Source organism: Trichosurus vulpecula, chromosome 4, assembly GCF_011100635.1.
Source record: "Trichosurus vulpecula isolate mTriVul1 chromosome 4, mTriVul1.pri, whole genome shotgun sequence".
Classification (NCBI taxonomy): Eukaryota; Metazoa; Chordata; class Mammalia; order Diprotodontia; family Phalangeridae; genus Trichosurus; species Trichosurus vulpecula.
Genome location: NC_050576.1, coordinates 53,794,582 through 53,915,605, shown reverse-complemented (window position 1 = coordinate 53,915,605; position 121,024 = coordinate 53,794,582). Strand labels below are relative to the sequence as shown.

Below are 121,024 nucleotides of genomic sequence, written 5' to 3'. Positions count from 1 at the left end.
AACTTCACCAAACATGTAGAAAAGCAGAAATACTAAATACACAATTTACTGATAATAATGCAATAAAAATTATTTTCAATAAAGGGACCTTGAGGAAAAAAAGTAATTCAAAACTAAATAGCTTAATTCTAAAGAATCAGTAGGCCAAAGAAAAATGATAGAAATGAGAGAAAATTTCATTAAAAATGATAATAATGAGACAGCACACCAAAAGCTTATAGGATGCAGCCAAAGTAGTAGTAGAAGAAAATTTGTATCTCTAAGTGCTTTTAATCAACAAAAGAGAAAGAGCAAATTAATGAAAGGGCATGTAACAAAAAAACCCCCAAACCCAATAATCTTGAACAATCCCCATTCAGGCAACAAAGTAGAAATTCTCAAATTATAGAAGAGATTAGTAAAACTGAAAGCAAAAAGACCATTGAACTAACTAATAAAGCTAGAATTCATTTTTTGAGTAAGAAAACCATATTAAATAATTAGCGAATCTGACTCTAAAAAAAAGAGGAAAGCCAAATTATTTGTATGAAAAATGAAAAAAAAAAGCCACAATGATTGAAGAGGAACTACAGAAAATTATGAAAAACTATTTTACCATTCAAATGATTATAGAATATAAGCTTGGCTAATAGGACTGAAAAGGTAAACGACAAATTTTGGAAGGCATATTAATGAGACATTAATGCACTGTTGGTGGAGTTGTGAGCTGCTTCAACCATTCTGTAGAGCAATTTTGAACTATTGTAATAGCGATTAGATTTATTACCTTACTGTTTCAACTATGTTTGCCCAAAGGGGAATAAAACCATGCATACCCTTTGAGCTAGCAATATCACTACTAGGTCTGTATCCCAAAATAGATTAAAAACAAAAAGCAAAAGGACCTATATGTACAAAAACATTTATAGCAGATCTTTTTCTGAGGCAAAAGATTGGAAATTTAGGGGGTACCCATCAATTGGGGAATCACAGCTGAACAAGCTGTGGTATGTGATTATGATGGAACACTATTGTAGTATAACAAATGATAAGCAGGATACTCTCAGAAAAACCTGGAAAGACTTGCATGGGCTAATGCAAAAGGAAATGTACTATGTACAAAGTAACAACAATATGGTAAGATGATGATCTGTGAAACTTAGCTCTTCTCAGCAATACAATGAACCAAGACAACTCGGAAGGACTTATAACGAAAAATGCTACCCATCACAAGAGGTAGAACTGATGGTGTCTAAATACGGATTGAAACATATCTTTTTAAATTTTATTTTTCTTGAAGTTTTTTGTCTATGTTTTCTTTCATGACATGACTATTATGGATATGTTTTGCATGACTATACATATAACTTTTATCTAATTGTTTGCATTCCAATGTCTGTTGTGGAAAGGTAGGAAGGAAAAGAATTTGGAACTCAAAGGTTTAAAAACAAATACAAAAAATTGTTTTTACATGTCAAGGGGGAAAAATAAAATACTAAATTAAAAAAACAAAAAATAATTAGACAAACTATAAAGAATTTGAGAATGTATTATATGTGAACAAAACTGATAACTTAGAGGACATGGATGAATACTTTCAAAATACAAAGTATACAGATTAATATAGGCTATTTAAATAGCAATATCAGAAAAAATAAATTGAAAAACCTATGAACTACCAAAGAAAAAACTCTAAGGCCTGATTGATTTATAAGTGAATCCTATCAAATATTCAAAGAATAATAAATTCCAATATTCCACAAACTGTTCGCAGTAATGACAAAACAAGACACCCTTTCTGTCTCTTTCAATGGCACAAATATGGTCTTGATACTTAAATCAGGGAAAGGCAAAAAAGAGAAAGAAAACTACAGAGAAATATTCCTAAGGAACCCTGATGGAAATATTTAAAATAAAATACAGCAAGCAGACTGCAATAACATATCAAAAAAGATTGTATACTATGACTAGACTGAATTTTTTAACATAAATAGGTTGGTTCAATGTAAGGAATGCTATAAATATAACAAATCACATAATACACATAAGAACAATAATATGATTATATGAACAGAGGCAGAAAAGAATTTTAACAAAATCTTGCATCCATTCTTATTAAAAATTCTAGAAAGCATAGGAATAAAAGGCTTAATAAAATCATTTTCACTAATTAAACATGCGTTCTGAGGAAACAGAATGTATCCCTAACTTCACCCAGTGAAAAGACTGAAGAAATGAGTGGGAGAATGAAAGAAGTGCTGTCCTTGTATAGGAAGCCAGAGATAATAGCCTCCTGATAGACAAGTGCCAGAGAGACACAAATGCTTAATGAGCATGATGGAATTGAATTGAGATCATCTGGTAAAAGCCTCTCTTCTGGCAGATGGGTAACCTGAGGCCCCAGCTGAGTTGATTTACCCATCATCATATTACTAGTAAGCAGAAGAGGCACTGTTTAGATCCAGCTCCAGGATTCCTTCTCCAGCACCATGCCGCCTCTCATCCCAGGATGCCTTTGAGGTGCCTCCCCTAACCCACATCACCTGCCCTGAGCAAAGAGATTGGGTCCCAGCAGCACTGAGATGCCCACCTCCCAAGGGAACAATGCATGTCTAGAAAGGAGTGATTAGAAGTTACGTTCCCTGACCCTTGCCTTTCTTTGAATCAAGCAGGTAAAGTAGTACCTTTTTGTTTCTTGTTTTGGAGTGCTTCTCAGCACTGAGGTAATCAAATACCTTTGATGAGTCTTGCCTTTCAAATGTAATGACAAGCAAAGTGAGGTCTTTGGTTTTGGAGTGCTTCTCATCACTGTGGCAATGGGGTGCCTTTGTTTGAATCAAGAGTCATTGATTGGAAAAATTGCATATGATGTGGGACTAGTGATTAAAGATCTTCCCACATCCCTTTTGCTAAGTACCCACTGAGCCCTCAGGGCCCTGAACAGGGTATACGAGCTGTGAGGTTGGCATTTTATTTTTGGGGATACACTCATGGGAAGAGTGCTGGTGATTTGGCCAGATGAAACTCTGGGTAGCCATAGGAGCCCCCTGCCCCCAGCTTTGAAAATCTAGATATTGGTGCCCCTCTCGCTGGTAACTATGTATGTAATATCCTGGTCAGACAGAGAGAAGCCTGTCTCTTGATTTCTCAGCATTATTTCCTCCGTGTATATGATTTGTCCTTGTAATTTCTGTTTGTGTTTTCTCTGAATTTCACGATGCTGAATTTTCCCCCTGAACTAAGGGAATGATATATGTATGTTTAATTAAAGTGAGATTATTAACCCCTTAAAGTTTCTTTCCTTAGAAAAGCAGATCAAAAACCCTGTGCTAGCAACCCTCCTGTGTGCTCTTGTTTTTGGCCTTGTCGTTTCTTTCACCTCCACAGCAGCTGCTAGCAACATGGTTGTTTACAATGCTTCAAAGGGGAGCACAGACAAAGAAGACTAATGTAAAAACCAGAGAGGTTTCCATAAAGCACCAGACTTTTCAAAAGCAGGCTGTGACAAAACAGGTGCCTGAGGCCCACTGTCTTCTGTCCCAGGACTTTCCATCTCAACACAAACCAGGGACTATTTAGAGGTGGGACGGGAGATTGGGGGCACAGCGACACCCTATTTCATCTCCTGTAGATCATCCTGACCTAAGGGGAACCATGCTCAGCTACCTCCTGCCCCACCCCAACACCTATGGAAGGAAAAAACTGCCTCTACAGCCAAGGCCTGCCCTAGGGATAGAGCAGTGTCAGGGGGGCAGAGCAGTTGCCCTAAAGGGACCGAGAGAATTGGGATTGTCCAGAGTACTGTGCAAGAGTGATTCAGGACATGGAGTCATTTGGGTTGGGTAGATGCTGGCAGCAGAGACAGGCAGTGTAAACACTGACAGTCAATTGCCTCCAAGTCCTTAAAAGCAGTTTAGGATTCACACAGACAACTGCAAAAGAGATTTTCAAATCCATTTTCCTGGAATGGCAAAGTTGACTCAGGAAGCTGCTGGTCTCTAGCCTTAGGTCCACCAGATCCCTCAACCTGGTGCTTGTGGGAACAAGCAGGTTAAGGCCACTGAGGGAGAGTTAGAGGTGGTCACCACTAGGGGTGATTCTGATAAGTTGAGTGTCCTGATACTTCTTCCTCAGGATTACCTGTGTTAACTGCATGGAATCAACTTCTAACTTGAGAGTGGCCAGAGCTGAACAGAGCACACCAGAGACAAGAGAGTTAGGAATCAAACAGAAGTTTTATTTTAAAGTGAGGAAAACAGCTTACAAGCAAGGACACAAGTGCCCCGGCCCCCGTCCCTATTGGGGGACCCGCTTTGGTGTGGCCAAATCTCAACACTTATACCAGTGGCTGTGCAGTGAGCTGTAACCCAGACAAAGAGGGGTAACCACAACAACATGACGAGTTTGATTCATAGTGAGGCTTCATGACTAAAACTTGTCCGAGCTCTGAGAACATCTGACGCTGGTGAAAGCAATGCAATAATTATATGATTTTGCCAGAGAGTGACATCATCCAGAGGCTGAGCACAAAGGATTGTTGTTAACTCCAGCTTAGGATACCACTTGCTTCTCAGGTATCTCCTAATATCTTGACACTTCTGTACTTTACAGATGAATAAGACACTGAAATCTCCACCTAGAGAAAACAGGGAGATGAGGAATACCTGGGGAGGTGGGATGTGTAGAGCAGAACAGATGGAGCAAGAGAGAAACATAGGAGTTAAGTAAGAAAGGGGAAAAGAGGAAGGGGTGGAGTGTGCCGGGAAGGAGCTGAGGCGCCGCAGTTCCTTTAGTCTTTCCTGTCTCATCAGGAGTGTTGGCTGTGAAAGTAAAGAAAAGTTGTCAGCCCCAAGCATTGTTACATTAAAGCATTTATAAAGTTCTAGAGATACTGTTGCTGTTTGTATACATAAGAGAGAAGCTAAAAAGTACAACCCATCATCTATAAAAAAAAAATCCAAGCTTGCCCTTCCTCAGGCCCTTTCTGCAAGCCAAGTGCAAGGTGGCCAGATTCCTTCCCTGAACTAGCCCTACCTCCTGGCCCCACAGCTGCTGCTGGGTCGGCCACACACCTCCACTCCAGAGCCCTGACTCCTCACCCTCCTTAGCTGAACATCTTTGTCTTCTACCAATGGACACTGGATTTGAACCCAGAAGATCTGGATTTGAATACCGCTTCTATCACTTAGATCTGCATAGTGTACTGGCGAGAAGGCTTGATTTGGAGTCAAAGCAGAGTTCTGCCACCATGTGCTTTTCAGCAAGTCACTTAACTTCTATGGGCCACGGTTTCCACATCTGTAAAATGAGGGGATTGGACTAAATGATCTCTGATCCTGTGATTTCATGATCTTGGGCAAATCATATGATCCTTTTGAATATCAGTTACTTCATCTGGGAGATGAGGATAATAAACAATAGAGTAAAGGCATTTTATAATAAGTAATATAATACATAATATAGGAATTGTAATATAATATATATATAATAAATAAAAATAAAATAGAAATTAAAAAAAATTTTTTTTAAGAAGAACCAGGAGAACAATTTATTCTATAATGACATCATAAAGACAAAGAACTTTGAAAGACTTAAGAACTCTGATCATCCCAATAACCAGCCATGATTCCAAAAGACTGGTGATAAAGAATGGTCCTCCCCTTCTGAGGAGAGGTGATGGAGGGACTCAATATAAGGAATCAGATATGACTTTTTGGACATGGCTTAACTATGCACATTTGTTTCAAGAGTTCTATTTTTCTTTTTCTCTTTTTTTTTTAAATGCAATTTATTTATTTAACATATTTGGTTTTCAGCATTGATTTTCACAACATTTTGAATTACAAATTTTCTCCCCATTTCTACCTTCCCCCCCACTCCAAGATGGCTTATATTCTGGTTGCCCTGTTCCCCAGTCAGCCCTCCCCTCTATCTCCCCTCTCCCCTCTCATCCCCTTTTCCCTTCCTTTCTTGTAGGGCAAGATAAATTTCTATGCCCCATTGCCTGTGTATCTTATTTTTTAGTTGCATACAAAAACTTTTTTTGTTTTTGAACATCTGATTTTAAAACTTTGAGTTCCAAATTCTCTTCCCTCTTCCCTTCCCACCCACCCTCCCTAAGAAGTTGAGCAATTCAACCTAGGCCACACATGTATTATTATGTATAACCCTTCCACAATACTCATGTTGTGAAAGGCTTGCTACATTTTGCTCCTTCCCAACCCATCCCGCTTTATTGAATTTTCTCCCTTGACCCTGTCCCCTTTCCAAAGTGTTTGTTTTGATTACCTCCACCCCCATCTGCCCTCCCCTCCATCATCCCCCTGCCTTTTACTTTTTTTTTTTTTATCTTCCTCCCTCTTCTTTCCTGTGGGGTAAGATACCCAACTGAGTATGTATGGTATTCCCCCTCAGGCCAAATCTGATGAGAGCAAGGTTCACTCATTCCCCCCTCACCTGCCCTCTCCCCTCCTCCCATAGAACTGCTTCCTCTTGCCACCTTTATGCGAGATAATCCACCCCATTCTATCTCTCCCTATCTCCCTCTCTCAGTATGTTACTCTCTCATCCCTTAATTTCATTTTATTTCTTTTAGATATCTTCCCTTCATCTTCAACTCACCCTGTGTCTGCTCTCTCTCTTTTACATATATATATAAACACATATATATATATACATACATACACATACATACATATACACATAGATGTATACATACATACACATACACATATATACATACATACACATTCACTTATATAAACATATATACATATATGCATATTCCCTTCAACTACCGTAATAATGAGGTCTCATGAATCATACACATCATCTTTCCATGTAGGAATGTAAACAAAACAGTTCAACTTTAGTAAGTCCCTTGCAATTTCCGTTTCTTGATTACCTTTTCATGCTTCTCTTGATTCTTGTGTTTGAAAGTCAAATTTTCTATTCAGTTCTGGTCTTTTCACTGAGAAAGCTTGAAAGTCCTCTATTTTATTGAAATCCATATTTTGCCTTGGAACATGATACTCAGTTTTGCTGGGTAGGTGATTCTAGGTTTTAATCCTAGCTCCACTGACCTCCGGAATATCGCATTCCAAGCCCTTCGATCTCTTAATATAGAAGCTGCCAGATCTTGGGTTATTCTGATTGGGTTTCCACAATACTCAAATTGTTTCTTTCTGGCTGCTTGCAGTATTTTCTCCTTGATCTGGGAGCTCTGGAATTTGGCAACAATATTCCTAGGAGATTTCTTTTTGGGATCTATATGAGGAGGTGATCGATGGATTCTTTCAGTTTCTATTTTGCCCTGTGGCTCTAGAATATCAGGGCAGTTCTCCTTGATAATTTCCTGAAAGATGGTATCTAGGCTCTTTTTTAAATATAAATTTTAAAAACTATTTAACCCACATGGTTACTGTGAGGATTAACTTATATAACTTATATAACTATCTGCCTTCTCCTCACAACAAGCCTCACAGTGCTCCTGAGAGTCCCATACTAATCCTAGATACCACTTACTCCCCTTCTTGAGAAGCACTGTCCTGAACTCCTGGTTGTGTAGGCTTTGCCATGTAATATCCTCACTTTTGCCCAACTCCAATGTTGTCCTAGCTATACAGAGCTGACCATGAGAGCTGAGCTTCTGCCCTCCTTGCAGCTCTGTTGAGCTTCAATAAGCCTCCTTTTCTTCAACCTCCAGTTCACCTTGCAGTACCAAAAAGGGCAAGGTGTATGTGTGTCCCACCACACACTGGGGCAGTTAATGACAGGGCTACCTATACTCATTTGGTTCTTCTGGGAGATTCTCTCCTTGTTCCCTGTGTTTAGGATTGTTTGGGAGAGCTAAGGCAGGGCACATATAAGGCTAATGAGACAATGGGATAGAGTCATGAATCTCAGGACCAAGGACAGGGAAAAGCGTTTGATTAAGGAGAAACAGACACCCACTTAATGCCATCACATACCACTCAGTGTGATACTTTCTGAGACAATGGGAGGTAAACAAGCACAAAGAACTTGGCATTTCTGTACTCCAGATCTCAAGTCAGGAGAGGTGATGGTCAGGTGTGGAAGCACCAATCCTCACCTCATATGGAGAGACGTCTGTGTCCAAGACCCAACAGGGCTGAGCCACTACCACCTTCCATCCCTCCCCCATCCCACTGCCAGGAGAGATTAAGACTCCCACTTTCCTGGAGAGTTCATCTCCAAAGCATGGAGGCCCTGCATCTAGCACTCAGGTTATTCGGGAAATCTGGTTGGAAGCATGGGGAGAAAGAAAGGCAGCCAAGTGTGTGTAAAGAGTCCAGTTAGAAGTAGAGGACTACTGTAGTTCTATCTCTGCCCCTTTCTATTTGTGATGCTAGAGAAGCTGCTTAACTTTTCTAGGCCCACATTGCCTCATCGTAAAGTCAGGAGACTTTGTTAGATCTCTTCATTCTCTTAATCTGTGATCCTATGAATCTCAAACTTTGCTTTCCCCATTCCACACCCTCCCCCACAGCCTGTCTGACTAAGGGCACCATTGATGAATACAGTTGGGATAATTCCAGCCCAAGGAAAAGGAATGATCATTACTAAGTCTAGAGGATTCTCCAAAGAGACAAGAAAGCTGATAACTAAGTGGAATAGTTGGGGGTGTGTCTCAGAGGTCACTCAGTCTAGATTAATGTGTCTAAGAGACTATATTTATAGCTGTTACTTACTATTTCTCTGATCATATATTTTTTTCTCCATCAAGTTAGGTTTTTCATGTGATAAATTGTGATACTTTTTATATATTAGATTTGTAAAGGACCATCCCCAAGCTCCTGACTCCAGTATCTGTGGAACAAAAGAACTCCCCTGCTGTGTTAAAGAATCTTGTAGTTATACGTATGTGTATGACTAAGGATTCCCTAGGCCAGTGAAACAATGGTCCTGATCCAGGGTCTGAGGAAGTCCAAGGTTGGGATCTGGGCCAAGAAGAGAGCACATTATATAAGAAACCAAGGGGAACCACATACCTGGTTCTTAGATTTTCTTGGAGAAACACAGGGCAGCAGCAGAAATTATAACAATCACAATCAGCAGGACCAATGTTATTATAACCAGGTTCATGGAAGTCATGTTCACTTCTGCCCTCGGGAGAAAGAGATCTCAAGATAAACAGCACTTCTCTTCCCTACCTCTATTCCTCTTACCATCCATTATTGCTAAATCAGTCACCCCAGGCTTCCCAGTTACTCCTCACTTATCTTTAGTAGCCAAGCATGCTTCTAGTCTCAGCTTCCTGGTTTTCTAGGCTTCTTTTAGTTTCAGCTCCAATCCCACCTTCGGCAAGAAGCCTTCCCCAGTCCCCCTTAATTCTACTACCTTTCCTCCAAGATGAGCTCCAACTGGTGCTATATATCTTGATTATACAGAGTTGCTTGGATGATATCTCCCTCAGTAGATTGTCACCTCCTTAAAGTCAGAGACTATTTTTTTCATTCTTTGCATCCACAGAGGCTAACATAGTACAGGATGTGACACTTAACAAGTACTTGTATATTTTTTGTTGATTTATTCCAGGATCCTTCACTCTATTGATGGGGCCTTCACTCATAACCTTGTAGAGGACCCCCAGAGTCTGAAGAAAAGAACACTCCTCAGGCCTCTCTTACAGAAGAGTCCATTTGCACAGTCTTATACAGTCTCTACCTGGATACAGAACTAGTCCTGAGGGAGATGCCCCTGGAGATGGTACAGATGGATTGTGGGTTCTAGGACTGCTTTTATAAATTTTATATGTGGATGATTGTCTCCCCCTACTTAGGGAGTTCCTTTGATATCGGGGTCAATCTCAAGAGTCATTGTAAAGCTATTTCTTAAAGCTCATCACTTGGAGCTGTGGTCTCCAAAGGAGGTGAGCATAGAGGAACTGACCTCTGGCTAGGACTGCTAAAACCCCCAGCCATCTGACTTGATCGCCACATAGTGGGACTGCCATGACTCTCCATGGCTCTTTGCCTCAACTGGAATTACTGAGAAAGGTGGTATGACATAGCGTATAGGGTGATGGACCTTGGAATAAGGAAGACCCACATTCAGGTCCTGCTGCTAGGATGTTATCATGGAGAGGTCCCATCTCTCTGAGTCTCAATTTGATACCTCTAAAATAATAATAATAATAATAATAGTAATAATAATAGTAATAGTAATGCCTGTGATTGGGTTTTTTGTGGAGATCAATTAATGCGTCAGAAACCTAAAAATGCTACCTAAATGTCAATTATTCCTCTTCTTTCGTTCTAGCATTTCCTTGTCCACCCCATAAGCACCATATGATCTCAGTTCTAAGGTGTCTGTCTCTTCCCTCAAGTGGCCTTAGCTAGTCTCCTTACCGTGGACCGTGATAATCACAGCGTGGATGTGTGGGTAGTATTCCCTATGTTCGCTTGACAGTAGTATGATCCACTGTGAGTACGGCTCACTTGATGGACAATATGATTGAAAGGTCTGATTGTGAAACTTAAGGCTTGTCATTGTGTAGTATGTGACTTTGTGCAGTGGTTTGCTCTTCCGACTGTGGCACCTCAGGATCATAGTGTCACCTTCTATGAATTCTAATCTCTCTGCTTGGAGTAATAGCGAATCTGAACACAACATTAGAAACATTTCAGCTTGCCCTAGAGCCTTGGGACATCTAAGACTTCCTGCCATCTCCAAAGACAAAGAAAAGCAGACCCTGATTCTGAACAATAATTCCGGTTACTGAACTGGCTGGAGGATGTGCCACTTACTAGAATCTGCTCACATGTTGTTGTTTGTCCTTTGTTTTCAAAGAGGTCCAATGACAGCATAGGGTGATACCTTGACTCAGGGGGTGACTTGAATTTAGAGAGTTAGAGTTGCGCGAAGTTGTCAGCCTCACTCTCTGTGCCAGTGTCATCAAAGTCCAGTGACAATACAAAGTTAGGATGACTGGCAATGGCCCAGGATGAAGTGAATGACCCTGGCATCATCGATGCCTGACCAAGCTCTAAGCACTCTGCAACATCTCCTTCAGTCACCTCTCTTCCTATAAGATCTTCTGCATGAAGCCTTTCCTTGTCCTCTCAACTGCAAGCAGAACTCCTTCCAAAATTGTCATTAATTTATGTATCTTATATGTGTATATATATATATATGTTGTATGTCTATATATTATGCATATAATAGATGTGTATATATGTACATATACATACACATATAGATGCATATATGTGTGTATACATATATGTATATATATGCATGTGTATATATGTATATATACAGATTTTTTACATATACTTGTTATCTGCCCTATTAGAATGTAAGTTCTTTGTGACCAGGGATGTTTTCATCATCTGTACATGCATTTTCAGTGCTTATATTAGGCTTTTAATAAATATTTATTGACTGATAAATGCAGGTCCCTAGTCTCTTGGTCACTTGGGAGGGAGTTCTGGAAGTTTCCTGGCAGAATGAGCAGTGAAAATAGAAAGAATCCATGAGAGAAACTTTGAATAAGCCAAGCAAAAGGGCAAGCCAAGATGGTGGAGTAAAAGGAGGGACTTGCTTGAGCTCTCCCCAAATCCCTCCAAACACCTGTAAAAATGACCCTAAACAAATTCTTGTGTGGACAAAAAGACAGAGTGAAACAAATTTCTAGGCCAAGACAACCTGGAAATAGTCTATTGCACCCAGCTGGGCAAGGAGCACAGATCAACAGGCCAGGCTGGCACAGATGGGGCCCTAGCAAACCTGGAGCAGGCCCCAGGGCACTGAATCACTGGCATCTGTGGTGATTTCCAGACTTCTCAACCACAAAAGCCAAAGATAATTTACAAGATCAAGGAGGAAAGGTCTGTCAGACCTGGATGAAAGAAGAGCAAGGTCTGGCCCCAGCCCTAGAGCAGTGGAAGCAGCAGTAGTGGCTGCTTCAGGAGTTCTCTGTTCATAGATGGTGGGGCGATGCAGCACGTGATCAGAGAGGGGTTGCAGGGATCTCTTTGTTGGTGCTGATTCTCTTGCTTTGCCCATGCTTGGATCTAGGTTAAAGACCTGGGTGGTGGTCCTGGGGTGAGGAGGAGCTTGTGGAGGTAGTGGAGAGCATATCCTCTTCACAAAGCGCTCTTCAAGTGCTTTTGGTCATCACAGACCAGAGCACAGGCCATAGAGGACATACCACCTTGGAAGAGCTAAAAAATTTACAGGTCCCTAGGGATACCTCTGAAAACAGCTACACAAAAACCCTGAAACTTGGGACAGTACACCCTCCACACTGGAAGCAGGGTCCTACCTTAACAAAGATCTAAAAAGTCAAGTAATTGGTTGGGAAAATGAGCAAACAATAGGGAAAAATCAGACTATAGAATGTTACTTTAGTGACAAGGAAGATGAAACATATAACCAGAAGAAGACAACAAAGTCAAAGCACTTACATCCAAAGCCTCCGAGAAAAAATATGAACTGGTTGCTGGCCATGGAAAAGCTCAAAATAGGAAGCAGACGAAAAATTGGGAAGAGAAATGAGAGTAATGCAAGAAAATCATGATAAATGTGCCAACAACTTGCTAAGGAGACCCAAAAATGCTGGAGAAAATAACACCTTAAAAATAGACTAACCCAAATGGCATAAGAGCTCCAAAAAGCCAATGAGGAGAAGAATGTCTTAAAAAACAGAATTGGCCAAATGGAAAAAGAGGGTCCCAAAAGTTCACTGAAGAAAATAATTCCTTAAAAATTAGAATGCAGCAAATGGAAGCTAATGACTTGGTGAGAATCAATAAGTTAGAAAACAAAAGCAAAAGATTGAAAAGATGGAAGACAGTGTGAAATATCTCACTGCAAAAACAACTGACCTAGAAAATAGATCAAGGAGAGATAATTTAAAAATTGTTCAGCTACCTGAAAGCTATGGGTCAAAAAAAGAGCCAAGACATCATCCTTCAAGAAATTATCAAGGAAAACTGCCTTGAGATTATAGAACCAGAGGGTCAAATGGAAATTGAAAGAATCCAGCAGTCACCTCTTGAAAGAGATCCCAAAAAGAAATCTCCTGGGAACATTGTAACCAAATTCCAGAGTTCCCTGGTCAAGGAGAAAATATTGCAATTAGCCAGAAAGAAACAATTCAAGTATTATGGAAACACAATCAGGATAACACAAAATTCAGCAGCATCTACATTAAGGACCAGAGGCTTAGAATATGGTATTCTAGAGGTCAAATGAGGAAGGATTAAAGGAAGAATTACCTGCCAAACAAAACTGAGTATAATACTTTGGGGGAGGGATGGGTATTCAATGAATAGAGGACTTTCAGGCATTCTTGATGAAAAGTCCAGAGCTGAAGAGAAAATTTGACTTTCAAATACAAGAATCAGATAAGCATGAAAAGGTAAACAGGAAAGACAAATCACAAGGGATTTACTGAAGTTGAACTGTCTACATTCCTACATGGAAAGATGATATTGTAACTCATGAGACCTTTCTTAGTATTAGGATAGCTGGAGTAAATATAGATATAGATGCACACACAGAGAACGAGGTAAGTTGACTATAAAGGGATGATATCTAAAAAATAAAATTAAGGGGGGGAGAAAGGAATGTACTGGGAGAAGGAGAAAGGTAGAGGTGTAATGGGATAAATTATCTCATGCAAAAATGGCAAGAAAAAGCTTTACAATGGAGGGGAAGAGGGGGCAGGTGAGAGGGAATGAGTGAACCTAATTCCCATTGGATTTGACTTAAGGACGGAATAACATACAGACTCAATTGGTATGAAAATCGATCTTACCTTACAGGAAAGTAGGGGGGAACAGAATAAGAGAGGGAGGATGATAGAAGGAAGGGTAAAAGGGAAGAGGGGGGTAATCAGAAGCAAATATTTTAAGGAGAGACAGGGTCAAAGGAGAGAATAGATAAATGGGGGTGGGGATAGGATGGAGGGAAATATAGTTAATCTTTCACAACATGACTGTTATGGAAGTGTTTGCATGACTACACATGTATAACCTATATCTAATTGCTTACCTTCTCAATAGAGGTAGGTGGGGAGGGAGGGAGAGAGAGAATTGGAACTCAAAGTTTTAAAAAACTACTATTAAAATTCTTTTTACATGCAAGCGGGAAACAACGTATACAGGCAATGGAATATAGAAATCGATCTTGCTCTACAGGAAAATAGAAGGGAAAGGGATAAGGGAAGAGGGAGGGGGTGATAGAAGGGAGGGCAAGTTGGGGGAAGGGATAAACAAAATGCACAACATCTTGGAGTGGGGGGAGGGGAGAGATGGGGAAAAAATTTGGAACTCAAAATCTTGGGGAAGTGAATGCTGAAAACTAAAAGCAAATTAATTAATTTTTGGAAAAAGAGAAGCAAAACTCAAACCTCAGTAAGGGCAATAGTGAAAAGGAGAATTAAACTAAGCTGTGATTTCTCAGGAGCTCTCCCATCCATCCACCTTGACATTAGTTCTACCAGGACGTGTCCCTTTCCAGGCTGTATTGTAAGCAGATTTCAAGCATTCTCCTCCCCCTCCACTTACTGGAGGCTCCTTACCCTTCACTTACCATTAGATACCTGTAGTTTCACAGAGTTGCTGAGATCACCGTGTTGTGTCCGGCACTGGTATTCCCCACTATTCTCCACGTTGACAGCAGGGATGAAGTAGGAGTCCTGGTGGATGGGGATAGCTGACCCATTGTGGAACCATTCAATGGAACCCTGTCCAGGGGACTGGAACCCTTCACAAGTCAAAGTCACATTGTCCCCTTGGAGCACATTGAACCATGGGGGTTCCAGGGTCAGTACTGCCCTTGGGGGACCTAATGAGGGTAGAGAGGAGATGGGAATGAAGAAAAGGAGCCTCCGAGGAGGCATCAATCCTAGATCTGAGGGGAGGACACCAGTGACAGGCACAGAGAATAGAATGGAGCACACACTGGGTGTTTAGAGGGTGTGGAGTGGACAAAAAGTCAGAGTGGGGTCAACTACTGGTGGCAGTTTTCCTCACCACGTGATGCCACACTGAGTCATGAAGCCAATAGGGTCTTTCCAGAAGCATGGACAGTTCCCTAAAGATCCCCTAGGAACCTTTTGATTGGTAAAAACTAACAAATACAACAACAGTCATCATCTTCTGCTCAAAGAGAACCCATCTCAGGGAAATAAGAGTGAATGATCTGTAAGTTCAATCTCCAAAATCTAGACGAAACCCTGAAAGTCTCTACAGTCAGTATGGCTCTGTGGGAAGGAGTGGAATCCAGTTACAGAAGAAATATTCTTCCTGCAAGAAGGAGAGAGTCACATTCCAAGGTCAGGCACCCCAGACCCTACTAGCTGCCAGCGTCCTCAGAGCATCTGAATCTCTGCCCACAATACCTCCTCCTCCAACCCTCTCAGCTGACATAATACCCAGACCCAAGATCTAAGTATAATAGATACAGACACATGTACAATGCACAATGCATATACACAACATGGTGTCGGCAGCAGCACCCACAGACTGTGAGCTCCTTGAGAGAAGGGATTGTTTGTGCCTTTCTTGTATCCCCAACAATCATTAGTTTCTGTGATGTCACACACACATAATTAATACTTGCTGACTTGATTTGACATGACCCACACAGCACAGACACAGACATTTAGAGATCACTTGGGGCAGGAGAAAGAATGCTGGCTTTGCATTCAAGGATCTTGTGTTCAAATTCTGGTTTATCTACTTACTAGTTTGTGACCTTGGGCTACTCAGTTAACCTTTCTTGCACTCAGTTTCCTCACCTGGAAAATGAGGAAGTTGGACTAGATGACCCCTCCCAGCTGTCATCCATGACCCATTAACGATGTTGACAAACCTCAGAGCAACCACAGACACACAAAATCCAGACAAGCCATGGGGAGTGGGGATGGAAAAACAAACATTTGTTAAGTGCCTACTGTGTGCCAAGTACTGTGCTAAGCATTTTACACACATTCTGTCATTTGATCCTAAATCATAAGATTTAGAGCTGAAAGGGATCACAAAGATTATCTAGTGAGTCCAATGGGCTCATTTCACAGATGTGAAAACTGAGGCTTGGAGCAGTTAAATAATGAAGTCAAATGGATAGTAGATGGCAGACTTTTCTTTCCATGGATCAGGGAGTGAAACACACACAAGCCCAGGGATACAGAAGAAATGGCATATAAACGCAAGAACTGCTCAAATTCAGAAGGGCAGCTAGGTGGGGCAGTGGATAGAGCCCCAGGCCTGAAGTCAGGAAGTCCTTAGGTCAAATCAGATTTCAAACATTTACTACCTGTGTGACACTGGGCAAGCCCCATAACCCAGTTTGCCTCAATTTCCTCATCTGTAAAATGAGCTGAAGAAAGAAATGGCAAACCACTCCAGTGCCCTTGCCAAGAAAATCCCAATGTTGTGAAGATGTGGACAAGACTGAAACAACAACAATTCACTCAAACATAGAAAACTGTGGGGACACACCTAAGCAGAATAGTCCTCTTTGGAGGGTATATCCTTCCTGTGACTTGTAACTGAAAAACAACTTTCTAGAGTAGCTAGGTGGCACATTGGATAGAGCACTGGGCCTGGAAGCAGGAAGATCTGCATTGAAATCCAGGCTCAGATACTTACTAGCTGTGTGACAGAAAGTGAGTCACTTCACCCTTATTTGCCTCAGTTCCCCATCTGTAAAATGGAGACACACTAAAGAAGGAGAGTCAGACATGACTGAACAGACTCCTGAGGAAGAGGGTTGAGTCTCTAGCAGTAGAAAGGGGAACAAAGAGCTTTGGGTAGTAGTTACTGGGAGAGGAGAGTTATCTCAGCGACAACTGCTTCAGTGTTGGCACTAAAGTCTCACTCTGCCTTTAATCAGGTGGGTGCAAGGCTCCAGTGAGGATAGGAGCTACTGTCCTGGCTGTACTGATATGTCCTATACTATACTGATATCAATGTTCAGGAAGGGCATGGCAGAGGGTGGTTAACAAAAAAAGAAGCCAACATTGAATACAGAACTTACCTTTACTCCTGATGGCTGGAGCTGCAAGAGACCAGAAAGCAGGGATTAGACCAGGGCAGGTGCCCCAGGGGCCAGGCAGCTGGAACTTCCTCTAGCCAGGAGAGGGACCCAAAGAAGCCTGTTGTGCAGCCTTTCCCCAGTGTTCCTCAGAGCCACCTGGGATCAGAGTGATTCCAGGGGCACTGGAATTCCCCTCCCCTCAACCAGATAAGAAAACAATATACTGCCTGTTCAGTGACATTTGAAATGCCACCATCAGAGACCGTGCTGGGGCTTGATGTTTTGTTCCCTTTCAAAATGCAAACCTCTTCCCACCTCAGTGTCAATGGGTTTATTGAATTAAATCCTTTCTTGAGAGTAGGATTTAATCTAAGAGTGCTCAGGAACAGGGAGAAGGACAAAAGAAGGAGAGTCTCTGGGCGACTGGCTGTATCTGACTATGCTTTTTCTTTTCTTTGTTTTTTATTTGTAATTTATTTATTTGTAATATTCTTTTTTCCCCAAAGTTTAGGTTCTCTATTCTCTCCCTCCTTTCCAAGAAATGTGATATCAATTATACATGTGAAATCATGCAAAACATATTTCCATATTACTGGTTATGCTTCTAAGTACTAGGAAAGGCTATGGGGGCTGCAATAGGATTGGTCAGTAGTCAGGATTTAACCAGGTGGTTCAGTGGATAAAACACTGGGCCTAGGCAGGAAGATCTGAGCTGAGAACTAGACCTCAGACACTTACTAACTGTGTTATCCTGGGCAAATCTCTTAGCACTGTCTGCCTCTGTTTCCTCATCTCTAAGATGGGGACAATGACAGCACCTACATCACAGGGGTTGTGGTGAAGATCAAATGAGTCCATGTAAAGCCCTTTACAAACTTTAAAGTGCCATTTAAATGCTAGCTCTTGTTCTTAGTGCAAAGGCAGAATTGGATCCTTGTCTGAACAGGGGAACAAGGCCAGGGATGTTTAGATGTTCAGAGACTGTACAGAGGGAAGGTGCAGGAAAATCAGAACTTTCCCCCCATGTAGACAGAAAGACAGAAGTGAAGAATGGGCAGAACTGCAGATATCCAAGAGTCTTGGACAGAAGAACTGGTCTGAAAGTCAGGAGACATGGCAGTGTGATCTCAAGAAAGTCCCTTCATTTACCAAGTGTTCATGGAACGCAGGCTCTGCCGTTTACTAACTGTGGAACCTTTGGCTAGACATTAAACCTTCTCAAGGCCTGCGTTTCATCTATAAAATGGGACTAGAATAGATGGCATCTCAGGTCCTTTTAGGCTCTAAACTTCTATTCTAGCCTTGGCTCTCCCTCACTTTCACAACCAAGCACTGCCCGTAATCACATCTAGACATTTCTCTGCTTCTGTCCCATTACTGAAATATGTCCAGGGGTCGTGGTGAACCAAAATGTGCCTGGTGTGGATAGAGCCAGGGAACACCCAGGAATCTGTCCAGATACAAGTATGACATTTGGGGAGTAGAGGAGTATCTACGATGACCCACTGTGGACAGGCCTGGAGCCTCTAGCATGGATTTTGGCCTGGGTGGGGTAGGAAATCTCATCTAAACTTAAAATTTGATCTAGAGATGACAACCCCCACCAAAAAAAAAGAGGAAAGAAGAGGAATTTGCCCCAAAATCAGAGGCCTGGTGTGGCTTTGGAGTCAGAGGACCTGAGGTTGATGAGGATGATGGCTCCGCTACCTTTGTGACCTTGGACAAATCATTCAGCTTTTTTGGCCTTGGGTTGTTGTTGATCTTTTTCTTCTGAAAAATGGGGGAAGAAAAAGAGGCATCCACGTGGCCACTAAGATTTCTTCCAACTCTGAGTCTTTGATCCAGAGTCACAGCTTAGAGCTTAAAAGTGTGTTAACATGTTTTGGGGAAGCCCTATGTACACGTCCTACCTCACCACTGCCTTCCATTCCAGGCAGTGTCTATATATCTGAAGGAAATAAACACAGTTCTCTTCATTCTTCAAGCCCCACAATCTGCTGTTCCTGCATTACTGAAATTGGGATTCTCCCTAATCCCCAGGTCCCCAAATAAACACTTCTCTTCCCTCAACAAGGAAAGCCAGCTTTAGCCACAGGAGAGGAAGCAAACAACAGCAGACTTTCATGATTTGAGCCACACAGGGAGAAGCACCTTCAACCACCTCTTGACTGAAGCAATTTAATTCCACTGCGATTATTAAAATAGAAACATCCTGGAGATATCTAACACTGAGTTGTTGTGAGCCATTTATACCACAGAGAGTGTCAGGTTCTCAAAGAGAAGGCCACATTAGGAAGGAGAAAGAAAAACTATCAGGTGCCTGGTCAGGAGAGGACACCCAAACAAGAATTTGACATGGCCTAGGGCAAGCTGTAAGAATCAGCATGCCTGGCAGAGGACAGTCCAGCAACTTTAACATGTCTACTCTGTCCTGATTCTAAGGAACTGGTTCTTTTTAGCCCCTTCCCACTCCCACCCTCCCTCTTCTTTCCATCTTGCCCACTTATACTTTTCTCTTAAGTTAGGCCCCTAAACAAGGCCTGAGCTAGAGTCGGCCCTTTGTCTTTGTACCTCCATTTTCTGTTCCATTAAGCTTAGACTCACCTAGACACAACAGTGTTACCCACGGCAGCATAGAGCTGGTTCTGGTGGCAGGTTCCGGTACCCATGGTCCCCTCATGGCAGGCAGGGGATGACAGGAGTGGATTCCAAACAGCACAGATTCAGGAACTAGTACTACACATCTGTCCCACCAATCCTAGCATGTCCACTCCAGAGGACATTTCTTCTAAAAGAAGAAATGAGCATTGGCCTGCTAGCTCAGAATCTTCTCCCCTCCAGCATCTGTCACCTACCCTCCTCCCACTGAAGTCCCCCTTCTTTCTGCTCCCTCCCTTTTTGCCAGCAATATGCAATATTTCCTGGCCAAACACCCACACAGCTGGGATCAACTGATTACTCAACTCTAAATTCAGAGAAATCTACTAGATAGCAAACAAACTACCCCACCCTTGCCTAAGTGGAACCCAAGATGTAAGTTGCACTGGAAGTAGAAGTGTGTGTGTGTGTGTGTGTGTGTGTGTGTGCGCGCGCGTGTGTGTGTGTGGAGAGAGAGAGAGAGAGAGAGCATGTGTATGCATCATATATATGTATATATAAAGAGACAAAATTTAAAGTGGTTTGTCAGCCTCAAAGCTCTTTATGAATGTGAGCTGTTGGTTATTCAAAGGGCCTACCCCACAGCCCAGTCCTAATTCAGAGAGAGAATGGAAAAATATGAAAAGCACTCTTCCCTAGAGTCCCCTCGTGCACCATAATAATAACAGCTCCCATTTACAAGGCACTTTTCTTACAACCACCCTGTGACATATGGTGCATATATTCCTTTTGGTGGGTGACAAAGCTTAGATAAGCTGAATGACTTGCCCATGGTCATAGATCTATGAAATATCAGAACCCAAGTTTCCCCATTCTCTCTGTCCATTACACCATTGGATCCGAGTTCTTGGTGCTGGAAATAGTGACCTGGGGTTTCCCATAATTATAGGTTATCCATAATAAAAGGACAAAATACTCCAGGGAAAGTCAGGATGTGGAGTGAGACGGGAAATTCTTTGGAATGGATTGGTGAGGTGGTGCTTATTTCAGGACTCCATACTGGGGTGCTGAGATTAGAGATCCATTTAGAGTTCTGAGTTGCAGTAGGGTTAAAGCCAAGTGTGTGTCTGCACTGTGTCTCTGGAAGTAGAGGGCCACCAGGCTGCCTAAGGAGGATGAATGGACACAGGTCAGAAAAACAGAGTAAGTTGCAGCTCCCAGCCTGTTCATTATTGGGATTGGGTCTTTTGACTTCCAGTACGGAGGAGATAGGACCTCAAAAAAAAGTAAGAAAGAAAAACAAAAAGAAAGGAATTCTTAAGACACAGAGAGATATAATTGCAGGGAAGAGGAAAACACATGAATCGTCTGAAGGAAAGAAAATGACAGACAACTCACCAATCAAGTTAGGCTTTTAAAAGATGCATACAGAGGGGCGGAGCCAAGATGGCCGCATGTAAACAGCATCTTACCGGAGCTCTCTCACAAAGTCTGTCAGATTCCTATAAAAAAGTGAATTTGAGCAGATTTGAGAGAGTCAGAAACTGTGAGCAGTCTGAGTGGGGCAAATTTCCAAGCCAGGAGAATCTGAAAGGCCAAAGGAACGAATCTGTAGGCTTGGTGAGCACTCGGTGTGCGGAGCTGCTACAGGTTGCCCCAGAGCAGAAGTGGCCGGCTGGGAAACCCACATGGGAGACAGGCTGGGAGAAAGCTAGGGCCCGAAACTGGTGGAGATCCCCAGGCTTCCCAACACAGGACGGCAGTCTGTGGAAGCAACAGAGGCAGCGCAACGCCACCAGCCGTGAAACACCAACTCCTGAGGCTTGCAGCCCTAAGGTATGAAATGGGGCTTCTTGAATGTCCGGGAGATATAATGCCCAGGTAAATGGCTCTAATCCCTCCCCCCCTCACGCAGAGAGTTCCTTGGAAAAAAAAGAATGCTGGAACAGAGGAGACAGAAGTGGGGCTTCAGTGGCCAAATAGTAGAAGTTCATTAGTCTCAGAGGGGCAGAGCCGGCAGGGGTCAACACCAGGAGCCCAGACATAACCTTGCTCCCCTAGGGGAAGTGCCCACACCAGCTCAAACAATAAAGAGCTGAGACCAATGCTGAAGAGCAACAGTGTGGGAGAGCAACCCTAGGGAAAGAAACATCAGGGAGCCAGACCTCTCCCCCACACCTCAGGAAACTGAAGGCTATAATTCACAAAGCCAACAACTAGACTCACAATGCCCAAAATAAGAAAGCTGGAACAGAGAGCTCTGAGCCCCAAAGGCAGAAATTTATTGTAAAGCCAGGAAAAGGCTAACCAACATGAAGAAGAACACAAAAATTCAAGGACCATTGATTCTTTTTATGGAGACAGGCGTGATCAAAATACCAATCTGGAAGAGGCTAGCAATGACACCATAGCTACATCTGATACCTCAAAAGGTAATGTGAACTGCTCTCCAGCCCAAAAGGCATTGCTGGAAGAGCTAAAGGAGGATTTTAAAAACGAAATTAGGAAGGTAAAAGAAAAAATGGAAAAAAAGTCCACTGATGAAATCAAGTCCCTAAAGAATAAGATTGGTGAAATGGCTATGGAGATTCAGAATCTAATTAGAAAAAATGACACCCTGAGAGGTAAAATCAACCAACTGGAAAAGGAGACTCAAAAGAAAAATGAAGACACTAACTCATTAAAAATTAGAGTTGAGCAAGTGGAAGCTAATGAATCTATGAGGCATCAAGAAGTAGTAAAACAAAATGTAAAGAATGAAAAATAGGAAAAAAAATGTGAAATATCTGATTGGGAAAACAACTGATCTGGAAAATAGATCCAGGAGAGACAATTTAAGAGTTATTGGTCTACCAGAAATCCATGATGAAAAAAAGAGCCTTGACAATATCTTTGAAGAAATTATCAAAGACAACTGCCCAGAGGTCCTAGAACCAGAGGGCAAAATAGTCATTGAAAGAATTCACCAATCACCCGCTGAAAGAGATCCCAAACTGAAAACACCAAAAATATTATAGCCAAATTTCAGAACTACAAAGTCAAGGAGAAAATACTGCAAGCAGCCAAAAAGAAACAATTCAAATATCGTGGAACTACAGTCAGGATCACACAGGATCTCTCGGCTTCCACATTAAAAGACAGGAGAAATTGGAATATGATATTCCGAAGGGCAAAGGAGCTGGGAATACAACCAAGGATCAACCACCCAGCAAAACTAAGCATACTTTTTTCAGCAAGGAGATGGATATTCAACTAAATAAGGGAATTCCAGACCTTCCTGATGAAAAGGCCAGAATGCAATGGAAAATTTGATCTCCAAATACAAAACTCAAGAGAGACACAAAAAGGTAAACAGGGGGGAAAACCCCACAAACCTTGTTAATCAATAAGAGCAAATTATTTGCATCTTTATATAGGATTATATCATCTTATGTATGTTTTATATATATACATATATATGTCAGTCTTGAGAATAGTACAGCTATTATGACAGTTGAAAGGGATACACATAGATTGTGAATGCCTGTATAAAATAACTGATATAAGGATAAAAAACATACTTAAGAGATGTAAAGGGAGGGCTATGAGAGAAGAGGTAAGGAGGTAGTAGAAAAGGGTAAATTACACCAAATGAAGAGGCACAAAAAACATATTATAGTAGAGGGAAAGAAGGGAGGGAGAAGAGCAGTATTTGAGCTTTACTGTCATCTGATCTGGTTCAAGAAGGGAACAATACACCCTGAGAAGTATAGAAATCAAACTTGTCCTACAGGAAGTAGGAGGGGAAAGGGGGAAAAAAGGGAGGGGGATGGTCAGAAGGGAGGGGAGAAGTAGCAAGTGGGAAACGGTAAGATAAGGGAAGGGAATAAAGAGGGAGGGTAAACTGAGGAAGGTGGGGGTCAAAAGCAAAACTTTGTTGAGGAGGGGAAGGGTAAAGGGAGAAATAAAACCATAAACAGGGGGAAATAGGATGGAGAAAAAGACACAGATAGAAATCATAACTCTGAACGTGAAGGGGATGAACTCTCTCATAAAACGGAAGCAGATACCAGAATGGATTAAAAACCATAATCCTACAATATGCTGTTTACAAAAAACATATTTGAAACAGGGGGATACACACAGGATAAAGGTAAAAGGCTGGAGTAAAATATATTGCGCCTCAGCTAAAGTAAAAAAGCAGGTGTAGCACTCCTAATCTCAGACAAAGCAAAAGTAAAGATAGATTTAATTAAAAGAGATAAGGAAGGACATTACATCCTGCTAAAAGGCACCATAAACAATGAAGCAATATCATTGCTTAACATATATGCAGCAAGTGGTATGGCATGCAAATTGTTAGAGGAGAGGTTAAGGGAGTTACAGGAAGAAATAGACAGCAAAACTATAATATTGGGAGACCTCAACCTCCCCCTTTCTGAACTTGATAAATCTAGCCTCAAAATAAATAAGAAAGAAGTTAAGGAGGTAAACAGAATTTTAGAAAAGGCAGATATGATAGACCACTGGAGAAAACTGAATGGAGATAGAAAGGAATATACTTTCTTCTCAGCAGTACATGGCACATACTCAAAAATTGACCATGTACTAGGGCATAAAAACCTCACAATCCAGAGAAGAAAGGCAGAAGTAGTCAAAGCATACTTTTCAGATCATGATGCAATAAGAATTATTTGTAACAAAGAACCATGGAAAAATAAGCTAAAAATTAATAGGAAACTAAATAATCTAATTCTAAAGAATGAGTGGGCCAAAGAATAAATCAGAGAAACAATTAATAACTTCATTCAAGAGAATGACAATAATGAGGCAACATACCAAAACTTATGGGATGCAGCAAAAGCAGTTCTTAGGGGAAGTTTTATATCTCTAAATGCTTACATGAATAAAATAGGGAAAAAGAAGATCAACGATCTGGGCATACAGCTGAAAAAGCTAGAAAAAGAGTAAATTAAAAATCCCCAATTAAATACAAATTAGAAATACTGAAAATCAAAGGAGAGATTAATAAAATTGAAACCAAGAAAACTATTTAATTAATAAATAAAACAAAGAGCTGGTTTTATGAAAAAAACAAAAAAATTGATAAACCTTTGGTCAATTTGATTAAAAAAAAGAAAGAAGAAAATCAAATTAGCAATATCAAAAATGAAAAGGGTGAGTTCACCTCTAATGAAGAGGAAATCAAAACAATAATTAGGAATTATTTTGCCCAATTGTATGCCCATAAATTTGACAACCTTAGAGATATGGATGAATATCTACAAAAACATAATTTGCCCAGGTTAACAGAAAAGGAAGTAAAATTTCTAAATAACCCCATCTCAGAAAAAGAAATGGAGCAAACCATCAGTGAACTCCCTAGGAAGAAATCTCCAGGGCCAGACGGTTTTACATGTGGATTCTATCAAACATTTAAAGAACAACTAATTCCTATACTTTGTAGACTATTTGGGAAAATAGGTGAAGAAGAAGTCCTACCAAATTCTTTTTATGACACAAATATGGTACTAATACCCAAACCAGGTAGAGTCAAAACAGAGAAAGAAAATTATAGAACAATTTCCCTAATGAATATTGATGCAAAATTTTTAAATAAAATATTATCAAAAAGATTGCAGCAACTTATCATGTACACTACGACCAGGTAGGATTTATTCCAGGAATGCAAGGCTAGTTCAATATTAGGAAAACGATTATTAATTGACCATATCAACAACAAAACTAGCAGAGACCATATGATCATCTCAATAGATGCGAAAAAAGCCTTTGACGAGATACAACACCCATTCCTCTTAAAAACACTAAAAAGCATGGGAATAAATGGAGCCTTCCTTAAAATTATAAATAGCATCTACCTAAAACCATCAACTAGCATTATTTGTAATGGGGATAAGCTAGATGCATTCCTAATAAGATCGGGGTGAAACAAGGATGTCCATTGTCACCCCTACTATTCAATTTGGTACTAGAAACATTAGCTATAGCAATAAGAGAAGAAAAAGAAATTGAAGGAATTAGAATAGGCAAAGAAGAAGCTAAATTATCACTTTTTGCAGATGATATGATGATTTACTTAGAGAATCCTAGAGAATCAAGTAAAAAACTACTTGAAATAATAAACAACTTCAGCAAAGTTGCAGGATATAAAATAAACCAACATAAATCCTCAGCATTCCTATACTTTACTAACAAAGCCCAACAGCAAGAGATAGAAAGAAAGATTCCATTCAAAATTGCTGTAGACACTATAAAATATTTGGGAGTCTATCTGCCAAGACAAACCCAGGGCCTATATGAACACAATTATGAAACACTTTTCACACAAATAAAGTCAGATCTAAATAAATGGAAAAATATCAGTTGCTAATGGTTAGACCAAGCTAATATTATAAAAATGACAATTTTACCTAAATTAATCTATCTATTCAGTGCCATACCAATCGAACTACCAAAAAATTATTTTATAGAGCTTAATAACAAATAACAATAATAACAAAATTCATCTGGAAGAACGAGAGGTCTAGAATATCTAGGGTATTAATGAAAAGAAATGCTAGAGAAGGTGGCCTAGCCATACCAGATATTAAACTGTATTGTAGAGCAGCAGTCATCAAAACTACCTGGTACTGGCTAAGAAACAGAGTTGTGGATCAGTGGAATAGGATAGGAACACAAGATGGAGAAGTCAACAACTACAGCAATCTACTCTTTGATAAACCCAAAGAGGCCAGCTTCTGGGCTAATAATTCACTATTTCACAAAAACTGTTGGGAAAATTGGAAAATGGTAGGGCAGAAACTGGGCATAGACCAACATCTTACACAGTATACCAAAATAAAGTCAAAATGGGTTCATGATTTAGGAGTAAAGGCTGATACTATAAGTAATTTGGGAGAGCAAGGAATAGTTTACTTATCAGATTTAAGTAAAAGAAAAGAAATCATGACACAACAAGAGATAGAGAGCATTACAAAATGCAAAATGGATAATTTTGATTATGTTAAATTGAAATGTTTTTGTACAAGAAAAGCCAATGCAACAAAAATTAGGAGGGAATCAGAAAATTGGGAGAAAATCTTTAGAACTAGTGTCTCTGATAAAGACCTCACTTCTAAAATATACAGGGAACTGAGCCAAATATATAGGAATACAAGTCATTCCCCAATTGAGAAATGGTCAAAGGATATGAACAGGCAGTTTTCAGAGGAAGAAATTAAAGATATCTATAGGCATATGAAAAAATGCTCGAAATCACTACTGATTAGAGAAATGCAAATCAAAACAATTTTTAGATACCACATCTCTCCTGTCAGATTGGCTAAAATAACAAAACAGGAAAATGATAAATGGTGGAGAGGATATGGGAAAATTGGAACATTGTTACATTTCAGGTGGAGTTGTGAACTGATCCAGCAATTTTGGAGAGCAATTTGGAACTATGCCCAAAGGGCTATAAAAATGTTCATACCCGGGGGGCGGAGCCAAGATGGCAGCTGGTAAGCAGGGACTAGAGTGAGCTCCGTACTGAGTCCCTCCAAAAACCTATAAAAAATGGCTCTGAACCAATTCTAGAACAGCAGAACCCACAGAACAGCAGAGGGAAGCAGGGCTCCAGCCCAGGACAGCCTGGATGGTCTCTGGGTGAGGTCTATTCCACACGGAGCTGGGAGCTGGGAGCTGGGAGCTGGGAACAGAGTGGAGCAGAGCCCAGCCTAAGCAGCGTGGAACAACCAAACTTGGAGTCGGGCGGATGGGGCTCCTAGCGCCCTGAATATGTGTGCTGCGGCAGTTACCAGACCCCCTCAACCCACAAACACCAAAGACTGCAGAGAAGGTTAGTGGGAAAAGCTGTGGGAGTGGAAGGAGTTCGGGGTTCAGCTTCCAGCCCTGGGGGCAGCGGAGGTGGGGCAGCTACAGTTGCTGCTGCTTCCGGCCCCAGGCCCACCTGGTGGGAGGAATTAAGTGGTGGATCAGAGCAGGAGTGCACAGCCTGCTGAAGATCTAAGCCCAGCCCAGGCTGGGGGTTCTTGGGGAAAGAGGAGTGCTGGTGTGACAGAGCTGGCACCTCCCCCCCAAACGTGGAACATAGAACTCATTAATCTACAAGCAGTCATACCCCACTGAAAAACTCAAGGGTCAAGTTAGTTGGTTGGGAATATGGCCAGGCAGCGAAAGCACACCCAGATTCAGTCTCAGACTTTGGATTCTTTCTTTGGTGACAAAGAAGACCAAAACATACAGCCTAAAGAAGACAACAAAGTCATAGAGCCTACAACAAAAGCCTCCAAGAAAAACATGAACTGGTCCCAGGCCATGGAAGAGCTCAAAAAAGATTTTGAAAAGCAAGTTAGAGAAGTAGAGGAAAAATTGGGAGGAGAAATGAGAAGGATGCAAGAAAACCATGAAAAACAAGTCAATGACTTGCTAAAGGAGACCCAAAAAAATACTGAAAAATACACTGAAGAAAACAACACCTTAAAAAATAGATTAACTCAAATGGCAAAAGAGCTCCAAAAAGTCAATGAGGAGAAGAATGCCTTGAAAGGCAGAATTAGCCAAATGGAAAAGGAGGTCCAAAAGACCACTGAAGAAAATACTACTTTAAAACTTAGATTGGAGCAAGTGGAAGCTAGTGACTTTATGATAAATCAGGATATTATAAAACAGAACCAAAGGAATGAAAAAAATGGAAGACAATGTGAAATATCTCCTTGAAAAAACCACTGACCTGGAAAATAGATCCAGGAGAGATAATTTAAAAATTATTGGACTACCTGAAAGCCATGATCAAAAATAGAGTCTAGATACCATCTTTCAAGAAATTATCAAGGAGAACTGCCCTGATATTCTAGAGCCACAGGGCAAAATAGAAATTGAAAGAATCCATCGATCGCCTCCTCAAATAGATCCCAAAAAGAAATCTCCTAGGAATATTGTTGCCAAATTCCAGAGCTCCCAGATCAAGGAGAAAATACTGCAAGCAGCCAGAAAGAAACAATTTGAGTATTGTGGAAACCCAATCAGAATAACCCAAGATCTGGCAGCTTCTACATTAAGAGATCGAAGGGCTTGGAATACGATATTCCGGAGGTCAATGGAGCTAGGATTAAAACCTAGAATCACCTACCCAGCAAAACTGAGTATCATGTTCCAAGGCAAAATATGGATTTTCAATAAAATAGAGGACTTTCAAGCTTTCTCAGTGAAAAGACCAGAACTGAATAGAAAATTTGACTTTCAAACACAAGAATCAAGAGAAGCATGAAAAGGTAATCAAGAAACGGAAATTGCAAGGGATTTACTAAAGTTGAACTGTTTTGTTTACATTCCTACATGGAAAGATGATGTGTATGATTCATGAGATCTCAGTATTAGGGTAGTTGAAGGGAATATGCATATATATATATATATATATATGTATATATATATATATATAAGTGAATATGTATGTATGTATATATCTATGTGTATATATGTATGTATATATGTATATACATATATATATATAAAAGAGAGAGCAGACACAGGGTGAGTTGAAGATGAAGGGAAGATATCTAAAAGAAATAAAATCAAATTAAGGGATGAAAGAGCAACATACTGAGAGAGGGAGATAGGGAGAGATAGAATGGGGTGGATTATCTCGCGTGAAGGTGGTAAGAGGAAGAAGTTCTGTGGGAGGATGGGAGAGGGCAGGTGAGGGGGGAATGAGTGAACCTTGCTCTCATCAGATTTGGCCTGAGGAGGGAATACCATACATACTCAATTGGGTATCTTACCCCACAGGAAAGAAGAGGGAGGAAGATAAAAAAAAATAAAAGGGGGGGATGATGGAGGGGAGGGCAGATGGAGGTGGAGGTAATCAAAACAAACACTTTGGAAAGGGGACAGGGTCAAGGGAGAAAATTCAATAAAGCGGAACGGGTTGGGAAGGAGCAAAATATAGTTAGTCTTTCACAACATGAGTATTGTGGAAGGGTTATACATAATGATACACGTGTGGCCTAGGTTGAATTGTTTGACTTTTTAGGGAGGGTGGGTGGGAAGGGAAGAGGGAAGAGAATTTGGAACTCAAAGTTTTAAAAACAGATGTTCAAAAACAACAAAAAAAAGTTTTGCATGCAACTAAAAAATAAGATACACAGGCAATGGGGTGTAGAAATTTATCTTGCCCTACAAGAAAGGAAGGGAAAAGGGGATGAGAGGGGAGGGGGGTGATAGAGGGGAGAGCTGACTGGGGAACAGGGCAACCAGAATATAAGCCATCTTGGAGTGGGGGGGGTAGAAATGGGGAGAAAATTTGTAATTCAAACTGTTGTGAAAATCAATGCTGAAAACCAAATATGTTAAATAAATAAATTTAAATTAAAAAAAACTAAATCACACACACACATATATACATTTATGTATCACTGAAATATGAGGGGCATTAATAAATAGTAAAATCTTAAAAAAAAAGTAAAAATGTTCATACCCTTTGACCCAGCAATACCACTTCTAGAGTTGTATCCCAAAGAGATCACACAAGGGGGAAAAGGACCCACATGTACAAAAATATTTATAGCGGCTCTTTTTGGGGTAGCTAAGAATTGTAAATCAAGGGATGCCCATCAATTGGGGAATGGCTGAACAAGCTGTGGCATATGAAGGTAATGGAATACTATTATGCTATAAGAAATGGGGATCATACGGACTTCATAACAACCTGGAAAAACCTACACGACATGATGCTGAGTGAGCAGAGCAGAGCCAGGAGAACATTACACACAACCACAGATACATGGATTCTGTGAGGACCAACCCTGACAGACTTCGCTCTTCTGAGCAACACAAGGTACAAAGACAACTCCAAAGGACTCATGATGGAGAATGCTATCTACATCCAGAGAAAGAACTATGAAGTATGAATGCAGATTGAGGCACACTTCATCCTAGCCTTGCCCCCCCCTTTTTTTTTCTTTTTCTCTCTTTTGTTTTTGTTTTTGGGTTGGTTTTTTTTTTGGTCCTGTTCCTTCTTTCTCATGATTCATTTCATTGATCACAATTCTTCTCCATAACTTGACTAGTGTGTAAATTAATTCAATGCAAAGTTAAAAAAAAAGAAATGGGGAAACTAATACTTAGAGAGGCAAAGTGACTTTTCCTTATGACAAACGCAGTATAATCCCTGGAATCTTTTCTCTGCATCATAGTCCTTATCTTCAATATCCTTCCACATGTTTACTTAACTCATTTGGTGTCAAATTTGCTAGCTCCTTTGACATTTAAAAAGTTCAAGAGACATAGTTTCTTGGTAATAAATCATTTTATTAATAATGCTAGTACATTACCAATAAAATGTGTCAGTGACACTCTCAAATACCAAAAAAAAAAGATGCATACAGAAATTGGAGGCAAGGACTAATAGCCTAGATTCCATCAAGCTATTGGTCAATATGCCAGGCCTTGTATTAGGAGATGGGTATACAGAGACAGAGTGTAGAAAAGCAAGCCATGGTCCTATAAAAAGGGTATGAGGACTACTCATGCTCAGAATAAGCTGAAGCTGGTATGGAAAGTTAAGGACAACAAAAGAGGGTGAATATTCTAGGGTCTATGGGTTTTTAGCTATATTAGGGGATATAGAGAGATGGTGTGGAGCTGAGATAGTGTGGTGTATTGTAGTGGTGTTAAACCCACAGAGAAACAGGGGGCTACTAAACCATACATAACAATTCCGGCTGGCCACATAATGACTTGGATTTCAAATGCAACATTATCTATGTTTTCTTGTATTTTTATTAATTTTGTAAATTTTTCCAATTACATTTAATTTGATTTGGATTACCCTTAAGAGTATTGTGGATTGCAGGTGGCCCACAAGCTTTGTGTCTGACCTCTCTGGTGTAGAAGCTGGAGAATTGGCTTCAGAGCCAGGAAGGCCTGGGTTCCAGTCCTGTCTCTGACTTAGAATGGTTGTGACCCTGAGCATGTTACTTAAACTCTCAATGTTCTAGACCACTTTCTAAGACTGTAAACTGCAGAGAAGGTGCTAACCTGTACTAGTAGAAGGAGTTTCCTCATTTTGGAGTTCCCTTATTAGAAATTTACCAATTTAGTCCCTATTCTTATGGAATAAAGGAAGATCAAGGGTAGAGCCAAAATGGCAGAGTATCAAGAAGTACAGAGAGTACCTCATCCCCACCCCCAACTCAAACCCCTCCAAACAAATCTAGAAAATCTGTCAGACTGAATCCCACTCAGGAAATCCAAGAAAAAGCATTGAGTCATTTGTTCAGCCTAATTGGGCATCAGGAGACAGACAGAGTGGTCTGCTGAGACTGGGAATGGACTCTGGCTAGAAATCAAGCAATCTGGGCTCAAGGACTGTGACCTAAAGTAGGATGAGGACCTACAACCACCCTGGAACAAGTGTCAACTGGCAGCTTTATTGTCACAGACTCAGGGCAGAGAGAGGAGGGGTCCTGCACCTAGGTGTAACAATACAGGCTGGGAAACAATTGCAAGCTCCGGGCTGAGTATCTAGCAAGAAGCAAGCTCAGAAGCAAGTACAAGCTGTGTGGTTCTGACCACAAAAGTGAAATGGGCTCTCAGTTCTAGCTTCTATCCCCATCTGAAGCTTGCAGAGGAAGAACAAAGGCAGAAATATCAGACCAAAAGGAAGCCTATAGTCCTGCTACTCTGAACTAGCAGACCTTTCCAGCTGGCTAAGAGGGTTTGAATATAAGAGCAGCAATCTCCTGTTACTCAGATCCCAACCAAGGTCAAGAACTTGTAGGACTCAGGCCAAGGGAGCAGTAAATCAGACTTTACCCTGGATCATACCTCTTTGGGAACAGGAAAGCTTGCAGGTCTCTAGCCTGAGCTGTCCCTGAGAACCTAGAATGACACCACACTTAATACAGTACTAAAAACATCATCAGGACCAACCTAGATCTTTTCTCCAGAATCATATAGAACCTGGCCTTTCTGAAATCAGAAAGTAGTCTGGAAGAATGAGCTAAAGAAAAAAAGAACGCCACCATAAAAGGCAGAGAAGACACAAAACTCAGAAGAAGACAATGACTCTAAAACGACTACAAGCAAAGCCTCAAAGAAAAATACAGCTTGAGCACAAATTAAACTAGAATCCCTGGAAGTGATAAAGCAAGGGTTTCTTAAAAGAGTTTACAAATTTTTTTTACAAATGAAATGAGACTCCAAAGGACTCACGATGGAGAATGCTATCTACATCCAGAGAAAGAACTATGAAGTATGAATGCAGATTGAGACACACTTCATGATAGCCTTTTTTCTCCCACTTTTTTTTTCCTTTTCTCTCTTTTGTTTTTGTTTTTGGGTTGTTTTTTTTTGGTCCTGTTTCTTCTCTTGCATGATTCATTTCATTGATCACAGTTCTTCTCCATAACTTGACTAGTGTGTAAATTAATTCAATGCAAAGTTATACATGGAAGATATATGGGATTCCATGCCATCTGGGGGAGGGAGGTGGGAAGGGAGGGAAGAAAATCTGGAACTCAAAATTATGTAGAACCGAATGTTGTAAACTAAAAACAAAAATTAAAAAAAATGTGAAAAAAAGAAATGTATTTAGTCTAGGAATAAACAATACTTGTTGGAAAGCCAAAAAAAAACAAATGAAATGAGAGCATGGGAGGGAAAAGTATAGAATTAATGTGAATTATAAGAGAAGGAATTGGAAAGGGAATTAATAGCTTCATACAAAAGATACAAAAGCTTGCTAAAGCAACACATTCCCTGAAAATTAGAATGGAACAAATAGAAGCCCATGTCTCCATGATACAACAATAAATTTTAAACAAAGTCAAAATATTGAAAATGAAAAAAATCAAAGGTATTTCATAGAATGAACAACTGACCCTTGAAAACAGACAAGGGAGAAAAGAAATTTAAGAAACATTTCACTAACTAAACACCATCACCAAAAAAAGAGCTGAGTCAAATTTAAAAAAAAAACTGCCAAGATGTCTTGGAACCTTAGGGCAAAGTGGAAATAGAAAGAATCCATTGGTTACCTCCAAAAGAAATCTCAAAATGAAAACTCCCAGGAACTTTATAGCCAAAACCAGAGTGTCCTGGTCAAAGAAAAAATACTGAAAGCAAACAGAAAGAAAGAATTAAAATGCCAAGGAATCTCAGTCATAATCACACACAATTTAGTAGGCATTACCATAATTGAGCAGAGATCTTAGAATACAATATTCTAAAAAGCAAAGGATATGGGCCTATGATCAAGAATAACCTAGTAACCAAAATTGAGTATAATCCCATAGGGGAAAAATGAATCTTTAATAAAATAGAAGACTTCTGCCAAGATGGCGGCTGGAAAGCAGGGACCAGCTTGAGCTCCCTGCCGAGTCCCTCCAAAAACCTATAAAAAATGGCTCTGAACCAATTCTAGAATGGCAGAACCCACAGAACAGCAGAGGGAAGCAGGGCTCCAGCCCAGGACAGCCTGGATGGTCTCTGGGTGAGGTCTATCCCACACGGAGCTGGAAGCTGGGAGCTGGGAGCTGGGAACGGAGTGGAGCAGAGCCCAGCCTGAGCAGCATGGACCAACCAAACTAGGAGCCGGGCGGAGCGGGCCCTAGTGCCCTGAATCAGTGAGCTGTGGCAGTTACCAGACTTCTCAACCCACAAACACCAAAGACTGCGGAGAAGGTTAGTGGGAAAAGCTGTGGGAGTGGAAGGAGTTCGGGGTTCGGCTTCCAGCCCCGGGGGCAGCGGAGGTGGGGCAGCTACAACTGCTGCTGCTTCTGGCCCCAGGCCCACCTGGTGGGAGGAATTAAGTGGCGGATCAGAGCAGGAGTGCATGTCCTGCTGAAGATCTAAGCCCAGCCCGGGTTGGGGGTTCTTGGGGAAGGAGTAGTGCTGCTGTGACAGAGCTGGCACCTCCCCCCCAAACGTGGAACATAGAACTCGTTAGTCTACAAGCAGTCATACCCCACTGAAAAACTCAAGGGTCAAGTTAGTTGGTTGGGAATATGGCCAGGCAGCGAAAACACACCCAGATTCAGTCTCAGACTTTGGATTCTTTCTTTGGTGACAAAGAAGACCAAAACATACAGCCTAAAGAAGACAACAAAGTCATAGAGCCTACAACAAAAGCCTCCAAGAAAAACATGAACTGGTCCCAGGCCATGGAAAAGCTCAAAAAGGATTTGGAAAAGCAAGTTAGAGAAGTAGAGGAAAAATTGGGAAGAGAAATGAGAAGGATGCGAGAAAACCATGAAAAACAAGTCAATGACTTGCTAAAGGAGACCCAAAAAAATACTGAAAAATACACTGAAGAAAACAACACCTTAAAAATAGATTAACTCAAATGGCAAAAGAGCTCCAAAAAGCCAATGAGGAGAAGAATGCCTTGAAAGGCAGAATTAGCCAAATGGAAAAGGAGGTCCAAAAGACCACTGAAGAAAATACTACTTTAAAAATTAGATTGGAGCAAGTGGAAGCTAGTGACTTTATGAGAAATCAGGATATTCTAAAACAGAACCAAAGGAATGAAAAAATGGAAGACAATGTCAAATTTCTCATTGGAAATACCACTGACCTGGAAAATAGATGCAGGAGAGATCATTTAAAAATTATTGGACTACCTGAAAGCCATGATCAGAAAAAGAGCCTAGATATCATCTTCCAAGAAATTATCAAGGAGAACTGCCCTAATATTCTAGAGCCACAGGGCAAAATAGAAATTGAAAGAATCCATCGATCGCCTCCTCAAATAGATCCCCAAAAGAAATCTCCTAGGAATATTGTCACCAAATTCCAGAGCTCCCAGATCAAGGAGAAAATACTGCAAGCAGCCAGAAAGAAACAATTTAAGTATTGTGGAAACCCAATCAGAATAACCCAAGATCTGGCAGCTTCTATATTAAGAGATCGAAGGGCTTGGAATACGATATTCCGGAGGTCAATGGAGCTAGGATTAAAACCTAGAATCACCTACCCAGCAAAACTGAGTATCATGCTCCAAGGCAAAATATGGATTTTCAATAGAATAGAGGATTTTCAAGCTTTCTCAGTGAAAAGACCAGAACTGAATAGAAAATTTGACTTTCAAACACAAGAATCAAGAGAAGCATGAAAAGGTAATCAAGAAACAGAAATTGCAAGGGACTTACTAAAGTTGAACTGTTTTGTTTACATTCCTACATGGAAAAATGACGTGTATGATTCATGAGACCTCAGTATTAGGGTTTCTGAAGGGAATATGCATATATATATATGTTTATGTATATATATATGTTTATGTATATATATATATAAGTGAATGTGTATGTATGTATATATCTATGTGTATATATATGTATATATGTATATACATATATATATAAAAGAGAGAGCAGACACAGGGTGAGTTGAAGATGAAGGCAAGATACCTAAAAGAAATAAAATCAAATTAAGGGATGAGAGAGCAACATACTGAGAGAGGAAAATAGGGAGAGATAGAATGGGGTGGATTATCTCGCATACAGGTGGCAAGAGGAAGCAGTCCTGTGGGAGGATGGGCGAGGGCAGGTGAGGGGGGAATGAGTGAACCTTGCCCTCATCAGATTTGGCCTGAGGAGGGAATACCATACATACTCAATTGGGTATCTTACCCCACAGGAAAGAAGAGGGAGGAAGATAAAAAAAATAAAGGGGGGGGATGATGGAGGGGAGGGCAGATGGGGGTGGAGGTAATCAAAAACAAACACTTTCGAAAGGGGACAGGGTCAAGGGAGAAAATTCAATAAAGCGGGATGGGTTGGGAAGGAGCAAAATATAGTTAGTCTTTCACAACATGAGTATTGTGGAAGGGTTATACATAATGATAGGTTGAAGTGGGTACTAGGTTGGGCCTAGGTTGAATTGCTTGACTTCTTAGGGAGGGTGGGTGGGAAGGGAAGAGGGAAGAGAATTTGGAACTCAAAGTTTTAAAAACAGATATTCAAAAACAAAAAAAAAAGTTTTTGCATGCAACTAGAAAATAAGATACACAGGCAATGGGGCGTAGAAATTTCTCTTGCCCTACAAGAAAGGAAGGGAAAAGGGGATGAGAGGGGAGGGAGGTGATAGAGGGGAGGGCTGACTGGGGCCAGAATATATGCCATCTTGGAGTGGGGGGAGGGTAGAAATGGGGAGAAAATTTGTAATTCAAACTATTGTGAAAATCAATGCTGAAAACTAAATATGTTAAATGAATAAATTTAAATTAAAAAAAATAATATAAAATAGAAGACTTCTAAGCATTCTTGATGAAAAGACCTGAGCTCTATAGAAACTTTGAAGTTCAAACACAGGAGCTAAAAGAAACATAAAAAAGTAAATATGAATGAACAATGATAAAGGATGTAAGAAAGGCAAAATTGCTTATATTCTATTGTAGGAACATGAATAGGGTGATCTCTCTGAATCCTATCACCATGAAGGGTCAAAGAATCTAACTAAACAGAAGGGCTGAGAGTGATTCGGCCATGTCTTGATGGTCTTAAAAGAAGAATATAAATGGAGGGGGAGAGGACAATACTACAGGAGGAAAGGGAGAGGAAGGTTAGGGGAAATTATCTCACATAATCAGGCTGTACATGTAGAAGTCTACACAAACTAGGAGGAAGGAGTAGGGGGAATGACTGAAACTTACACTTCACTCTCATCTGAACTGGTCAAAGGACAGAAGAATATGTACACACACAGTGGAGTGCAGAAAGACATTTTACTCAACAGGGATGTAGGGTAAGGAGGGAAGGGAGAAGGAGAAATTAGAAAAAATATGGACTAAGGGAGGGATTAGTCCTAAGGAAAATAACCTCTAAGGATATGCAAAAGTATTTACAGTTCTTTCTGAGGTGGCAAAGAATGGGAATCATAGAAAGTACCCATTGATTGGAGAATGGCTGAACATGTTTTTTATAAATGTGATGGAATATTATTGTGGCATAAAAATGATAAAGGGGCTATTTTCAAAGAAACCTGGGGATACTTGTAAGAACTGATGCAGAGTGAAGTGAATGGAGCTGAGAAAGCAATTTATACAATAATGACTAAAACACTGGGCCGAATTTAATTGAATGAAAATTAATAGGACTAAAAGTAAAGTATTTCCCTTGGGTTAAAAAATACTAGGCAGTGTTTTATCTGAAAAATACCAGGACATTTTGTTGGAGTTCAAAGCGAATAAAATGTAAAAGAATGAGTAAAAAATTTAATACGACATCCAAAAAAAGATTGTACGATTTTATGTTGCATTAAGAGAGGAATAGTATCTAGGAAAAGGAGGTTGTAGACTACTGTACCTTGCCCTGCTCAGAACACATCCAGAGTATTGTATTTTAAGGAGGACATTGACCAGCTAGAGATTATTCAGAGGAGACAACCAGAAGGATTGTGTGAAAGGTCTCAAGTTTCTGTCAAATGAGAATCACTTGAAGGAAGTGACAATGTTTCTCTTAGAGTAGAAAAGGCTCAAGGGAACATAATAATCCTCTTCAAGTACCAGGAAAGTTGTCATGGAGTCTCTTTGGTGCAGGAGGGGAGAATCAAGAACAATTTCATCTTTGTAACATCTCTCCACTATTCCCCCTTCTCTTCTCTAATACTGTCACCACCCTGGTGTGGGCCCTCATCTCCTCACTCCTGGACCTTTGCAATATCCTTCTGGTGGATCTGCCTGCCTCAAGTCTTTACTCAATCCAACTTATCCTCCATTCTGCCACCAAAGTGATGTTCCTAAAGCACACATCTAATCACGTCACCCCCTACTCAAGAAATTCCAGTGGCTCCCTATTTCCTTCAGGATCAAATACAAAAGGGGGCAGCTAGGTGGTGTAGTGGTTAGAGCACTAGGCTTGTGTAGTAGTAATTTAGATTTGAAGATCTTTCCCACCCATTAATAGGCCATGTGACCTGCTTGCATCATAGGAAGCCTAAGTCACATATGGTGGGAAGACCTTCCTGACAGGAAAAGGGGGGAGGGAGAGAGAGAGAGAGAGAGTAGTTATGTTTGCTAATGGCTGCTAATGGCTGTTGTGATAGCTAGAGCTGAACAGACTGTGACTTAGCTGTACTGTGAGCTTGTTTTGGGGAAGACCCCAGCAGGGGATCAGAGAGGTTTGGGGATGGTGAGGCTCCAGGGTGTGATATTATGTATTGAACGTTTTCTGCTGTATTGGATTGGATAAATGGCTTGTGGGATATGGTTCTCTGATGTCTGAATAAATGGTTTACTTCTTCTACCTTCTACATGGAGAGTCTCGTATACTTTGTGATATAGAACTACATAGGCATTTTGACAATTATCATCTACATTCTTATTATTGCCTTAGAGATACATTATTAGGCAATGAGGGTGGAATTGCAAGGTATAAAATCTCTATTTAGAGGTAGAAGGGCTGGTATTGGTAATTAAGGAGGGCTTTTAGCACTTTTTCAATCAAGTACCTTTGAAGATTTTGGCCTTTGTTTCCTTGATTAAATCAGTATTCCTTGATGACCTCCTTGCTTCAAGGGAAAGTCTAGTTTACACAGGTCTGGGTGACATGTTTGTGACCTCAGAGGCTTTTGGACCATGATCGGGTTTAAGTCACATTTTTGTGATGCTTTTGGGTCACGTAGGTGAGCTGCATGTGTGACTCACTATTGAATCTGAACAAGATATATAAACCCAGAGGGTGAAGTTCTCCCTGGGGGCTCTCACTCCAGGAGGAATGTTGGCATGGGACTCTGGGCAGCTGCTCTAAGAGCCTCCCGGCCCATCAACCAAGATGTTGATGGTTTCTTGGTAACTATGAATTGTGATCTGGTCTGGTTTATATTGTGTATGTTTGTAACTTGTTTGTATTTGCTCTGAAGTTCAGGGTGCTGGCTTTTTCCCCTGCACTAAGTGAATGTGCTAAGTGAACGATATTTCTTTGTTGGATTGAAATAAGATTGTTAACCCCTTAATGTTACTTTCCTTAGTAAAGCAAATCAAAAGAAACTGTGCTGGCAGCATTCTGGTTTTTGGGCTTGTGTAGGTCTTTCACTCCCACAATAGCTGCTAGCTGAATTGTTGCAACAGGACTTCAGAAGAAGTGGTTGTCCCAGGATGGGAGGATGTCACTTATTGCTCCCTAGCAAGGGAATGGTCTAAGGGCACTGGTCTCTGAGGACTGGAAGCAGAAGCTACAGGGTGGAGGACCTAGAGATTTGGAGTGATGCCTCTGAGAGTTTACTGTTGAGCCAGGAATGGGGATACCGAGAGTGATCTCTAGATGAGGCTGGATTTTACTCACAGCCTATAATATTGTATGTGAAAAAAAAAACAGACTATTAAAGGAGAGAGGTCATACAGTTGCTGAAATGTCTGAGAATACTCAGCCTATACCACAGCAAGATGGAGAAACTCAGGTGGTAGAACAGCAGGAAGCTAACAGCCTTGTTGTAAATACAGCTAGAAGGCAGAGGAAGCCAAAGAGGTCAAGAGTGCACCTCAGTTCAGCAGAGGGTGAGTCTAGCAGTCAGTCTGGTTACCATGATAACAGGGGCAGAGAATCTAGACAGAAGGATACAATGTCAGAACCACAGCCATGCGGCAAGTCTTTGTCACATCATACTTCTCACAGAGAATGTGAGATAGTATCACACAAGACTTCTCAAAGAGAAGTGCACTCAATATGGTGGAGGAAACAGGAAATGCAAGATCATCATACTCAGTTGAGGTAGATTTTGGAGGATTTTACACAGCAGGAAATCACAGATATCTTGAGTAGGTTCATCCAGAGAATGGGAGAATCATTAATATCTTGGATGCTGAGAATCAGTGATGAAGGGGCCACAGGAGTTTCTGCAGATTCTGTGAATTATATGAGATTCATAAGTATTCAAAAGAATTCTTTTGTACAGCAAGCTTTTATGGATTATCATTCACAAAGAACTAATCAAGTAACCAATTTGTTGGCTTTGGCTGTGACAGGCTGTAAAGAGGAATATCCTGCTGATACTATGTGGCCTACTGCAGATAGACCCTGATATTCAATTAGGGACTGTAGGAGAAAGTTAAAGGAGGAGGTAGTGAAGAGTGCTATTATGTTGGGGAATGCCAAAGTTTATTAGGAAACTCCCTTGGGAGTCTCTCTTAGGAAGTTGATCATTAAGACGGCACCCCTCCCCCACTTATAAACCTGTGATTCTGATTCTGCTGATTGCAGAAGTAGGGAACCCTCTTTCAGAGGTGCTGGATAAGATTTCACAGTTAAGTGACATAGGAGACTGGGGAAGACATAAGTTTCCTCAGAAGAGAAAGGCATATAGCCAATGGATACAACATCCAATGAATAGAATGACAAGAACTGTTTACTGCTCTATTGAAAGCAGAGGTAGATTTCAGAAGAATAGATGGTATTCCAACTAATGAGCTATACAAAATGTACCAAGATAAGGGGCTTAATAGAAAAAGGAATAGAGAAGTAAGAACTGCCGCTACAAATCTTACAGATCTTGAACCCTTGTATCCAAGTGAATCACACCTTCAAGGACACTAGGGAATAGGCCAAGCCCGAGCTCAGATTAAAGAAACACACAGACAGGATTACAGACCCCATACTAATCTGACTATATATTGGAAGAATGGATCAAATATTGTAACTAGGGCATTGATAGACACTGGGGCTGAGGTCAGCTTGATTTATGGAAACATTGATAAATTTAAGCATGGAACTCCTATTACCATCACAGGACTAGGAGGGGCTGAAATATCAGCCAAACAAGTGAAACTGATGATGAAAATTGGACAATTGCCTAAGAAAGAATATACCATGGCCATTGTACCCATTCCTGAATACATCATTGGAACAGATATATTGAAAGGTATGACTCTGAATTTGCCTGAGAGGAGATATCAATTTGCAATAAGGAAGATAGGAATTAATACAGTTTTGGTGGGAAAAGTAAATATGGACCCAATCACTTTACCTGAATCTTCTAAAGTAATTACTTTGAAGCAGTATTGTGTGCAAGGTGGGCAAGATGAAATTTCAATACTATAAAGGAATGTGTTGAAGTAGGAGTGTTAGTCCCTACAGCTATTCAGTGGAATAATCCTGTATGGCTGGTATGAAAGTCAGATGGAACATGGAGAATGAGAGTGGATTATAGACAATTGAATAAAGTGACTCCTCCCTTGTATGCTGCTGTTCCAGATACTGTTGCCTTAATAGAAAGGATCCAGAAATGTGATGGGACTTGGTATGCAGTTAGTGATTTGGCCAATGCTTTCTTTATGATCCCAATGGACTCCAAACAATGGGACCAGTTTGCTTTTATGTGGCAGGGCTGACAATATACTTTTACTCACTTGCCACAAGGATATCTGCACAGCCCAATTAGTTGTCATAGGATTGTGGCTGAAAATTTGGATGAATTGAAGTTACCTGGTGTACAGCTTACCCACTACATAGATAATATTTTGATATGGGGAGAAACTGTAAAAGATGTGGAAAGAGTTTGATGCTTTTAAGTGAGCATATGAAAAGCAAAGGATGGGAAATTAACCCTGCAAAGATTCAAGGGCCAGCTCAAACTGTAAAGTTTGGGGGTATACAATGGAATAAAGGACTGTGAGAAATTCTCCCATAAGCTCAACAGAAGATTCAAGATTTTCCTATCGCACCAACAAGAAGGAGGCCCAAAAGCTCATGGGACTGTTTGGATATTGGAGGCATTACATACCACATCTTGGACAAATTTTGAAACCCTCATATAAAGTTACCAGGAAAAAAATATGAATTTGACTGGGGACTTGAAGAGAGTAAAGCTTTTGAAGAAGCTAAAGCTGCTATACAATTGGCTCTGGATTTATGGCCGATACAGTCGACGAGTGGAATTACAAGTGACCATACAAGATGACTATATGAATTGGAATTTATGGCAGAAACAACAAAGTTGGAATGTACCCTTAGGATTTTGGTCAAGGAAATGACCTTCATCTGGATTACAATATACACCTTTTGAAAAGCAGTTGTTAGGTGCATATTGGGCTTTGGTAGAGACTGAACAACTGACTCTGGACCATGAAGTGATATTAAGGCCAGGAATCCCGATTATGACTTTGGTAATGAGTACACCAGCATCTCACAGAATTGGACATGCACAAGAGGCTACTATAATTAAATGGAAATGGTATACTTAGAATAGATCGAAAACAGGCAAAAGTGGAGTTTCTGTTCTTCATGAATCCATCACAAATGTCAAACTCAAAAAATCAGAAATAACAATCCTGATTTCAGATAAGGCAACAGTAAATTTGGACTTGATAAAAATATAATAAAGGAAATCATATTATGCTTAAAAGCACCGTGGATAAATAATTATCAACACTATGCTCATGTGTTTCAGAGAAGGGGAGGGAACTAAAGAATTTGAGGGGACTGGAGCAGCAAGTGGTAATGGGAGTTGAGTGAACCATACTGACTCCATTTTGTGACTCAATTCTGGAGTGAGTTCAGTTTCCCTTATATTCAATTAAGGGTCTAGTTAAATTTCTGTCCTGTGAGAAAACTTTATTCAATTGTGGGAATTGTGAGACGACTTTGTTGCATTGTTTGAACCAAGCTGGGCTACCCTTAACTACTGCTTAGAGACACTTAAGGGTCTCTAAGGTTATGCTGACCAGAAACCAGTCAGATTCAAAGACTGATGTGAGGAGTTTTCTCACAATTGTACATCTTATGTAACTCATAGGTCTTCTCTGAAAATTGGCCCCATACTGATCAATCAAGTTTTGTTTCCATGTTCCTTGAATTGTTCACAGACATCGGTGGGGGGTGGGGAGGGAATGGGACATCTTCTTTTCTGATTTCAGGGAATGTCATCTATTCTCTCTTCCCCCTCCCAAATTAGAAATTACCTATTCATTACTCCAATTAGAAATCAAATTCCTTAATTTTATATTGTTTCCTTTTAATTAATTGACCTTATTTGATGAATAGTTTTTAATGTACAAAAGTCTTTCTCTCCCTTCACTCAGGGTCCAGCCACAGGCTGAGGAAGGAGTCTGGTCCTGGTTTATTGAACAATTGGCCTGCATTGCTTAATTTATTGATATGCTCAGAAGACAGCACCTTTGTTTCCTCAGTCATTTCATCTTTCAACTGCCACATGTTTGCATCAAATAGCATAGCATCTAGATTCTCAAATTAGGTGAAATTAAATTACACATAGAAATAGTTAGCAACATGATAATACTGGGAGAATATAACGTACACTTTGCAGAGCTAGATAAATCTAAGCAAAAGATTTACAAGAAAGAAATTAAAGTTGTATATAGAACTTTAGAAAAATTAGAGATGCTGGGTCTCTGGTGATTATGGAAAGGGAATATTATTATCACTCTCTTTACACCCTCACCTCTTCCAATCTTCCCTATTACTGTAAAGGAAATTAGCATCCTACCAGTTCCCCAGACTCGCAATCTAGGTGTCACCCTGAACTCCTCACTCTCTTTCACCCTCCCTATCCAATCTGTTGCCAAGGTCTATAGATTTCACCTTTGCAACATCTCTTCATTATGTTTCCTTCTCTTCTCTGATGTTGCCAATACCCTGGTATAAGCCTTTATTTTCTCATGTGTAGATTATTGTAGCATGCTAGTTGTTCTGACTGCTGAAAGTCTCTCCCCACTTCAGTTTTTCCTTCATTTAGCCACCAAAGTGATTTTGCTAAAGCACAGGTCCAACCATGTTATACCCTTACCCCCATCCCTCTACACACCACAAACACACACACACACACACACACACACATGCATACTCTCTTTCTCTCTCTCTTTCTCTCTCTCCCTCTCTCTCTCTCTCTCTCTCTCTCTCTCTCTCTCACTCTCTCTCTCAATAAAAATGGTTCCCTGTCACCTCCAGGATCAAATACAAAATCCTCTGTTTGACATTCAAAACCCTCCACAACTGTCTCTCCTCACCAAATGTTTCCAGTCTTCTTATATCATATCATATAATGCACCACGTAGTCTTTGATCCAGTGACACTTGCCTCTTTGGTGTTGCTGAATCAAGACCCTCAGTCCTTTGGATCTGGGCATTTTCACTGCCTGTCCCTCATGCCTGGTATGCCTTCTCTCCTCATCTCCATTTACTGGCTTCCCAGGACTCCTTTAAACCCCAAATAAAAATCCCATCTTCTACTAGAAGTCTTTCCCAACACCTCTAAAGTCTAGTGTTTTTCCTCTTTTTATTGTTTCCTATTCAACCTAAATATAGCTCACCTATATGTAGTTTTTAGCATGTTGTCTCTCTCACTACATTATAAACTCCTGAGAAGGGGATTACGTGTATTGAATATACTAATAACTTAGTTTTCTCACAAACTGCTTCTCTGACTTGGGAGTCAGAGCTTATGATGCAGCTTAAAATGATCAATTAAACATTGACAATGCTCACAATCACTGCCTGTGTACCTGAAGTGAAGAGAATCAAAGATTGTGGAACCTGTTCCCATCACAGAACTCTGGTCCTGTAACCTACCAAGTAATGACTCCCAAGAACTCGAGCAATATTGCCCCCAATGGACTCCAGAATTGTTGTATTGTCTTCCATTTGCGGGTTTGTCACAGGGAAACACTCTGGCCATGGAAAACATTGTAATCCACCTTCTCCTCTCCCTTCCCATTGTGATCTATGTATATAATCTCTGTCTTCAATTCAGCAACGTGGAATTCTGATCAACAGAATTCCTGATTTGTACATGCATTGCTCATAATGAAACCAACTAATTAAATGGTTACCTGATTAGTGGCACTTTGTCTCTGGCCTGCTGTTTCATCATTCTCAGATTAGAAACTGGCTCAGCACAATCCTGTTAACAGTCTCCCGGGAATGCCCTTTGGCTTTCTGTGTATCCCTAGTGCTTAGTATTGTGCCTGGCATTTAGTAGGCCTCAATAAATGCTTATTGTTTGACTGAATAGAAAAGATATTACATATTTCTCAGCAGCACATGACATCTTTACAAAAATTGAGTACATATTATGTCCCAGAAACTTCACCAAACATGTAGAAAAGCAGAAATAGTAAATACACAATTTACTGACAATAATGCAATAAAAATTATTTTCAATAAAGGGACCTTGAGGAAAAAAAGTGATTCAAAACTAAATAGCTTAATTCTAAAGAATCAGTAGGCCAAAGAAAAATGATAGAAATGAGAGAAAATTTCATTAAAAATGATAATAATGAGACAGCACACCAAAAGCTTATAGGATGCAGCCAAAGTAGTAGTAGAAGAAAATTTGTATCTCTAAGTGCTTTTATTTCAATAAAAAAGAGAAAGAGCAAATTAATGAAAGGGCATGTAACAAAAAAACCCCCAAACCCAATAATCTTGAACAATCCCCATTCAGGCAACAAAGTAGAAATTCTCAAAATTATAGAAGAGATTAGTAAAACTGAAAGCAAAAAGACCATTGAACTAACTAATAAACCTAGAATTCATTTTTTGAGTAAGAAAAACCATATTAAATAATTAGCGAATCTGACTCTAAAAAGAAAAAGAGGAAAGCCAAATTATTTGTATGAAAAATGAAAAAAGAAAAGCCACAATGATTGAAGAGGAACTACAGAAAATTATGAAAAACTATTTTACCATTCAAAATGATTATAGAATATAAGTTTGGCTAATAGGACTGAAAAGGTAAACGACAAATTTTGGAAGGCATATTAATGAGACATTAATGCACTGTTGGTGGAGTTGTGAGCTGCTTCAACCATTCTGTAGAGCAATTTTGAACTATTGTAATAGCGATTAGATTTATTACCTTACTGTTTCAACTATGTTTGCCCAAAGGGGAATAAAACCATGCATACCCTTTGAGCTAGCAATATCACTACTAGGTCTGTATCCCAAAATAGATTAAAAAACAAAAAGCAAAAGGACCTATATGTACAAAAACATTTATAGCAGATCTTTTTCTGGAGGCAAAAGATTGGAAATTTAGGGGGTACCCATCAATTGGGGAATCACAGCTGAACAAGCTGTGGTATGTGATTATGATGGAACACTATTGTAGTATAACAAATGATAAGCAGGATACTCTCAGAAAAACCTGGAAAGACTTGCATGGGCTAATGCAAAAGGAAATGTACTATGTACAAAGTAACAACAATATGGTAAGATGATGATCTGTGAATGACTTAGCTCTTCTCAGCAATACAATGAACCAAGACAACTCGGAAGGACTTATAACGAAAAATGCTACCCATCACAAGAGGTAGAACTGATGGTGTCTAAATAGGGATTGAAACATATCTTTTTAAATTTTATTTTTCTTGAAGTTTTTTGTCTGTGTTTTCTTTCATGACATGACTATTATGGATATGTTTTGCATGACTATACATATATAACTTTTATCTAATTGTTTGCATTCCAATGTCTGTTGTGGAAAGGTAGGAAGGAAAAGAATTTGGAACTCAAAGGTTTAAAAACAAATACAAAAAATTGTTTTTACATGTCAAGGGGGAAAAATAAAATACTAAATTAAAAAAACAAAAAATAATTAGACAAACTATAAAGAATTTGAGAATGTATTATATGTGAACAAAACTGATAACTTAGAGGACATGGATGAATACTTTCAAAATACAAAGTATACAGAGTAATATAGGCTATTTAAATAGCAATATCAGAAAAAATAAATTGAAAAACCTATGAACTACCAAAGAAAAAACTCTAAGGCCTGATTGATTTATAAGTGAATCCTATCAAATATTCAAAGAATAATAAATTCCAATATTCCACAAACTGTTCGCAGTAATGAGAAAACAAGACACCCTTTCTGTCTCTTTCAATGGCACAAATATGGTCTTGATACTTAAATCAGGGAGAGACAAAAAAGAGAAAGAAAACTACAGAGAAATATCCCCAAGGAACCCTGATGGAAATATTTAAAATAAAATACAGCAAGCAGACTGCAATAACATATCAAAAAAGATTGTATACTATGACTAGACTGAATTTTTTAACATAAACAGTGTTGGTTCAATGTAAGGAATGCTATAAATATAACAAATCACATCAATATACATAAGAACAATGATATGATTATATGAATAGAGGCAGAAAAGAATTTTTAACAAAATCTTGCATCCATTCTTATTAAAAATTTTAGAAAGCATAGGAATAAAAGGCTTAATAAAAATCATTTTCACTAACTAAACATGCGTTCTGAGGAAACAGAATGTATATCCTTAACGTCACCCAGTGAAAAGACTGAAGAAATGAGTGGGAGAATGAAAGAAGTGCTGTCCTTGTATTAGGAAGCCAGAGATAATAGCCTCCTGATAGACAAGTGCCAGAGAGACACAGCAAATGCTTAATGAGCATGATGGAATTGAATTGAGATCATCTGGTAAAACCCTCTCTTCTGGCAGATGGGTAACCTGAGGCCCCAGCTGAGCTGATTTATCCATCATCATGTTATTAGTAAGCAGAAGAGGCACTGTTTAGACCCAGCTCCAGGATTCCTTCTCCAGCACCATGCCACCTCTCATCCCAGGATGCCTTTGAGCTGCCTCCCCTAACCCACATCACCTGCCCTGAGCAAAGAGATTGGGTCCCAACCAGAACAGCAGCACTGAGATGCCCACCTCCCAAGGGAACAATCCTAGAAAGGATTGATTAGAAGTTACATTCCCTGACCCTTGCCTTTCTTTGAATCAAGCAGGTAAAGTAGTACCTTTTTGTTTCTTGTTTTGGAGTGCTTCTCAGCACTGAGGTAATCAAATACCTTTGATGAGTCTTGCCTTTCAAATGTAATGACAAGCAAAGTGAGGTCTTTGGTTTTGGAGTGCTTCTCATCACTGTGGCAATGGGGTGTCTTTGAGTCTTGCCTTTGTTTGAATCAAGAGTCATTGATTGGAAAAATTGCATATGATGTGGGACTAGTGATTAAAGATCTCCTCCCACATCCCTTTTGCTAAGTACCCACTGAGCCCTCAGGGCCCTGAACAGGGTATACGAGCTGTGAGGTTGGCATTTTATTTTTGGGGATACACTCATGGGAAGAGTGCTGGTGATTTGCCAAGATGAAACTCTGGGTAGCCGTAGGAGCCCCCTGCCCCCAGCTTTGAAAATCTAGATATTGGTGCCCCTCTCGCTGGTAACTATGTGTGTAATATCCTGGTCAGACAGAGAGAAGCCTGTCTGTTGATTTCTCAGCATTATTTCCTCCGTGTATATGATTTGTCCTTGTAATTTCTGTTTGTGTTTTCTCTGAATTTCAGGATGCTGAATTTTCCCCCTGAACTAAGGGAATGATATATGTATGTTTAATTAAAGTGAGATTATTAACCCCTTAAAGTTTCTTTCCTTAGAAAAGCAGATCAAAAACCCTGTGCTAGCAACCCTCCTGTGTGCTCTCGTTGTTGGCCTTGTCGTTATTCTTTCACCACCACAGCAGCTGCTAGCAACATGGTTGTTTACAATGCTTCAAAGGGGAGCACAGACAAAGAAGACTAATGTAAAAACCAGAAAGGTTTCCATAAAGCACCAGACTTTTCAAAAGCAGGCTGTGACAAAACAGGTGCCTGAGGCCCACTGTCTTCTGTCCCAGGACTTTCCATCTCAACACAAACCAGGGACTATTTAGAGGTGGGACAGGGAGATTGGGGGCACAGCGACACCCTATTTCATCTCCTGTAGATCATCCTGACCTAAGGGGAACCATGCTCAGCTACCTCCTGCCCCACCCCAACACCTATGGAAGGAAAAAACTGCCTCTACAGCCAAGGCCTGCCCTAGGGATAGAGCAGTGTCAGGAGGGGGCAGAGCAGTTGCTCTAAAGGGACCGAGAGAATTGGGATTGTCCAGAGTACTGTGCAAGAGTGATTCAGGACATGGAGTCATTTGGGTTGGGTAGATGCTGGCAGCAGAGACAGGCAGTGTAAACACTGACAGTCAATTGCCTCCAAGTCCTTAAAAGCAGTTTAGGATTCACACAGACAACTGCAAAAGAGATTTTCAAATCCATTTTCCTGTAATGGCAAAGTTGACTCAGGAAGCTGCTGGTCTCTAGCCTTAGGTCCACCAGATCCCTCAACCTGGTGCTTGTGGGAACAAGCAGGTTAAGGCCACTGAGGGAGAGTTAGAGGTGGTCACCACTAGGGGTGATTCTGATAAGTTGAGTGTCCTGATACTTATTCCTCAGGATTACCTGTGTTAACTGCATGGAATCAACTTCTAACTTGAGAGTGGCCAGAGCTGAACAGAGCACACCAGAGACAAGAGAGTTAGAAATCAAACAGAACTTTTATTTTAAAGTGAGGAAAACAGCTTACAAGCAAGGACACAAGTGCCCCGGCCCCCGTCCCTATTGGGGGACCCGCTTTGGTGTGGTCAAATCTCAACACTTATACCAGTGGCTGTGCAGTGAGCTGTAACCCTGACAAAGAGGGGTAACCACAACAACATGACGAGTTTGATTCATAGTGAGGCTTCATGACTAAAACTTGTCCGAGCTCAGAGAACATCTGGCACTGGTCGAAGCAATGCAATAATTATATGATTTTGCCAGAGAGTGACATCATCCAGAGGCTGAGCACAAAGGATTGTTGTTAATTCCAGCTTAGGATACCACTTGCTTCTCAGGTATCTCCTAATATCTTGACACTTCTGTACTTTACAGATGAATAAGACACTGAAATCTCCACCTAGAGAAAACAGGGAGATGAGGAATACCTGGGGAGGTGGGATGTGTAGAGCAGAACAGATGGAGCAAGAGAGAAACATAGGAGTTAAGTAAGAAAGGGGAAAAGAGGAAGGGGTGGAGCGTGCGGGGAAGGAGCTGAGGCAACACAGTTCCCTTAGTCTTTCCTGTCTCATCAGGAGTGTTGGCTGTAAATGAAAAGAAAAGTTGTCAGCCCCAAGCACTGTTACATTAAAGCATTTATAAAGTTCTAGAGATATTATTGCTGTTGTTTGTATACATAAGAGAGAAGCTAAAAAGTACAACCCAATCACCTACAAATTGAAAAAAAAGATCCAAGCTTGTCTTTCCTCAGGCCCTTTCTGTAAGCCAAGAGCAAGGTGGCCAGATTCCTTCCCTGAGCTAGCCCTACCTCCTGGCCCCACAGCTGCTGCTGGGTCGGCCACACACCTCCACTCCAGAGCCCTGACTCCTCACCCTCCTTAGCTGAACATCTTTGTCTTCTACCAATGGACACTGGATTTGAACCCAGAAGATCTGGATTTGAATTCTACTTCTACCACTTAGGATCTGCATATGGTGTACTGGCGAGAAGGCTTGATTTGGAGTCAAAGCAGAGCTCTGCCACCATGTGCTTTACAGCAAGTCACTTAACTTCTATGGGCCACGGTTTCCACATCTGTAAAATGAGGGGATTGGACTAAATGATCTCTGATCCTGTGATTTTATGATCTTGGGCAAATCATATGATCCTTTTGAATCTCAGTCACTTCATCTGGGAAATGGGGATAAAAAATAATAGAGTAAATGCATTTTATAATAACTAATATAATACATAATGTAGGAATTGTAATATACATATATTATATAATAAATGAAATAGAAATTAAAAAGTTTTTAAAAATAAATTTTAAAAACTATTTAACTCACAGAGTTACTGTGAGGATTAACTTGTATAACTATCTGCCTTCTCCTCACAACAGGTCTCACAGTGCTCCTGAGAGTCCCATACTAGCCCTAGATACCTCTTACTCCCCTTCTTGAGAAGCACTGTCCTGAACTCCTGGTTGTGTAGGCTTTGCCATGTAATATCCTCACTTTTCCCCAACTAAAATGTTGTCCTAGCTGTGCTACAGAGCTGACCACGAGAGCTGAGCTTCTGCCCTCCTTGCAGCTCTGTTGAACTCCCACAAGCCTCCTTTTCTTCAACCCCCAGTTCACCTTGCAGTACCAAACAGGGCAAGGTGTATGTGTGTCCCACCATACACTGGGACAGTTAATGACAGGGCTATCTGTACTCACTTGGTTCCTCTGGGAGATTCTCTCCTTGTTCCCTGTGTTTAGGATTGTTTGGGAGAGCTAAGGCAGGGCACATATAAGGCCAGCGAGACAATGGGATAGAGTCATGCACCTCAGGACCAAGGATGGGGAAAAGTGTTTGATTAAAGGAGAAACAGACACCCCTTTAATGCCATCACGTACCACTCAATGTGATACTTTCTGAGACAATGGGAGATAAACAAGCACAAAGACCTTCGCATTTCTGTACTCCAGATCTCAAGCCGGGAGAGGTGATGGGTCAGGTGGGGAAGCACTAATCGTCATCTCATGTGGAGAGAAGTCTGTGTCCAAGACTAAACAGTGGCTGAGCCACTACCACCTTCCATCCCTCCCCCGTTCCACTGCCAGGAGAGACTAAGACTCCCACTTTCCCTGAGAGTTCAGCTCCAAATCACAGAGGCCCCTCAAAGTAGCACTCAGGTTACTCAGGGAAATCTGGTTGGAAGCATGGGGAGAAAGAAAAAGGCAGCCAAGTGTGGTGTAAAGAGGCCAGATTGGAAGGTAGAGGACTACTGTAATTCTGTCTCTGCCTCTTTCTATTTGTGATGCTAGAGAAGCTGCTTAACCTTTCTAGGCCCCTACTACCTCATCTGTAAAGTCAGGAGACATTGTTAGATCCCTTCCTTCTCTTAATCTGTGATCCTCTGAAATCACAAACTTTGCCTTCCCATTTTCACACCCTCCCCCACAGCCTGTCTGACTAAGGGCACCATTGAAGAATGCAGTTGGGATAATTCCAGCCCAAGGCAAAGGAAGTGGTCATTACTAAGTCTAGAGGATTCTCCAAAGAGACAAGAAAGCTGATAACTAAGTGGAATAGTTGGGGGTGTGTCTCAGAGGTCACTCAGTCTAGCTTATAATTTGTCTCAGAGACTATATTTATCCCTGTTACTTACTATTTCTCTTATCATATATTTGTTTCTTCATCAAGTTAGGTTTTTCATGTGATAAATTGTGATGCTTTTTACTTATTAGATTTGTAAAGGACCATCCCCAAGCTCCTGACTCCAGTATCTGTGGAATAAAAGAACTCCCCTGCTGTGTTAATGAATCTTGCAGTTATACATATGTGTATGGCTAAGGATTCTCTAGGCCAGTGAAACAATGGTCCTGATCCAGGGTCTGAGGAAGGACAACGCTGGCACCTTGGCCAAGAAGGGAGCACATTATGTAAGAAACCAAGGGGAACCACATACCTGGTTCTTAGATTTTCTTGGAGAAATACAGGGCAGCAGCAGCAATTATACCAATCACAATCACCAGGAGCAATATTATTATAACCACTTTCATGGTGCTCATCTTCCCTTCTGCCCTCGGGAGAGAGAGATCTCAAGGTAAACAGTACTCCTTCTTCCCTAACTCTATTCCCTCTTTACCTTCCATTATTGCTAAATTAGTCTTGCCCCAGGCTTCCCAGTTACTCCTCACTTATCTTTAGTAGCCAAGCATGCTTCTAGTCTCAGCTTCCTGGTTTTCTAGGCTTCTTTTAGTTTCAGCTCCAATCCTACCTTTGGCAAGAAGCCTTCCCCAGTCCCCCTTAATTCTACTACCTTTCCTCCAAGATGAGCTCCAATTGGTGCTATATATCTTGATTATACAGAGTTGCTTAGATGATATCTCCCTCATTAGGTTGTCACCTCCTAAAAGTCAGAGACTATTTTTTTCTTTCTTTGCATCCACAGAGCCTAACATAGTACAGGACCTGACACTTAATAAGTACTTGTATATGTTTTGTTGACTTAATCCAGGCTCCTTCATGTTTCTGATGGAGGCCTTCACTCATAACCTTGTAGAGGACCCCCAGAGTCTGAAGAAAAGAACACTGCTCAGGCCTCTCTTACAAGGAGAGGCCATTTGCACAGTCTTAACACAGTCTCTACCTGGATACAGAACTATCCTGAAGAAGGCAGCCTGGGAGATGGTACAGGATAGGTTGTGGGTTTCTAGGAGTACTTTATAAGTTTTATATGTGAATGATCTTCTCCCCCAACTTAGGGGCTTCCTTTGATATTCTGGGGTCATCTCAAGAGTCATTGAACAGCTGTCTTCTTAAAGTTTGTCACTCCAAAGGAGGTGAGCATAAAGGGACTGGACCTCTGACTAGGACTGCTAAAAACCCTGCCCATCTGACCTGATTGCCACATAGTGGGACTGCCATGACTCTCCGTGGCTCTTTGACTCAACTGGAATTATTGAGGGAGTGGTATGACACAGCGTATATGGTGCTGGGCTTGGAATAAGGAAGACCCTCATTCAGATCCTGCTGCTGTGTTGTCATGGAGATGTCACACCTCTCTGAGCCTCAATATCTTACATTTAAAATGATAATAACAGTCATAATAATGCCTGGGGGTCAGTTTTATTTTTCATGGAGATTAAACGACACATGTATGAAAGACTTAGACTTGAAAATACTACCTAAATGTCAATTATTCCTAGTCTCTCTTTGTAGCATCTCCTTGTCCTCCCCATAAGAACCACATAATCCCAGTCCTAGGTGTGTCTCTGTCCCCTTCAAATGCCTTGGCCAAGTATTATTACCTTTGACAGTGATAACCACAGCTGCAGATACACGGGTAGTACACCCTATGTTTCCTTGACAGTAGTAGGATCCACTGTGAGTACAGTCCACTTGATGGACAATATGATTGAAAGCCCGATTGTGAAACTTTAAGGATTGGTTGTTGTGGTAGTATGTGACTTTGTGCAGAGGTTTGTTCCTCCAACTGTGGCACCTTAGGGTCATAGTGTCACCTTCTGTGAATTCTAGTCTCTCTACCTGGAGTAGCAGCCAATCTGAAAGATAAACACAAATGCCATTGGCTCAGGACATTTCAGCTTGTCCTAGAGCCTTGGGCCATCTAAGACATCCTGCCATCTGCAAAGACAAAGAAAAGCAGACCCTGATTCTGAACAGTGATTCCAGTCACTGAACCTGGCCAGGAGATGAATAGAATGACACTTGCTAGAATCTGCTCACACGTTGTTATTGTTGTTGTTGGTACTTTTTTCAAAGTGCACCAATCTTAGGTTGATGTCTTAGCTCAGGGGTGAATTCAATTTAAGAGTGGTGGAGTTGCACAAAGTCATCATATGCACTCTCACTTCCAGAGTCATCAAAGTCCCATGGCAAGACAAAAGGTAGGAGGACTGACAAGGGCCCAGGATATAGTGGATGACCCTGGCATCTTTGATCTCTGACCAAGCTCTAAGCACTCCACAGTGCCTGCTTCAGCCCCTTTCATGTCTGTTGGGACAAGGTGTTTTTATCCATCCATTCCACTGGCAGAAGTCTTCATATAGTTGGAGCAGTGTAACAACAATGCTACTTGCTACTACTGTGGCTGTTTAAAACCAGTAACACCAGCACACAGGAGGGCTGCTATCACAGGTTCTTTGATCTGCTTTTCCAAGGAAAGCAGCTTAAAGGGGTTTATAGTCTCACTTTAATCAAACATGCATATATCCTTCACTTAGTTTAGGGGAAAAAGTCAGCACCCTGATGTATGAGTAAGGCAATGATAATAATGTAGATGATAATTGTCAAAATGCCTATGTAGTTCTGTATCACAAAGTATATGAGACTGTCCACATAGAAGGTAGAAGAAGTAAACCGTTTATTCAGACACCAGAGAACCAGATCCCACAAGCCATTTATCCAATCTATCAGAGCAGTAAAACATTCACTACACAATATGACAACATGGAGCCTCACCAACCCCAAACCTCTCTGACCCCCTGCTGGGGTTTTCCCCAAAACAAACTCACAGTATAGTTTGTTCAGCACTATCACAACAGTGGCCATTAGCAGCCATAACTGGTCTCTCTATCTCCCTCTCTGCATTTCCTGTGACATAACTTCCTTTTTCTGTTAGGAAGGTCTTCCCACCACATATAATTTAGGCTTCCTGTGATGTAAGCAGGTCACATGGACTATTAATGGGTGAGAAAGATCTTCAAATCTAAATTGCTACTAAGGCTGAACTTCAGAGAAAACACAAACAGGAATTACAAGGAGAAATTATAAACAGAGCAAAATAGCACAAATCAACAGATAGGCTTCTATCTGACCAAAACATTACATACATAAGTACCAGAAAGATAAAGACCAACATCTGGGTTTTCAAAGTCATGGGGGCTCCTTAACGGCTACCCAGAGTCTCCACCTCAACACTCTTGCAATGAGTGAGCCCCAAATAAAATGCTAACCTCAGAGTATATATATACTTCTTCAGGGTCAGAGAGCTTCACACCTCTTGAGAGCTTCATACCTCTCCTGACCTAATTAGAAAAAGGGTGTGGTCCTTCCTACAAACACAGGCAAGACTCAGTCAAAGGCACTTGATTGTGTTAGTGCTGAGAAGCACTCTAAAAGGAAAAACAATAAAAAGTCCCACTTTCTTGCCCTTAATTCCACCCCTCTAGGATCCTTGGCCTTACAATCTAAATGGGTATGGACCTGGAACAAATAGAGGCACTATACTTTGTGAGCCCATCACATAATAACTTATTACTAAAGTGGGCCATACAGTCTTAAATAAAACATCATTCAGGATACCCTATAGCATTTCTCAGAACACCCACCCAGCATATATCATTGTTCAATAAACTTAACCATAACATTCATAGCAACACCCTTAAGCAAAACATCATTCAGTAGCCTTCCTCAAAATACTTGTTTCCACAAGCAGGGGGTCCCAGGTGAGGGTCTTCGCTAGCACAACATGTCATCCTTAAGGGGTAGCAGAAAATACAAATACCATCCATCCCCAGGTCACAACAAGTTACAATCTCCTCAGTCAATACAAAGTGTCCAAGTAAAGTCCTCTTTTCATCTTGACCCTAGGTCGACTTTCAAGACCCAAGTCCCTTTTTCTGTGGGCCACCTGCTCCCAGCACTTGAATGGATTCACATACAGGCGGCTCCTGCTCCTCTCTCTCAGCTCAGCAGGACTGCTACATTTCAAGTTCTGCCTGTTCCTGACTGACAGTAGTTTCCAGGGGCTCTGACCAAAGTTTCCATTTCTGAGAAAGCCAAGCTCCACATATAAGAAGCTCTCCACTCCTGTTCCAGGCTCCACAGAATCATAGTTACTACAACTGGGAAATAAACAATTATCCCACCCCCATACTTTCCTTTTAATTTTCAGATCCTACCAACTATGCCATTTTGTAACAATAATATTTCTTGCCATTTTGTAACAACAATGCTACTTGCTACTACTGTGGCTGTTTAAAACATAGCCCACCAGTACACAGGAGGGCTGCTAGTACAGGTTCTTTGATCTGCTTTTCTAAGGAAAGCAACTTAAAGGGCTTTACAATCCCACTTTAATCAAACATGCATATATCATTCACTTGGTTCTGGGAGAAAAGTCAGCACTTTCAACTTCATAGAAAACACAAACAGGAATTAAAAGGGAAATTATAAACAGAGCAAAATAGCACAAATCAACACACAGGGTTCTATCTGTCTGAACAAGACATTATATACATAGTTACCAGAGAGAGAAACACCAATATCTGGGTTTTGAAAGCTGGGGCAGGGGTCTCCTTAATGGCTACCCAGAGTCTCCACACCAACACTCTTGCAATAAGTAAGCCCCAAACAAAATGCTAACCTCAGAGTATATATACACTTCTTCAGGGCCAGAGAGCTTCACAACTCTTGAGGGCTTCACACCTCTCCTGACCTAATTAGCATAAGGGTGTGGGCCTTCCTGCAATGGAAAGCAAGACTCAATAAATGGCACTTGATTGCCTTAGTGCTGAGAAGCACTCTAAAAGAAAAAATCAATAAAAAGTCCCACTTCACTTGACCTTATAAGTAGACACCCCTGCAACTTGCCAATGGGTTTCTGCCCAGTGGGTTACCCTCAGCCTCAGTAACCACTCTGTCCAGATGGGTGACCACTGCACGTGCTACAGCTTCTTGGAACCACAGGGGAGAGTTGAGTTCCAAGTAGACGCCAGAGGTAGATGAACAGCCCAGAGATGGATTTAGCAAACCCTCACACTAGAGGTCCTAGTACTCCTTGAATACCCACACACCCTATCTGCCCACATATAATCCAAAGGGCTTACCACATATCAGAGCCAAAGAAATGGGGAAAGAAATGGGGAGAATGTGCAGGTAAGACAAACACTGGGCAACTTGGGAGGAATTAAAGAACTAGGCTGGGTCCTAAAACATTTTAGAGAATGTGAGGTGCTGTGTAATCTGGGGTCATAACTCTCAGCCTGCAGGGGATGCTAGTACAGAATAGTGAGCTGAACATGGGACTCTACTGCCCAACCAACTCCAATTAGAATCCCCATTGCCTCTAGGAAAAAATGCAAATTCCATTGTAGGCTGTGAAAAGCCTTTACCACATAGCCAGCCTCACTAGACATGAATCTTCCCTCCCTTACATTTGACCACCCAGCCAAAGTGGACTTCTCCCTGTTCCTCAAATGCTACTGTCAGCTTCCAACTCCAGGCTTTTCCACTGTGCATATCTACACCCCCACCCCCACCCCCACTCCCCCCATGCCTGGAATGCAGCCCCTCCTCACCTCTCCTTCATAAAGACCCTCTCTTCCTGTAAGATGCAGCTCAGGCAAGACCTTCTGCACCAAGCCTTTCCTGGTCCTCTCAACTGCAAGCAACCTTCCTTTCAAAACACCTTGTATATATAATATAGATACTTGTTAATTTTATATTTATGTTGTATATATATCATACATGTATATGTTATCATTATAAGGTGTGTATATACATACATACAGACATATTTTGTATATATATGTACTGTATCTATATCTATTACACGTACTTGTTACCTCCCCTATTAGAATGTAAGCTCTTTGTGACCAAGGATTGTTTCATTCTCTGTATTTGTATATCCAGTGCTCATTACATGATAGGCCTTTAATAAATACTTATTGACTGGTTAAATATAGGTCCCTAGTCTCCTGGTCGTTGGGGAGGGGGGTACTTCTGGAAATTTCCTGGCAGAAATGAGTAATGAAAATACTCAGTAAGAGAAACTTAGAACAAGGCAAGCTAAATTTGTACCTCAGAAGGGGCAACGGTGAAAAGGAGAATTAAAATAATCTGCGAATTTCTCAGGAATTCTTTTGCCCATCCCCTTTACATTAGTACTGCCAGGATATGTTCCTTTCCAGGCTGTATTGTAAGCAGATTTCAACTCTTCCCCTCCCCCTCCACCTTTTCCCAGGCTCCTTAACCTTCACTTACCACTAGTGACTTGTAGTTGCACAGGGTTGCTGAGAGCAGTGTGTTCTGTCTGGCACTGGTATTCCCCACTGTCTTCCATGTTGACAGCTGGGATGGTAAAGGACTCCCCATAGATGGGGAGAACTGACCCATTGTGGAGCCATTTAACAGAATTCTGTCCAGGAGTCTGGAACACTTCACAAGTCAAAGTCACACTGTCCCCTCGGAGCTCATTGAACCATGGGGGTTGCAGGGTCACTACTGCTCTTAGGGGACCTGATGGGTAGAGAGGAGAGGGGAATGAAGAAAAGGAGTATCCAAGGAGGCACAAAATCCCAGATCTGAGGGGAGGATATGAGTGACAGACACAGAGAATAGAATGGAACACACACAGTACATGTTTAGAGGGCTGTGGAGTGGACAAAAGGTCAGAGCTGGGTCAACGCTGATGGCAGTTTTCTCACACACTGACGCCACACTGAGTCATGAGGCCACAGGGCCTTTTCCAGAAGGGTGAACAGCTCCCTAAGGATCCTCTAGGTCCCATCTGATTGGTAAAAACCAACCACAACCACAACAAACAGTAAAGCATCATCACCTTCTCAAAGAGAACCCATCTCGAGGAAAGGAAGAGTGAATAATCTGTAACTTCAATCTTCAAAATTGAGGGGAAACTCTAAAAATTTCTGGGGTCAGTATGGCTCTGTGGGAAGGAAAGAGATCCATTTATTAAGGAAATATTCTTCCTGCAGGAAGAGAGAAGGGTCACATTTGCCTCCATTCCAAAGCCAGGCAACCAGCCCCTACTAGCTGCAAGCCTCATCAAAGCATCTGAATCTGCCCCCAATACCTCCTTCTCCAACCCTCTTAGTTGATATAATGCAGAGACCCAAGATCTAAGGATGATAGATACAGACACATGTACAATGCACAATGCATATACTCAACATGGTGTTGACAGCAGCACCCACAGACTGTGAGCTCCTTGAAAGAAGGGATTGTTTGTGCCATTCCTTGTATCCTCAACAATCAGTAGTTTCTGTGATGGCACGGACATTTAATAAGCACTTGTTGACTTGATTTGACATGACCCACAGACATTTATAGCACATATATAGACATTATAGATCACTTGGGGCAGGAGAAAGAATGCTGGCTTTGCATTCAAGGATGTTGTGTTCAAATTCTGGTTTATCTACTTACTAGTTTGTGACCTTGGGCCACTCAGTTAACCTTTCTTGCACTCAGTTTCCTCACCTGCAAAATGAGGAAGTTGGACTAGATGACCCTTCCCAGCTCTCATCCATGACCCATCAACTATGTTGACAACCTCAGAGCAACCACAGACACACAAAATCCGGATAAGCCATGGGGAGGGGGGATGGGAAACAAGTATTTATTGAGTGCCTACTGTGTGCCAAGTACTGTGCTAAGCATTTTACACACATTCTGTCATTTGATCCTAAATCATAAGATTTAGAGCTGAAAGGGACCATAAAGATTATCTAGTGAGTCCAACTGGCTCATTTCACAGATGAGAAAACTGAGGCTTAGAGCAGTTAAATAATGAAGTCAAATCAATAGTAGATAGCAGACTTTTCTTTCCATGGATCAGGTAGTGAAACACACACAAGCCCAGGGATACAGAAGAAATGGGATATACACATGAGAACTGCTCAAACTCAGAAGGGCAGATAGGTGAGGCAGTAGATAGAGCCCCAGGCCTGAAGTCAGGAAGTCCTTAGGTCAAATCAGATTTCAGACACTTACTAGCAGTGTGACCCTGGCCAAACCCCATACCTTCTTGTCTCAGTTTCCTCATCTGTAAAATGAGCTGAAGAAAGAAATGGTAAAGCACTCCAGTGTCCATGCCAAGAAAATCCCAAATGTTGTGAAGATGCGGACAAGACTGAACAATGACAATTCACTCAAACACAGAAAAACATGGTGACACACCTAATCAGACTAGTCCTCTTTGGAGGGTATATGCTTCCTGTGACTTCATAACTGAAAAACAAATGTGTAGAGTAGCTAGGTGGCACATTGGATAGAGCACTGGGCCTGGAAGCAGGAAGATCTGCATTCAAACCCAGGCTCAGACACTTACTAGCTGTGTGACAGAGAGTGAGTCACTTCACCCTTATTTGCCTCAGTGCCCCATCTGTGAAATGGAGACACACTAGAGAAGGAGAGTCAGACATGGCTGAACAGGCTTCTGTGGAAGAGGGTTGACTCTCTAGCAATAGAAAGGGGAACAAACAGCTTTGGGTAGAAGTAACTGGGAGAAGAGAGTTATCTCAGTGACAGCTGCTTCAGTGCTGACACTAAAGTCTCACTCTGCCTTTAATCAGGTGGGTGCAAGGCTTCAGTCAGTATAGAAGCGAATGTCCTGGATGTACCAATATGTCCTATACTGTACTCACATGGATGTTCAGGAAGGGGGGAGGTGCAGAGGGTGGTTAAGAAATAAAAGAAGCCAATATTGAATACAGAACTTACCTTTACTCCTGATGGCTGGAGCTGCAAGAGACCAGAAAGCAGCGATTAGACCAGGACAGGGATCCAGGGGTCAGGCAGCTGGAGGCTAGCCAGGCAAGGGACCCATAGAGGCCTGTGTGCAGCCTTTCCTCAGTGTTCCTCAGAGCTGTCTGGGATCAGAGTGATTCCAGGAGCACTGGAAGTCTCCTCCCCTCAACCAGATAAGAAAACAACCTACTCCCTGCTCAGTGATGTCTAAAATTCCACCATTAGAGACCTTCCTGAGGCGTAATGTTTTGGTCCCTTTAAAAATTCAAACATCTTTCCATCTCAGTATGAGTGAGTTTATTGAATTAAATCTTTTCTTGAAAATAGGATTTAATCTAAGAGTGATCATGAACAGGGAGAAGGACAAAGAAAAGAGAGTCTCTGGGGGACTGACTGTATCTAGCTACATTTTTTCTTTTTTTTGTTTTTGTTTCTCCTTTTTTATTCCTTATTTACTTATTTTTAACATTCTTTTTTTAAAAAGTTTGAGTTCCAAATTCTCTCCCTCCTTTCCTGGTCAAAGGATGGACGAATATATGTGCACATTTGAGTACAGAAACATATTTTACTCAACAGGGAAGTAGGAAAAGGAGGGAAAGGAGAAAGAGAAATTAGAAAAAAAATAAGAATTAAGGCAGAGAGAAAAACAAACTCTAAGGATATACAAAAATATTTACAGCTCTTTTTGAGGTGGCAAAGAATGGGAATCTTAGAAAGTACCCATTGACTGGGGAATAGCTGAACATGTCATGGTTTATAAATGTGATGGAATACTATTGTGGTATAAAAAATGATAAAGAGGCTGTTTTAAAAGAAACCTGGGGAGACTTGTATGAACTGATTCAGAGTGAAGTGAGTGGAACAAAGAAAACAATTTATACAATGCTGACTAGCACACAGGGCTGAGTTTAATCTGATGAAAATTAATAGGACTAAAAGTAAAGTCCTTCAAAAAGCATTTTTATAAGTAGAAAATAAGGGAAGCATTAGCAGGCAGTGGTTTATCTGAAAAAATACATAGACATTTTGATGGAGTTCAAATTCAGAAAAAGTTAAAAATGTAACATGACATCTAAAAAAAAAGGCAGCTTGATTTTATGTGACATGGAGAGGAATAGACGGGGAAAGGAGGTGGTAGACCACTGGACTCTTCCCTGGTCAGAACGCATCCAGAGTATTGTATTTTAGGGAAGGCATTGTCAAGCTAGAGATTGCTCAGAGGAGGCAACCAGAGGAGTTGTGGGAAGGGTCTCAAGTTTCTATCAAATGAGAATCACTTGAAAGAAGTGAGAATGTTTCTCTTAGAGCAGAAAAGGCTCAAGGGAACATGATAATCCTCTTCAAGTACCAGAAAAATTGTCATGGAGTCTCCTTGGTCCAGGAGGGGAGAACCAAGAACCATCTTTGTAACATCTCTCCACTATTCCCCCTTCTCTCTTCTGATACTGTCACCACCTGGTGTGGGCCCTCATCTCACTCCTAGACCTTTGCAATATCCTGCTGGTGGATCTGCCTGCCTCAAGTCCCTCCTCAATCCAACCTGTCCTCCATTCTGCCACCGAAGTGATTTTCCTAAGCATATGTCTGACCATATCACCCCCTATTCAGTAAACTCCAGTGGCTCCCTATTGCCTTCAGCATCAAATGCAAAAGGGGGCAGCTAGGTGGTGCAGAGCACAAAGCACTGGGCTTGGAATCTGAAAGACCCCTTTACAGGAGTTCAAATCCAGCTATAGGCATTTACTTACCTGTGTGACCCTGAGCAAATCACTTAACCCTTATGCCTCAGTTTCCTCCACTGTAAAAATGAGCTGAAGAAGGAAATAGCAAAGTACTCCAGTACCTTTGCCAAGAAAACCCCAAAGTGGAGTCACAAAGAATTGGACACAACCACAGAAATCCTCTGTTTGGCATTCAAAGCCCTTTATAACTTAGCCCATTCTGCTTTTCCTGTCTTCTCACAGCTTGTTCCTTGATATGTGCTCTTTTTTCCCACTGACACTGGCCTCCTTGCTGTTCTACAGACAAGAAACTATCAGCTCTAGGCATTTTTTTCTGACTGTCCCGTATGCCTGGGATGTTCTCCCTCTTCATACCCACATCCTGGTTTCCCAGGATTCCCTTAAGTCCCTAAGAAAATCTCACCTCCTATAGGAAGTCTTTCTCAACCACTCCTAATTCTAACTGCCTGCTCTCTCTCTCTCTCTCTCTCTCTCTCTCTCTCTCTCTCTCTCTCTCTCTCTCTCTCTCTCTCCTATTTATCCCATGTATTGTTTGTTTGTATATAAGTATTTTGCTTGTTGCCTCTCCCATTAAACTGGAAGATCCTAGAAGGGAGAGTCTTTGTTTTGCCTCTTTGTATCCCAAATGCTTAGCACTGTTCCAGTAGCAGTTACTTAAATGTTTGTTGACTGATGATAGGTAGAAATTATAAAGAAGGCAAATTAAAACTTGAAGTCAGGAAACATTTCCTAACAACCAGAACTCTCTAAAATAAAATGAGATGTCTCTAATGGGATGAGTTCATCCTCATTGGTGGGCTTCAAGCAAATGCTGGATGAGTACTTGTCAGATGAGTTGTGGTAGAGATCATTTTTTAGGTTTGAGTTTGACGAGCTTTCCACTGCAGTTCCTTCTAAGAGCAACATTGCATGATTATACAAGTAATGGGGCACAGGCAGTGAGAGTCCAGTCCTTATGAGCATGAATAGCCTGTTCTGTCTGGTTCAGTCCTCCATGGGGAGACTGGGGGTTCAGCCTGCTTCTGGAAGTGCTCGATATTGTAGAATAGAGGAACCCGGCTCTCTCCTACAGAGCACATTAAAATATTTGCTGCATGTTTTTGGTGGTGTACTTCATAATGAGGATAATAAGTTTGCTTAATTCCTAAGTTGGCACTGTGGATGCATACAAAAAGCATTAACTCACCAAAATGGTCTTTCCTTGGTTGTGTTTGAGTAACAAAAGCATAATACTAGAGGCCTCTGAATGGGGAGAGAGGCTTTGGGCCTTTCTCTCTCTCTACCCAGGCATCCAAATTGTGGACCATGAACACATGGGCATGCTGTTGCATTTGTCTCTGTTGTATGTATCCTGGTCTTTGGTGAAGGAATATTAGTGATAATTATGACTTGTGAGCTTTGAAAATTTGGGAGAAGGAGCTGCCAAGAGGTCTGAGAATTGGAATCCATTTCAGAATTTGAGGCAGCTGAGCTTTGTGTACCTTTAATAAGGATTAATGTGAATAAACATAGATTGTATTTGAAATATCAACTATACAACTATCTCATCAACTGATCATATCAATGGTATAGCTACATGATAGGAGAGATGTGTCTAGATAGCGGCTCATATGAAAAAGGCCTGGGGTTTAGTGGACTTCAATTTCTATGTAAGCCCCCAGTGTTCTGTGACAGAGCAGGGGTGTGCTAGAGCCAGTTCATACTTTCTCAGGAGGGCTGATTGTTAAATTTTCAGTGTGATCATCAGTACCTGAGAAATTGACAAATGCTACAAATAAAAGCTTGATTTTTTTGTTTTCTCATTTGTCTAGACTTCAGAAAATGAAAAAAAATGTTTCTAATGCAGATTAAACTGAAAAGTGTGAAATATGTACATTTTTTTTCAGAGATCTGGTTGTTAAACATTTGCAAGCACACCCTAGAATGGGGGGAAGGAGAAGAGAAAGCTAATTGTACCTGAGGGATAATGTCTAAAAAGAGGAAAGAGTTCTAAAGTCTGCTCTAGTCAGATCACACCTTGAGAACTGTGTTTGATTCTTTGCACCATATTTTAGGGAGGATATTGACAAGCTGGAAAATGTGCAGAGGAGAACAACCAGTAAAGTGAGGAAACTAAAAAATCATGCCCTGAACGATCAGTTGAAGGAATTGGATTCTTTAAGCCTATAAAAGAGAAGTGTTGGGGGAGCTTACTAACTGATTTCTAGTATTTGAAGGGTCATCATGTGGAAATGGAATAAATTTGATTTTTTTTTTTACCCTACAAGACAGAACTTGGAACAGTGAGCAGACTTTGCAAATGAGCAAATTTGGGACCTGTATATGGGGGGTGGGGGGGGGAGGATTGCTATCAATTATCAAATAATATGGGCTGCCTTAGGAGAGAGGGACTTCCCCATCTTTAATCAGAAGCTGGGTTACCCCCTTTCTTAACTTTACAAAATGGGTTCCTGCTCAGGTGTGGGTTAGCCTGGATGCCCTCTCAGGTCCCTTTTTGCTTTGAAATTCTATGATTCCCTGAACCTTATCTCCCCGACCATTCTTATTCTTTATTCCTTATTCTATCAGCCTGATTAACATGCCCATTATACGAATCCACAACTTTTTCCATAGTGGCTATTTCAAATATTTTCCATTCTTCTCAAATTACTAATCCCATCTTTCACTCTTAGCAGATGACTACAGATCTCACATTATTGGTAAGACTGAGACAATTTACCATTAGGTCCCTTGTAAGGGGTTGGTGCCAACCCCGGGGCTGTTAGGACCCTAGCACTTGGCCTGTTTCCTGGGCAAAACCAGACAGGCTTAGTAGGAGTTGGAACGGCAGGCTCTCGGAGGGAGGGCCTCCGCCTTTAAGCAGCCCCTGTAGTTATCCTATACATGCAGGCAGAGTCTGTCCGCAAGGGGCTCACAAGCCCAGAAGGAGGGACCCAGCTGGCCATTACCTAATGCTCTTGAACCAGTGCCTAACACAATCCCTGACACAATGCTTTGTTACTTTACTTACTGGAACATCTTTGATACTTTACGGGGACATCCTGCCTCGTGTCTCATGTAGCTCATACAGCTCTGATACCATCTTGCAACAGGCCCGAGCATTCCCAGGCCTTCATAGATACTGTAGGGCAACATCCCCCCTTGTTCCCATGCCCCTACAGAGACCATCTCGCAACAGTCCTAATCTTTCCCATACGCTTGCAGATACTATAGTGTACCATACATTGCAACAATCCAGATCCTTCCCATACCTGTATCGATACCCATACCGGATCAAAGTGCAACAATATACCCGTACTGCAACATTTCTATCCTGTCCCTCTGCAACATTTCTGTTCCTTCCCATGCTGTCATCCTCACACCCTTGGCCACTTGCTTATGCTCATGTAGTACAAACCCTATAAAAATGAATGATTTCTCCCAATAAATCAGAGTGCCTTCTATCTTGACTCCCGCCTCATCCATTGCGTCCCGAGATTGGGGTCCTTGCTGGTCAAGGACCCCCAACAGTCCCTCACCTTCCCTTCTCTTCATCTTAAAATGTCTGTCTTTTCCATCCTCTCTTGCTTTACTTCCATCCTTAAGGAAGAAATCTTTCTCCTCTTTACTGCCTGATTATGTTTTAATATACACTCAGTCCTTGTCCATTAATATCCTCTCTCTTGCATCGTTCACCTCTCATCATCGTTCATCATCTTCACTGGCTTTCTTGCACCATCGATCTTGCCCTTCCCATCAAGTTATAACATGCTTAGCTCTCCTATACCTTAAAAAAACCTCCCCTTGATTTTTCAACCCCCTTCATGATACTTCAATGTCTTGTTCCTTCCCTTAACCACCAGACTTCTTGAAAGAGCTATCTACACTTAATTCCTCATCATCCAGTCACTCTCTTGTAAGACATTTTTCACCCTTCTCTCTCTATTGGCATGTCTTGCTCCAAGATCACCAATGACCAATCAATCACCTTATCTCCAGTCTCATCCTCCTTGATCTTTTTGCAAGATTTAACCATATTCACCATTCCCATCCCAACTTCACATTACTATCTTTCCTTTTGGCTTTTTGGACATTAATCATATTACCTTCATTGAAAAAGTTTCTTTAGTGATGTGGTCCCTGGATCACACTTGGGGAATCACTGTCCTAACTGAGGCATGTTTGGTTTCTGTTCCTCTTGTCCCCCTGCTATCTGAGTAAAACCCTGTGATTGCTACATCAGTCCCCACTAGGGAGTGTTTTCTGGTCAGACCACTTCCTCTGACTCTATAATGTCCCTTAGGGGAATGGACATCAGGGTGGGAAGGATAGAAGTATGGCTGAATTGTCTATATGGTGAAATTTCAGTGACATAAGGGAGGCTCCCTCTGTGTAGAAATATCTGCCCAGAGAATGTAGGCCAATGGGGAGGGGCCTGCTACCCTAGGTAGCCTGGGGTTACTGCAGAACCTCAAGAGCCTGTTAGGATATACTACAAAGAGATGGTAGGAGGCACAGCAAGAGAAGCCAATGAAGACACTGACAATTTCTAGGTTGTCTTGGGCTAGCCCTGAGTCTGGCCTCTAAGGCCATAGCATCATCTTTAGGCCCTGAGCAGGGACAGACCCTCTGTTATTACACACTGGGAAGAGAGTGATCTCTGCAATGACTTTTCCCAATGGGAGAAAGATGGTTTTCTCCTCTGACCCTGAATGATAAGTGTCCCAGTCCACTGGAACTGCTCTGAGGACTCAGGAAGCTGGCACAAAAGACCAAAGCCAAACAGTGATACTAAAAGTAAGAAGTCATTATTTGGCACATTTTAATTTACTCAAGCGAAAGCTGGAATCAGAGAAGAAAAGGCAGGGATAGCAGGAGAAGGATGAGCAGTCTCTAAACTATGGCAGTGGAAAGAAGGGAATCAATAATGGTGCTCCAAAGAGGTTAATCTTTTTGTCTTGGCATGTAGAGCTTCTCCTCTCTGGTCATTCCTTCTACTGATTGTGGGACACTGCCTGGGGCTCCTCCAATGAGGCTCTCTCACCTCCACCCACCCCCCTCACACCCCATCTCCCATCCCCCTATCCCACCCTGCCCGCCCATCAGCTCTGGGTATTGGGAGACAATACCTCTAACACTATAGCCGCCATTGGGTATATGTGTGTATGTATATATGTGTAGATAGAGAGAGAAAGAGAGAGAGACAGACAGAGAGAGAGGGAGAGAGAAAGAGAGAGAGATGTATGTATATTAAGACAGCAGCCCCCTTACTGGGTCACCAATGAACTAGGCCAGCACCATGGGCTTTATATGGGGAGGGGTCAGGGTAGGTTCTTGCTCGGGTTAGTTTTTGAGCTCTGTTGTCACAAGCAGGGAGCTGTAAGGGGATTACATGAAGGATGGACATTCCTAGCACAAAAGATAACAACCATGGAGATTTCCAGAAAAGAGAGTCAGAGACAGAGACAGAGATATAGATGGATATGGGGACAGAGAATTAGAGATAGAGACAGAGGAAGAAGAGGAGGAGAAGGAGTAGGCCATCTCTAAAGCAGAGACAGCCCTTCAGAAGAAAGAAAAGCTCAGGCCCCACAAAATTTGGTTTGATTTGGTTCCTTCCTGATGACCACAATGAAGGAAGGGGCAAATGTTAGAGGTCAGGCACTGTCCTCTGACATGCTTTATGCAAAGGTCCCTAGCCCACCTCAGGTCCTCACTTTGTCCATCTAGAAGCCTGGGAAGAATTATCTGTTGCTTCCACAAATGGCCACTTTGGAATCTCTGACCCAACACCTTCTTCACACTTCTGGATGGGGACATAAGAGAGTTTTGACTTTGCAGAACTGAACCTTATATAGTAATTGCTTAATAAATGCTTTTTCTTTCCATAAGTCAATAAGCATTTATTAAGTGCCTACTATGTCTCAGGAACTGTGGTAAGTGCTGGGGATAGAGCACAAGGCAAAAGACAATCCCAGCGTTCAAGGAACTCAGTCTGTGGAGACTACATGCCCTCAAGTAGGCACAAACAAGCTATATTCAAGATTAATTGATTGGATTAATTAATTAAATTAATAAAAAAAAATTAAATAATTAATTAATTGGAAATAATCAACAGAGGGAAGGCACTAGGATTAAAGGGTATGAGGAAAGGCTTCTTGTAGAAGGGAGGACTTTCTCTGGGACTTGAAGGAAGTGAGGGATGCCAGGAAGTTCTTAGTCAGTCTTAGATAAGTACAGGATAATGTTGCCCTGTGCAAGGTGGACTGTTCATTCCCCATCCAATAAGAACCCACGGTCTAGGGCTGGAGATTAGACTGAGGTGACCTCGGAGTGTAGCAGAATTGCAGAAATGAGACTGGATTTCTTGGAGCTCCTGGGTGGAACGACTGCCCCAAATTTCTGAGCTGGTGAGAAACAACTCACAAGGTTCAAGGGATGGCAGTGAACTTGCCAACCAGTGGGCACTGGGCCCCACTCACAGTTAATGCTGAGTAAAAAAGAGAAGAGTCCTGTCCTTATAAATGTAGATATCCAGGGGACAGGCCGTTGCTATCCTTTATAACATATTTCCAACAGAATATCCCAGTTTCCAGATTCAGCACAGTCCTCAATTCCTGGGCCTTACCTCTTGCCTTCCCATTTCTTGTGCTTGCTCCTTTCTTGTTCTTTGTCTCCTATCTGCTCCAGATAAGACCTCCACCCCAAGGCACAAGGTGCTGGATTAGAATGTCTCCCCTAACCTGAGTGTACTTTATACCCTCACTAGCTTGTGCATGCTATGATTGCCCTTATCTGAGAGACCCCATTGGGGAAGTCTGTAATGCTTGCCCCCTTTATTAAAACTCTCCAGAACATTTGCCTCAGATTCAGACTCTAAGGGGGAAAGGCTGATTAGCTCAGAATTATCACTCTTTCTAACTCATGTTTTTAGAAGCTATAAAAACAACCTGGTAGGCTGAGAGATAGCTCAACAGACATGGCTTTCTGAGCTACTTATCAAAGGGAGAGAAAAAGGGAGAAAAAAATCCCCCAAAGTGGTCACTGAACTGCAGTACTGGCTAAAAGCTATTAGCCCTATTAATGCTACTGATCCCATCACCCCAGGACCTACCTAAAGCAGTTGCTATGCTCCCAAGAACCCCAGTGTATTCAAGCATTTGGAGGTCCAAGCTTGGGTAATATGTATACATTCCTATCATCTACTCTGCCAATAAACAGTTTTGGTCAACTATATGGCAAGTGTGGATTCCTTTCTTGGCTCATCATCCACGCTTTGAGGGAAAAAAAACCTATTGGACTGGCCCAAGGGACACAATTTGCTTTCTGCTGAGAGACCAGCACTGTGACTTCCAGAAGAATGGAGAAAGATTGACATATGTGGAAGATGAATTAGGCTTGTTTTGTTTGTCTCTAGGGGAAAAGAGTAGGAAGATTCATGTTCAAGTCCCTCCTATGATACATACAGGCCATGGCTGACAAGTCACTTAATCTTTCATTGTGCCAGCATCTGAGTGTTTTCAGATTATACACTGCAGATAGCTGCAAACTCCAGGGCTCTCCCACACCCATGAAATCACAAGTCCAGAACATTAAAAATCCATCAACAACTACCAACATTCAAATAAAAAGTAAATTATATAAATATGTATACTATATATATATATATAGTAAATGAATAGATGATTATAAATAAATACATTTGAGAGAAGGCCCCAAATTCCAAACTATTCACAATTTGTAAAAGAAATTTGTTTTGACCAAGTATTTTTACTGATTTGTTTCCATCTGAATCCTTCTGATCTACTTTTCTATTCTTCATTTTAAAAATTGGTAACTTTTTAAAAAACATAAATGTAATTTGCACAATTTTCTGACTCTGCTTTGTTTGCTTTGCATGATTTTATGTAAGCCTTTTCAAGTTTCTTTGTATTCTTTGGATTTTCTCATTTCTTATGACATAATAACATTCCATTACATCCAGAGACTTCAATTTATTTAGCCATCCCCCAGTCACTGGATGTATGCGTTGTTTCCAATTAAGGCAGATTAAAATCATTTAAGATCCATTGAAATAAATAATCTTGTTCAGTGACCTTCTGATTATGAATATCGGGGAAATAGATGCTTGCCATTAAATATCTTTACCTGTGTGCCTGGCTCATAGCAGACACTTACTGAATGCATGTTGGTGAATTGATCGAGAACAGTTATTTTTAATAATCTGATTCTGAATGACAGGTGTGCACACTCTCATTTTTTCCTGTCACGATTAAAGCTACATGTCACCACCTACCCACTAAGACTTATCTTAAATTCTCAGCAATACAGTGATCCAAGACAAAGGACACAGGATGAAAAATGCTATCCACATCCAGAGAAAGAACTAATGGAGTCTGAATGCAGATTGAAGCAGACTATTTTCACTTTCTTTATTTTTTCATGTTCCTTCTTTTTTCTTTCGGTCTGTGTTTGTCACCGAACAACCTATTTCACTTTCCTTTAAAGATATGGATAAATGGAGGCATCCTTGAGCTCCTGGGGGGTAAGCTCTTCTTGCTGTACAACTTGGAAAATTTCAGTCAGCTTTTGTATGAGCAATGGACCCCCTACCTTGTAAATCTCAGCTGGAATAGAATCAGCACCAGGTGCTTTGCCACATGAGAGGAGCCTACTGGAATTCAAAACCTCTTCTTCATTGGGAACTTCACCTACACAGGGATTGACTTCAACCTGAGGTAAATGGTCAATGGCTTCAGCATTGATTGATGGTGGTCTATTAAGAACACTATGGAAGTGTTTAGCCCATCTCTCTAGGATCATATCCTTATCACAAATCAATGTGGTTCCATTAGCACTAAATAGTTGAGATGCACCATAGGTCTTTGGCCCATGAATAGCATTGAGGGCACCATAAAATGTCTTTGGATTGTTACTAGCAGCATAAAGCTGAATTTCATCTCCTTCTTACTGAGCCAAGAATCCCACATCTCTCTAAGCTTTGCTTGTACTTTACTTTTGATGGAATTAAGTGCTGCCTTACTGGAGATGGATGAAGTATCCTGCTGGTAAACCCTGCCCCACCTATCTGCCTTGATGATGCTTACCTGCTGTGATCTTGGAAGCACAGGAAAAACAAAAACAACAACAACCCTTTCAATTTCAATCCAGAAGGTTAGAAATTTATAGGAAGAAATCACATAATTTTAGAACTCTGTGAGATATTAGTTATTTTTCTACTCCAACTGCCTTATTTTACAGACACATAATAGATAGAGTGCTGGACTTGGATTTAGGAAGTCAGATTCAAATTCTGCCAAGAAAAGCTGTGTGACTCTAAGCATATCATTTAACCTCTCTGAGGTTCATTTTCTTCATTTTAAAAAAGGGGATGATAAAAGCACCAAACTCACAGGGTTATTGTGAGCATCATATGAGATAATGTATGTATAATACTTGGCAAACCTTAAAGTCTCATTTAAATGGGAGCCATTATGACCCAAGGACATACAGTGTACCCTCGCTTCCCCAGCTATGGCCAGCCAAAGATGATTTCTTTCTTCCCATCCTCCCAACCCCCCTAAAGAGACCAGTGTTCTTATCCGGACTTGGAAAAGGTCTCTGCTAGTCCCAGATACCAAGGATACCCTTCACCTCTCCTACTCAGGGGAACCATAACTCACCCAGAAGCAGCAAAAATGGCAGTAGTGACAGCTGCATTCTGCTGGGATGAAATATACCAGACCAAGTGAATTGTTCACTGCTGCCCTGGGACAGGATGTGACCTAACTGAGGCTTTTATAATAAATTGGAAAAGAGGAAGGAAATCAACATTTCTCCCTCCTCCACTCCTTCTATCATCAGGTTGCTTTTTCCGGAACCAAACTTGATTTTTATAAAAGAAAGCGCAGTAGGCTGAGGCCTCTAAACCTAACCTCTGGGAAGTAAGACTTCAATAGGAGAGCTGCTATCCTGCCCCTCAGAGTCAGCAGAGTCTGGCCCCCAGCCTGAGGAGGTACTTTGGAGAGCACCAAGGACAGAAAGTGGGATTGGCCAATGAGATCCGGTCCTTATGAGCATGAGAAGAACATGACGAAGACCTCATGTAGACTTCAGAGCTTGCATAAGAATTGTTTTTGTCCTCTTCCCACACGAAGAAGAGTAACCTTTCCATTGACTGCTGATCTAGAACTGAGGATGCTTCCCAAATACTAACCACATGACTCAGTCCTTCTCTAATTTCCTGGAATACTTTGAAGAGGAGTTCTATAAGTCTCTGGGTGGAGACAGAGACCTTAGGCCCTTATGTCCCAATGAATTTTGACAGAGCAAATGGTGGATAGCTGTGTCCTGTCTCTGTTAAGTGAGCCACCAGACTTCCAGAAGCTCAGTTCCACACCAGATTTTGCAGACAGCTGAGCCTTATGAAGAATAAGGTGCTGAGAAGTGGCTCCAAGGCAGCCTATAGAGAATGACATGATTTGTCCATCTGTTATGCTGAATTTGGAAGCAAACTTGGAGGGGTGAATGTTATGTAGAAACTGCTTTAAGTTTGAGTGCGCTCTCCCCAGGGACCAAGATGGTATGGGGGACACTGCACCCCTAGTTGTTAGGGGCAAATGCTTATACTTCTGTCCTTCCTTGGTCATCCCAGTAGCTATGCCTTTCTAAAGTTAATTGATATTAATTGTTTAAATGAAACTGGAGTGATATTGATGATAAAAGAAAGACAATAACTATAATTTGTGATTGATATTGGGGATGATATATTTGAATGGGGGCTTGTCATTGACATGAAAAAGATAACCACAACTCAAAAGGGAGTTTTATGTATATATATATATATATATATATATATATATATATATATATATATATATATATATATATATATATTATATATATATAATATACACACACATATACACATATATGTGTATATATAAATATAAATATATATGTACTATCTATCTATATCTATATCTATATCTATATCTATATCTATATCTATATCTATATCTATATCCCTGAGGAGGGATATACTCTTGTCCTGTAAGACTCAATGTGCCAGTGAGGATGAGATGGGACAAGGTTCCCCAGGGCTTATATGAGCTAACCATGCCTATGGAATGTAATAGGGGTGAACTGACCAGTGGGAAGGGCTGTCCTTTGAACATGCACAGACATTCCCTACTTGCTTTCAGCTCAAGAGACCATGGGGAAATGTAGTGAGGAGTCATTTTCTGGCTATGATGAGTTATCTTCTGGATTAGCTCCTCATCAAGCATGGATCCTGCCATTGACTGGCCACCAGTCTATCCCCTCACTGACCATAGCCTCTTCCAGGTTTGGCTAGGTGGTATACTGAAATTTATGCAGTGACCCTGCCTGTTTCCAATCTGGCTTGTTTCCAGGTAGTGATAATTAGTCTACTGAGGGAGGTCATAGTCTGCTGCATGTACTTTTGATCCCATCCCCTACCTGTTAGTTAGCACTTGCAACACATGTGCCTCTGATCCCAATTTCCTTTACCTCTAATCTTATTTCCCTAGACTTCAGCAGTGGGGGAGGATCTTAGACATGATGGCCAGTCATCTTCTGGTGACATGTAGCTATCATACTTGTCTGTTCTTATTACAAAAGTCATTATGAAAAGCATCCTCCATCTTGAATTCCAGGCTGGTCCTCTCCTTAGGCCAGCCTATCAAGATGTTTTCAATCTTGACTTTTCAAAAAATAAACTTTTTAATTTTCTATTCCTGAGTTTTGCCTTATTATTCAGGGCAAAAGCCCAAACAAATAATTTTCCTTTTAATATGTGGGTTGGTTATTAGGCTGGCTCCTCCCATGGTGGTTCCTCCTAGGAAGGTCAGTCCTCTGGACTTCCTGGTCCAATGGGAAGCTGCATCCTCCATTACTTCCAGCCACTGGCTAGGCTAGGTGTTACAATCCTCTTTCTTCTGTGATGTGATAGGTCACTTTTCATATGGAATACTATTGTTCTTCTTCAGAAAGAGCAGAGACCTTTAGCTGAAGACTGGCAGAAGTCTCCCCTCTTTGACACTCTCAGGCCTCAGGTCTGAGGTTTGTAACACTGAAGGCAATTGAGAGAGATATAGTCTTTTCTGTTGAATCTTTCTTCCCAGTTCAGAGCTAGAGTAAACTCCACTGTTACTTATCGTGACTTTTCTTCAGTGGAGTCTTAAGCAAATAAATAAATTTGGACTGAGGCATTATGTTCAGTTTATTGTTCGCTCATGTCCAACTGTTCCCACTTGGGTTTTTCTTGGCAGAGATACTGGAGTGGTTTGCTATTTCCTTCTCCAGCTCATTTTTACAGAAGAGGAAGCTGAGACAAACAGGGTTAAGTGACTTGCCCAGGGTCACACAGCTAAGAAGTGTCTGAGGCTAGATTTGAACTCAAGAAGATAACTCTGGCTGATTCCAGGCCTGGTATTCCATCCATTGCACCACATAGCTGCCCACATGATAAGCTCTACACATACATAGAAAGGCAAACAAATAAAACAGCTCCTATTCTCAAGGAGCTCACAATGTCTAATAGGAGATACACCATGCAACCATCTAAATACAAACAAGGTATGTACAGGATAAATTGGAGATAATCAACAGAGGGAAGGCATTAGTATTAAGGTGATTTGGGAAAGTCATCCTGTAGGTGGGAGTTGAGGGAAGCCATGGAAGTCAGGAGGTAGAAAAAAGGAGAGAGAGAGAATTCCAGGCATAAGGGACAAACAATGAAAATGCCCTAAGTCAGAAAATGGAGTGTCCAGTGCAAGGAACAACAGAGAGAAGACAGAATGGGGGGAGGTTGGCAAGTTATGAAGGGCTTTGAAAAACAAATAGATTTTATATGTGGTGAGGCCTCATGTGTCACTAGGGCTATCCTGCCTTTAGCAGGGGAGTGTTGTCTGACTTGAAGATGGCTCTTTGAAAACACCAATAAGATTGAGAATTAATTAATCTGATTAAAAAGAAGAGAGCAGAAAACCAAATCAATAAAATAAGTGAGCAAGGTGAAATCACAACAAAATCAGAAGAAATGAAAAAGAATAATCAGGGCATATTAGAAAGTTACATGCAAACAAAACTGAGAACATAAAAAAGAAAAATGCCTTCAAAACTATAAAATATCCAAACTATCAGGAGGCCTTGTAGAGATCTTAAGTAACCCAATCTTAGAAAAGGAAATTAATCTAGCTATAAAGGAACCACCAAAGGAAAAAATCTCCTCATTCTGATGGATGCACGGGAAATTCTATCAACTTTTAAAGAACAATCAGTGCCCAAACTCCACAAATTATTCTCAAAAACTGAGAAAGAAAACACCCTTCCAGAATTATTTTTATATGACAAATATAGTCCTTATACCTCAAAGAAGTAAATATAAAAGAGAGAAAACTATATGTCAATATAATTAATGGATATTGACCAAAAATTTTAAACAAAATCCTATGAAATAGACTCCAGTGATTTGTTCAAGAAATTATTCACTCTGAACAAATGAAATTAACACTGAAGATGGAAGGATGGTTCAACATTAAGGAATCAATCAACATAATTGATCACATTAAAAACCAAAACATCCAAAAGCCACATGATCATTTTAATAGATGGAAAAAAGCCTTTGACAAAGTATAACATGCTTTTATGCTAAAAACCCTATAAAATATAGACATAGAGTGACCTTTTGTAATATCATAAAAAGAGCTACCTAAAACCAAAATAAAATATCATATGCAGTGAGGATATACTAGAAGCTTTTCCAATAAATACTGGAAATACAGGAATGGGTAGAAAAGGGGAGGTGGTATGAGAACTGTCTTCAAATATTTGCAAGGCTATCATGTGAAACAATGACTAAATGTCAGGCATCAGAGGTCAAAATGAGAAGCAATGGATGGATGGGAATTGCATAAAAGCAGAATCAGGCTTGATGTAAGGAAAATAGTCCCAACAATCATCTAACAAGGTGAATCAGTTGTTATCAGAGGTGTTTTAGAAGGCATTTTCATTCAGGAGCAGATCAGATGATATGACCACTGAAGTTCTCCCCCAAGTTGGTTGAACCAGGAAAACTGTCATGACACCAGGGCTCTAATCTTTCCAGAGATGCCAAATGCTTCCCTTTCCCATTCTCCCAACTATGTTAAGGTGCTAAAAGGGTCATTTGTTATCTATGGTTCCTTTCAGCAATATGTAGTTTCCCTATTTATTCTCCTTGTAATTTTTATTTTTGTTTTATCAAATAGCATGACTATGGTTCTTGCTTTTTTTGGATTCACACTATAGATAGTAGTTTTTTTCCATCACCTCAGTTTTTGTGTGTGTGCATGTGTACGTGTGTGTATGTTTTGTTTTTTAAATGTATTTTTTGTAAGCAACAGATTGTAGGATTTTGTTTTCTTATCAAATTTCTCACTCTTTTTCATTGTATTGAATTGCTTAATCCATTCACATTTAAAATTATGTGAATTAGGTTTATATTTTCTTCCATCTAATTTTATTTTTTTGAAGTTATGATTTTGTACTTCAGTTACTTTTTTTGTTGTTCAGTTGTTTCAGTCATATCTGACTCTTCATGACAACCCCCCCCACCTGCCATTTTGGGGGTTTTCTTGACAAAAATACTGTAGTGGTTTGCCATTTCTTTCTCCAGCTCATTTTTCAGTTGAGGAAACAGAGATAAACAGAGTTAGGTGACTTGCCTAGACTCACAGCTAGTAGGTGTCTGAGGCCAGATTTGAATTCAGGGAAGTGAGTCTTCTTGACTCCTGTTCTGGCCCTCTATCCATTGCACCACCTAGCTTCCCTTCAGTTACTTCACCTTAATCTTTAATAAAGTGGCCCTATTCCCACTGGCTGTCTTCCCTTCGATGTTGATCCCTTCCTCTTGTTTGTTACCCCTTCCCTTTCACTTATTAGTTCCCTTTTCTAGCCTGATTTTATCTGGTTATAGAATTCTTCACTCCCATTCCCCTTGTTAGTCAAGTAAACTCTCTGTTCCTCTCTTCCCTTTCAACTAGTCCTATGCATTAGTTTCTTAATTTCATTTTTGTGCCCCCTTCCCAAAAGAAGATTTCCTTCACCCTTTTCATTAGCCATCCTGCCTTTCGTTAGACAGTCATTCTCCCATTCACGATGCTTCTAATTATCTCCATTTTCTGTATTCTTGAAGCAATCGAAATTTCCAAAACTCTCCTCTAGGCAATCTCTCCCACTGCCTTGTAGAGCTTTCCTCAGTGATTCCTTTTTCCCACGGTGCTTCCCTCTCAGAACAATGTTAGTTGCAGGTGTCAGAGAGGACAATGCCCCATCATAGGACCCCATGCTCACCACCTCCCCACAATTGAGCTATGCCCTTTCCTGGTCATCATTTCCCCTCACTTGACTAAAATTTTCCTCCCCAGCCTCCTCCTCTCCCAGGTACCAATTGCCCCTAGGATTTCCAACACCCACCCCGTTCTTCAAGGTAGGAGGAATGGACTTTTCTAGCACCAAATTCTCTAAATCGTACCCGGTGCAGTCATCTCTCTTCACAGACCGTCTTTCTTTACCCATAGGAACATTCCTCAGTGGAATCCTCCTTCCATCACCAAAACAAGGCCTCCTTTCTTTCCTTCTACTTGATCCTTCCCCCCTCCACCTCACTCACTCCTCTGTAGGCCCTTCTCCTACTTAGACCATAGGAGTCACCTTCCTCTCATTGCCAGCCCTTGATTTGACATGGAAAATCAAACATTTCTCTTTATTCTCCTGCTCCCCTCCCCCACTTTCATGAACTCTCCCATGTTGTTATGTAGTCTCACAAAAACTTTGATTCATCACAAGGCAGAGTATCATCAGGTTCTGTCCATAATGCCTCTTTGCTGTTACCTCCACAGTCCCTGTCTCATTGCTTACATTTAGAAGGAAGTCTCTTAGTGAGATATCTGCTGTCATTGTGTTTCCATTGCTGTCCTTGGCTGCTGCATTTATTCAATCCTCCTGTATTTCTGTTGTTTGGGATGTTCAGGAAGCAAATGATCTTTTCAGTTCTTTTCTTTCTAAGAATGTTTCAAATGCCTCTTTAAAAAAAAATAAAATAGATTTCCTTCTTCATTTTCATTTATAGGTAAGTTCAGATTTGTAGAGTAGGTGACCACCACCTGAGCTCCACTGCTCTTCAAAATACCTTATTCCATTCCTTCCTATATTTTCTGGTCAGGTCCAAGATTGTCTTGAATTTCCTTTCTTTGTATTTGAAGGTCTTTCTCTGGATTACTTGCAAAACTTGTTTCTCAGTTGAGTTTTTCAATTTAACCACCATGTGTTTTGGAGTGTGCAGCCTTGATTGTTTTCTGGAAGAAATCTGTAAATTCTTTCAATTTGTATTTCATTTTCTACGTTCAGAAGTTCTGGGCAATTCTCATCTATTGTTTCCTGAATTATGGTTGTTAAGGTTTTTTAACCTGTCATGTTCTTCTGGGAGACTTATGACCCTTAGGTGGTCTCTATGCATCCTGTTTTTGAGATGGCTATGTTTTCCTTGCCCAATGGGCAGATTTTCTTTGAATTTTATTGGTTTTTGCTTCTCTTCTTCTGCATTGTCCATTTTTTATATTAATTCATTTATTTTCTGTTTTCAACATTCACTTCCATAAGTTCTAAATTTTCTCCCCCTCCCTCCCTCCCTCTTCCTTCCTTCCCTCCTCCCTCCCCAGGACAGCATGAAATCCAATATGGGCTCTATCCATACATTCCTATTAAACACATTTTCACATTAGTCATGTTGCATAGAAGAATTGTAATGAATGGGAGAAACCATGAGAAAGAAAACAAAACAAAAGAGGAAAGAGTCTGCTTCACTCTGCATTTTAGCTCTATAGTTCTTTCTCTGGTTGTGGATGGCATTTTCCAACATGAGTCCTTTGGAAAAGTTTTAGGTCCACGCATTGCTGAGAATCTGCCCATTATTTTTGCTGTATAGGCCATAAATTTTGCTCTCCTAATTCTCATTTCTCTTTTGAACCACTCAGGAACAGCACGTTGTGGTTCCATCTTCCCATTACAGTCCACAGGTTCCTCTGTCTTAACAAGTGTTGGGTCATTTTCCTTTCTTTTGCTGTATTTCTTCACAGATGCCTGAACTCATTTACTAGACCTGGAGGTCACAGTTCCTTCTGTTGTTAATATTTTCCCTATTGATTTATCTGCCTATATTCAAGGTCCTTGAGTTTTCTTCTTCCAGTGATCTTTGTTAATTTTAGTCTTCTCCCCCTGCCCTCCTTATTTTCCCTTGACTCTGTCAAGGCCCCAAGCAGGGTTCTGCTCCTGAGGTGCTGCTGTCACACTGGTTGTCTGTTGTAGTCCAAGAAAACTTCTGCAGCCTGGAGACAACATCTCCATGGCACTGGAAAGAGGGAGGCATGGAGCTAGAGTGTGAGGTTGGGTTTTGTTGCAAGCCCATGTGTTGGTCTTTGGGTTAACCAGGACATCCTTGCTGTTGGTAGTGGAGGAGGGCTCCTGAGTGAGTGCAGGGTAGGTATCAGTTCGTTTTTCCTACTTTCTTTTGATTTTGGGTGTCCACCATGCAGACAGCTGACATTGCTTTATCTTCGGTCCCCAGGGTATTGATGTGTACCAAAAGGTGCCTAGACTTGATTGAGTCAGAGAACACCTAGGAATCTGTCCAGACACAAGTGTGACATTTGGAGGAGTGGAGAGGACTGTCTCCTATCAACCACTGTGGGCAGGCCTGAAGGCTCTAGGGTGCATTTTGGCCTTGGTGGGGTAGGAAATCCACACTCGATATATCTCATCTAAATTTAAAATTTGATAGGGAGATATGGAGAGGAAAGAAGAGGAATTTGCCCCCAAATCAGAGGCATGGTGTGGCTTTGGAGTCAGAGGACCTGAGGTCAAATGATGACTCTGCTACCTTTGCAACCTTGTGCAAATCATTCAGCTTCTTTGGCCTTGGGTTGTTGTTGTTTTTTCATCTAAAAAATGGGAGCATAAGGGGAGGCATCCAAGTGACCACTGAGGTTCTTCCAACTCTGAATCTGTGATGTAAGGCCAGAGCTTAGAGCTTAAAACTGCACTAACATGTTGTGGGGCCACCATGTGTACACATCCTACCTCACCACCACTGCCTTCCATTCCAGACAGTGTCTATACATCTGAAGGATATAAACACTATTATCTTAATTATTCAAGTCTCCTAATCTGCTCTTCTTCAATTACTGAAATTGGGATTCTGCCCATTCCCTGGATCCCTGGGTAAACACTTCTCTTCCCTCAACAAGGAAAGCCAGCTGTAGACACAGGAGAGCGAGGAAACAATACCAAACTTTCATGATTTGAGCCAGAAAAGTAGAAACACCCTCAACCATCTCTTCACTGAAGCAATTTGTTTCCACTGTTGCTATTAAAATAGAACTATTCTGTAGATGTCTGTCTAACATTGCGTTGTTATGAGCCATTTATGCCATAGAGAGGGTAAGGTTCTCAAAGAAAAGGCCACAATCAGAGAGAGAAAGAAAAGCTAACAGGTGCCTGGTCAGCAGATGACACCCAAACAGGAGTCTGCTGGAAGAATTATCTTTGTTGGCATGGGACTGACCAGCAACTTTAGCATCTTCCCTCTGTCCTGATTCTAAGGAACTGGTTCTGTTTAGCCCCTTCCCACTGCCACCCTCCCCCTTCTTTCCATTTTCCCCACTCATGCTTTCCTCCCAAGTTAGGCCCCTAAACAATGCCTGAGCTAGAATTGGCCCATTGGCTTTGCACTCCCATTTTTCTGCTCCATTAAGCTGAGACTCACCTGGACACAACAGTGTTATCCAGAGCAGCACAGAGCTGGTGGTGGTGACAGGTTTGGGCACCCACAGTCCCCTCATGGCAGGCTGGGGAACAGTGGACTCCAAGCAGCATCAAGATTCAGAGGCTAGAAGTATATATCTGTCCCACCAACCCTAACACAGTCCAGAGGACATAAAGCTCTTCTAAAGGAGGGAGTGAGAATTTCTCTTTTACCTGAGAATCTCCTCCCCTCCTCCACTTTCACTGACCGTCCTCCCACTGAAGTACCTCTTCTTTCTGCTCCCTCCCACTTTGCCAGTGGAATGCAGGATATCCTGGCCCAGCACCCACACAACTGGGACCAACTGATTATACAACTAAATTCAGAGAAATCTACTAGAAAGCAAACAAACTACCCCACTCTGCCCTGCATGGTGTAAAGCCAAAGTGTAAGTTGTACTGGAAGTAGAAGTGTGTGTGTGTGTGTGTGTGTGTGTGTGTGTGTGTGTGTGTGTATGGAATATATATATATATATACATACATATATATAAATAGAGAGAGAAGATATGCACATATGTATGTATGTATTTGGGATCATAATCTTCTCCCTATCCACCTCAACAGGTTGTTGGGAGATTGAAATGTGACAATAAATTTAAAGTTATTTGTCAGCCTCAAAGTTCTGTGTAAATATCAGGTGTTGGTTATTCAATGGGCCAACCCCAGAGCCCAGTCCTAATTCAGAGAGAGAATGGGGAAGTATGAAAAGTACTCTTCCCTAGAGGCCCCTCATGCGCCATAATAATAACAGCTCCCATTTACAAGGCACTTTTCTTACAACCACCCTGTGACATGTGGTGCATATATTCCCTTTGGTGGGTGAAGAACCAGGAGCTCAGATAAGCTGACTTGTCCATGGTCATTGATCCATGAAATATCAGAACCCAAGTTTCCTCATTCTCTCTGTCTGTTACACGGTTGGATCTGAGTTCTTGGTGCTAGAAATAATGACCTGAGGTTGCTCATAATTATATGTTATCCACCATAATGGGACAAAATACTCCAGGGAAAGTCAGGAGGTGGGGTGAGATGGGAAACTTGGTGGTGCTTGCTTTCAGGATTCCATACTAGGAAGGCTGGGCTTGGAGATCCATTTTGAGCTCTGAGTTGCAGTAGGGTTAAAGCCAAGTGCGACTCCACTGTCGCCCCGGGATTGGAGGGCCACCAGGCTGGAGGGGTTACACTAGCACATGTTAGAAAATCACAGAAAGTTGAAGCTCCCAGGCTGCTCATTATTGGGATTCAGCCTTTGTACTTCCAGTATGGAGGACATAGGACCTCAAAAAAAGTCTCAAAAAAAGTCACAAAGAAAAATAAAAGGAATGGAATTCTGAAGACACGAAGAGAAATAATTCCAAAGAGAAAAACATGCGCATTGTCTGAAGGAAAGAAAACACAGATGTAAAGGCAACTCACCAACCAAGTTAGACTTTTAAAAGATGCGTACAGAAGTTGGAGGCAAGGGCTAGTAACCTACAGTCTATTAAACCATTGGTCAATATGCCAGGCATTGTTGTAGGAGATGAGGATACAGAGTGCAGAAAAGCATGCCATGGTCCTATAAAAAGGGTATGAGGACTACTAACGCTCAGAATAAGTTGAGGCTGGTTTGGAAAGTTAAGAACAACGAAAGGGAATATTCTGGGGTCTTTTGGGTTTTTTAGCTATACTAAGGGGACATAGAGAGAAAGTATGGTGTAGTATTGTGTATTGTAGGAGTGTTCAACTCATATAGAAACAGGGGGCCACTAAACCATACAGAAAGATTCCCACTGGACAAATAATGGCTAAGTTTTCAAATGCAACATTATCCATGTTTTATTGTATTTTTATTCATTTTGTAAAATTTCCCAATTACATTTTATCTGATTTGGGTTACACTCAGGCTTTGTGTTTGATCCCTCTGGTGTAGAGGCTGGAGAGTTGGCCACTGATCCCATCAGTGTAACGGCCAGAGAAGTGGCCTCAGAACCAGGAAGGCTTGGGTTCAAGTCATGTCTCTGACTTAGAATGTTTGTAACCCTGAGCAAGTTATTTAAACTCTCAATGTTCTAGACCACTTTCTAAGGTTGTAAACTGCAGAGAAGATGTTAATGTATATTAGAAGAAGTTTCCTCATTTTGGAATTCTCTTATTAGTGAACTTACCAATTTGTTCTTTATTTCTATAGAAAAAAAGGAAGATTGAGGTTGGAGCCAAGATGGTGGAGTAGCAAATTCAAAGAGCACCTCATCAGCACCTCCAACTCAGACTTTTCCAAACAGATCTAGAAAATCTGTCAGATTGAATCCTGCTGAGGAAATCCAAGAAAAAGCAGTGAGTCATTTGTTAAGCCTGGTTTGGCATAGGGAGACAGACAGAGTGGTCTGCTGACACTGGGAATGGCATCTGGCCAGGAATCCAGCAGTCCAGGCCCAAAGACTGTGCCCAGAAACAAGATGAAGACCTAGACCCATGCTGGAACAAGTGTCAATTGGCAGCTTTGTTGTCACAGACCCAGGGCAGAGAGAGGAGGGGGCCTGCACCCAGGGATAACAATCGAGGGTAGGAAGCAATTGCAAGCTCGGGGCCGTGTGCCTAGCAAGAAGCAAGTTCAGAAGCAAGTACAAGCTGTGTGGTTCTGACCCCAAGAGTGAAATGCGCTCTCACTTCTAGCTTCTATCCCCATCTGAAGCCTGTGGAGGAAGAGTAAAGGCAGGAATATCAGACCAAAAGGAAGCCTACAGTTCTGCCACCCTGATCCAGCAGAGCTTTCCAGCTGGCTGATACAGTTTGAGTACAGCAGCAGTCTACTGTTGCTCAGATCCCTACCAAGGACAAGAACCTGTAGGGCTCAGGCCAAGGGAGCAGTAAATCACACTTTGCCCTGGTTCGTACCTCTTTGGGAACAGGAAAGCTAGCCTGAGCTGTCCCTGAGAGCCTGGAATGACACCACACTTAATACAGCAATAAAACATTATCAGAACCAACCTAGATCTTCCCTCTAGAAGTGTGAAAATCATGATCTTTATGAAATCAGAAAGTAGGGTGGAAGAATATGCAAAAAACAAACAAACAAAAAAAGAAACCCACCATAAAAAGCAGAGAAGACACAAAACTCAGAAAAAGAGAATGACTCCAAAACACTTTCATGCAAAGCCTCAACAAAAAGCATAACTTGAGCACAAATTCAAGTAGAATCCCTAGAAGTAATGAAGCAAGAGTTTCTTAAAATAGTTTACAATTTTTTTACAAATGAAATGAGAGCACTGGAGGAAAAGGTATAAAATTAATGAGTTATAAAAGAAGGAATTGGAAAGGAAATTAACAGCTTGACACAAGAGGTACAAAAGCTTGCAAAAGCAACACATTCCCTGAACTTTAGAATGCAACAAATGCAACAAAATGACTCCATGAATCAACTAAAAATATTAAACAAAGGCAAAAGATTTTTTGAAATAGAAAAAAAATGAGTTATTTCATAGAAAACAAACAACTGACCTCAAAAACAGACCAAAGAGAAAAGAAATTTAGGAAGTATTTGACTACCTGAATGGATATCATGACCAAAAAAGATCCAAGCCATCACAACTAAAAATTAAAAAAAAAATAAAACTGCCAAGATGTCTTGGAACTTTAAGGTGAAGTGGAACTAGAAAGAATCTATTGGTTGCCTTCTAAGAGAAATCTCAAAATGAAAACTCCCAGGAACATTATAGCCCAAATCCAGTGTCCAGGTCAAAGAAAAAATACTGAAAGCAGTCAGAAAGAAGGAATTAAAATGCCAAAGAATCAGTCACAATCACACACAATTTAGTGAGCATTATCATAATTGATCAGAGAGCTTAGAATATAATACTCTAAAAGGCAAAGGATGCAGGTGTTTGCCCAAGAAGAACTTACTCATCAAAATTGAGTATAATCCTACAGGTAATAAATGAATCTTTAATAAAATAGAAAACTTCCTAAAGTTCCTGATGAAAAGTCCTGAGCTATATAAAAACTTCGAAGTTCAAACACAGGAGGTAAAAGAAACATAAAATAGTAAATATGAATGAACAATCATAAAGGATGTAAAAAAGGGCAAACTACTTACATTCTACTATAGGGAGATAATACATGTGATTCCTCTGAACTACATTGCCCTAAAGGGTCAGAGAATCTAATTAAACAGAAGGGCTGAGAATGATTCTGCTCTGTCTTAATTTTTTTAACTTACTTTTTTTCTTAATTTACTTTTAGTTTTCCACATTTAATTTCATAAGATTTTGAGTTCCAAATTTTTCTCTCTCTCTCTCAACACCTCCCTCCCCATGATGATATCCAATCAGATATAGGTTATACACATACAATCATATTAAACATATTTCCACATTAGACATGTTGGGAAAGAAAAATCAGAACAAAAGAGAAAAACCAATTGAAAGAGAAAGAGACACAGAGAGAGAGAGAGAGAGAGAGAGAGAGAGAGAGAGAGAGAGAGAGAGAGAGAGAGGAAATAGTATGCTTCAATCTGCTTTCACACTCCATAGTTCTTTCTCTGGATGTGGATAGCATTTTCCATCATGAGTCCTTTGGAATTGTCTTAGACCATTGCATTGCTGAGAAGAGCAAAGTCTATCAAAGCTTATCCTCCCACAAAGTTATTGTTACTGTATACAACGTTCTCCTGATTCTTCTCACTTCACTCCGCATAGGTTCATGTAATTTTTTCCAGGTTTTTCTGAAATCTGCCTGCTTACCATTTCTTATAGGACAATACTATTCCATCATATTTGTATACCATAATTTGTTCAGCCATTCCCCACTTAATGAGTATCCCCTCAATTTCCAATTCTTTGCACCACAAAAAGAGCTGCCATAATTTTTTTGTACATGGGAGTCCTTTTCTGTTTTCTTGTTATCTCTGGGATACAGACATAGTAGTGCTATTGTTAGATAGAGGGTATGCAAAGTTTTATAGCCCTTTGGGTATGACTCCAAATTGCTCTCCAGAATGGTTAGATCAGTTCACAACTCCACCAACAATGCATTAGTGTTTCAATTTTCTCACATCTTCTCCAACATTTATTATTTTCCTTTTCTGTCATAATAGCCAATCTGATAGGTATGAGGTGGTACCTCAGGGTTGTTTTAATTTGCATTTCTCTAATCAATAGTGATTTAGAGCATTTTTTCACATGATTATAGATAGCTTTAATTTCTTCACCTGAAAACTGCCTGTTCATATTCTTTGACCATTTGTCGATTGGGCAATGACTTCTATTCTTATGCACTTGACTCATTTCCCTGCATATTTTAGAAATAAGGGTATTATCAGAGACACTGACTCTAAAAATTGTTTCCCAGCTTTCTGCTTCTATTCTAATCTTGGTGGCATTGGCTTTGTTTGTGAAAAACTTTTTTCATTTAATGTGATCAAATTAGTCTGGATGATCTCAAAAGAAGAATATAAAGGGAGGGGAAGAGGACTATACTAGAGGAGGGAGTGGAGAGGAAGGTTAAGGGAAATTTTCTCAGCAATCATACTGTGCATAGGAGTAGGGAGTAGGGGTAATGGCTGATACTTAAACCTCATTCTCACCTGAACTGGTCAAAGGATGGAATAATACATACACACAGTGGAGTGCAAAAATGCATTTTACTCACCAGGGATGTAGGGTAAGGAGGGAAGGGAGAAGGAGAAAATAGAAAAAATATGGATCAAGGGAGGGATTAGTCCCAAGCAAAACAAACTCTAAGGACATACAAACATACTTACAGCTCTTTTTGAGGTGGCAAAGGATGGGAATCTTAGAATGAACCCATTGATTGGGGAATGGTTGAACATGTTATTGTTTATAAATGTGATGGAATGATATTGTGGTATAAGAAATGATAATGGGGCTATTTTCAAAGAAACCTGGGGAGACTTGTATGAACTGATGTAGAGTGAAATGAAATGAAGAAAATGGAACCAAGAAAACAATTTATACAATGACAACTAGAACACTGGGCTAAATGAAATCAGATGGAAATTAATAAGACTAAAAGTGGTCAAAATTCCAGGATGTTTTGTTGGAGTGCAAATTCAAAACGAATAAAAAATGTAATATGACATAAAAAAGATAGTGTGATTTTGTGTTGCATTAAGGAAGAACAGTGTCTAGGAAAAGGAGGTGGTAGCCCACTCTACTCTGTCCTGGTTAGAACACATCCAGACTATTGTATTTTAGGAAGGACATTGAGACGCTAGAGATTCTTCAGAAGAGACAACCAGAAGGATTGTGTGAAGGGTCTCTAGTCTCCGTCAAATGAGAATCACTTGAAGGAAATGAGAATGCTTCTCTTAGAGAAGAAGAGGCTCAAGGGAACATGATAATCCTCTTCAAGTACCAGGAAAGTTGTCATGGAGGCTCTTTGGTCTAGGAGGGGAGAACGAAGAACAATTTCATCTTTGGCACTAGAGTATAATGGTTCTGCCACTTACCTACCCTGACCGATCCACTCTGCCTCTGCAGTCTCTCTCCCCAAGTGCTGGAAACTTAGGGTCCTGGAGCTGAAGTTCCAGCCACAACCACTTCTAGCCACTAGGTGGCAGACTACCTCCATTTCTCTACTGGCTCCATAGTGATTCTCAGGACTTCACTCTCCAGTTCACATAAGCACTAGCAAGGAGGGTTCCTAGGGAAGGGCTGAGAGACATCTCTTCCTCAGGGTTCTGGGGTATTTCTGAGGGGCAATGGGTTTTTCTCTGAAGCTGTAAGCTCAAGCCCCTGCTCTCGTGTGTTCTCTCCAGTTACAGTTAGTGTCTCCTTGAGATCATTAATTGACCCAGTGATAAGTGTCCCCACCATCAATATAACCAATTGACACTAATTAACTTTTACAAAAAGTTCTTTACTATGATGATATAGGAAGAACAGAAATACAAAGCCCTTCCTCCAGGGAAATATTCCCCATCTTTTCCACCTCAGTTCCTGGTAAGAGTGAATCCAAGTTAAAGCAATTGTGACAAAGCTTTTCCCCCACCAAGTTCATTTCTGACTGTGCCATGGCCATTGGATGAGGAACTCCTTGCTTACAGGGCACAGTGTCAGCTCTCAGGCCAATTCATTGTTGGTTTAGCTCTCATAAATTGTTGGTATCTCACCTGGCCTGGCTGCCAGCAAACTATAATACAAATGTTACAAAACATTGCAAGACAATGTACCGAAGGAAGGAATACAAAACAATCCATCCCAAACAGAGGCTGGCTGAGGAGGCCACATGCACACCAGTTTCCAAAGGCTCGCCTGAAGTTCATCCTTTTCACTTGAATGCAGCGAGGGTAGAAAGAGATTGAGTTGCTCCTATGGAAACCTGCTATGTCCATAATGGGTTCTGACTCAGCAACCAGCTGAAAAGCCTTTGTTTACCATATTGTAAACAGAAAGGAAACATTCTAGATGTTCTGAGTCAGGAAGCATGGCTTTTTCCATTATGCATACCTGGAAGCAAGCTTACCTAGCCTGTGTATGGGGAATTGTAGCAAGTAAGATGATGTTTAGGCTTCCATACTGAGACCTTGACGTTATCACTAAATTGATGATACAGGAATGAGTTACCATATTTCCCCATGTATAAGACACCCTTTTTTGAAAAATTTGGGGTCTAAAAACTGGGTGCATCTGTTTCTACAATTCAGCTAGCAGCTGCTGTGGGGATGAAAAACCAACAAGGACCAGCTCACAGAACGCTGCAAGTCCAGGTTCTTTTGATCTGCTTTACTAAGGAAAGCAAAGTTAAGGGGTTAACAATCTTACTTTAATCCAGCATACAAATATCATTCACTTAGTTCAGGGGGGAAAGCCAGCACCCTGTACTTCAGAGCAAATACAAATTACAAACATCAACAGACAGACCTTGTCTGATTCAAATCCCAATTCATAGTTACCAGAGTTTAACCAAGTATAAACACCAGGTCAAGCTGGAGGGCTCTTAACTACACCTGCCTGGAGTCTCCACATTAGCTCGCCACCAAGAGTGAAAGCCCTAAGCAAATAGCTTTGTCTTCTCAGTGCTCCAGATGAGGTCTGATGAAGGTAGGGTATAGTGGGACATTACATAATCACACTATTCTTTAAAGATATGACTCTTCTTGTCATGTTAACTTTTTTCACAGCCACATCACACTGCTAACACATATTTGAGCTTGCAGTCCATTAAACCTCCAAGATATTTTTCAGAATAATTTTTATCTACTCATGCCTCCCCCATTTTGTACTTGTAAAGATGATTTTTTGGTAACTATGCCAAGAGTTTACATTTATGCCCATGGAATTTCGTCTTAATAGAGTCAACATAATACTTTTTCAGGGGTGGGGAACCTGTGGCCTTAAGTCCACATGTGGCCTTCTAGGTCCTTAAGTGCAGCCTTTTGACTGAATCCAAGTTTTATAGAACAAATCCTATTATTAAAAGGACCTAGAAGGCCACATGTGACCTTTGCAAGCCTGTTAAGAGCCTTTTGCTTGCTGATCTTATCATCTAGTATGTTAACTTTGTGTCATGGGAAAATTGGGTGACCATACCATCTATGCCTTATTCCAAGTTATTGAATAAAACAAATGTTTAACATCACAGGGATAAGCACAAATCCCTGGGATACTCCCCTCTGCCTTGATTTTGATATTGAACCATTAAAAGTTACTTTATGAGTTAAGTCATCCAACTAGTTGTAAACCCTTCAGATTGTATTATCACTTACTGTATTTCCCCATGCATAAGACCCACCTTAATTGTGGGGCCCAAAATTTGAAAAAAAATGTATTACATAAAGTTATTGAACTCAAGTTTTGTTCATGTGCTCATACCTTTCAGGCATCTTTTGGGCAAGTCTGGTGCGTGTACACACGCTTAGCCCATTCCGTTTCATGAACCTGAATTGTGTCCTCCTTTGAAATCAGTAACATCTTTTTCATCAGCAATTCTTCTTGCCTCATGCTGACCCATGGGCACAGGAATTCCAATTGCCCTTTGCTCTTCAATCCATATCTTCAATTCCCTCTCTAAATAAGGCCATTTTGCTGACTTGTGTCTCATGGCCTTCTTCTGCCTTGGCGTTTTCAGTAGGGTTTCTTCTTCCCGAAGCCAGTCTCGGATTGTTTTCTCAGTTGGAGAAGGACAAAACTTACCTTCAGCAGGATGGTAATCATCCAGCAGGATGATTTCCATTCACTTTTGCAAATTGGATCACTTTTAATTTGAATTCAGTACTGTACAAAAATCTTTACTGAGCCATTTTTGGGCAGAATGTGGCAAAAGGTAACCTACAATACCGGTAACAAATGCGAAATAATGCGAGCAATGACATCAAGGGCGAAAAAGCAGGAAATGCAAGTAAAAAAATCTATAACCACTGTATAAGACAGTGCGCCCAGTTTTTAGAGCACAAATTTTTCGAAAAAGAGTGTGTCTTATACATGGGGAAATATGGTAACCAAACCCTCTGTCTTTCATTTAGTGATAATATAAAGGTCTCAGTATGGGAGCCTAAACATCATCATACTTGCTTACTTGCTAGCCCCCATATGGAGGCTAGGTAAGCTTGCTTCCAGGCATGCATAATGGGGCCTCTAGGGAAGAGCACTTTTCATACTTCTCCATTCTCTCTCTGAATTAGGGCTGGGCTCTGGGGTAGGCCCATTGAATAATCAACACCTGATATTTACATAGAGCTTTGAGGCTGACAAATAACTTTAAATTTATTGTCATATTTCATCCTCCCAACAACCTGTTGAGCTGGATAAGAAGAAGATTATGATCCAAAATACATACATCTGTGCATACATTCTCTCTCTATTTATATGTATGTATATATACATATATATACATATATCTATATTCCATTCACACACACACACTCACACACACACACACGCACACACACACACACACACTTCTACTTCCAGTACAACTTACACTTTGGCTTTACACCATGCAGGGCAGAGTGGGGTAGTTTGTTTGCTTTCTAGTAGATTTCTCTGAATTTAGTTGTATAATCAGTTGGTCCCAGTTGTGTGGGTGCTGGGCCAGGATATCCTGCATTCCACTGGCAAAGTGGGAGGGAGCAGAAAGAAGAGGTACTTCAGTGGGAGGACGGTCAGTGAAAGTGGAGGAGGGGAGGAGATTCTCAGGTAAAAGAGAAATTCTCACTCCCTCCTTTAGAAGAGCTTTATGTCCTCTGGAGTGGAACGTGTTAGGGTTGGTGGGACAGATATATACTTCTAGCCTCTGAATCTTGATGCTGCTTGGAGTCCACTGTTCCCCAGCCTGCCATGAGGGGACTGTGGGTGCCCAAACCTGTCACCACCACCAGCTCTGTGCTGCTCTGGATAACACTGTTGTGTCCAGGTGAGTCTCAGCTTAATGGAGCAGAAAAATGGGAGTGCAAAGCCAATGGGCCAATTCTAGCTCAGGCATTGTTTAGGGGCCTAACTTGGGAGGAAAGCATGAGTGGGGAAAATGGAAAGAAGGGGGAGGGTAGCAGTGGGAAGGGGCTAAACAGAACCAGTTCCTTAGAATCAGGACAGAGGGAAGATGCTAAAGTTGCTGCTCAGTCCCATGCCAACAAAGATAATTCTTCCAGCAGACTCTTGCTTGGGTGTCATCTGCTGACCTGATAGCTTTTCTTTCTCCCTCTGATTGTGGCCTTCTCTTTGAGAACCTTACCCTCTCTATGGCATAAATGGCTCATAACAACGCAATGTTAGACAGACATCTACAGAATAGTTCTATTTTAATAGCAACAGTGGAAACAAATTGCTTCAGTGAAGAGGTGGTTGAGGGTGTTTCTACTTTTCTGGCTCAAATCATGAAAGTTTGGTATTGTTTCCTCACTCTCCTGTGTCTAAAGCTGGCTTTCCTTGTTGAGGGAAGAGAAGTGTTTATCAAGGGAACCAGGGAATAGGCAGAACCCCAATTTCAGTAATTGAAGAAGAGCAGATTAGGAGGCTTGAATAATTATATAATAGTGTTTATTTCCTTCAGATGTATAGACACTGTCTGGAATGGAAGGCAGTGGTGGTGAGGTAGGATGTGTACACATGGTGGCCCCACAACATGTTAGTGCAGTTTTAAGCTCTAAGCTCTGGCCTTACATCACAGATTCAGAGTTGGAACAACCTCTGTGGTCACTTGGATGCCTCCCCTTCTGCTCCCATTTTTTAGATGGAAAAACAACAACAACCCAAGGCCAAAGAAGCTGAATGATTTGCACAAGGTCACAAAGGTAGCAGAGTCATCATTTGACCTCAGGTCCTCTGACTCCAAAGCCACACCATGCCTCTGATTTGGGGGCAAATTCCTCTTCTTTCCTCTCCATATCTCCCTATCACATTTTAAGTTTAGATGAGATATTTCAAGAGTGTATTTCCTACCCCACCAAGGCCAAAATGCACTCTAGAGGCTCGAGGCCTGCCCACAGTGGTTGATAGCAGACAGTCGTCTCCACTCCCCAAATGTCATACTTGTGTCTGGACAAATACTTGGGTGTTCCTTGGCTCTATCAAGTCTAGCCACCTTTTCGTTCACCTCAGTGCCCTGGGGACTCTGTGACCCCTGGACACATTTCAGTAATAGGACAGAAGCAGAGAAATGCCTAGATGTGATCATGGGCAGTGCTTGGTTGTGAAAATGAGGAAGAGTCAAGGCTACAATAGAATTGTAGAGCTCAAAGGGACCTGAGATGCCATCCAGTCTAGTCGTCCTATTTTATAGATGAGACTCAGGCCTTGGGAGGACTCAATATCTAGCCCAAGGTCCCACAGTTAGTAGATGGCAGAGCCAGTGTTCCATAAATACTTGGTAAATAAATGGACTTTATTCCTCGAGATTACACTGCCCTGTCTCCTGACTTTCAGACCAGTTCCTCTAAGACACTCGGCTGTCTGTAGTTCTTCCCATTTTCAGTCCAGTGCTAGGGAGATGCTTTTCTCATAGCATCCTGCTGTGTCTTTCTGTCTACATGGGGGGAAAGTTCAGATTTCCCTGCACCTTCCCTCTGTACAATCACTGAACATCTAAACGTCCCTGGCCTTATTCCCCTGTTCAGGCGAGGATCCAATTCTGTCTTTGCACTAACAATAGCTAGCATTTGAATGGCAGTTTAAGGTTTGTAAAAGGCTTTACATGGACCATCTGATTTGATCTTCACAGCAAGCATGTGATGTAGGTGCTGTTATTGTCCCCATCTTACAGGTGAGGAAACTGAGCAGACTGTGCTAAGAGACTTGCCCAGGATCACATGGTTAGTAAGTGTCTGAGGTCCAGTTCTGAGCTCACATCTCCCTGCCTAGGCCCAATGTTCTATCCACTGAACCACCTGGTTAAATCCTGACTACTCACCAATCCTAATGCAGCCCCCATGGCCTTTCCTCGTTCTTTTTTCCTTCATTCTTAAAAATAAATTAATTATTTATTTTTAACTTTAAAAAAATTTGAATTCCAAATTTTCTCCTTCCCTATTACCCCTATCCTACCCACCAAGAATGCAAGCAATACATTGTGTCTATGTGGAATCATATAAAAATATTTCTGCATCAACCATGTCACAGCAAAAAAAGAAAACAAAAAATTAGAAAATGAGAAATTATACTTCAGTTTGTGCTGAGAGTTCATCAGTTCTCTTTGTGGAGATGGATAACATTATATTCATCACGAATCCTTTGGAATTGTCTTGGAATGTTGTATTGATCAGAATTGCTAAGCCTCACAGTTGATCATTGTTACAGTATTGCTGTTACTGGATACAGTGATCTCCTGCTTCTGCTCACTTCATTTTGCATCAGTTCATATAGGTCTTCCTATTCCCCTCATAATTTCTTATTTTTTTTATAATTTAATCATTTATCTCATCATTAATATGTTGAAGTTATAACTTTAAACCACTACATATATTCTCTTAAAAGACAAGATTTTACATGAAAAGTCTGTTCTCATGGTAAATATCAGTATTATTATTACTTGTTACAACCAAATATAACAGTTTTAAATTATCATATTTTCATCACATCACTTTAAAAACCCAATTCACATATATCAAAATTCAGATTAAATTTACTTCTCAAATTTCACAATCTAAGAGAATTTTAGAAATATAATGCAATTTTAGAAATATTGAAATAATAAATTTCAGATGACATCAATTGCATTTCCAGATTATCACACATAGAAATTATTCACCTTATTACTTTTGGTATTAAAAAACCACTTCTAAGTTAACAATGACAAAAAATAATGTTGTTTCTAACATATGCCAGTCATGATGTTAAGCACTTTGAAATCGTTACATCATTTTGATCCGGTAACAACAACCATTATTATTTTCCCCTTTACAAATCAGGAAACAGGTCAAACACAGATAAAATACAGTTTTGTAATTGGCACAGAGAATTGTGGAGTTTACCAAGAGCAGAGGCTTTTCTTCTCTCCCCACAGTTGCACAGCCTGGTTGTGGACTCGAGGGTGGTCGAGTAAAGGATTTGGGAAAGGGGAGAGAGAGGGACTAAGGAGTGCTGGGAAGTTGTAGAGTCCAGCACCTGAATTAAAGGTCCAAGGAGTCATTGAGGAGAGGGATTTGGTGGATAAGAAGGAGGGTCCCTGAGGAAACTTTGAGCCTCCTAATATGGGTTGCTCAACTTTGGGACACTTGGATCAAAGCTCCAGGTTTTGGTGGTGCAGGAGCAAGGACTTGGGGATTTGAGAGGAGAGTGTCCTCTGCTTGCCTAAAGGTGTGGGTGCCCAGGGGTCCAGGGCTGTTGCCAGTGGAGTCCCCGATATTTCTGCTATGCCTCCCCCCTTTTTTCTTTTCCCAGGTGGGGGAGGGTAATTCAAATTTCCTACCATTACTCTCTTCCATTATCTGATCTGGGATGAGAGGAGTTTACAAGAATCCTTATGGCTGTTAAAAGATAAGCATTGGAAGGGGGTGTTTTAGCATGAGTGAGAATCCCTGGAGTGATCTACAATGTCAGGAGTTCTCTCCCAAAATTACAACTAATCAGTTTCCAAACTTTTTTTTATTGTTGTATATTTCATCACCAATATTCTTTATTCTCCTTCTTGAGCAATAGGTCAAAACAATGATTGTGATAATTAATAATAATAACAATAATGGCTATTATGGATTTCAACCTTTGAATATGTTGACTCATCTGATCCTACAACAGCCCTGTAAGTTAGATGTTATTATTACCTTCATTTTACAGATGAGGAAACTGAGACTTAGAAACTGTGAATTGATTGGACTAGGAATTCCCCCAGTGGTAGACTCCCCAAGGTAGAGCAAAAGCAGCCTATCATTTACAGATCTGGAGAGCTGCAGGCGGATCAGAGAAGGTCCGTGGCTCATGCCTCCCAACTCAGGGAAGTGAAAGGTCTCTTGAAAGATGTGATACTTGATCCAAACCTTGTAAGGGAGCAAAGGGCTGGTTCTTTTCATGCTTCTCTTGATTCTTGTGTTTGAAAGTCAAATTTTCTATTCAGCTCTGGTCTTTTCACTGAGAAAGCTTGAAAGTCCTCTATGTTGTTGAAAATCCATATTTTGCCTTGGAGCATGATACTCACTTTCCTGGGTAGGTGATTCTTGGTTTTAATCCTAGCTCCATTGACCTCCAGAATATCCTATTCCAAGCCCTTTGATCAATTAAAGTAGAAGCTGATAGATCTTGTGTTATGCTGATTATGTTTCTACAATACTCAAATTGTTTCTTTCTGGCTGCTTAGAGTATTTTCTCCTTGATCTGAGAGCTCTGGAATTTGGTGACAATATTCCTAGGAGTTTTCTTTTTGGGATCTTTTTCAGGAGGTGATCGGTGGATTCTTTCAATTTCTATTTTTCCCTGTGGCTCTAGAATATCAGGGCAGTTCTCCTTGATAATTTCTTGAAAGATGATATCTAGGCTCTTTTTTTGATCATGGCTTTCAGGTAGTCCAATAATTTTTAAATTATTTCCCCTGCATCTATTTTCCAGGTCAGTGATTTTTCCAATGAGATATTTCACGTTGTCTTCCATTTTTTCATTCCTTTGGTTCTGTTTTATAATATCTTGATTTCTCATCAAGTCACTAGCTTCCACTTGCTCCAATCTAATTTTTAAGGTAGTATTTTCTTCAGTGGTCTTTTGGACCTCCTTTTCCATTTGGCTAATTCTGACTTTCAAGGCATTCTTCTCCTCATTGTTTTTTTGGAGCTGTTTTCTTCAGTATTATTTTTGGGTCTCCTTTAGTAAGTCATTGACTTGTCTTTCATGGTTTTCTCGCATCACTCTCATTTCTCTTCCCAATTTTTCCCCTACTTCTGTAACTTGCTTTTCCAAATCCTTTTTGAGCTCTTCCATGGCCTGAGACCAGTTCATGTTTTTCTTGGAGGCTTTTGATGTAGGCTCTTCGACTTTGTTGACTTCTTCTGGCTGTATGTTTTGGTCTTCTTTGTCACCAAAGAAAGTTTCCAAAGTCTGAGTCTGAATCTGAGACTGTTTTTGCTGCTTGGCCATGTTCCCAGGCAACTACTGGACCCTTGAGTTTTTCGTTGGGGTATAACTGCTTGTAGAGTAGAGAGTACTTTGTCGCAAGCTTGCAGGGCTCTGCTGTTGTTTTCAGAGCTATTTCTGCACAGCAAGCTCTGCCACACCAGCACTCCTTCTCCCCCAAGAACTGCCAACCCGGACCAGACTGAGATCTAAGCAGGCTCTGCACTCCTACTCTGATCCTCCACTTAATTCCTCCCACCAGGTGGGCCTGGGGCTGGAAGCAACTGTAGCTGTAGTTCTGTAGCTGCACCACCTCTGCTGTTCCCAGGGTGGTGGCCGAGCTGCAAACTCCTTTCACTCTGTCCCCCCAGTTTTTCACACTAACCTTCTCTGTTGTCTTTGGTGTTTGTGGGTTGAGAAGTCTTGTAAGTGCCACAGCTCACTGATTCAGGGTGCTAGGACCTTTTCCACTGTCTCCTGGTCTGGTTGGTCCAGGCACAGCCCATACTGGAGTCTGCTCCCCTCAGCTCTCAGTTCCGTGCAATAGACCTTACCCAGAGACCATCCAGGCTGGCCTGGGCTGGGGCCCTGTTTCCCTCTACTATTTCATGGGTTCTGCAGTTCAGAATTTGTTCAGAGCCATTTTTATAGATGTTTGGAGGGTCCTGGGGGTGAGCCATAAGCAAGTCCCTGCTTTCCAGCTGTCATCTTGGCACCGCCCCCTTTTTGCCTTTCCTAGTTGTTAAGAAGCATAGCCAGTAATATGGAAATATATTTTGCATGATTTCACATGTATAATTGATATCACATTTCTTGCATTCTCAATGGGTAGGTGAGAGGTGGAAAGGAGGGAGAGAACAGAGAACTCAAACTTTGGAAAAAAGAAAGAATATTACAAATAAATAACAAAATAAAAGAAAAAGAAAAAGCATAGCCAGATACAGCCAGTCCCCCAGAGACTCTCCTTCCTTTGTCCTTTGTCCTTCTCCCTGTTCCTGAGCACTCTTAGATTAAATCCCACTCTCAAGAAAGGATTTAATTCAATAAACCCATTTACACTGAGGTGGGAAGATGTTTGGATTTTGAAAGGGAACAAAGTTTTAAGGCACTGGAAGGTCTCTGATGGTGGCATTTCAGACTTCCCTGAGCAGGCAGTAGGTGATTTTCTTATCTGGTGGAGGGGAGGGGACTTCCAATGCCCCTGGAATCACTCTGATCCCAGGCAGCTCTGAGGAACACTGGGGAAAGGCTGCACAACAGGCCTCTGTGGGTCCCAAGCCTGGCTAGTGGGAGTTCTGGTCTAATCTCTGCTTTCTGGTCTCTTGCAGCTCCTGCCATCAGGAGGAATGGTAAGTTCTGTATTGAATGTTGTCTTCTTTTTTCTTAAGCACCCTCTGCCCTGCACTTCCTGAACATTGATATCAGTACAGTATAGGATATATCAGTACAGCCAGGACAGTAGCTCCTATCCTCACTGGAGCCTTGCACCCACCTGATTAAAGGCAGAGTGAGACTTTAGTGCCAGCACTGAAGCAGTTGTCGCTGAGATAACTCTCTTCTCCCAGTAACTTCTACCCAAAGCTGTTTGTTCCCCTTTCTACTGCTAGAGATTCAACCCTCTTCCTCAGGAGCCTGTTCAGTCATGTCTGACTCTCCTTCTCTAGTGTGTCTCCATTTTACAGATGGGGCACTGAGGCAAATAAGGGTGAAGTGACTCACTCATTGTCACACAGCTAGTAAGTGTCTGAGCCTGGGTTTGAATTCAGATCCTCCTGCTTCCAGGCCCAGTGCTCTATCAAATGTGCCACTTAGCTACTCCAGAAATGTGTTTTTCAGTTACAAAGCCACAGGAAGCATATACCCTCCAAACAGGACTAGTCTGCTTAGGTGTGTCCCCATGTTTTTCTGTGTTTGAGTGAATTGTCATTGTTCAGTCTTGTCTACATCTTCACAACATTTGGGATTTTCTTGGCAAAGACACTGGAGTGGTGCCATCCCTTTCTTCAGCTTGTTTTATGGATGAGGAAACTGAGGCAAACAGGGTTATGGGGCTTGCCCAGTGTCACACAGCTAGTAAGTGTCTGAAATCTGATTTGAACTAAGGACTTCCTGACTTCAGGCCTGGGGCTCTATCCACTGCTCCACCTAGTTGCCCTTGAGCAGTGTATATCCCATTTCTTGTGTATCCCTGGGCTTGTGTGTGTTTCACTACCTGATCCATGGAAAGAAAAGTCTGCTATCTACTTGACTATCTTTTTGACTTCATTATTTAACTGCTCCAAGCCTCAGTTTTCTCATCAGTGAAATGAGCCAGTTGGACTCACTAGATAATCTCTATGGTCCCTTTCAGCTCTAAATCTTATGATTTAGGATCAAATGACAGAATGTGTGTAAAATGCTTAACACTGTACTTGGCACACAGTAGGCACTTAATAAATGCTTGTTTCCCATCCCCACTCCCCTTGGCATGTCTGGATTTTGTGTGTCTGTGGTTGCTCTGAGGTTGTCAACATAGTTGATGGGTCATGGATGAGAACTGGGAAGGGTCATCTAGTCCAACTTCCTCATTTTGCAGGTGAGGAAACTGAGTGCAAGAAAGGTTAACTGAGTAGCCCAAGGTCACACAACTAGTAAGTAGATAAACCAGAATTTGAACACCAGGTCCTTGAATCCAAAGTCAGCATTCGTTCTCCTGGCCCAAGTGATCTATAAATGTCTCTGTATGTGCTATAAATGTCTGTGGGTCATGTCAAATCAAGTCAGGTATTTATTAAATGTCTGTGCCATCACAGAAAATAATGATTGTTGGGGATACAAAGAAAGGCAAGAACATTCCTTTCTCTCAAGGAGTTCACACTCTGTGGGTGCTGCTGTCAACACCATGTTGAGAATATGCATTGTGCATTGTACATGTGTCTGTATCTATTATCCTTAGATCTTGGGTCTCTGTATTATATCAACTAAGAGGGTTGGAGAAGGAGGTATTGGGGGCAGATTCAGATGCTTTGATGAGGCTTGCAGCTAGTAGGAGCTGGAGTGCCTGGCCTTGGAATGGAGGCAAATGGGACCCTTCTCTCTTCTCGCAGGAAGAATATTTCCTCAATAAATGGATCCCTTTCCTTCCCACAGAGCCATACTGATCCCACAGATTTTTAGGGCTTCCCCTCGATTTTGAAGATTGAAGTTATAGATCATTCACTCTTCCTTTCCTTGGGATGGGTTCTCTTTGAGAAGATGATTCTTTACTGTTTTTTGTTCTGGTGGTTGGTTTTTACCAATCAGATGGGACCTAGGGGATCCTTAGGGAGCTGTTCACCCTTCTGGAAAAGGCCCTGTGGCCTCATGACTCAGTGTGGCATCAGTGTGTGAGAAAGCTGCCACCAGCGTTGACCCAGCTCTGACTTTTTGTCCACTCCGCAGCCCTCTAAACATCTACTGTGTGTGCACTATTCTATTCTCTGTGTCTGTTACTCGTGTCCTCCCCTCACATCTGGGATTTTGTGGCTCCTTGGATACTCTTTTTCTTCATTCCCCTCTCCTCTCTACCCATCAGGTCCCCTAAGAGCAGTAGTGACCGTGGAACCCCCATGGTTCAGTGCTCTCCGAGGGGACAGTGTGACTTTGACTTGTGAAGGGCTCCAGACTCCTGGACAGAATTCTGTTAAATGACTCCACAATGGGTCAGTTCTCCCCATCTATGGGGAATCCTTTAACATCTCACCTGTCAACGAGGAAGGCAATGGGGAATTCCAGTGCCAGACAGAACTCACTGCTCTCAGAAGCCCTGTGCAACTACAAGTCGCTAGTGGTAAGTGAAGGCTAAGGAGCCTGGGATAAGGTGGAGGGGGAGGGGAAGAGTTGAAATGTGCTTACAATACGTCCTGGAAAGGGACATATCCTGGCAGTACTGATGTCAAGAGGGTGGGCAGAAGAGTTCCTGAGAAATTCGCAGATTATTTCAATTCTCCTTTTCACCATGCCCCTTCTGAGGTACAAATTTAGCTTGTCTTGTTCTAAGTTTCTCTTAGTGACCCTTTCTATTTTCAGTACTCATTTCTGCCAGGAAATTTCCCAAACTCAGCCCCCCCAACCCCCGCAGCCAATGACCAGGAGACCGGGGGCCTATACTTAACCAATTAATAAGTATTTATTAAAGGTCGATCATATAATGAGCACTGGAAATACAAATACAAAGAATGAAACAATCCTTGGTCACAAAGAGCTTACATTCTAATAGGGAGGTAACAAGTAAGTGTAATAGATATAGAAATAGTACATATATATACCTTATAATGATAACATATACATGTATGGTACATATATACAACATAAATATAAAATTAATAAGTACATATATTATAAATACAAGGTGTTTTGAAAGGAAGGTTGCTTGCCGTTGAGAGGACCAGGAAAAGCTTGGTGCAGAAGGTCTTGCCTGAACTGCATCTTACAGGAAGAGAGGGTCTTTATGAAGGAGAGATGAGGAGGAGCTGCATTCCAGGCATCTGCCGTGGAGATGGGGGTGGGGTTGGTGTGTAGAGATGCATGGTGGAAAAGCCTGGAGTTAGAAGCTGAAGGTAGCATTTGAGGAACAGAGAGAAGGCCGCTTTGGCTGGGTGGTCAAATCTAAGGGGGGGAAGAGTCATGTCTAGTGAGGCTGGCTATGTTGTAAAGGCCTTTCACAGCCTACAATGGAATTTGCATTTTTCCCTAGAGGCAATGGGGATTCTAATTGGAGTTGGTTGGGCAGTAGAGTCCCATGGTCAGCTCACTATTCTGTACTAGCATCCCCTGCAGGCTGAGAGTTGTGACCCCAGATTACACAAGACCTCACATTCTCTACAATGTTTTAGGCCGCAGCCTAGTTCTTTAATTCCTCCCAAGTTGCCCAGTGTTTGTCTTACCTGCACATTCTCCCCATTTCTTGGGCTCTGATATGTGGTAAGCCCTTTGGATTATATGTGGGCAGATAGGGTGTATGGATATTCAAGGAGTACTAGGACCTCTAGTGTGAGGGTTTGCTAAATCCATCTCTGGGCTGTTCATCTACCTTTGGTGTCTACTTGGTACTCAGCTCTCCCCTGTGGTTCCAAGAAGCTGTAGCACGTGCAGTGGTCACCCATTTGGACAGAGTGGTTACTGAGGCTGAGGGTAACACACTGGGCACAAATCCACTGGCAAGTTGCAAGGGCATTTACCTGTAAGGGCAAGCAAAGTGGAACTTTTTACTGATTTTTTCTTTTAGAGTGCTTCTCAGCACTAAGGCAATCAAGTGCCTTTTATTGAGTCTTGCTTTCCTTTGCAGGAAGGCCCACACCCTTATGCTAATTAGGTCAAGAGAGGTGTGAAGCCCTCAAGAGTTGTGAAGCTCTCTGGCCCTGAAGAAATGTATATATACTCTGAGGTTAGCATTTTGTTTGGGGCTCACTTATTGCAAGAGTGTTGATGTGGAGACTCTGGGTAGCCATTAAGGAGACCCCCGCCTCAGCTTTCAAAACCCAGGTATTGGTGCTTCTCTCTCTGGTACCTATGTATATAATATCTTGGCCAGAGAGATAGAAATCTGCGTGTAGATTTGTGCTATTTTGCTCTGTTTATAATTTCTCCTTTTAATTCCTGTTTGTGTTTTCTCTGAAGTTCAAAGTGCTGACTTTTCTCCCAGAACCAAGTGAATGATATATGCATGTTTGAGTAAAGTGGGATTATAAAGCCCTTTAAGTTGCTTTCCTTAGAAAAGCAGATCAAAGAACCTGTGCTAGCAGCCCTCCTGTGTGCTGTTGTTATTGGTTTTAAACAGCCACAGTAGTAGCAAGTAGCATTGTTGTTACAAAATGGCAAGAAGCATTATTGTTACAAAATGGTATAGTTGGTAGGATCTGAAAATTAAAAGGAAAGTATAGGGGTGGGATAATTGTTTGTTTCCCTGTTGTAGTAAGTATGATTCTGTGGAGCCTGGAACAGGAGTGGAGAGCTTCTTATATGTGGAGCTTGGCTTTCTCAGAAACAGAAACTTTGGTCAGAACCCCTGGAAACTACTGTCAGTCAGGAACAGGCAGAACTTGAAGTGTAGCAGTCCTGCTGAGCTGAGAGAAAGGAGCAGGAGCAGCCTGTATGTGAATCCAGGCAAGAGCTGGGAGCAGTTGGCCCACAGAGAAAGAGACTTGGGACTTGAAAGTTCGACCTAGGGTCAAGATGAAAAGAAAACTTTACTTGGACACTTTGTATTGACTGAGGAGATTGTAACTCGTTGTGACCTGGGGATGGATGGTATTTGTATTTTCTGCCACCCCTCAAGGATGACATGTTGTGCTAGGGAAGACCCTGGCCTGGGACCCCCTGCTTGTGTAAACAAGTATTTTGAGGAAGGCTACTGAATGATGTTTTGCGTAAGGATGTTGCTATGAATATTATGGTTCAGTTTATTGAGCAATGATATTTGCTGGGTGGGTGTTCTGAGAAATGCTATAGGGTATCCTGAATGATGTTTTATTTAAGACCGTATGGCCCACCTTAGTAATACGTTATTATGTGATGAGCTCACAAAGTATAGCGCCTCTATTTGTTCCAGGTCCATGGCCATTTAGGTTGTAAGGCCAAGGATCCTAGAGGGGTGGAATGTAAGGGCAAGAAAGTGGGACTTTTTATTGTTTTTCCTTTTAGAGTGCTTCTCAGCACTAAAGCAATCAAGTGCCTTTGACTGAGTCTTGCCTGTGTTTGTAGGAAGGACCACACCCTTTTTCTAATTAGGTCAGGAGAGGTATGAAGCTCTCAAGAGGTGTGAAGCTCTCTGACCCTGAAGAAGTGTATGTATACTCTGAGGTTAGCATTTTATTTGGGGCTCACTCATTGCAAGAGTGTTGAGGTGGAGACTCTGGGTAGCCGTTAAGGAGCCCCCATGACTTTGAACACCCAGATGTTGGTCCTTATGTATGTAATGTTTTGGTCAGACAGAATAGCAAATCTGTTGATTTGTGCTATTTTGCTCTGTTTATAATTTCTCCTTGTAATTCCTGTTTGTGTTTTCTCTGAAGTTCAGCCTTAGTAGCAATTTAGATTTGAAGATCTTTCTCACCCATTAATAGTCCATGTGACCCACTTACATCACAGGAAGCCTAAATTATATGTGGTGGGAGGACCTTCCGAACAGGAAAAGGAAGTTATGTCACAGGAAATGCAGAGAGAGAGATAGAGAGAGCAGTTATGGCTGGTAATGGCCACTGTCATGATAGTTAGTGCAGAACAGACTATACTGAGTTTGTTTTGGGGAAAACCCCAGCAGGGGGTCAGAGAGGTTTGGGGATGGTGAGGCTCCATGTTGTCATATTGTGTAGTGAATGTTTTACTGCTCTGACAGATTGGATAAATGGCTTGTGGGATCTGGTTCTCTGGTGTCTGAATAAACGGTTTACTTCTTCTACCTTCTATGTGGACAGTCTCATATACTTTGTGATACAGAACTACATAGGCATTTTTACAATTATCATCTACATTATTATCATTGCCTTACTCATACATCAGGGTGCTGACTTTTTCCCCTGAACTCAGTGAAGGATATATGCGTGTTTGATTAAAGTGAGACTATAAACCCCTTTAAGCTGCTTTCCTTAGAAAAGCAGATCAAAGAATCTGTGCTAGCAGCCCTCCTGTGTGCTGGTGTTATTGGCCTTACACAGCCACAGTAGCAGCAAGTAGGATTGTTGTTACACTACTCCAACTATATGAAGACTTCTGCCAGTGGAGTGGATGGATAAAAACACCTTGTTCCAATGGACATGAAAGTGGCTGAAGCAGGCACTGTGGAGTGCTTAGAGCTTGGTCAGAGATCAAAGATGCCAGGGTCATCCACTATATCCTGGGCTCTTGCCAGTCGTCCTACCTTTTGTCTTGCCATGGGACTTTCATGACTCTGGAAGTGAGAGTGCATATGATGACTTTGTGCAACTCCACCACTCTTAAATTGAATTCACCCCTGAGCTAAGACATCAACCTAAGATTGGTGCACTTTGAAAAAAGTACCAACAACAACAATAACAACATGTGAGCAGATTCTAGCAAGTGTCATTCTACTCATCTCCTGGCCAGGTTCAGTGACTGGAATCACTGTTCAGAGTCAAGGTCTGCTTTTTTTTGTCTTTGCAGATGGCAGGATGTCTTAGATGGCCCAAGGCTCTAGGACAAGCTGAAATGTCCTGAGCCAATGGCATTTGTGTTTCTTTCAGATTGGCTGCTGCTCCAAGTAGAGAGATTAGAATTCATAGAAGGTGACACTATGACCCTAAGGTGCCACAGTTGGAGTAACAAACCTCTGCACAAAATCACATACTACCACAACAACCAATCCTTAAAGTTTCACAATCGGGCTTTCAATTATATTGTCCATCAAGTGGACTGTACTCATAGTGGATCCTACTACTGTCAAGGGAACATATGGCATACTACCCGTGTATCTGCAGCTGTGGTTATCACTGTCAAAGGTAAGAAGACTTGGCCAAGGCATTTGAAGGGAACAGACAGATACTTTGGACTGAGGTTATGTGGTTCTTATGGGGAGGACAAGGAGATGCTACAAAGAGAGAAAAGGAATAATCAACATTTAGGTAGCATTTTTAAGTCCAAGTTTTTCATACATGTCTCATTTAATCTCCATGAAAAATAAAACCAACCCCCAGGCATTATTATGACTGATACTATCAATTTAAAGGTAAGAAATTAAGGTTCAGAGAGGTGTGACATCTCCATGACAACACAGCAGCAGGGCCTGAATGAGGGTCTTCCTTATTCCAAGCCCAGCACCATATACGCTGTGTCATACCACTCTTTCAATAATTCCAGTTGAGTCAAAGAGCCACGGAGAGTCATGGCAGTTCCACTTTGTGGCAATCAGGGCAAGGTTTTTAGCAGTGCTAGTCAGAGGTCCAGTCCCTCTATGCTCACCTCCTTTGGAGAGCACCACTCCCAAGTGATAAACTTTAAGAAGACAGCTGTTCAATGACTCTTGAGATGATCCCAGAATATCAAAGGAACCCCATAAATAGGGGGAGATGATCATCCACATATAAAACCTTTAAAGTACTCCTCAAAACCCACAACCTATCCTGTACCATCTTCCAGGCCACCTCTTTCAGGATAGTTCTGTATCCAGGTAGAGACTGTGTAAGACTGCGCAAATGGCCTCTCCTTGTAAGAGAGGCCTGAGGAGTGTTCTTTTCTTCAGGCTCTGGGGGTCCTCTACAAGGTTATGAGTGAAGGGCTCCATCAGTAGAATGAAGGAGCCTGGATTGAGTCAACAAAATACATACAAGTACTTATTAAGTGTCAGGTTCTGTGCTATGTTAGCCTCTGTGGATGCAAAGAAAGAAAAAAATAGTCTCTGACTTTTAGGAGGTGACAATCTAATGAGGGAGATATCATCCAAGCAACTCAGTATAATCAAGATATATAGCACCAGTTGGAGCTCATCTTGGAGGAAAGGTAGTAGAATTAAGGGGGACTGGGGAAGGCTTCTTGCCAAAGGTAGGATTGGAGCTGAAACTAAAAGAAGCCTAGAAAACCAGGAAGCTGAGACTAGAAGCATGCTTGGCTACTAAAGATAAGTGAGGAGTAACTGGGAAGCCTGGGGTGACTAATTTAGCAATAATGGAAGGTAAGGAGGGAATAGAGGTAGGGAAGAGGAAGTGCTGTTTATCTTGAGATCTCTCTCTCCTGAGGGCAGAAGGGAAGATGAGCACCATGAACATGGTTATAATAACATTGGTCCTGGTGATTCTGATTGGTATAATTGCTGCTGCTACCCTGTATTTCTCCAAGCCAACCTATTAACCAGGTGTGTGGTTCCCCTTGGTTTCTTATATAATGTGCTCTCTTCTTGGCCAAGATCCCAACCTTGTCCTTCCTCAGACGCTGGATCAGTACTATTGTTTCACTGGCCTAGGGAATCCTTAGCCATACACATACGTACAACTGCAAGATTCTTTAACACAGCAGGGGAGTTCTTTTATTCCATAGATACTGGAGTCAGGAGCTTGGGGATGGTCCTTTACAAATCTAATAAATAAAAAGTATCACAATTTATCACATGAAAAACCTAATTTGATGGAGAAACAAATATATTATAAGAGAAATAGTAAGTAACAGGGATAAATATAGTCTCTAAGACCCCTTACAATCTAGACTGAGTGACCTCTGAGACACTCCCCCAACTATTCCACTTAGTTATCAGCTTTCTCATCTCTTTGGAGAATCCTCTAGACTTAGTAATGACCACTTCCTTTTCCTTGGGCTGGAATTATCCCAACTGCATTCTTCAATGGTGCCCTCAGTCAGACGGGCTGTGGGGGAGGGTGTGGAAATGGGAAAGCAAAGTTTGCGATTTCAGAGGATCACAGATTAAGAGAAGGAAAGGACCTAACAAAGTCTCCTGACTTTACAGATGAGGCAACGGGAGTCTAGAAAGGTTAAGCAGCTTCTCTAGGGTCACACAAATAGAAAGGGGAAGAGACAGAACTACAGTAGTCCTCCACCTTCTAATCTGGACTCTTTACACCACACTTGGCTGCCTTTCTCTTTCTCCCCATGCTTCCAACCAGATTTCCCTGAATAACCTGAGTGCTAGATGAAGGGGCCTCCATGCTTTGGAGATGAGCTCTCAGAGAAAGTGGGAGTCTTAGTCTCTCCTGGCAGTGGGATGGGGGAGGGATAGAAGGTGGTAGTGGCTCAACCACTGTTGGTTCTTGGACACAGACATCTCTCCACATGAGGTGAGGATTGGTGCTTCCCCATCTGACCCATCACCTCTCCTGGCTTGAGATGTGGAGTACAGAAATGCCAAGGTCTTTGTGCTTGTTTACCTCCCATTGTCTCAGAAAGTATCACATTGAGTGGTATGTGATGGCATGAAGGGGGTGTCTGTTTTTCCTTTAATCGAACGTTTTTCCCTGTCCTTGGTCCTGAGGTTCATGATTCTGTCTCATTGTCTCACTAGCCTTCTGTGTGCCCTGCCTTAGCTCTCCCAAACAATCCTAAACACAGGGAACAAGGAGAGAATCTCCCAGAGGAACCAAGTGAATACAGGTAGCCCTGTCATTAACTGCCCCAGTGTATGGTGGGACACACATACACCTTGCCCTATTTGATACTGCAAGGTGGACTGGAGGCTGAAGAAAAGGAGGCTTGTGGAAGCTCAGCAGAGCTGCAAGGAGGGCAGAAGCTCAGCTCTCTTAGTCAGCTCTATACCATAGCTAGGACAACATTGGAGTTGGGGAGAAGTGAAGATATTACATGGCAAAGCCTATACAACCAGGAGTTCAGGACAGTGCTTCTCAAGAAGGGGAGTAAGAGGTATCTAGGGCTAGTATTGGACTCTTAGGAGCACTGTGAGGCCTGTTGTGAGGAGAAGGCAGATAGTAATATAAGTTAATTCTTACAGTAACCCTGTGAGTTAAATATTTTTTTAATTTATTTTTAAAAATTTTTTAATTTCTATTTTATTTTTATTTATTATATAATATATTTATATTACAATTCCTATATTATATATTATATTACTTATTATAAAATGCCTTCACTCTATTATTTCTTATCCCCGTCTTCCAGATGAAGTAACTGAGATTCAAAGTGGTCATATGATTTGCCCTAGATCATAAAATCACTGGATCAGAGATCATTTAGTCCATTCCCCTCATTTTACAGATGTGGAAACCATGGCCCATAGAAGTTAAGTGACTTGCTGAAAGCCACATGGTGATAGAGCTCTGCTTTGACTCCAAATCAAGCCTTCTCTCCAGTACACTATATGCAGATCCTAAGTGGTAGAAGCGGGATTGAAATCCAGATCTTCTGGGTTCAAATCCAGTGTCATTTGTAGAAGACAAAGATGTTCAGCTAAGGAGAGTGAGGAGTCAGGGCTCTGGAGTGGAGGTGTGTGACCAACCCAGCAGCAGCTGTGGGGCCAGGAGGTAGGGCTAGCTCAGGGAAGGAATCTGGTCACCTTGCTCTTGGCTTGCAGAAAGGGCCTGAGAAAGGGCAAGCTTGGATCTTTTTTTTTTTATTGTAGATGATTGGGTTGTACTTTTTAGCTTCTGTCAGCAGCAACAGCATCTCCAGAACTTTATAAATGCTTTAATGTAACAATGCTTGTGGATCGCATCTTTTCTTTACTTTCACAGCCAACACTCCTGATGAGACAGGAAGGACTAAGGGAACTGTGTTGCCTCAGCTCCTTCCCCTCACACTGTACCCCTTCCTCTTTTCCCCTTTCTTACTTAACTCCTATGTTTCTCTCTTGCTCCATCTGTTCTGCTCTACACATCCCACCTCCCCAGGTATTCCTCATCTCCCTGTTTTCTCTAGGTGGACATTTCAGTGTCTTATTCATCTGTAAAGTATACAAGTGTTAAGATATTAGGAGATACCTGGGAAGCAAGTGGTGCCCTAAGCTGGAATTAACAACAATCCTTTGTGCTCAGCCTCTGGATGATCTCACTCTCTGGCAAAATCATATACTTCTTGTATTGCTTTGACCAGCATCAGATGTTTCCTGAGCTCGGACAAGTTTTAGTCATGAAGTCTCGCTATGAATTAAACTCGTCATGTTGTTGTGGTAACTCCTCTCTGTCAGGGTTACAGCTCACTGCACAGCCACTGGTAGAAATGTTGAGAATTGGCCACACCAAAGCGGGTCCCCAGTAGGGACGGGGGCCAGGGCACTTGTGTCCTTGCTTGTAATTTGTTTTCCTCACTTAAAAATTAAACTTCTGTTTGATTCCTAACTCTCCTGTCTCTGGTGTGCTCTGTTCAGCTCTGGCCACTCCCAAGTTAGAAGCTGATTCCATGCAGTTAACACAGGTAATCCTGAGGAAGAAGTATCGGGACACTCAACTTATCAGAATCACCCCTAGTGGTGACCACCTCTATCCCTCATCTGGTGGACCTAAGGCTGGAGACCAGCAGCTTCCTGAACCAACTTTGTCATTCCAGGAAAATGGATTTGAAAATCTCTTTTGCAGTTGTCTGTGTGAATCCTAAACTGCTTTCAAAGACTTGAAGGCAATTGACTGTCAGTGTTTACACTGCCTGTCTCTGCTACCAACATCTACCCAATCCAAATGACTTTGTACCCTGAATTGCTCTTGCACAGTACTCTGGACAATCCCAAATGTCTGGGTCCCTTTAGAGCAACTGCTCTGCCCCCTCCTGACACTGCTCCCTCCCTAGAGGCAGTTTTTTCTTTCCATAGGTGTCGGGGCAGGGGCAGGAGGTGGCTGAGCATGGTTCCCCTTAGGTCAGGATGATCTACAAGAGATGAAATAGGGTGTCTCTGTGCCTCCAATCTCCTTGTCCCACCTCTAAATAGTTCCTGGTTTGTGTTGAGATGGAAGGTGCTGGGACAGAAGACAGTGGGCCTCAGGCACCTGTTCTGTCACAGCCTGCTTTTGAAAAGTCTGGTGCCTTATGGAAACCTCTCTGGCTTTTACATTAGTCTTCTCTGGCTGTGCTCTCCCTTGAAGCATTGTAACAACCATGTTGCTAGCAGCTGCTGTGGAGGTGAAGGTCCAGTGACAAGACCAACAAGAAGAGCACACAGGAGGGCTGCTAGCACAGGGTCTTTGATCTGCTTTTCTAAGGAAAGCAACTTTAAGAGGTTAATAATCTCACTTTAATTAAACATACATATATCATTGCCTTAGTTCAGGGGGAAAATTCAGCACCCTGAACTTCAGAGAAAACACAAGCAGAAATTACAAGAAGAAATCATATAAACAGAGGAAATAACGCAGAGAAATCAAAAGACAGACCTCTCACCGTCTGACCAGGATGTGACATACATAGTTACCAGAGAGAGGGGCACCAATATCTAGATTTTCAAAGCTGGGGGCAGGAGGGTCCTATGGCTACCCAGAGTTTCATCTGGCCAAATCACCAATACTCTTCCTATGAGTGTACCCCTGAAAGTAAAATGCGAACTTCACATCTCATATACCCTGTTCAGGGCCCTGAGGGCTCAGTGCCTACTTAGCAAAAGGGGTGTGGGAAAAGTCTTTAATCACTAGTCCCACATCATATACAATTTTTCCAATCAATGACTCTTGATTCAAACAAAGGCAAGACTCAAAGACACCCCATTGCCTCAGTGATGAGAAGCACTCCAAAACAAAAGACCCCACTTTGTTTGTCATTACATTTGAAAGGCAATACTCATCAAAGGTACTTGATTACCTCAGTGCTGAGAAGCACTCCAAAACAAAAAACATAAGGTCCCACTTTACCTGCTTGGTTCAAACAAAGGCAAGACTCACTAAAAGCACTTGATTGCCTTAGCAGTCCAAAAGAGAAAATAGTAAAAAAAATAAAAATAAGTCCTACCCTTCTTACCATTACAAGCATTTAGGAAGCCTCAAGAGGAGTAAATGCCCCTGAATTACCACATCACATTCAACATTGCCATAAGAACCTCATTGCTAGTGCAGAGACCTCAGTGCTAAAGGTTTGGGGGCTCAGTGTGAATCTGGACTGTAGTGGGCAGGAGGCAGGTAAGACATCCAGGGGATTAGGAAAGAGGTATCTGGGAAAGGGGTCAGGGAATGTCACTTGTAATCACTCCTTTCTAAACATGCATTGTTCCCTTGGGAGGTGGGCATCTCAGTGCTGCTGTTCTGGTTGGGACCCAATCTCTTTGCTCAGGGCAGGTGGTGTGGGTTGGGAGAGGGGCCTCAAAGGCATCCTGGGATGAGAGGTGGCATGGTGCTGGAGAAGGAATCCTGGAGCTGGGTCTAAACAGTGCCTCTTCTGCTTACTAGTAATATGATGATGGATAAATCAGCTCAGCTGGGGCCTCAGGTTACCCATCTGCCAGAAGAGAGGCTTTTACCAGATGATCTCAATTCAATTCCATCATGCTCATTAAGCATTTGCTGCGTATCTCTGGCACTTATTGTCTATCAGGAGGCTATTATCTTTGGCTTCTGAATACAAGGACAGCACTTCTTTCATTCTTCCACTCATTTCTTCAGTCTTTTCACTGGGTGAAGTTAGGGATATACATTCTGTTTCCTCAGAACGCATGTTTGATTAGTGAAAATGATTTTTATTAAGCCTTTTATTCCTATGCTTTCTAGAGTTTTTCATAGGAATGGATGCAAGATTTTGTTAAAAATTCTTTTCTGCCTCTGTTCATATAATCATATCATTGTTCTTATGTGTATTAATGTGACTTGTTGTATTTATAGTATTCCTTACATTGAACCAACACTGTTTATGTTAAAAAATTCAGTCTAGTCATAGTATACAATCTTTTTTGATATGTTATTGCAGTCTGCTTGCTGTATTTTATTTTAAATATTTCCATCAGGGTTCCTTGGGGATATTTCTCTGTAGTTTTCTTTCTCTTTTTTGTCTCTCCCTGATTTAAGTATCAAGACCATATTTGTGCCATTGAAAGAGACAGAAAGGGTGTCTTGTTTTCTCATTACTGCGAACAGTTTGTGGAGTATTGGAATTTATTATTCTTTGACTATTTGATAGAATTCACATGTAAATCGATCAGGCCTTAGAGTTTTTTCTTTGGTAGTTCATAGGTTTTTCAATTTATTTTTTCTGATATTGCTATTTAAATAGCCTATATTAATCTGTATACTTTGTATTTTGTAAGTATTCATCCATGTCCTCTAAGTTATCAGTTTTGTTCATATATAATATATTCCCAAATATTTTATAGTTTAATCATTTTTTTAATTTAGTATTTTATTTTCCCCCATTACATGTAAAAACAATTTTTAGCATTTGTTTTTAAAACTTTGAGTTCCAAATTCTTTTCCTTCCTACCTCTCCACCCTCCCCCCAACACACAATGAGAATGCAAACAATTCGATAAAAGTTATACATGTGTAGTCATGCAAAACATATCCATAATAGTCATGTCATGAAAGAAAACACAGACAAAAAACTTCAAGAAAAATAAAATTTAAAAAGATATGTTTCAATCTGTATTCAGACACCATCAGTTCTCTCTCTGGGGATGGATAGCATTTTTCATCATAAGTCCTTCTGAGTTGTCTTAGGTCATTGTATTGCTGAGAAGAGCTAAGTCATTCACGGATCATCATCTTACAGTATTGCTGTTACTTTGTACACAGTATATTTCCTTTTGCATTAGCCCATATAAGTTTTTCCAGGTTTTTCTGAGAGTATCCTGCTTATTATTTCTTATAGTACAATAGTATTCCATCATAATCACATACTACAATTTGTTCAGCCATTCCCCAATTGATGGGTACCCCCTCAATTCCCAATCCTTTGCCTCCAGAAAAAGATCTGCTATAAATGTTTTTGTACATATGGATCCTTCTGCTTTTTGTTTTTTATCTATTGTGGGATACAGACCTAGTAGTGACATTGCTAGTTCAAAGCATATGCATGGTTTTATTCCCCTTTGGGCATACATAGTTGAAACAGTAAGGCAATAAATCTAATTGCTATTACAACAGTTCAAAATTGCTCAACAGAATGGTTGAATCAGTTCACAACTCCATCAACAATGCATTAATGTCTCATTAATATCCCTTCCAACATTTGTCACTTACCTTTTCAGTCCTATTAGCCAAGCTAATATTCTATAATCATTTTGAATAGTAAAATAGTTTTTCATAATTTTCTGTATTTCCTCTTCAATCGTTGCAGCTTTTCTTTTTTCATTTTTCACACAAATAATTTGGTTTTCCTCTTTTTCTTTTTAGGGTCAGATTAGCTAATTATTTAATATGGTTTTTTTACTCAAAAAATGAATTCTAGGTTTATTAGTTAGTTCAATGGTCTTTTTACTTTCAGTTTTACTAATCTCTTCTATAATTTTGAGAATTTCTACTTTGTTGCCTGAATGGGGATTGTTCAAGATTATTGGGTTTTGGGGTTTTTTTGTTACATGCCCTTTCATTAATTTGTTCTTTCTTTCTTTTGTTGATATAAAAGCATTTAGACATATAAATTTTCTTCTAATAACTACTTTGGCTGCATCCTATAAGCTTTTGGTGTGCTGTCTCATTATTATCATTTTTAATGAAATATTCTCTTATTTCTATCATTTTTCCTTGGCCTACTGCTTCTTTAGAATTAAGCTATTTAGTTTTCAGTTACTTTTCAGTTTTTTCCTCAAGGTCCCTTTATTGAAAATAATTTTTATTGCATCATCAGTAAATTGTTTACTATTTCTGCTTTTCTACATGTTTGGTGAAGTCTCTGGGACATAATATGTACTCAATTTTTGTAAAGGTGTCATGTGCACCTGATAAATATATAATATCTTTTCTATTCAGTCAAACAACAGGCATTTATTGAAGCCTACTAAATGCCAGGCACTGTGCTAAGCACTAGGGATACAAAGAAAGCCAAATGGCATTCCTGAAAGAGTGTTAAAAGGATTTTGCTGAGCCAGTTTCTAATCTGAGAATGATGAAACAGCAGGCCAGAGACAAAGTGCCACTAATCAGGTAACCATTTAATTAGTTAGTTTCTTTATGAGCAATGGATTTGCAAATCACAATTCTGTTGATCAGAATTCCAAGTTGCTGAATTGAAGACAGAGATTATAAACATAGTTCACAATGGGAAGGGAGAGGAGAAGGCAGATTACAATGTTTTCCATGGCCAGCGTGGTTCACCATGACAAACCCACAAATGGAAGACAATACAACAATTCTGGAGTCCAGTGGGGGCAATATTGCTCGAGTTCTTGGGAGTCATTACTTGGTAGGTTACAGGACCAGAGTTCTGCGATGGGAACAGGTTCTACAATCTTAGATTCTCTTCAGTTCAGGTACACAGGCAGTGATTGTGAGCATTGTCAGTGTTAAATTGATCATTTTAAGCTGCACTGTAAGCTCTGACTCCCAAGGCAGAGAAGCAGTTCTTGAGAAAACTAAATTATTAGTGTATTTAATACACATAATCCCCTTCTCAGGAGTTTATAGTCTAATGAGAGAGACAACATGCTAAAAACTACATATAGGTGAGCTATATTGAGGATGAATAGGAAACAATAAAAAGAGGAAAGACATTAGACTTTAGAGGTGTTGGGAAAGACTTCTTGTAGAAGATGGGATTTTTAGTTGGGATTTAAAGGAGTCCTGGGAAGCCAGTAGACGGAGATGAGGAGAGAAGGCATACCAGACATGAGGGACAGGCAGTGAAAATACCCAGATCCAAGAGATTGAAGGTCTTGATTCAGCAACACCAAAGAAGCAAGTGTCACTGGATCAAAGACCATGTGGTCCATTATACGATATGATATAAGAAGACTGGAAACATTTGGTGAGGAGAAACAGTTGTGGAGGGCTTTGAATATCAAACAGAGGATTTTTGTATTTGATCTTGGAGGTGATAGGGAACCATTGGAGTTTATTGAGAGAGAGAGAGAAAGAGAGAGAGAGAGAGAGAGAGAGAGACTGTGTGTGTGTGTAGTGGGGTCAGGGTGAGGGGATGACATGGTTGGACCTATGCTTTAGGGAAATCACTGTGGTGGCTAAATGAAAGAAAAACTGAAATGGGGAGAGACTTGTGGCAGTCAGAACAACTAGCAGGCTACAATAATCCATATGTGAGGAAATACAGACCCGTACCAGGGTGTTGGCAATATCAGATAAGAGAAGGAAACATATTGAAGAGATGTTGCAAAGGTGAAATCTATAGACCTTACAACAGATTGGATAGGGAGGGTGAGAGAGAGTGAGGAGTTCAGGGTAACAACTAGAATGTGAGTCTGGGGAACTGGGAGGATGCTGATTTCCTTTACAGTAATGGGAAAGATTGGAAGGGGTGAGGGTGTAAAGAGAGTGGTAATAATATTCCCATTCCATAATCACCAGAGACCCAACATCTCTAGTTTTTTTCTAAAATTCTATAAACAGCTTTAATTTCTTTCTTGTAAATCTTTTGCTTAGATTTATCTAGCTCTGAAAAGTGTACATTACATTCTCCCACTATTATCATGTTGCTAACTATTCTACATCTAATTTAATTTAATCTAATTTAAGAATCTAGATGCTATGCTATTTGATGCAAACACATGTGGCAGTTGAAAGATGAAATGACTGAGGAAACAAAGGTACTGTCTTCTGAGCATATCAATAAATTAAGCAATGCAGGCCAATTGTTCAATAAACCAGGACCAAACCCCTTCCTCAGCCTGGGGCGGGACCCTGAGTGCAGAGAGAGAAAGACTTTTATACATTAAAAGCAATTAATCAAATAAGGACAATTAATTAAAAGGAAACAACATAACATTAAGAAATCTGATTTCTAATTGGAGAAAAGATAAGGGAATTTCTAATTTGGGGGAGGGGAGAGTGAATAGGTGAAATTCCCCCAAGTCAGAAAAGAAGATGTCCCATTCCCTCCCCACCACCACCAGAATTCCATGCATATATACTTCTAAGTGATCAATGCCCAACACTCAAACCTTTTCCTATTGCTAGCCTTGATGTATAAGGGAAGCTCTCTGAGCTCTAAAGGTTTAAGAGGTGAGTGGAAAGGAAAAAGGTTTCCTTTCATCTGGCTATAAGCCATGAACTCAAGGCCTTAGGGAAACCTGTGTCTATGATGGGGTTGCCACCTGTTTGTATACCCTTTCACTTGGTATAGGACCTCATAAGATTTCAAAAGGCAGGTGCTATCTTCTCCCTCCATGGACTACAGAGCAACTGGAGCAATGGCAGACTGGCAGAGTCAAGGAAGTGTTTCCCATAGAAAGAGAAACCATGGAAACAAAGAGCCCATTTGGCATTGATTGGGCTATATTCAGTGGAAATAAAATGAAAGATAACTAATAAGCAGCTCTTACAAGGAAGCTGTTTATAAATAGCCCAAAAAAGCTTGAGTTTTTAATAGCTTATAACCATTTTAAGATTCTTGATTGCTTAACAGTCCTTTTTTGCATTGGGAACAAAATTGCTTGTTTCATATTTGATTCACATTTTCACTCTAAACATATTTTTACTTCCTCTCCCTCTACTGAGAAGGACACCTTCAAGAAAGCTGAAAATAGTATTGTTCCTCAGGAATCTGAGATGAAGTTGGAATTGAAGTCCTGGGAGTCAAGTTCCCCTACTGGGGAGACAGACAACCTTTGAGCAATGAACCCAGAGAAAACCTTGAGAGTAGGTACTGGCAAAGGAAAGAGGCAGTTGGGTAGCAAAGGGCAGCAGAGTTCAAATCCAGCCTCAGATACTAACTAGCTGTTTGCCCCTGAGTAAGTTACTTAACCATGTTTGCTTCAGTTCTTCATCTGTAAAATGAGCTAGAGAAGGAAATGGCAAACCACCCCAGTATCTTTGCAAAGAAACCCCAAATGGGGTCATGAAGAGTCAGACGTGACTGGAAAACAACTGACCAACAACGACAGCACTAGCCCCTGTGGCCTCAGCCTAGTGTTGCCTGCCCAGTCATTCAGCTGGACTATCTTGTAGCTACTGCCTTTTATGTTGTATGGATTGGAAAACACAAATAAGCAACTTTCTTCTTCCTCTCCCTTACTCATATTCCCAGGGGCCATCCTAGTTTCAGAGTGGTTCTGTAGTTTCGGTTACGTTTCTGATTTTCTATCTTACTTCCTTTTTTCATGTATTTTTTTATTTTTTTTGGTAATTTTTTATTTTACACTTAAATACAAAATAAGAAAATTTTTTTAAAAATTGCTGTGTACACAGCAGACCATAAGAGAGGATTACATATAAAACAACAAATTTCTATTTCAAGAAAACCTATATAATAAATACATTGTTTTCAAAGCTTTCCAGCTTTTCTTTGTTTCCTTGTGGTTTTTTCCTCTGCTGTGCACTTTTTACTTTATTTTTTTCCCTTCCCTCCCCCCTCCCCCTAAAGAAGGCTACGATTAGGCATGGCCGTATATACATATAGATATCAATAAACATACACATATGTGCACATATACACTCATACACATATATGTAAGGCCATACTGTGCTTATTTCCTCCTATCACCTGTTTTTCTGGAGGTCTTCCTTCCTAGAGGCATCTTCCTTCACAAGTCCAAGTCTTTCCACATTTTTCTAAATCAACCCTATACCACATCATTCCCTACACCACAGCAGTATTCCTTTCTGGATTCAAACAGCATTTTCCTTCACAGGATCTTTAAGGTTGATTTAGGTATTTGTAATAGTCACAATGATTTGATTGCTTAAAGCAGTTATTATATACAGTGTTCTCTTGGTTCTGCTTATTTCAGTCCTCATTATTTCATGGAGGTCTCTCCATGCTTTTCTAAAATCATCACGCTCATCACTTCTTATAACAGAGTAGTATTCCATTATGAACATATACCACAATTTATTTAGCCATTCTTCAATTGACAACAATTTCCAGTTCTTTGCCACCACAAAGAGAGCTGCTATAAATATTTTCAAACATGAAGGTTATGTTCCATTTTCCCTAGTAATTTTGAAAAACAAATCTAATAGTTTTATTGTTGGGTCAAAGGATATAGGAATGTTAATAACTCTTTGTGCATAATTCTAAATCTCTCTCCAAAATGGTTGGATCAGCTCACAGATCCACCAATAATGAATTAAGGTCCCAATTTTGATAAGGTCCCAACATGATAGGTATAAAATGATATCTCTGGGTTGTTTTAATTTGCATTTCTCTAATCAATAATGACTTAGAGCATTTTTCATATGACTATAAATTGTTTTGATTTCTTGATTGAAAAACTGCCTGTTCATATCCTTTGAACATTTATCACTTAGAGAATGACTTGAATTCTTATAGCTTTTACAAAGTTCTTTACACATTTGAGATATGAGACCTTTATCTGAGGAACGTCTATAATTCCCCCCCCCGCCCCAGTTTTCTGCTTTCCTTCTGATCTTGGCTACATTTGTTTTATTTTTACAAAACCTTTTTAATTTCACGTAATCAAAATTATCCATTTTACATCTCAAAATACTCTCTATCTCTTGTTTGTTCATAAATTGTTCACCTCTCCATAAGTCTAATAGATAATATGTTCCATGTTTTTCAAATTTTCTTGTAATATCTCTGTTTATATCTAGGTCATGTATTCATTTTGACCTTATCTTGGTAAATGGTGTAAGATATTGGTCTCTGCCCAATTTCCACCAGGCTGCTTTCCAGCTTTCCCAACAAATTTTTACCAAATGATGAATTTTTATTCCAAAAACTTAAGTCTTTACACTTCTCAAATACTGAATAACTGTACTCATTTGCTGCTGTAGATTACATGTCTACTCTGTTCCACCGATCTACCTTTCTATTTCTTAGCCAGTACTAAATACTTTTGATAATTATTGCCTTATAATATAGTTTGAGCCCTGGTACTGCAAAACCAGATACTTTTGATAATTACTGCCTTACAACATAATTTGAGATGTGGTACTGCTAAACTTCCTTCTTTTACATTTTGTCCCCATTAGTTCCTTTGATATTCTTAACATTTTGTTCTTCCAAATGCATTTTATTATTTTTTCTAGCTCCATAAAAAAAATGTTTTGGTCATTTAATTGGGATGGCATCGAATATATAAACTTTGGTAAAATTGTCATTTTTATTATGTTGAGTCTGCCTACCCATGAACAATTAATATTTCTCCATTTATTTAAATCTGAGTTTATTTGTGTACAAAGTCTTTTAATGGTTTTGCTCATATAGATCCTGAGTTTGTTTTGGTGGGTATTTTATACTGTCTAGAACTATTTTAAATGGTGTATGCTTAGCTATCTCTTCCTGTAGCATCCTATTGGTAATTTATAGGAATGATGATGATCTATGTGGGCTTACATGATATCCTACTACTTTGCTGAAATTATTGATTATTTCAATTAACTTTTTAGTTGAGTTTTTAGGATTTTCCAAGTATATCATCATATCATCTGCAAAAAGGGATAGTTTTATTACCTCATTCCATATTCTGATTCCTTCTTTTTCCTTTTCTTCTCTTATTGCTATTGCTAGGATTTCCAATACAATATTGAATATTGTTAGTGACAGTCGGCATCCTTGTTTCACACTTGATCTTACTGGGATGGCTTCTAGCTTATCCCCATTACAAATAATGCTTGCTAATCATTTTAGGTAAATGCTTCTTATCAATTTAAGGAAAAGTTAATTTATGCCTATACTTTCGAGTGTTTTTAATAGAAATGAGTGTTATCTATTGATTAGAGAGATGCAAATCAAAACAACTCTTAGGTACCACATCTGTCCTGTCAGATTGGCTAACATGACAAAACAGGAAAATGATGAATGCTGGAGACGTGGGAAAATTGGAACACTGTTACACTGCTGGTGGAGTTGTAAACTGATCCAGCCATTCTGGAGAGCAATTTGGAATTATGCCCAAAGGGCTATAAAAATGTGCATGCCCTTTGACCCAGCAATACCACTTCGAGGGCTGTATCCCAAAGAGATCACACAAGTGGGAAAGGGACCCATATGTACGAAAATATTTATAGCAGCTCTTTTTGTGGTAGCAAAGAATTGGAAATCAAGGGGATGCCCATCAATTGGGGAATGGCTAAACAAGTTGTGCTATATGAATGTAATGGAATACTTTTGTGCTATAAGAAATGGGGAAG

At 41.0% G+C, this 121,024-nt stretch overlaps 1 protein-coding gene and 2 pseudogenes across 1 annotated transcript; 1 reads left to right on the top strand and 2 right to left on the bottom strand.

Moving 5' to 3' along the window:
• Positions 1–10,364: 10,364 nt before the first annotated feature.
• On the bottom strand, positions 10,365–19,672 carry LOC118846720 (annotated as a pseudogene).
• A 30,309-nt stretch (positions 19,673–49,981) lies between these two features.
• Positions 49,982–81,988, bottom strand: LOC118847905 (low affinity immunoglobulin gamma Fc region receptor II-like). The gene is made up of 6 exons (XM_036756593.1): positions 81,913–81,988; positions 61,339–61,359; positions 58,861–59,115; positions 54,162–54,416; positions 52,817–52,924; positions 49,982–50,283 (listed from the first exon to the last, which is right to left on the bottom strand). The coding sequence occupies exons 1-5, from the start codon at positions 81,986–81,988 to the stop codon at positions 52,824–52,826; spliced, it is 708 nt and encodes a 235-aa protein (XP_036612488.1). The 3' UTR covers positions 49,982–50,283; positions 52,817–52,823.
• Positions 81,989–92,104: 10,116 nt separating this feature from the next.
• Positions 92,105–110,317, top strand: LOC118846719 (annotated as a pseudogene).
• Positions 110,318–121,024: the final 10,707 nt, after the last annotated feature.

Bases quoted from the DNA above. Each gene is read 5' to 3' on its own strand.
- LOC118847905 (XM_036756593.1), bottom strand. From the start codon at position 81,988: ATGAGGGGACTGTGGGTGCCCAAACCTGTCACCACCACCAGCTCTGTG. The intron at 59,116-61,338 runs GTAAGTTCTGTA...TCTACCCATCAG, and splicing joins TCCAGCCATCAGGAGTAAAG to GTCCCCTAAGAGCAGTAGTG. The intron at 52,925-54,161 runs GTAATAATACTT...CGAGGGCAGAAG, and splicing joins TGTGGTTATCACTGTCAAAG to GGAAGATGAGCACCATGAAA.